Source organism: Simochromis diagramma, unplaced genomic scaffold (assembly GCF_900408965.1).
Source record: "Simochromis diagramma unplaced genomic scaffold, fSimDia1.1 OVJJ01000802.1, whole genome shotgun sequence".
NCBI classification, from domain to species: domain Eukaryota; kingdom Metazoa; phylum Chordata; class Actinopteri; order Cichliformes; family Cichlidae; genus Simochromis; species Simochromis diagramma.
This window is the reverse complement of record NW_024387492.1, coordinates 24,527,977-24,636,009: the sequence shown is the minus strand read 5'-3', so window position 1 is coordinate 24,636,009 and position 108,033 is coordinate 24,527,977. Positions and strand designations below refer to the sequence as shown.

General features: G+C 45.8%; 2 protein-coding genes across 4 annotated transcripts; both read left to right on the top strand.

Annotated features, from left to right (window-relative positions):
- Window positions 1–29,264: 29,264 nt before the first annotated feature.
- On the top strand, window positions 29,265–95,032 carry kif26aa (kinesin family member 26Aa). 3 transcript variants are annotated; one of them, XM_040018369.1, is made up of 16 exons: window positions 29,265–29,616; window positions 30,842–31,105; window positions 43,593–44,030; window positions 50,608–50,738; window positions 62,720–62,912; window positions 66,711–66,893; window positions 71,088–71,181; window positions 71,266–71,528; window positions 72,479–72,662; window positions 74,241–74,397; window positions 75,337–75,499; window positions 76,490–79,592; window positions 84,043–84,236; window positions 84,885–84,908; window positions 91,880–92,030; window positions 92,313–95,032. In XM_040018369.1, the coding sequence occupies exons 1-16, from the start codon at window positions 29,557–29,559 to the stop codon at window positions 92,498–92,500; spliced, it is 5,790 nt and encodes a 1,929-aa protein (XP_039874303.1). In that variant the 5' UTR covers window positions 29,265–29,556; the 3' UTR covers window positions 92,501–95,032. The 3 variants fall into 3 exon arrangements, with proteins under 3 accessions (XP_039874303.1, XP_039874304.1, XP_039874305.1); XM_040018370.1 differs by having other exon boundaries at window positions 84,888–84,908; window positions 92,313–95,024; XM_040018371.1 differs by lacking the exons at window positions 29,265–29,616; window positions 30,842–31,105; window positions 43,593–44,030; window positions 50,608–50,738 and adding an exon at window positions 59,342–61,151 and having other exon boundaries at window positions 92,313–95,016.
- Window positions 95,033–103,025: 7,993 nt separating this feature from the next.
- On the top strand, window positions 103,026–104,714 carry LOC120725477 (kelch repeat and BTB domain-containing protein 11-like). The gene has a single exon (XM_040018442.1). It carries the CDS (start codon window positions 103,266–103,268, stop codon window positions 104,433–104,435), a length of 1,170 nt encoding a protein of 389 aa, XP_039874376.1. The 5' UTR covers window positions 103,026–103,265; the 3' UTR covers window positions 104,436–104,714.
- The last annotated feature ends 3,319 nt before the right edge of the window (window positions 104,715–108,033 follow it).

Sequence of the window (108,033 nt, the reverse complement as noted above, 5' to 3'; positions counted from 1 at the left end):
CAGAGGCCCTCAGAACACAAGAGACCAAGGAAGACCAACAGAGGGGCAGCCGCGCCACTGTCCCAGAAAGAGCTGAGGAGAGTCCCAGATGAGGGGTCACTCAGCAGCCGCGGAGCAGAAGCCAGGGGGGGTTGCAGTGACGTGCCCGTCAGCTCCGCCAGCAGCCAGCGGTGCCAGAGTGACCAAGCCCCAGGCCGAGAGGCCAAGGGCACCCCACCCCCGAAGTGGCCCGAGTGAGCCCCAGGCTCCAGGCCCCGACAAGCAGCCACCAAGGAGTGAGCCGGTGTGTACCTGGACACCCATCCCCGGACACAAAGAACCACCAACGCACCGATATCTGAGGGCGTCTGCCACTGGCAGGGGAAGTGGTGGGGGAGATAGGCCTCCATACCTTGGAGGGCCTGAGATGTCCCCAGAAAGGTGGCGTCTGATACCCGACCTGACATATGGACAAAGACAAACAGGCACACACAGATACAAACATCCATTCCCACTCTCATGCTCTCATATGCAATTACTCAACACTCACCCAACGTGGAGACAGACATAGAGAGACACTGTACACACAATCACACTCCCCAAGCTTACTCTAAGCCCCGGGTCTAGGTACCTCTGCCCCTGGAGGGGGAAACTGCACCCAGACCCAGGTGGTGTTACCCTTTTCCCTGGGGTGGGGAGAAACAGACCGCTCCGACTCCGCAGCAGCAGGGAGGCCCCATATTCCAAACCCCAGTCGGACGGCCAACTTCTCCTCCTAGCCCTCCTGCTCCAGCAGGCCGCAGAGAACGGCCTGCTCGCTCATATGTAGTGTTGATGCATGTGTGTTCTAAGGTGCCTTTAAAACCCAGGAGGGCATGGAGCTACGTGCCAGAGAGCAGCAGGTAAGCGCATAGCCCCTCCTGCTAGCCCTCAATGTATACATGAAGCAGAGCAAAGTTACAGAGGTTTGATTAGAGACACAGCTAAGCATTTTGCAATTTTGCATAATTTTAAAAAGTTTAAATTTGTTCAGTATTGAACAGCAGAAATGAGGCTTTCTTGTCGGAGGTATTAATGTAATGTGTTACAGTAACTACGTTATTATTGTGGTAATGAGCACGGTAACTAGTTATGCCAAAATCAGCAACGCATTAATCGTTACTGGGATTTAGATAGGGTCGCTACTTCGTGTGGTGGCTATCGTGGCGCTTTCTCAGATTCAGTAATATTAGCAAGTGGTGGAGGCCAGCAGGTGGATGAGGGAAAAGGGAGGCAGGAGGAGGAGAGACACGAGGCGGCGGCTGCCGGTCCCAGTGTCAGGTGAACTGGACTTCAGGTAAGAAGTTATGACCTGCAGTCTATCTGGGTCAGATATAAACCAAGTTTAGGTGTAGTTTATTTTCGTTATGCTGACTTTTTCGTACTGGGTACTAGGTAGCATGACGGAGTTTCTATACAGCTGGGTGGGTGCTATGATGTTACTGATGTTGAACTTTATTTTCTTCATAAGGTAATTATTAGAATTGCCAACCGTCCCCTAAAAAACTGAATCGTCTCGTGTTCAGAGAAAATATTACGCGTTTTGTATTGTGGGCGACCGTGGAACAGGGGGTTGGGAAGCACATCTGTAACCAGAAGGTCGCCGGTTTGATCCCCGGGCTCTCTGTCCTGGTCGTTGTGTCCTTGGGCGAGACACTTTACCCTACCGCCTACTGGTGGTGGCCAGAGGGGCCGATGGCGCAATATGGCCCCAGGGCAGCTGTGGCTACAACTGTAGCTTGCCTCCACCAGTGTGTGAATGCGAGAGTGAATGAATAGTGGTATTGTCAAGTGCTTTGGGTGCCTTGAAAAGCGCTATATAAATCCAATCCATTATTATCAGCTGTTGTTAGAATTTATTTAATATTATCTTCTAGTACCAGCTGATGTTTGCTTGAGCCACAGCTGTAAAAGCTGCTGGACATGATATCGTTTGGTTATCTGGTGAGAGGGAAACATGAAGATGAAACCAGGAGATGTCCTTACTGAATCATCAGAGCTGAACAGGTGATGGAGAAATAGGTTTACCTTTTGGGTGACATGAATGAGCTGAAGGGAAGTTATGAACTGTTTCAGAGAGACAAATAACACCAGGATCTTCTTTTTACTTAGCTGACAGCTGGTAACTGCGCAGGGGCGGGTCTGGCAAAGTAAACGGCAGTCCAGGCGTGGGATTTCTCTCGTGGAAATATGCACATTATTTTTTCCTTTCTATTGGTAGGTGGCACAGTGCACTTGTGGCGAGTAACAAGCTAGAGGACTGGTAATCTTGCTGGGTATCCAGTTACGGAAGCAACACATTAACAAGAGAATTCTGAGTAAAACCAAAGTTACTTTCCCTAGTAACTAGTTACTTTGAAAGTAACAAGTAACTTGAAGTAACTGAGTTACTTTTGATAGAAGTAACTAGTAATGTAACGAAGTTAATAATTTAAAGAAACTTACCCAACACTGCTAATAAATAAGCGAATAATGCAAAAAACAGATTTTTAGCGTTGGGTCCGCGTTTTGTGTTTACGTCTTTGTGCAGAATCCATGTACCTGCTCTCATTTACTGTTTTTGCTGTTTGGTGGTTGTAGAAATTTTGTGAGGTTTAACCTGAGATTCTGGCGTTTCAGGCAAAATACATTTATGTTTAAAAATCGATTCAGGATTTTAATGAATCGATATCACGTTATCCAAGCCAGAATTGATTTTAATTGATAAATCGATAATCAAAACCCACCCCTAGTTTACACCCCAGCTGCCCTAAAGTAACAGCATTAGTGTCATGGTCCGGGTGTGTGCCAGTGTGTTTCCCTCCGAGCCGGCGTCTCCACCCCTGGGAGGGGCTTCAGTGTTTTTGCTGATCGCTGACATCTGTGGGTAATTAGCCGGGGGACTCATAAGGCCAGCGTTCTCAATCTCTCTTCGCCAGATTCTCTGCTAAACATCAGTCAGTGCAGGCCACCACCATAATTTCCTTACGTGTTTGTTTTGAATCACCTTGCCTCACTGTATGTTTGTTTTTTGTGCGCCTCCCTTTTTAGCTACACCTAACTGTTAACCCCTGGCGAAGAGCTTCTACTTGGATGCTGGACCTTCTGGCAGTCCCTCAGGCTATTACCAAAACGACCTACCTGCCTCTCTGCCTCCACGCCAGGACCTTTTGGATTTACACACCCGGACTACTCCTCCTCTATGCCATCTCCGACCTCCGTTGGCAAGTACGCAGTACGAAGGAGGATTTTGAGCCAAACAACATATTCATATGCCTCCTTATCTATGTTTGAACATTTGCATTCTGTTACAGTGACCCCGACCTTTTCCTGGACCCTTTGTGACTTGCTTTCCAGTCCAATCCTCGGAATAGCTGTCCTCTCTGACCCGGACCAGATCGTTATTTAGTTTAACGTCTACGCTCACCTTTTGTTTATGAATATTTTGTGTATACATTAAACATTATTCTTAAGATATACTTACGAGCTGTTCGGCGTCTTGCGTTTGAGTCCTGTCACTCGTCTGAAACGGTCTCGGCCGTAACAGTAGAATCTGGCCAGCAGTTATGGACTCAGCAGACGCGGAACGGTCAGCCATTCAGAGGCAGGGGGCGATATTAGGAAGTCATGAACAATCTATTCAGTTCCTGTTAGCCCAGCAGCAGACTCTTAGAGATGGTCAAAGTAAAATACTGGAGACCCTCCAGGCTCTACAAGCGGATATTTCTACTGCTGCTGGTTCCGCCTCGGGCCCCGCGGGCCAAGACTCCGGTACACCAGCTCCTCTGCCTCAACCTGTTGCTGTTGCATCTCCACCTACACCAGCTTTCCGTGATGCTACGTCCCCGGAGCCCGAACCATTTTCAGGGGATCCAGGGAGTTGTAGCAGGTTTTTGCTTCAGGTCGACCTTGTTTTCGGTCGTTCGCCACGCACATTTGTTGCGGATTCTAATAAGATATCTTATTTGGTGGGTAAACTGCGTAATCGTGCACTTAAGTGGGCGGAGGCGTATCTATCGAAGAATCCTTTGTTAACCTGTTCTTATGAGGTGTTTTTGGGGGAATTTCAGAAAACGTTTGCGCACCCCATTTCTGAGGGTAGTTCTGCGCAGAGGCTGCTGGATCTTCGCCAGGGCCGTCAGAGGGTTGCTGATTTTTTGATTGATTTTCGTACTGCCGCCGCCGAAACCGGTTGGCCTGACGACGCTTTGCGTGGGGTGTTTTTCCGGGCATTGAACGAGGGTATGAAAGACCAGCTTGCCTCCCGTGATGAGCCAAAATCTTTTGAGGAACTGGCGTCCCTCTCCCTTCGCATTGACAACAGGTTGCGTGACAGGGAGAGGGACAGGGACTACAAATCCCAGCGCCGTTTACCGCGCTCGTTTCCGGGTACGTCACCGTCGCCGCCTCCGACTGTGGACTCGCATGAGTTTGTCGCCTCGGCTTACGTCACTAATCCCGAACCGGAGCCTATGCAGATTGGCCGGTCACGGTTGACACCGGAGGAGAGGGAGCGGCGGCGTCGGGCTCATGCCTGTTTTTACTGTGGCTCGCTGGACCACTTGATTGCTGCATGCCCGAAGGAGGGAAAAGGTGTCGCCCGCCAGTAGAATCGGGGATACGGGTGGGCGGTTCGAATTCTGGTCAGAAACCCCGTTTACAACTCCCTGTCACCTTGGAGATGCTACAGATTACTCATTCGTGCACAGCCTTATTCGATTCTGGTTCTGAACAGAATTTAATCAGTCTCGATCTCGCTGAACGATTAGGCGTTCCGCTCGTGCGCCTTGAGCCGCCCATTCCAGTTAGAGCGATTAATAACCAGGTTTTCACTAAAATTTCTTTTCACACTGGTCCAGTGTCACTGTGCACTTCGGGGAATCATAGGGAGAAACTCACCTTTTTTGTCCTCGATTCCCCTGATACTCCGCTCACTTTGGGTTATCCCTGGCTGTGCTTACACAATCCGCACTTGGATTGGGAGGGGCAAAGGGTTGTCAGCTGGAGCCCTTTTTGCCACTCCAATTGTCTGACTTCCGCCCGTTTTCCCGGCCCGGGGGAGGCTACGGGGACTGACGAATATGTCCCCGATCTCTCAGGGGTGCCGCCTGAGTATCATGATTTGCGGGAAGTATTCAGTAAGATCAAAGCGCAGTCCCTACCGCCCCATCGCCCTTATGACTGTGCGATTGATTTGCTCCCCGGAGCGTCCCTGCCCAAGAGCCGGTTATATAGTATCTCTAGGCCTGAACGTGCTGTGATGGAGGAGTATATTAGGGATTCACTAGCGGCTGGGTTAATCCGTCCGTCTTCATCCCCCGTGGCGGCTGGGGTTTTTTTTGTAGACAAGAAGGATGGGTCTCTTCGGCCGTGTATTGATTTCAGGGGCTTGAATGACGTCACTGTTAAAAATAAGTATCCCTTGCCACTCATTAGCTCCGCTGTTGAATCGCTACAGGGTGCCACGGTGTTCACTAAGTTAGATCTTCGCAATGCTTATCATTTGGTGCGAATCCGTCAGGGAGACGAGTGGAAGACCGCGTTTAACACCCCCCTGGGTCATTTCGAGTATCTCGTCATGCCTTTCGGTTTAACGAACGCTCCAGCGGTGTTTCAGGCCTTAATAAATGATGTCCTACGGGATTTCCTCGACCGTTTTGTGTTCGTCTATTTAGATGACATTCTTATTTTTTCTAAGACTTTGGCTGAGCATCATTCACATGTCCGAGCTGTCCTTCAACGCCTCTCGGAAAACAGACTGTATGCCAAGGCTGAGAAATGTGAGTTTCATTTGACATCGGTCTCTTTCCTGGGATACATCTTGGCAGGGGGGCAGGTGAAGACGGATCCGGCTAAGGTGAAGGCGGTCACTGACTGGCCTGTGCCTTCTACTCGCAAGCAACTCCAGGGGTTTTTGGGATTTGCGAATTTCTATCGTCGGTTCATAAGGAACTACAGTCTGGTGGCGGCTCCGCTTACACGCCTTACCTCTACGAAGCTTCCGTTCGGCTGGTCCGCCGAAGCAGACAGCGCGTTCACGAAGCTGAAACATCTGTTTTCTACTGCGCCCATCCTCGCTCAACCCGATCCGTCTAAGGCTTTTATTGTGGAGCTGGATGCTTCTGATGTGGGGGTGGGGGCTGTGCTTTCACAACGTGCCGGCCCCTCCTCTAAGCTGCGGCCGTGCGCCTTTTTCTCTCGGCGGCTTTCGCCAGCGGAACGGAACTATGATGTGGGGGACCGGGAACTGCTTGCCGTTAAGTTGGCGTTGGAGGAGTGGCGTCATCATCTGGAAGGCGCGGCGCTACCGTTCCTGGTGTGGACGGATCATAAGAACTTGACGTACCTACGCGGTGCGAAGAGGTTGAATGCACGTCAAGCTCGTTGGTCGCTGTTTTTCGCACGTTTTAACTTTTCCATTTCCTATCGCCCGGGTTCCAGAAACACCAAACCGGATGCCCTCTCTCGGCAGTTTGACTCTGACACGGGTCCGGCGGAGTTTTCCACCATTCTTCCAGCCGGCTGTACGGTGGGAGCTATTACCTGGGAGGTGGAGGACGCCATCAACCGGGGCCTCCGGACGGAACCGGATCCGGGCACGGGACCGACTAACCGGCGTTTTGTTCCCGCGGCTGCTCGCTCCAAGGTACTGGAATGGGTGCACGCTTCGAGGTTTGCGTGTCACCCGGGCAGGGGCAGGACGACTTCTATGGTTAAGAGACATTTTTGGTGGGCCACTCTGGACAAGGATGTTCGGGAATATGTGGCTGCGTGCCCTGTGTGTGCCAGGTGTAAGTCGCGTACTCACCGTCCTGCTGGGCTGTTGCAGCCGTTATCTACGCCTCATTGCCCTTGGTCCCACATCGCCCTAGATTTTGTTACGGGACTCCCGGTTTCGGCTGGGAAGACCGCTATTCTCTCGGTCGTGGATCGGTTTTCTCAGGCTGCTCATTTCGTCGCTTTGGAGAAGTTGCCCACTGCGGCTGAGACGTCTACGTTGTTGTTGGACCATGTTTTTCGGCTTCATGGCATTCCTGTGGAAATAGTTTCGGACAGGGGTCCGCAGTTCTCGTCCCAAGTTTGGGGTTCTTTTTGCGCTGCTTTGGGGGCCAGGCCTTGTCTGAGCTCTGGTTACCATCCTCAGACGAACGGCCAGACGGAACGTTTGAATCAGGAGCTTGGGGCCGCGCTCCGCTGTGTGACCTGTCATAACCCTGCGACTTGGGCCTCGTATCTGCCGTGGGTGGAATATGCCCACAACTCCTTGGTTTCGTCTGCTACTGGGTTGTCACCGTTCGAAGCCTCTTTGGGTTATCAGCCGCCCCTGTTTCCGGAGGAGGAGGCTGATCTTGCTGTCCCCTCGGTCCAGCATCATCTACAGCGCTGCCGTCGGGTCTGGTCTCGTACGCGGGAGGCGCTGTTGCGAGCGGTGGCTCGCCAACGTCGCTGTGCCGACCGTCGCCGGTCTCCTGCGCCTGTTTACTCACCGGGACAAAAGGTGTGGCTCGCCGCGAAGGACATCCCTCTCAGGGCATCTTCCCGCAAGTTGTCTCCTCGTTACATCGGCCCCTATTCTGTGGACAGGGTCCTCAGCCCTACGGCTGTCAAGCTCCGTTTGCCTGCTGCCTTGCGGGTTCACCCGGTCTTTCACGTTTCTCGGGTGAAGCCGGTGGTGTCTAGTCGTCTGTGCCCGCCTCCGGTGCCCCTGCCTCCCGCCCGGCTTATTGCCGGGCATCCTGCGTTTTCTGTCCGGCGCATTCTGGGTGTGCGGCGGCGGGGTAGGGGGCTGCAGTTTTTGGTGGACTGGGAGGGTTATGGGCCGGAGGAGCGTTCTTGGGTTCCTCGTTCTTTGATGCTTGACTCTGTGATGGTTTCTGATTTTCTTAGGTCACGTCGTGGGGCGGGTGCTGGTCGGCCGCCGGGTGGCGTCCCTTGAGGGGGGGTACTGTCATGGTCCGGGTGTGTGCCAGTGTGTTTCCCTCCGAGCCGGCGTCTCCACCCCTGGGAGGGGCTTCAGTGTTTTTGCTGATCGCTGACATCTGTGGGTAATTAGCCGGGGGACTCATAAGGCCAGCGTTCTCAATCTCTCTTCGCCAGATTCTCTGCTAAACATCAGTCAGTGCAGGCCACCACCATAATTTCCTTACGTGTTTGTTTTGAATCACCTTGCCTCACTGTATGTTTGTTTTTTGTGCGCCTCCCTTTTTAGCTACACCTAACTGTTAACCCCTGGCGAAGAGCTTCTACTTGGATGCTGGACCTTCTGGCAGTCCCTCAGGCTATTACCAAAACGACCTACCTGCCTCTCTGCCTCCACGCCAGGACCTTTTGGATTTACACACCCGGACTACTCCTCCTCTATGCCATCTCCGACCTCCGTTGGCAAGTACGCAGTACGAAGGAGGATTTTGAGCCAAACAACATATTCATATGCCTCCTTATCTATGTTTGAACATTTGCATTCTGTTACAGTGACCCCGACCTTTTCCTGGACCCTTTGTGACTTGCTTTCCAGTCCAATCCTCGGAATAGCTGTCCTCTCTGACCCGGACCAGATCGTTATTTAGTTTAACGTCTACGCTCACCTTTTGTTTATGAATATTTTGTGTATACATTAAACATTATTCTTAAGATATACTTACGAGCTGTTCGGCGTCTTGCGTTTGAGTCCTGTCACTCATCTGAAACGGTCTCGGCCGTAACAGTTAGTAACGTTCATGTTTTTGTACTGGTTAATCCAGCAGTTTGCACAAGCTCTGTAAATGCTCAAATACATTCAGTGTTATTCTCTTTTTTCTTGTTTCTTTTTTGTTTTTTTGTTTTTTTTGCCTGTCCCGTTCAGCCCTGATAATCAGAGTTATTGTGACACACATCTGCACCTGGCGCTATCACCACGTTTGAATTCTCGTTTCATGCACATTACATTTGTGACTTTCAGTGTTTTCAGTTTTCGTCTTGCACATAAACCTTTAAACTAAATGAAATGTTTTATTTTCAGCCTACTGGTGAAGGTTCTGGGCTGCCTTTCCTCATAACAGCCATTCCTCAAGAGTCTCCCCATTTAAAGCAATGCACTAACAGGGACTGTAACATCTAGTCCTTTTTACTGAATATACAATAGTATAAGTCGCCCTGCCTCCAGCTAGCCAGTTAGATGGCACAGATTTGGTGCTTCTAGTGGAGTTTAGCCCATTTATTCCCTTTGTTACAGGCTAATATGCTCACCATTGAAAAGACATCAGTAAGAAAGTAGATTTGTCCTCCACAGAGCGTCTCGGCCTAACACAGGCATCTGTTAGCCTCATCGTGCAGTAAGTCTGTGGGTAGACTGACCTTGTGGCGGGAAACTTTGCTAGAATCAGTGCTGGATCAGAAATTCATCCCAGAAACAAACTCACTGAGGGCTGGTTCTGCTGGTTCTGGACCAGCTATAGCTGGTATTTGAACGATCAATTGTTTCACAGGATGACAAGCAAATAATATCAAAACATGAAAACTAGAGCTATAGATTGATTAATTTTAAATGATTTAGTAATAAAAACAAGCACAGTGACAGTACTCCTCACTCACTGTCTAAACTCACCAACGTTGACAGATAATATCAGAGGAATCATGTGGAAGCCTGACTTACACAGCCTGGGGAAGCTCAACTATAATGCAATATACAAAAGTACATCTCAACTCTGTGGGGCCTTAAAAGAAAATCAGATGAATGTGTGTTTTCTGCACTGTCACCAGTATTATACCACCAGTATTATAAAGATTCAGGATTCGAGGTCTTTATTGTCAGTACAACAACTTACACAGTATACAGCGTACCGAAATGCAGTTTCTTCGGCATAAAAGAGGGAGCAGAGGGGCAACAATCACTCTTCGACTTTATTAACATCATGCTACCTAAGTGGCTGGGATTCCAGCACCACCCATGCAGACTCAGGATCCTGTACGGTGAAAAGATCCACCTCTTCTCAACACCTCAAGAAGCTGAAAAATTCTACAAGAATCTGCCGAAGGAAACAGCAGAGGATGCTCATCACCAGTGAGTCTGTTAAACAACAGGTTAACCATTAACACACTCCATAAGACTGCCTCTGCTTCAACATAACCGACCAGTAATTGAGTCACTGATAAGAGACAGATAAAATTTTGAGCTCGAATTTATGTGGAACTTATGTTAACATAAATGTTCGTTCTAAGTTTAATTGCAATTGTTTTTGGGTTATATATTAACAGCTCTAAATCTTTTTTGTTTTGTTTTGTTTTGTCCTACCAAGGGTAAACTTTACTTTATTATGGGGAAAAATCACTATCATTATATGGTTAGTGTACACTGTCTGATTTATGGGGTTTTGGAGAGGTCGCATTGACTAGTTACTCCTCAGTGATGTGGATTAACGGCCTCCAAATAATTTGTTCAAGGGAGGGGGGAACTGGTGCTTCTAATGATTGAACATTTGCATTTCCTTCCAACAAGGAAATGCAAATGTTCAATCAGAAATTGTTTACAAGTTCTTTATCTGGTATGTGTGAGTGTGTGAATGTATGTGCAAACCTGCTTCTTCAATTTTTCCTTTACTTTGTTTATTTAAGTAAACAGTCTGACAATATTTTATGGAGAGGACAACTAAAGAAAACATTTTGAACGTTAACATTACGACCTGGAACGTTAGGGGGATACGGAAGTTAGTTAAACTGAAACAAGTATTAAACCAACTAAAACATTGAAACTCTAGAATTATTTTCCTACAAGAATCTCATCTTACTGCATCAGAGATACATTTATTAACCAAAGGATTGCAGGGTCAGGTATATTACTCTTCTTTTACTAGACATGCCAGAGGAGTCATTACTCTTATACATAAGTCAATCCCATTTCATCTACGAGGGTGATTACAGATCCAAACGGGAGATATGTAATTGTGCAGGGCCGTATCTCCATGTTAGAAATAAACCTGATAAATATCTATGGCCCCAACGAGGATAACCCATCCTTCTATGAAAATCTATTTCTCACAATATCAACCTTGGAGGGCCTTTATATCATAGAAGGGGACTTCAATTGAGCCCTGGACCCTATCCTGGATAGGTCGTCTCAAACTGACACTACTCATAACCAGACTAGAAAAATACTTTTTAACTATATGAAAGATTTGAGAATAAATGAGGTCTGGAGGACAAGGAATCCAAATAACAGAGAATTTTCATGTTATTCTAGTTCGTATCGAAGTCATTCGCGGATAGACTACTTTCGTATCTCTACAGAGTTACTACTTTGTGTTGAGAACTGTTGGTATAACAGTATTGTGATTAGTGATCATGCAGCAGTATGTCTATCAATTAGATTTGGTGAAGTTGATCAAGGTGCAAAGGATGCAAACATTTTTGTTAAAGGACCCATCATTTGTCAAATTTATAGAAACTTGCATTGATCAATATTTTCAAATAAATAAAGATGAAACCACAGCTAGTATTAGGTGGGAAGCATTTAAAGCTTACATAAGAGGGGAAATTATAAGCTACACTAGCAACAAGAGTAAGCAATATTGTTGGGTCTGTATTTCCACAAGCCCCGCTGGTTTTAGAGACTTATTCATCATGAAAGAAAACAAGACAATCAGCGATCGATCGATTACTCGCAAGGGAGGCCTCGTTTGTGTCCACCACAAAAATGACTCCAAATCCGGCCTCCGATTGCTGCCTTTTATTGAGAAACAGTTCACACAAAACACATCACAGCAATGCAACGCCCACATGGTTCTAAGACAAGGCATTGTATGTATATGTGGTGCGTGTGTGTGTGTTATGTGAGAATGTGTGTGTGTGTGTAAGAATGTGTGTGTGTGACCTCCTGCTGACCAAAGGGTCATAAAAGCAGGAGCAACATCACAAGAAACAGATCTTCCAGATAGGATGTATCTGCAATACAACACAACTGCCCCCCACCCAGAACCTCGAGAATCTGGGGAGGGGGACAGTGGAATTCCTTTTGTAGAGATGCCAAGCATAAAAATGACAACATTTAACAATTCACTCTAACAAATATAACCAAGAATTAAAATCGTTAGAAAGGCAAATTAAATCTAATGAAACAGAATTTTACCAGAGCAATGATCCCACTAAACTAAACAATCTGACTATTCTAAGAGCCAGGTATGATAAATTAACAACAGAGAAAGTGGCAAAAAGTTTAATGTGGACCAAACAATTATTTTATAACCAAGGAGAGAAGGCAGGAAAATTATTGGCCTGGTGGATAAAAAAGATGCAAGCAGAAAAAGCCATCACCCACATAAAGTCCAAATCGGGTATTATAACAACAGACCCTTTAGAAATAAACAAAGTTTTCAGAGAGTTTTATCAATCTTTATACCAATCTGAACATACAGGAAACAGAGAAACACAAGCATTTCTTGATCAGTTAAAATTTCAAACCCTCTCAGAAGAGGATAAAACAGCCCTTGATAGTCCTTTAGCAATAAAAGACCTGTCAAAAGCCATAGACGACCTGAATAGCGGTAAAACGCCTGGTCCTGATGGACTTCCAATGGAATTCTATAAAACATTTAAAAATAAATTAATACAGCCACTTCTTAACATGTATGAGGAGTCATATAAGTCCGGAATACTCCCAGACTCACTGAGATTAGCTACAATAACCCTTTTATTGAAGCCAAATAAGCCTCTGACTGAATGCTCCTTTTATAGGGGAATTAGTCTTATGGGATGTGATACAAAGATTTTGTGTAAAGCATTCTCTAGGAGACTAGATAAATATGTGCCTAATTTGATAACAGACGATCAACAAGGTTTTGTTAAAACGAGACAAGGCTATAATAATATAAGACGTGTCCTCAATGTACTTTATGAGAAAAACAATAGGGAGGACACTGCGCTGCTATCACTAGATGCGTGCAAAGCCTTCGATAGAATAGAATGGAATTATCTCTTACAAGTGCTCCCCAGATATGGACTAGGTGAAACATTCCTGAAATGGATCTGATTATTGTATACACATCCAACAGCACAAGTTTTAACTAATAATAACGTATCAAAACCCTTTAATTTACAGCAATCAACCAGGCAGGGCTGCCCTCTGTCACCAATTCTCTTTGTGTTAGCAATAGAACCTCTGGCCATAGCTGTGAAAGCAAATGCAGGAATATCAGGGATAAGAATTGGAGGAAGAGACCATCTAATTTCTTTATTTGCAGATGATATTATATATATATATTTTTTGACTAATCTGAAAGATAGTATCCCTAATTTAGTAACATTAATAAAAATATTTGGAGAATTTTCAGGATACAAAATTAACAATTCTAAATCAGAATTAATGTTTCTTAATGAAGAAGAAAGAAGAAGCCCTGTGGTGGCCACCCCATTTAAAACAACTACAACTTTAAATATTTAGGCATTAGGATCACCCCAAGCCTCAAGGACATAACCTCAATAAATTACGATCCCCTTGTAGAAGAGGTCACGGAAATGCTAAACCGTTGGAAAAACCTGCCTGTATCTATCTAAAAATGACAATTTTACCCAAATTTTTATATTACATCCAAACACTTCCGTTGCCTCTACCAACTTCATATTTTGACAGTTTAAACAAACTATTTAACCAATTTATTTGGAATAATAAGAAGGCAAGGCTCCGCTTACAACTACTTTACTTGCCTTATGAAAGAGGAGGTCTCCAAGTCCCCAACCTCAGATGGTATTATATGGCTGCCCAACTAACATCAGCCACCCATTATTTCTGCCCAACAACACCTACAGCCTGGGTTGACATTGAGCAAAAATCTGTTCCAGATCTTCCTTTACACACTTTTCTATATTCTTCAGACACTAAGACTGTCATGATCAGTGTTGGGTAAGTTACTTTAAAATAGTAACTTAGTTACATTACTAGTTACTTCTCTCAAAAGTAACTCAGTTACTTCAAGTTACTCGTTACTTTCAAAGTAACTAGTTACTAGGGAAAGTAACTTTGGTTTTACTCAGAATTCTCTTGTTAATGTGTTTCTTCCATAACTTTGCCAGTCTTCTAGCTTGCTTACTTGCCACAAGTGCACTGTGCCACCTACCAATAGAAAGGAAAAGATAATGTGCATATTTCCACGAGAGAAATCCCACGCCTGGACCGTCGTTGACTGCTGCCATGATTCTAGCCTACGTCACAGCGTCATGTGCGCCTTTTACATCCAACACAAAAACTGCAGTCGTGGTGCTTTCGATTGTCCTCAGAACTCGGAAATTCTGCCTTCTGAATAGGAAGATGTAGGTAACACCAGACTGCAGATGAGCTGCATACAGAGCTGGACTGGGACAGAAAATTGGCCCGGACATTTTGACTAGAGACTGGCCCACCATTATAGGAAAAATCATAAAGCCTTTGAATGAAAACAAACGCTGTTGTGACAGTGATGTTCACTGTTTTGATGGTATATACGCATCAATCTATCAATCGTTTGTTGTAAGATTCAGATAATTATTTTTTAAAAGCTAGACATTTTAAATGAGAATAAGAAAGAAAAGTATTTCTTTGTGCCCCCCTTTCCCTTTTAATGCCCTACATGCCTGCCTGGCAACACTTTGCCAGATCCGCACCTGCACAGTTACCAGCTGTCAGCTACTTAGAAAAGGATCCTGGGGTTATTTGTCTCTCAGAAACAGTTCATAACTTCCCTTCAACTCATTCATGTCACCTAAAAGGTAAACCTGTTTCTCCATCACCTGTTCAGCTCTGATGATCCAGTAAGGACATCTCCTGGTTTCATCTTCATGTTTCCCTCTCACCAGATAACCAAACCATATCATGACCAGCAGCTTTTTTTTTACAGCTGTGGCTCCAGCAAACATCAGCTGATACTAGAAATTAATATTAAATAAATTCTAACAACAGCTGATCAAGCTTAAACGTGCTGCTGTTGTTTAGCGCGACATCGGCTGGTTTCCTCTTTCGGCGCAAAGTGGGCGATAAACAAACAAGAGAGCCGATCAGCTGATCATTGATCAGTTTTCATGATTGAAGTAGAAACGGGAGAGGGAGGGAGAGAATGAAAGAAGAAGAGGCAGCTGTGCAGCAAAGACACAGAATAACTCCAGCTTTGTGCCTTTTTCATTGTAGCTGAATTACGGGACAAACTGTTCCTTTTCACCTCAATAAGAAACGCGTAATATTTTCTCTGAATACCAGACGGGACGGTTGGCAACTCTAATAACTTATGAACAAAATAAAGTTCAACATCAGTAACATAGCACCCACCCAGCTGTATAGAAACTCCGTCATGCTAGCTAGTACGCAGTACGGAAAAAGTCAGAATAACGAAAATAAACTCAACCTAAACTTGGTTTATATCTGACCCAGATAGACTGCAGGTCATAACTTCTTACCTGAAATTCAGTTCACACTTGGACCGGCGGCCGCCTCGGGTCTCTTTTCCTTCTGCGTCCCTTTTCCTTCATCCACCTGCTGGCCTCCACCACTTGCTAATGTTACTGAATCTGTGGAAGCTCCGCGATAGCCACCACACGAAGTAACGAGTAACGACCCTATCTAAATCCCAGTAACGACTAACGCGTTCCTGATTTTGGCATAATAACTAGTTACCGTGCTCGTTACCACAATAATAACGTAGTTACTGTAACACGTTACTTAATAACGCGTTAGTCCCAACACTGGTCATGATCCTGTGTCATTTTGACCCAGCGTTTTGTGTTTCCTTGAAGTTAATTTTGTGCCTTGTGTTTATTCTGATTTTGTATTAGTTTAGGGTTGAACCTGAAGTTTAGTGTTTTATCAGCCCTACCTGTGTCTGTCCTCGGTGCTCTGTTCATGTCCCCGTGTTTGTGTTGTAAATCAGTCTGTGTGTTTCCTGTTTTACTTTGAAGGCTCGTGTTCTGGATTTCCTGTTCTATTCTGAAGGTCTGTGTCTGTTGTCATTGTGTTCAGCTTGTGTCCTCCAGTCATCGTGTGTATTAGGATCAGCTGTTCTCCCCTCCTGTGTGTGATTACCCGATTACCTTGTGTATGTATATTCAGTGGGTGTCGGTCTGTGCTCGTTGTCTGCTCGTCTGCGTTTCTCTGTGTTTCTTGGTGTCCTATTCGTTGGTCTGCGTCTCTCTGCCTTTCAACCCGTTTGCTGAGGATTTCAAGTTTGCTCTTTAGTTTTTCCCAGTTTAGGTTTCTGTTAGTATTTCTCATGCTTCGTTGTCTGTTTCTGCCACTGCCACTTGTAAATAAACGTCACACTCTTCATCAGTCAGCTGCCTGCATTTTGGGTCCTTTTCATTTCACAACACGACTGCTGCCCCAGCCGTGACAAAGACATTAAGAAAAAATACAAGGAACCCTTTCTTGAAAAATACAATTAGAATTTGGCATGCAGCTCATAAATATGTGGGCGATCCTCCATCGCTTTCGCAATTTACCCCTATTTGGGGAAATGAAAAGTTCACGCCTGGTAAAAGTGATGAATGATTTAAAATATGGAAAAATAAAGGCATTCAAAATTTTAAAGACCTATTGACTGTTAGGACCTTCAAGCCTGTAGTTATATTCATTATCAGTTAGAGCCCCTCCTCATTGTTTTTCTTCTTCTTTGGTGCAACCCTATAAATACAAGCTGTGTCCCAAAACGTAGGCCACATCCTTCGGAGGACCCAGCCTTCGTGGTCTACGTGGGCCGGGTCCCTCGAAGACCAAGAAGGCCGGAAGTGCAAGGCTGTGAAATGGGACAGTCTAGCCTTCAGATTTGCATCACCGCTGTGTCGGTGGAGTTTAATAAACTCAGCCGTCTGCTCCTTGCTATCTAAAATATAACAGGACACTGCCGTAAATTCTTGACCGTCTCACACTTCTGTTTAATCAGTTTTCTGTTTGACATTTATTCAGCTGTGTGAAAATCCCGGAGGAACCCACCCGATGGATTAATAAAGTTTTATTTAATCTAATAACTTTGATCTCAGCCAAACCGATTTGCTCTGGAACAAATAAAACACTGAAAAAAGCCAAACAATTACATTTTTAAGTTATCCGAGTGACTTATATATCATGTTTAACCTGAGTAGCAAAAGACAGCGGGGGTCTGAAAGCGATGAAGCTGAGAGTCTGCTGCTCTCGCCGGCTTGAGTGACCATTGAACCCCCCGGCTAGCTATCTACCAGGTGGGTAACAAACGTCTCCAAAAACGTCGGCGCACTTTTGCCTGGCAAAAAAGGTTAAAATGACCAAAGAAAAAGTGGAAAACAGCTAAACATGAGAGGTTTTTGGACAAAGTTTTTTGGGTTTTTTTTCCATTGTTTAAGCACTGCTTCCAGCCAAGAGTGATACCATATATGACCTATAGCTGCAGAAAAGGCTAACATTGTTATCTTTTTACAAAAAAACAGCTAAACATGAGAGGTTTTTGGACAAAGTTTGTGTTCTCCATTCTTTAAGGAACGGTTCGAGCACCGTTTAAGCACCGGCACCGTTTCAAAAGTACCGGTTTGGCACCGGTATCGGATAACACCTAAATGATACCCATCCCTAGACAATGCAGAAACACACCGGTTATACTCGCACCAGATAGTGATGTGGCAGCAGACAACGTTTTCAGTGGTTCCCTGGTAAAATGATGTGAGGATGGAAGGAGGGAGACTGGCCGTCTTCAGTTTCCTAAGAAAGTGAAGATGTTATTAGGCTTTCTTCATGATAGTGGTGGTGTTCAGGTTCCAGGAGAGGCCATCTGATATGTGCACACCCAGGAACTTCACACTGTTGACCATCTCAACAATCTCGGCCATCTCAATAGCAGATCCATTAATAAAAGCTATCGTCATTCTTTGCAGTATTCAGTTCATCAACAGTGAACCCCAACGCCGAAGCTGCTGCAGATTCAGACTCTCCCTCCTACTCAGAACACACAGAGTCAACTGACCTACTCTTAGCCAGAACAGCAGTCACGGCACTAACTCATGTCTCGCCTCCAGCCTTTGATGCCTTTGATGCCATCTGCTCTGAGTCTGGACCATTGCCCTTTTGACTACTTTAAGGAGATTGTCATCAGCTCCACGCTTCAGCTAACTCCTTCAAAGCTGTGAGACCAGTTGTGAAACTTACTGCTGGTTGCTTAAACTTAGATCACATTCGTGTTGTACAGCTGTGAAATCATAAACCTTTCACTGAAAACATGCACATGTAATCTTTTAAAACAGCTGCGCCTCACACTTCTACTGTAGAGTCGTGTGCAGTATTCTGGAAAAATGCTGAGGCCACTTCAGATGAGTCTATCTGAGGACGCCATCACACCCTCATAACTGCAGAGTATAAAATATCATCAAAACCTGCAGAAAAATATTTGCTCACAGCAGATGATGGAGTTCTATTGTTTGGCTACTAGATGGAGCCAATCAGCAGCTAAATGTCTAACCTCAGAGTCAGAATATCAGCCGTTCATCAGATTAGTTTAGCTATAACGTCGACCATATAAACCAATCACAAAAGGAGAATGAGACATTGATTTATTCTCTTTTTCACCTAGGACGCATTTTCTTATTCATGCATCTATTAAACTGCAGGACGTCTAACAGTGGAAAGGTCCGGAGCCGCATGCGGCTCTTTAGTCCAGCTCCGCGTGGTTTGGGAAAATAAATTAGATTTAGCGGAAGTGTATTTTATTTATGTTAGTTCTTTTCTAACTTGTAGTTCTAAATTGGAAGATTATTGTGATATTGAAATATAAAAATAAAATTATATTCTATTATTTTTTTATCGCTCAAAATAAGCGTCACACTCGCGGAAGCCGGTGTACCCGCCGAAACGCCGTGCATTTATCGAGACTTTCAACCCCAGGTAGGCCAATTATGGATCTTCGGATCCACATTATGTCAGCAGCTATTCTCCACCGTGAACTATGTTAAAAACAAACACCGCTCATGCCTCACAGATGACAGCTTACAGTCCTGCGTAAAGATGAAAGTGACTTCGTACAGTCCCGATTTGCAGACGCTGTGCGCAGAGGTTCAGGAGCAGAAGTCCCATTGTAAACATACCACGGCAGACCCGACGATGTTTGTATGAACACGCTTTTCAGCATCTCTTTATTGACCACTTTTCACACACAGTTGCTGTACGTATACAGCCGGCTGTAGCTTTGCAGCTCACAGCCCGACACACACCAACACAACAGCATAGATAGCACAGACGTAAAGGTGGCGAGGCATGATTGCGGGTCCCGCTCAGGTGCTTCCGCCTCCCCTGCAGTGGCGCTACAGACCACGCCCCGCCACACACATTAACCAGGTAAAATACATATTTAGGCAGAATTTTGCAAATATCTATTTTTCATCTTTTAGCAGCATAGTGCTTTTTTCCAGTTGTTTTTTAAAAGTTAGGTCAAGGCTCCAAAATCCCAAAGGCGAGTAGGGTGGCGGCTCAGAACAATTTTTGTTTGCTACATGGATCATTTTAGTTCAGCTGGGTGTCTTTCCTTTTGTTATATTTCTTTAAGAGTTTAAAACGTGTTAATTACATAAATAAAATGTAATTTTCTCTGTAGCACTTCATGGATTTCATAAGCAACACACCTTAGTTGTTAACACAAAGCATAAAGGTAAAAAACAATAAATACAGTGTTATCTTCATTTTAGATGTCAAAAAGTACAGTATTTGCAGCTCCCAATGTTTTCTTTTGCGTGGAACCCGGGTCCAAATGGCTCTTTGGGTGTTAAAGGTTGAAGACCCCTGAGCTAGGGTGTAAAACGACTCTCTGCATCCAGTTTTTCTCCAACTCCAATTTTTTCATTATTGTTATCTGATTGCAGGGCATGTCCTGTAAGAGTCCATAATGAAGTCCAAATTACAAGAAATAAAATTAAAAGAATCGCTGGTGGAGGGGTTTGTGTGTCCCAGGGATCCCAGGGGCTATGTTGTCTGGGGGCGTTTGCCCCCTGGTAGGGTCTCCCATGGCAAATTGGTCCTGGGTGAGGGACCAGACAAAGAGCGATTCAGAAGACCCTTATGAAGAAAACATCAAGGGAACAGTTTACCCTGCCCGGGATAGGGTTACCGGGGCCCCGCCGTGGAGCCAGGCCTGGGGAGGGTGCCCGAGGGCGAGCGTCTGGTAGCCGGGCCTTGGTCCATGGGGCCTGGCCGGGCACAGCCCGAAAAGGGGACATGGGCCATCCTCCCGCAGGCCCACCACCCACAGGAGGTGCCATAGGGGTCAGGTGCATTGTGTGCCGGGCGGCGGCCAGGAACGGAGGCCCTGGCGGACTGATCCCCGGCTGCCAAGACTGGCAATTGGGACATGGAATGTCACCTCTCTGGTGGGGAAGGAGCCTGAGTTAGTGCGTGAGGTTGAGAGGTACCGGCTAGATATAGTCGGGCCCACCTCTACGCATGGCTTGGGCTCTGGAACCAGTCTCCTGGAGAGGGGCTGGACTCTGTCTCAGTCTGGATTTTCCCCTGGTGAGAGGCAGCGGGCTGGGGTGGGTATTCTAATATAATCTCGGCTTGCTGCTGGTACGTTGGGGTTTTTCCCGGTGGATGAGAGGGTCGGGGAACGGGTCCTGACTGTCATCTGCGCTTATATGCCGAGTGGCAGTTCAGAGTACCCAGCCTTCTTAGAGTCCCTGGGTGTGGTGCTGGAAGGTGCTCCACCTGGAGACTCTGTTGTCCTGCTGGGAGACTTCAATGCTCACGTGGGTAACGACAGCGAGACATGAAAGGGCGTGATTGGGAGGAACAGCCTCCCCGATCTGAACCCGAGTGGTGTTTTGTTATTGGACTTCCGTGCAAATCACAGTTTGGCAATAACGAACACCTTGTTCGAACATAAGAGTGTCCATAAGTACACATGGCACCAGGACGCTCTAGGTCGCAGGTCGATGATCGATTTTGTACACAGCAAATCCAGCATGTCCAAATTAACACTGTCAGATTTGATTTCAACACTATTAAAGTGTCTATATGGGTCCACACCAGAGAGTGTTAATTTAACTCTTTTTGGAGAGTTGGTACGTTAACTCTGATTTAGTGTTAAACACCAAATCTGTCTGGAGTTGATAATTTAACACTTGGTGTTAAGAGTTTATATATTAACTCTCAAAGAGTATTTTAGTTTAACTACGTAAGAGTTATCTTCTAATTCATTCTAAAAAGCGGGAATTTTACTGTTCTGAACTTCTAGAAATTTCTTTTGGAAATAAACATTTACTAAAAAGACGCAATGGTTCTTGAAAAACATTTATTCTGAACTGTGCACCACAATTTCAAAACATTTTCTGAAAGATGTAACAGTGTACATGTTCTCACTTTCATTAGAATTGTGTTTATCAAAAGGTCTGACATAGGTGAGCTGGTAAATGCAAATAACAGCATTCACTTATTTCTTCAATACAATATGCATGTCCTTCATTCATCCCTTTGTGGAACTTCAACGCACTTCTGCTCTCCCCCATATTCCATCTTCACAAGCATATCCTGTGTGGAGATTGAATAAAAATTAGTTGACACTAATTAATGGCACAAATAATCCAGTAAACAATTGCAGCACAGTAACAAAAAAAAAAAGGAATCCTCTTTGAGCCATTACTTGTGTAAAGTATTTTCCCAAAAGACAAAGACACAGGCAACAGGTAATACTGAACTAAATGTAAAACCTCAACCTTTTTCATTTTTACCTAAACCGTGTGCACAAAACTCTGGAGGGATCTATGCTAACGTAGAATCCAGTCAGGACGTCTGCTACTGCTGTTTGCTCGTTTTTTTTTTATGGGCGATCGTTTTCAGGCTTCAAGTAGCACCATTATACCAACATTTCACATTCTAGACATTGTTTTAGGTGTATTTGACCAAAAGTTTGACTGAAAATTCACATGCAAGCTTTTTTCAAGGCTGTGGTATTTGCCCGCAAACAATACCTTTCAGCTAGCTAAAACAGAATATTATGCTATCAGCGAGCAACATGGCTAATGCCTTTCACACAGCTTTGTCTCAACTCCAAAGAGCCACAGAAGTAAAAGCTAATAGAAATAATTGAAACAATCTTTGAAAAAATGACTTACCAAGCATGGCAAACAACTCAAATATGTAGAGCAAAATGTTCTGAAACGGCTTCACTTCAGCTTCGATTGGAGCCGTGCTGGGGGCGGAGTCTGTGAATTCACTCTATTGGTGTCATAGCCCCTCTAGGAGTTCAGAGTTAAGAGGTCAAGAGTTAATGTTTCCATTGTAACACCTCCAGATTTGACATAGAAACACTCATTTGTAACACTCGATTTTAACTACTATCATTTTACACCTCAGAGTTACATTAAAAGAATGTGACTCTACTTAGAGTAAAATTAACTCTACTTTTGCAAGAAGACTATTAACACCAAAACATTTAACACTTTTGAATTTGCTGTGTAGTCGTATCACCAGACCTGCGACTATATGTTCTGGACACTCGGGTAAAGAGAGGGGATGAGCTGTCAACTGATCATCACCTGGTGGTGAGTTGGATCAGGTGGCAGGGGAGGACGCTGGACAGATCCGGTGCACCTAAACGCGTAGTGAGGGTGTGCTGGGAACGTCTAGCAGAGGCCCCAGTCCGCGAGATCTTCAACGCACACCTCCGGCAGAGCTTCAAAAGCATTCCGAGGGAGACTGGGGACATTGAGTCCGAATGGACCATGTTCAGCGTCTCCATTGCCGAAGCTGCTGCACTGAGCTGTGGCCGCAAGGTGGTTGGTGCCTGCCGTGGTGGTAATCCGCGAACCAAATGGTGGACACCAAAGGTGAAGGGAGCCACCAGGCTGAAGAAAGAGTCCTATCGGGCTTGGTTAGCCTGTGGGACTCCGGAGGCAGCTGACAGGTATCAACAGGCCAAGCGGAATGCGGCTCGGGCAGTGGCTGAAGCAAAAACTCGGTGTGGGAGGAGTTTGGAGAGGCCATGGAAAAAGACTTTTGGACTGCCTCGAAGAGATTCTGGCAAACCGTCAGGCGTCTCAGGAAGGGAAAGCGGTGCTCTACCTGGTCGGAACACTGGACCAGCTCTTTATCCTCTCAAGGATACTTGAGGGTGCATGGGTGTTTGCCCAACCAGTCTACATGTGTTTTGTGGACTTGGAGAAGGCATTCGACCGTGTCCCTCGGGGTGTCCTGTGGGAGGTGCTGCGGGAGTGCTACGAGCCATTCGATCCCTATACAACTGTTGCAAGAGCTTGGTTTGCATTGCCGGCAATAAATCGGACTCGTTCCCGGTGGGTGATGGGCTCCGCCAGGGCTGCCCTTTGTCACCAATTCTGTTCATAATTTTTATGGACAGGATTTCTAGGTGCAGCCAAGTGGCGGAGGGCTTTCACTTCGGTGGTCTCAGAATCTCATCTCTGCTTTTCGCGGATGATGTGGTTCTGTTGGCTTCAACAGGGTGAAGGCCTCCAGCTCGCACTGGAATGGCTTGCAGCCGAGTGTGAAACAGCGGGAATGAGGATCAGCACCTCCAAATCTGAGGCCATGGTTCTCAGCCGGAAAAGGGTGGAGTGCCCACTCCAGGCCGGGGATGAGTTCCTGCCCCAAGTGGAGGAGTTCAAGTATTTCGGGGTCTTGTTCGTGAGTGATGGGAGAAGGGAGCCGGAGATCGACAGATGGATTGGTGCTGTGGCCACAGTGATGCGGACGCTGCACCGTCCCTACCCTCACCTATGGCCACGAGCTGTGGGTAGTGACCAAAAGAACGAGATCGCGAATACAAGCGGCGGAAATGAGCTTCCTCCGAAGGGTGGCTGGCCACCTTAGAGATAAGGTGAGAAGTTCAGCCATCTGGGAGCGGCTCAGAGTAGAGTTGCTGCTCCTCCACATTGAAAGGAGCCAGCTGAGGTGGTTCGGGCATCTGACAAGGATGCCTCCTGGGCACCTCCTGGGCGCCTCTTGGGTGAGGTGTTCCGGGCATGTCCCACCGGGAGGAGGCCCGGGGCAGACCCAGGACACGCTAGAGAGATTATAACTCTCGGCTGACCTGGGAACGCCTTGGTGTTCCCCTGGATAAGCTGGAGGGGGTGGCTGGGGAGAGGGAGGTCTGGGCTTCTCTGCTTACGCTGCTGCCCCTGCGACCTGGCCCCGGATAAAGCGAATGAAGATGGATGGATGGATGAATCAAAAGGAAAAATACAGAAATCGCAGAGCAACAAAGGACCGAGATGACAGACTGTACACACAGAAGGTTACAGACACAGGTGAGGACAATCGAGACCACTAGACAAAAGGAGGAGCCTGAAACTAGGAGGAGCCTGTGATTCACTGGTGCCTGGAGCAGCATCTAATAACCAACTCGCAAAATAAAACAAAATAAAAACAAAACAACAAACACGAAAACACCAGACATTATGATACAGACTTATAATTTGCACCGATGTTTTTTCGAAATTCTGTACGCGAAAAGTGAGCGCGAGAGCCCTCAGTGCGCCTGCTCGCTGCTGAAGTCAAAGTAAACTTTATTGTCATCTCCGTTACATACAGTCCAGTATATAGAGAGACGAGATGACGAGGCTCCAGTTACAGCAGTGCAAGTAAACAAACAATAAATATAAGAGGAGTAAGAAAATAAATAATCTGTCATGGTCCAGAGTCTGCGACTCCGTGTTTATGTTTAGTTTATTAGTATTCTGTGGTTTTGGTTACCTTGGGTGTTTGTACTCTTCTGTTTCATGGTTCATGTTCCTATGTTCTGTGTCCCCCAGTCTGTGTTAAGTTGGTGTGTTATGTCATTGCGTGTATGTGTTTCCTGTTTTATTGTGAAGGTCTGCGTCTTATGTGAGTGTTTTCAGTTTGCCTCCCTAGTCTCGTCACGTTAATCACTCCCAGCTGTGTTCCCCACCTGTGTGTAATCTCCCTGTGTTCTCTGAGTGTATTTAAGTTGTGTCTTCTGTCATAGTAGTTGCTGGTTCGTCTGTGTTGTTTCCCCTCGGTCTCCCTGCATCTCTCCATGTGTATTTCCCCGGATCTCCCTGCATCTTCGTTTCTGGTTTGTTTTGTTAGTTTTACCCAGTTTAGGTTCCAGTTTCATGTTCCCAGCGCCTTTGTTGTTTGTTTTTCCCTTCGTTAATAAACACTCACCTGCACCAGAGCTGCCGCGTCCAGGTCCTAAATATTCCACACGGCTTGCCCCGGCAAACCGTGACAGTACGAACCAGCCCCCATGGACCCAGCGGCAGTACATCCGTCCGAGGAGCTCCGGGACGACGTTACATATAACGTGGAGATTCTCCTCGGGCTGTGGCCTGAGAACCCTCCAGAGGAGCTTCGCCGCACTGTGGAAAGTCGGCTACAACGGCTCTTTTCTGGCCTGCCATGGCTTCTGAAGTCGCTTCCTCCAACCATGCAGGCTTTTCTCCAGCACACACCGCACCTTCTCTCAGCCACTCCTGCCTCGCTGCCCGACTCGCCGGATGTGATCTTGCCCGGCCCGTCGGAGCCGTCTGCGGGGAGGAAACGCCGATCGCGCCGCCGGCACGCCACCCCACAGCCGGACGTTCGGGCTTCTAATTCGCCGGCTGTGGTGAGTGAGGACTCTTGTGAACAGTCACACTCGGACTGTGTGACTGTTCATTCAGGGGCTGTGTTCTGTGCGGCGGATGATTGTGTGAACAGCGTATCACCTGCTCAGTAGCCACACACTTCTCAGTTAGCTACCCCGCAGCCACACTCTTCCCAGTTAGCCGCCCAGCAGCCACTCTCAGTCCAGTCCCCAGCACCTCCGGTGTCACTTTCAGTTCGCGCTCCTATGCCTCCAGAGTCACCTGTAGCTCAGGCCCCCGTAGCTCCAGTGCCACCTGTAGCTCAGGCCCCCGTAGCTCCAGTGCCACCCGTAGCTCAGGCCCCCGTAGCTCCAGTGCCCCCGCTACCCGTAGCTCTGGCTTCAGTGTCACCGGTCTCACACACTCACTCTATGCAGAGAGAAAGTCTAAGTTCCAGTCCGTAGGACCGCTCCGGCCTTCGTCTCCTGTCTCCGCTGGAGGGTCCAAGGGGCCCGTCCGGCCTTCGTCTCCTGTTGTCACTGGAAGGTCCAAGGGATCCGTCCAGTCTGCGGCACGTCTGGCTTCCACGCCACCGCCTGCAGCGCCTCCGTCGCCGGCTTCCACGCCGCCACCTGCAGCGCCTCCGTCTCCGGCTTCCACGCCGCCGCCTGCAGCGCCTCCGTCTCCAGAGCCGTCAGCCTCGTCTGGTCCAGCCCCAGAGCCGTCAGCCTCGTCTGGTCCAGCCTCCGTGCCTTCAGCGTCGCCTGGCCCAGCCTCCGTGCCTTCAGCGTCGCCTGGCCCAGCCTCCGTGCCTTCAGCGTCGCCTGGCCCTGCCTCCGTGCCTTCAGCGTCGCCTGGCCCTGCCTCGTTTGGGTCTGCAGCTAAACGGCCGCTTTCTAGGCCGCTGGCCAGGCCACTGGCCAGGCGCCATCGCCGTCGTGGGTGGCCCCCAGACCCTCTTCGCCTGAGTGGCCGCCGTTGCCCTCCGCACGGCCGGCCCCCGGACCGCCATCGCCTGAGTGGCCGCCGTTGCCTTCCGCACGGCTGGCCCCTGGACCCTCTTCACCTGTGTGGCCGCCGTTGCTGTCCGCACGGCCGGCCCCCGGACCCTCTTCGCCTAAGTGGCCGCCGTTGCCTTCCGCACGGCCGGCCCCCGGACCAGTGCTGTCGTCGTGGCCGTTGCCTTCCGCACGGTCGGCCTCCCGAACTGTGTCCACGTCGCCGCCGTTGCCGTCTGCACGGTCGGCCCCCTGAACTGTTTGGACTCCTTTGCTGGCCGGCCCCCTGACCTCTTCTGTTTTGGACTTTGTTTTCCTGTGCTCTGGTGTGCTTCTTTTCTTTTGGTTTTGGACTCGTGTTTTGTTTTTCTTTTTGTCTTTTGACCTTCTGGTGCTCCTGTTTTGTTTTGCCTTAGAAAATGCACACACCTGATTTCCGCTGACCTTGTTCCTTTCTTTAGAGGGTAAGTCCTGTGTAGTGGTGATAGTTGCAGCTGTGGTGAATCCTTTTCTGCTTCCACTTCTCCTTTGCAACCTCTCATCCACTTGCCCTCTAACTTGGACCTTTAAGGTGCTGTCCTTTATATCACCGAACAATGGATGCAAAACTTGTTTGGCCTGCTTATTGACAAACTCCGCCAGATCTGCAAACTTGACTCTGCGTTTTGCCTTGTCTAAGACCCCGCAAGCAAATGTTCTCCACCTTTCTCTCAGCTTGTACGGAAGCTTGGAAACGATAGCACGCATGTTGGCCGTGTTATCCAACTCCTCCATGTACTCCACATCCATCATTGCATTATGACATCCAGTGAGATAGAGGCCGAAAGCATGCAGAGCCTCTCCATCATCTGACTTGATGGTTGGCCAGTTAAGAGCCTTGTGAATGTATGCCACTGATATCTTGTAGGCATTCCCAAAGTGCTCTTCCAACAGTCTCTTAGCCGTTTGATATCCATGTATAGGTTCCATATGAAGACAACTCCGTATCAATTCTCGTGGTTGCCCACTTGTGTACTGTTCCATGTAGTACAATCGATCCTTGTCACTCTCTGTTCTATGCTCCACACCATGTTCAAATGCCCGCATGAACAGCCAATACTCCAATGGGTCCCCTTTAAGTCACAGAAATGCGGCCTTTAAGGCTGCAGACCCTGAATTGGGGTACAGCCTGTGTCACCCCTCCTCTGCAGCAGGCCAGCAAACCACGCCCCCGCCACAACTTCCCCACCGGCCCACCGAGGCAGGGGACTAGGAATAAAAGGATCAATAACAATTTAAAATTTATAATTTACAGTTTGATGATTTAAAGTCACACACACAACACGTCGAAAGGGGAGGAGCCGGCTGCTTCCAAATAGAGCACATTTCATTCATAATGTGGAATATCTAAGCCCATTATGTATTCATGATTTGAATCCTGGGTTGTGTGAAATCCCAGAAATACACCTTAGATAAAGTGAATCTGTGAACTAATATGTAGGTCTATTAGGTTATGTTGTGGTGAACCTCGGGTTGAGGGATGGGTGTTCATACTGGAGTGCATAATTAAAACCAATGGAAGATGGACAAGAAAAGTTCAAAGCCATCAGGTGCTCAGTTTAGAAAAAAGAAAAAAGAAGAGGAGGAGAAACGAGCAAAAGATACAGGTAAGCAGATGTGTCATTCGATAATGGCAGGTCATCCTGAAACAATCAGAATCAGAATACTTTATTAATCCCTAAGGAAATAATGTGGATTACAGTTGCTCCAAGAAGAAATGGTAAAAATAGTAACAGCAACAGACTAAACTCCAAACAATACATTATGTTACAGATTTGAATATTAATTAGTCATTCTCAATTGTTGATTTGTCCTGTTCTCATTGTATGACAAATTATGATGGCTGTTTGGTAGCCGTTTGCATACAATGCATACTCTCTCTCTCTTCATATGTGTGTGTGTTTCTCTGGTGAAATTCAGTATGGTTCCGACAACAGTTTTATGTTAATGTACAATCCTTAATATGTTTTGTGTGTGTGTGTGTGTGTGGGGGGGGGGGGGCAGAGGGAGTGTTCGCCCGGGGCGCCAAACAGGCTAGGACCGCCACTGCTTACAATAAAAAATAGACATAAAAAATATTTATTCTGTGACCCCAGTTCCACTCAGTCTTGTTTTTCAACAGTAATCTTCTGAAATTAGCCGGGCTGCTTTCATCTTTAGCTGAGGAGAGAATTTAATTCATTTCACTAATCTAAGCAATTAAAAAGAGCCACTGAGGTTCAGCTTCAGACTGCAGAATGAACACTTTAATAAACACTACAGCTTAAATAAAAGGGCAAAAAGGACCCCCCCCCCCCCCCCCCCCCCCCCCAGAGGTTAAACCTGGAACACTTAGCAGATGCTCTGAGGCCTCGCTTGGGTCTGACTCAGGTCATATTCCAGTACAAATACTGATTACCTGAAGATTATGGAGGCAAAGGTCAAAATAATAATGATGATTCTAGTTTCCACAGCAGGAAGTTCTGACTCTGCCTCCACCTGCAGGCCTGCGTCCGTGCTGTGAGGAGGCACAGTGGTTCTCCTTCTCAGTGAGTCAAACCTGAGCACCAGCACCCTTCAAAGGAGGCTCACCGCCACTTACATTCACCCTACCAGCTTTCAGTCAGTGACAGCTTCACAGCAGCTACACCAACCTGTCTGTCGTCTCCAGCTCCTCCCACCCCCACCACCCAGGAACAAGAACCTGAAGGCATTCCCACCTGCAGAGTCGAGACAGAGGTGTTAATCCTGGACCTGGTGTAAAGACCTCAGGACCGGCTCCTCGCTCACTGACCTCCACTCCACTTTAAACTCCTGTGGGTGGTGTTAGAGCACCATCAGCATTATGTAGCTGAAGTGTGCTGATGAGCCGTTATGTAAGCCCGTGTCAGAGCCTGTCCTGTCCCACTGTGTGAAGGTTCATGCTTCAGCAACATCATTCTCCACCCACAGCCCGCGCTCACCCAGCGTCCCTTTATTCTGCAGTGGAAGCACAGATTTCCTCCGACGCTGAAGGAAAATCAAGCCAGAGAGTTCATAACTGAGCACTGGTTAAGCAGAGATGTACTCACAGTACTGGAACATGGCTCGGGGATGCGGGCCGGACTACAGGAGATATACGGTGAGTATCACACAACGCAAACCACTCTGATCCTGCTACACGTGAGACAGATGAGCACAAACATCTGTCCTAGGTCTACGCTGAGCTCACTGTTGAATGTGCATTCTTTTCTAAAGCTTGATTCAGACTAACTTCAGTCCAAACTGATCCTCAAGTCTTTTCGGTACATGTCGGTGTGGAGTTGCTTTTCTCCCAAGGTGCACGTCAGGTTACGGCGTAGGGTTAAAATGGCGTTCTGGTTATGGCGACGTATATTTCACACGGCAGCACGGTGGCACGGTGGTTAGCACTGTTGCCGCACAGCAAGAAGGTCCTGAGTTCAATTCCACCATCAGGCTGGGGTCTTTCTGTGTGGAGTTTGCATATTCTCCCCGTGTTTGCATGGGTTCCCTCTGGGTACTCCTGCTTCCTCCTACCCTCCAAAGACATGCAGCTTGTGGGGATAGGTTAATTGGATGATCCAAATTGTCACTAGGTGTGAATGTGCGAGTGAATGTGAGTGCGAATGGTTGTCTGTCCTTGTGTGTTGGCCCTGCGACAGACTGGCGACCTGCCCAGGGTGTACCCTGCCTCTCGCCCTATGACAGCTGGGATAGGCTCCCGCGACCCTGAAAAGGATAAGCGGAAGTGACTGGATGGTATAATTCACGTATAAATGTGTCAAACTTGCTTTGTTGTACTTTTATCTTGAAGAGGAAGCAGCTTTCATGTCTCGCTCTGATTGGCTTGATGAAAACAACCTGATTGCCCTGTTTTTGTTTTAATTAATTATCAAAATAAATATTTTGATAAACAACAGAATAAATATGTGCTGCTGTAGCCGACTCCTGACCAATCACAACAATCCATTTTACTCTGACCAAAACCCGACTCGTTTCAACAGAGGATGCCACATGACTCGAGCACGCCGAGGGTTTGGTTCCTTCTGTTCTTCAGGTATCCACACTCCTGGGTTCTCAGTGGAATGCTGTTCACGCACAGCTTACCTGGTCAGTTTGGATTAAAGACATTTTCTATTGAAATTAGAAAACCCGAGACCAACAGACAAGACAAAAGTTAGAGCTGAAAGTAGAGACGGTTTCTACTGGTATGAGTGATCAACAGTCTATTGCTCCCTTTCTGTCACATGTGCTCAGTATTTATGCCCTTATACTTCTGTGTCTCTGAATGCATGCCCTGTTCTACACACTCCACATTAAATGTATATATGCACACCTGTATGCAGATGGTGGAGGGGGACACGCCTCTTCCTTTGGGCTCCACCTGTTGCAGGAAACGCCTTCATTCTGCAGGAGAGGACGAAGAGGAGGAGTTGAGGAGGAGCTGCGCATCTCGGCCCAATCCCGAAGGCTCGCTGTCGGCTGGCGAGCTGAGCTGCTATGGCGAGCCTGAGGAGGAGGAGCTACAGAGACTGTGCCAGCGCTGCCACATCATGGCGTCCCAGCTGAACCGACAGGCTGCTGCTCTGGCCGACACCGCAGCGCTGAAGGTCAGAAACACATATGCACACATGTGTGTCGGAAACACGAAACCCGGCACCAGTGCAAGGACATCACTGATGTAGTTTCTGAATGTCTCTTTAGGCCTGTGGCGAGGGCGAATAACAGCGCCTGCCGAGCCACAGCCGCCTTTGAGGCGTGACCACAGGCTCCCATGAATAAACGTTAAACTCTGTGGCACTCACAGATACGTCATATACATCCTGTATGTTCCACATGCTACAGTTTGTGGTTTTATTGATGTTTGGAAAAACGTTCCCATTAAAAGGAGGCTGGCTCCAGGCTCCAAAATTCACAGGGACTCTAACCCGTGTGTGACCACTGCACTCACCTGTTCTGTAGTTGTTTTCAGTTTGTTGTCAGTATTTGAGTGTATGTCTATGCAGGCAGGCCTGCGGTCTCTGATAACGCCGTCCACTCAGACTTCTCATCGTTTCCTTTGCTCATGTAGTTTGATGAAGTTCATGTTTCTGTATTTGCTATGAACTTTGATTGGGAGATTTGGAGGTCCACTTCCTGTCCTGGTGAATGTTTGACACTGAACTCCTTTGTCAGTTTTTTTTTTTATATCAATGCATGAACATCAGAGTGGCTCACGTCTCCGTTGGGCCAAGCGAGCTTTGCTCTTCGCTCTCGCTCGCTCTGCAGAGTGGGTAGCTGTGATTATTCTGATGATCTCTCTGGTCACCGAGTCGCTGCTCGCTCTGCTGAACACAATAACATCACAAAGTCTGAATCACTTGTGTTTCTTCACTCGCCTCTTTAATCTCTTTTTCCCCTCCATCTCGTTGTTATGTGTATTTTAAGTATATATTACATCCAGAGAAAATAATTTTCTCCTGGTATGCAGGAAGTATTTAGATCATGTATGGAAGGAAAAATTGTAAATTATTACTTGTAAATACTGAAATCCTTAAAATGAGCACTGACCGCCAGTTTGTGTTAGCTGAATTAGAACAGCCTTGTTCACTGACAGTCCGACGGATTAAAGTGTTTCCGGTCCGAGCATCTCCAGCACTGGACAAGCCTCTCGTCTCTTTGTCTCTTTCATTGAACAGAAACGCATCTGCGGTCGTTCTAGCTCCAAGTTTAAAGGAAGTACAATGTAACTGCAGCCGTGGGACTCATGGTGTCCCGATCACTAAATATCCGAAGAATCCTTCTCAGTGTGGACATGAGGATCAGCAGCAGACTTATGGCTGACCTTGTGCTGCGGATGGATCACCTCAGACATTCTCTCTGCTGGACTTCGGTGTATCGTTTGTGTCTTCTTCCTGCCCATCAGGGACCCTCAATGTGAACCATCTAACCCTCAACCTCCATATTCCTGTTAATGTCTTCCTGTTAGCCTATCCGGAGCTCATTAGTTAGCAGTACGTCATCATCTGCCCTGATTTCACCCGCCCGCCAAACATCTCTGATATTTAGAATAAACTGATCATTGTGTGAGAGCTAAAAGGATCTGACTGGTTTGTCTGTTTGGACCCGGAAACGTCTCCTGGTGTCAGACTGATTTAGCTCGTGCATGGTGATGGGTATTTTATTTAGAGCAAGCAAAAACAATTTTATCAGTTTCTTCTCTGATTTCACGTAAATCTGCGCTGGAACTAATTTTCTACAAGTTTTCACATTTGCTTTAATCCTGAATCCTGTTTGATTATGGTATGCACTACTGCTAAAGGTCTCGCTCCAGTAAAAGCCCTGAGGATGTGCTGTGTCAGCAGCAGCTTTATAAGCCTGACCTCAAGAGCCCGACAGGAAGTGCTGAGCGTCACTTCTGCCTGTGCATTCAGGCCCAATATTATCCTGATCATCACCACAGCACATATCTCACTTCATGCTGATGACGGGGATTTTGCAGGTTTTGAGGAGAATAAACTCTGAGCTCGGGTCTTCAGACTTTAAAAACCCAATTTAATGTTTTCAAACGGGTCATGTGAGCAGGATAGTAATTTAATGAAGTTCTTCCATCATTAAATATATAAACCCAGTTTACTTAATTGATTCTCCGCATAGTGTTCTGTTTTTGATGCTCAGAGCGTACAAGCTGATAATAATTTCTATGATTAGGGTTATAGGTTTGATTAATTAGCAGCTGGTTTCATAGGCAAATACACTGTGGACTCCTGTATGCACACACCAGGGGGCACTGCTGCACATCATTTTCAGAGCATGAAAGAATGGCTTAAAGAGAAACATCTAGGCTGTTTGTGTGTTGCACATAAAAGCAGCCGGCAGCTCTGATGTGGAGTCTGAGCGTCTTCTCAAAGTTTGATCCTCAGCCTGAGGAGCTCCAAATAAGCATCAGAGTCAGTGAAAGCTCCACCCTGCTGTCTGACTGCAGGGACACAGACACTGAAACATAATGCTCTGAAATGCGGACTACAAGACCATTTCTTTCAGAGTCTGAGACCCCGAGGAGGCCTGCTGAGATAAATGACTGTGTGATGGAGGGCAGATGAAGCTCCACCTCCTGAGAGGGAAGCCCCAGATCTGTTAGAGACAACAAATGGAGTCCACGCTGAGCTGCTAATGCAGGCCGTCACGGACTGAGACTGATGGGGTGGTTGTAGCTCAGGTGGTAGAGCAGGTCATCTACTGATCGGAAGGTTGGTGGTTCGACCCCTGGCTTCCCCAGTCTGCATGCTAAATATCCTTGGCATTTGGCATGCAAGTCATGTTATCCTTGACTAACCCCAAATTGCTCTCCGATGCATCCATTGGAGTGTGAATGTTACTTAGAAGCTTGTGTGAATGGGTAAATGTACAAGTTGTGTACAGCGCTTTGAGTGCTCAGAAAGAGTAGAGTAGTGCTATATAAGAACCAGCCCATTTACCATGATGATGCTCTCTGCAGGACCCGCTCATCGACTCCATCCTTCACCCCACCAGCTGTAACAGGAACATCTTCAACCTCACAGAAAACATGCAACATATGTGACCTTCAATCAAACATCTAAGGTTCTTCTTTGAGGCTGTGAACGAACAGACAGATTTCAGAGCAGCTGAGGTTTCTCCTTTTCTACTTTTGGAAAAGACTGGAGATGCACAAATTTACATTCATATCCATTCATACACAGTCACATCGTAGCCCTGCGAACATCCTGTCAGAGGTTTAGTTGAGGTTAGCAGGGAAGGAACATCTCCTACATCCAAAAGATAATTCTTTGTTTTTAAATTAATCAGGTCCCAATCAGCCCAAATAGCAAAGAGAAATTAAAAATGTATGCCATTAAAGAGATCAGGTCTTACGAGTTAAAGGCTTTACTCAACTTTATTTCCTGTCGTGAGAAGAGCAGAGCGGGAGAGAATAAAACTCTGCTTCTATAGTGACGTGTTTCTATTTTCCCGTTTCCCGTTTCCGTGGTCCCATGTTTCTATTTTCACGTTTCTATGGTCACGTGTTTCTATTTTTACATGTTTCTATGGTCACATGTTTATATTTTTACGTGTTTCTGTGTTCATGTGTTTCTATTTTCACGTTTCTATGGTCACGTGTGCCTATTTTCACATATTTCTGTGTTCACTTGTTTCTATGGTCACACGTTTCCATTTTAATGTGTTTCTATGGTCACATGTTTCTGTCACAGCTGCGGTGGCAGTCGTGTAGGGTTGAAGGGGAAAGGACCCAATCGCAGGCACTAATGATGCAAAGAGTGGGCTTTATTTACATGAGGTGATAATACAGACAGAGCAGAGATGGGATGGACGGAAACTAAGAACAAACCTAAACGGGGACAATCTAACCAACAAATCTGAAACCATAACTCACAGGAAAACATACTGGGAGGAACACAAGATGACCAGTAAGAAGCAGAATAAAACACAGGGCTTATATACACACAGGAGCAATCAGGGAATGGGAGACAAGAGGGAAACACAGCTGGGGACTATCAATGACAGGGACTATCAAAGTAAAACAGGAAATACAACAGGTATGCACAGACACGAGCTTAACACATGACATCAGACATGGCAACAGGGAGGGAACACAGAGACGTGGGACCAGGGGAGGCACAGAGACACAGAGACACAGAACAAAAGGAGCTCAAAATACAAAACAGAATCCAAACCTAATAACAAGGAAATCCTAACAAGAATTAACCTGAAACATAAGATAATAATAAAAACCAAAACTATTGAGTCCACAGCCTCAGGACCATGACAGTTTCTGTGTTCACATGTTTCTGTTTTCACGTGTTACTGTGTTCACGTGTTTCTATTTTCAGGTGTTTCTGTGTTCACGTGTTTCTATTTTCAGGTGTTTCTGTGTTCATGTGTTTCTATTTTCACGTTTTTCTGTGTTCACATGTTTCTATTTTCCTGTGTTTCTGTGTTCACGTTTCTGTTTTTACATTTCTATTTTCACATGTTTCTATGTTTACATGTTTCTAGCTCTTGAAACTTCTCTGGCTTCAGTTTCAGGATCGTTTCAGCTCATCCTTAAATCCTGAAAACATTCTGTGTGAACACTGATCCACGGCGCCCTCTGTGTGGCCCCGCCCCCATATCATTTCACTCACTGTCAGTTTTCATTTCTCTTGGTGAAGAACTCAGTCATGTGTCGCAGTCTCTGATTAATTTGCCAGCTACTCTTAATTAACAGATCAGTGTGTGTGTGTCTACTGAAAGGCAAAAAGCAGGTTGGGCTCACATTGATCTTTTCCTGAGTGAAGGTTGATAATTTGACGTCTCTCTGATTGCTTGGGAAGAAAAGCTGAAATATTTCTTAAAGCATGAATGTTGACAAAAGAAATCTTCTGCACACTGTCACACAAACCACAGAGGACAACTCTTATTGTTTTTAAAAAGCATAGCTGAGATCAAATGTCCCTTTAACTGACCAATCACAATAAATAACTCAAAGCTCAAAGGAAGGCTATCACTGTCCAGCTAATTGCTGGTTACAGATGAGCAGTAAAATTCATGTTTGTTGATCGTCCCTGTACCAAAGACGCCACGTCCCAGTGGCCCCCAGGATTACAGGCCCGTGGCACTGACCTCCCACATCATGAAGACCCTGGAAAGGCTCATCCTGGACCAGCTGCGACCCATTGTAAGACCACATCTGGATCCCCTTCAGTTCGCTTATCAGCCTCGTCTCGGAACTGAGGACGCCATCATCTACCTGCTCAATCGTGTCTACACCCATCTGGACCAGCCGGCGAGCACTGTGAGGGTCATGTTTTTTGACTTTTCCAGTGCTTTCAACACCATCAGGCCGACCCTCCTGGGTGATAAGTTAGCAGCGATGCAGGTGGATGCTTCTCTGGTGTTCTGGATTGTTGATTACCTGACAGGAAGACCACAATATGTACGTCTCCCACAGTGTGTGTCTGACAAGGTGATCAGCAACACAGGGGCACCACAGGGGACTGTCCTCTCCCCCTTCCTCTTCACCCTCTACACCACAGACTTCAGCCACTGCACAGAGACCTGCCATCTTCAGAAGTTTTCTGATGACTCTGCGGTGGTTGGATGCATCAGCAGGGATGATGAGACAGAGTACCGGGCAGTGGTCGACTCCTTTGTCACGTGGTGTGAGCAGAATCATCTGCAGCTCAACGTGGCAAAGACCAAGGAACTGATCGTGGACTTCAGGAAGACCAGGAAACACTTGACCCCTGTTTCAATCCAGGGGGTCAGTGTTGACATCGTGGAGGACTATAAATACCTTGGAGTACACATTGACAATAAACTGGACTGGGCTAAAAACACCACAGCACTTTACAGGAAGGGCCAGAGTCGTCTCTATTTTTTGAGGCGACTGAGGTCCTTCAACATATGCCAGAAAATGCTGAGGATTTTCTATGAGTCTGTTGTGGCCAGTGCGATCCTCTATGCTGTTGCATGCTGGGGGAGCAGGCTGAGGGTCGCAGATGCCAACAGACTTAATAAACTAATCCGTAAGGCCAGTAATGTTGTGGGGATGGAGCTTGACACCCTCAAGGTGGTGTCGGAGAGGCGGATGCTGTCCAAGATAAAGACAATGTTGGATAACACCTCCCACCCACTCCATGACATGCTGGTCAGTCACAGGAGCACGTTCAGTGAGAGACTGAGATTACCGAAAAGCACCACTGAACGACACAGGAAATCATTCCTGCCTGTGGCCATCTCCCTGTACAACGCATCCACTTAACACACTGTTTGCTGCTACAACTACACATGTTTCTTTTCCAACTATTTATTTATGAGTGAAGTATGTATGTGTATATATGTATATATTGTACTATTCTTAGTTAGTGTATTGTCTGTCTTGTCTTAATGTTGGTTTAAAATGGAGCACTGTAACAAAAAATAATTTCCCCCAGGGATTAATAAAGTATTCTGATTCTGATTCTGATTCTGATAAGCATTTGAATTTCTGTCAAAAAATGTCATTAACTTGCAACAAAATAAAAATGTAACAAATAAAAATTAAATTCTAATGAATCAGACAAGTGCAAAATCTGACTGTAATAAAGACAAACTGTTTTTAGCACTGCTGATTAGTGGTGGGCAGATCAATCCAAATATCAATTGTATACCAATACCAAGTCGGCATAAGTATGAGATTGATACTAGCCTGGTGAGATCGATTCTTTACTTTAAGTTCCGCTCTTGTTTGCAATGTTGTGCTTTCGGCAAAGATGAAACAGCCAGGTCGCCAGACTCACCGCTGCTGTGTCAGCACAGAGCAGGCACACTTTGCTCCCCCTCCCCCCTCTTGTGCTTAGATATTGCGTTGTCACGTGACTTTGGTGATAAAGTGGTTTAAATATTATTTATATTTATTTATTTATTTAATTTTTTTTTTGGCTGTCCCGTTTGGTTCTTTTGCCATCAGAATTATTGTCTAAAGGCAAAGAAAGATGCCCAACGGATTTACTTTACCAAATGGACCATCCCAGCCTTGCCGTAATGGTCTATTTGATTCACCTTTTATTGTTTATTTTATTTTATTTTCACTTGCTAAATACGGGACAGACTTGACTGGGGAAAAGAAAGGGGAGAAAGAAAGAGGGAAAGAATAACAGCGGAGAAGAGGGACGGTGATAAAGGGCAAAAAACAAAAACCAACAAAATAAGCAGACAAAAAATACATATATCAATCACCTGGATCACCTGTTGAGAAAGAAAAAAAAGAAAACAAGCAGAAGAAAAAGAGAGCAATATAATAAACAACATCACGATGATCTATGGGAATATAACAGTAAATACTAAATATTAAACATTATTGTGCAGCACGTAAGATCAACAGCGCACAGTGTGCTTTGAGGTAGGAGCCAAAAAGGGTGTAGTTTGTGTGTGTGAGCACCCGTGTGTACACCTGTGAGCATGAGCACGCTTGTATTTAAAAGGTTCCTTCATGTAATGATCTGCTAGAGGGTGTGGGGAGCCACAGCCCCGTCCACCAGGGCATGAAGCAGGTATGGAGGAGATCAAGACTCCAGACATCCAGAGGCCCTCAGAACACAAGAGACCAAGGAAGACCAACGGAGGGTTGGCCGCGTCACTATCCCAGAAAGAGCTGAGGAGAGTCCCAGATGAAGGGTCACTCAGCAGCTGTGAAGCAGAAGCCGGGGGGGGGGGTTGCAGTGACGTGCCCGTGAGCTCCGCCGGCAGCCAGCTGTGCCAGATTGACCGAGCCCCAGGCAAGTACAAGTGATTACAATAATCACTTGTACTTGCTGTAACAGTACATTCAACAGCTGCAGCTCTCCCGCTGCCAGCGGTACACATCACCAACACCACCAACAACAACAACACAAGCAGAGCATTGTTGATGCTGCGGCATTGCTGCAGGTTGCTTCACCAATCTCCGACAGCTACAGCCAGGACTGTTTTGAAGCACGCGCCTGCAGGGTCCCCGTGAATCTCGGCGAGGAAGCACTCCTCTGCCGCCACACTGATGATTAATGAGTTAATTAGCGGCGAGGGAGGCGAGTTCAGCTCCTGCCTTTAAACACGCTCAAAAGAGCCATTAGCTCTGAAAACTCTCTCACGGCCTCGCGGGAGAATTAGAGCACTGATTAATGTGCTCTAATTCTTGGAGGAGGAAAATCTGTTTTCTCTAAGAGAATGTGTGCCACTGGAGAGACGCTGACTCTTCAGCATTCAGACTGTTGGCAGCTACAACCACACAATCTCTTCTTCTTCGTCAGGATCTTTTCCTCTGACCTCTGTCTGTGAAAATCACAGATGTCAATACAGTATGTAGGTGTGGCAGAACCAGCTCTGACATGAGCTTCATGGTAAATGGTAAATGAACTGATTCTTATTTAGCGCTTTTCTACTCTCCCGGAATACTCAAAGTACTCTTCCCCCAAAGCACTGACTCTAAACTGAGTGCTTTTCTAACAACATTCACACACACATTCATACCCACGATGGATGCATCGGAGAGCAACTTGGGGTTTAGTATCTTGCCCAAGGATACTTGACATGCAGACTGGAGGGGCCAGGGATGGAACCACCAACCTTCCGATCAGTAGGTGACCTGTTCCATCTAAAACGTTTTCACTCTGTCACAGAGAAGCAGGAGTGTAGCCTTGTGCTGGGGAAGAGCGCTGCAGAGATTTAGAGAAGGTCAGGGGCAGCTTCACTCTGTCTTTAGATAAACTTTAAACCACAGACTGTATATCAAAGATGGATGTTGCAATATCCATGAGGGGTGGATCCAGTTGTGAGCCAGCGCTCTCATTGGCTGATGACTTGTGACTGACAGGTAGTTAGCCAAAGTGAGCATGCCCTGAATAATCCAGAACATACAGACTTCATGTTTCACTCAGTAAGACCAAAATCACTCAGGGAGGGGCGGCTATCTGCTGTGACCGGTTGGGGTGAGAGAAGGAAGACAGCATAAAAGACATGCTGTGGAAGAGAACCAGAGATTCTTCTTCTTGAATTTGCCCCTCGATTGGTGGTTGGTTGTCACATCTCCGTCGGATGTCCTCGTTTTGAAGGCGGTCTGGGAAGTGATACTCATAATACTTGCCGAAGGCAGCGCATCTGGAAAACTTTGAGTTTGTTGAACCAGAGATTAATAACAACTATGAATCATGTGATTAAAGTGAGTGTGAGGAGCATGCTCGGATAGTAAAGGGCCCTCCTGAGGAGCTACACAGCGGTCCTGGTGGTCAATAATATAACACCCTGAAACACTTTGAGTGAGCTCACCTCAGCACATCTTCTCAATTCCAACACCTTCAACACCTCCACCTCCAACACCACTTCCAACACCTCCACCTCAGCTTCAGAGCAGGTATTACTCTTGAATGGATTTCATGCATCATATTTAAAACGTTGATATCCTTTGTGAGCATGCAGCCACAGCTGTGACTGACCACAGTGAGAAAAGGAAGTGACATCAGCACAGGGCCAGCTGCAGATGCAGGGTCCCAGCTCGTGGGACAGCCCTCTGTCATGTGTGTGAATAAAAAGAGATTTAAAGAGAGGCGCCAGCTGCTCTCAAACTGAGACTGCACTCAGCGTGGAAGTAGCTTCGGGATCAGACTGCACGACCTGGACTATCCAGGGAACCGGGGTCAGCTGGTCCAGGGAACCAGGGTCAGCTTGTCCAGGGAACTGGGATTGGTCTGTCAGTCTGTTTGCAAGTGTGTCGGCTTTTCGTGTGTGTGATGAGCGGTAAGGTGTCAGCAGGTAGAAAAGGTTTGATAGTTTGACGTTACAAAGAGTTTGAGCTCCAGATGAGTTCAGTGATGATGTCATGATTGAAGCTCCACCTACAGCTCCTGCTGTGCGTGTTTTAGTCAGGTGGGTTCATGAGGTTCTGCTCGGTGTCTGTTTGCAATGATCTTGTTCACCTTGAGCTGTGCATCTCCTGGACATGGTCACATTACGTGAAAGCTTCTAACTGGATGATCTTTTTAATCATTTTAGGAAGTTGCTTTTTGATGAGAAATGTTAATTTCATATTTTTCCCCATTTTACCTCATCTGGCTCTCTCCATCTGTCAGCCTTCTCTGTTACTTCCTCTATCTCATGGCTCGTATTAGGCTGTAAAAGTTCAGAAGTTGTTCTTGTTGATGAGGTTTTTTTTAACTGAAATCCTGCCAGCTGCTCTGCAGCAGCAGATGGGAGAGGTCAGAGGTCAGAGAGACTGTCAGAGAGATTTGTTTGTGTCGGAGCAGCTGGTTTCTGAAAGTGACTCCAGAGAGAGGCTCTTTATTTGGGACAAAGAGAGAAATTTCTTCACGTGAACATGAACACAGTTCAACTCCTACATGGAGCTTGCCGCAGCAGCCAGCAGGACAAACGGCTGCAGGGCCGAGGAAACGTGCACGTTTGATTTTGGGGTGAAGCTCTTCAGCTCGGGCTGTTGGGCTGCAGCTGTCTGATTGGTCATGTGAAGTTATTCCAATCATGCAGGGCGCCAACCTCCATTGATGATCAGTGACTCGAGTCAACGGGAGGTCATACCCTGACACACCAACTGTAAATCTGAGGCTGACAGCTGTGTATGTGTGTGTGTGAGTGAGTGTGTGTTTGTCTGTGTGTGTGAGAGTGTGCATGTGTGTGCATATGAGCATGTATTCGTATCTTCGTGGGGACCAAAAATTGGAAGTTTACTATACTACACACTTATGGGGACCTAAATCCCCATCCCCACAAGTTTGAAGACATTTTTGAGACTCTTTTGAGACTTCTGGTTTTAGTGTCAGGGTTACAGTTAGATTATGGTTAGGTTTAGGACAGTGGTTCTCAAACTTTTCACAATGAGTACAACCTCTTAAAATATATGGCTCTTGAAGTACGACCCTTATGACCAACATTAAAGTACAGTAGAATAGGCCTATTTAACACCACATACAGTTTACACGAGACAATTTTTTTTTTTATATGAATGTTACTTATTTTAACTGTCATAAACAGGATGTGACATGTAATAATAATAACAACTGTACTGCATTAAAACATTTGCAACAGGTGGAATCTTGGAGTGATGACCTGATGAAACCTAGTTGCGGGCCCAAACAAGGATGTTGTGTTTTTAACATGTTTTAATGCTATTTAATCTGAACAAGCCCCTAAAACAGTCAGTGATAACCGACGGCCTTTTTCAGTTTTTATCATCACTATTCATTTTCAAGCTCAGTTTTTAAAACCTTACGATGTAACTACAGCTCAGCAGTATTATTATATTGCAGTACATTATATTGCAGTTGTTCTCCTGACATTTGTTCCTAACCATCGGGAACCCTCACTGAGTGGAAAAAAAGTTAGCGTTCATCCTCCAGCTTCACTGTGTTTATATTATGCTAACATAGCTGTGTCACTAGCCACCACATAGCACATCATTATATACCAGCTAGCCCAACATCGGTAACCCTACAGACACCACTGCTGTTTAGTTTTCTGTCTTCATTTATGGTACATTTTAATTTTTGCTGTGGCGGTTAAGCTGCCGGATTTTTGGCATCACGACCCTACTTCATGGTTCGTGCACGTTGAAACTCAGTTTGCTCTTCGTGGCATTTCAGCCGACGACACAAAATACCATCATGTGGTGGCCTTGCTGGATCCGCTGTCCACCCGCCGTGTGATGACCCTCCTCCGGGATCCCCCCACCCAAGGGAAATACACCGCTCTCAAGGCGCTGCTGCTGTGGCGCTACTCTCTCTCTGATGCAGAGTGGCCGACAAACTCCTCTCTCTCTCTGGCCTGGGTGATGGTACCGCACTCAAGCTTATGGAGGGCACGCTGTCCTTGCTAGGAACAGATGACGGCGGATTCCTCTTCACTCACGTCTTCCTACGATAGGTGCCAATGCGAGCTGGCCTCCCCAACTACCTGCTGCTGGCTGCGAAGGATTACCACTCACTTGCAGAAGAAGCGGATCGCATTCTCCTGGCTACCGGGAGCTTTGGCATCAAGGCGATAGTTCCGATTCACTGGCGGCATCTCCCGCGGCCCTACCAATTCTCCCGCCAGCGCTCCGTAGCGGCCACGACCGCTGGCGATAAGGAAGGGCTACTCTTTATAGAGGACTCACGCTCAGTGACACGTTTTCTGGTTGACTCCGCCTCCCGGAAAAGCCTCGGGAACTCTCGTGTCGTCTTTGCATACCTCCACAATAGTATATTATTTAATCTTTAAAAAAAATTGAGATTTTCCGCATAGCACCAGAGACAGCCTGTGTGCCGTACCACTCTTTGAGAAAGACTGGTTTAGGGTAAGCGGTTAGGGAAAAGCAAAATGTCAATTAGATGTCCCCACAAGATATGAATACCGGACGTGTGTGTGTGTGTGTGTGTGTAGGTTTTCCAAGCTTGCTGCTCTGACAGTTTTTGGTTGTTGATTCATGTTGTCGTCCAGCTGTACCAGCAGTGAGCTAACGAACTTATTTCGAGATTATTTCTGCCAGCTTTAATTCTTCATGGTCCTCAGCTGTGTCAGTAACTGGATTTTGGTGTTCCTGTTATTTTGTCCAACCTTCCACATGACTGTCCTCTCTCTCTTCACCTCTTCCAGGACCTGGCCTATGCCTCCTTCCTCTTTAATAAGCTCCAGCGTCTCCAGTTGCCTCGCCGTGTTCGCCATACTTCTATCGAAGCCCACTGTGATGTATGCGGTGCCTCCTTCCAGCAACTGAGGCAACTCGCTCTGCAGCGGGCTCTGGGCATCAGCAGGGAGATGGCACCACGCCCTGCCACTCCCAGCACTGCCCCAATCTCAGAGAGCAGCTGGGTCTGCAACGAGCTGCCAGTGAAGCAGCAGAGGTGGAAGCACGAGGAGCAGCAGCAGGAGGGAGGAGCCCCGTGGAGATCGAGCATAGTGCAGAGCACCTACCTCGGTGGGGGCGGAGCTAAAGGGTTCGCCACAGTAACGCCCCTTCCCCTGAACCCAGCTCAGAACCTGGAGGGGGTGTGGAGGGTCTCCTGCTGCACACCTGAGCTCCGACACAGTGCGGTAAGCACCCTATTTAGCTAGTTGTTCAGGAGAACCACAGAGGTCAAGGGTCAGGGGTCACCTGGGTCAGGATTGTATTTTCTCCAAACGTGCGCTCTCTGCCTTTTATTCTGTTACACACAAACAGTTACAGTACACACAAGCACCACCCTAAACCCCCCCTATGGTTCTAAAAGATAAGGTACTATGTGTACACGTGTAAGCACGTGTGTGTATGTGTGTGTGTATATGCATGTGCGAGAATGTGTGCGTGTGTATACATGTGAGTGTGTGTGTTTGTGTTTGGGGGTGCATTTGTGTGACCTCCTGCCCACAAAAGGGTCATAAAAGCAGGAAGCTTACTAAACAAGAAAACAGAACCCTCACATAGGATGTCTCATAATAAAACACTATAGCCTCCCCCACCGTTCAACAGGCTGGGCAAGTCAACAGGAACAAAAGAATGTCATTGATCCTATAGTTTGTAGGGAACGCCAGGACTGACATAATGAATTAATTAAATAGACCATTAAATAATTAATTAAAATGAGAAATAATTAATTAAATAAATATTTATGACACATTTAATTAATTATTGACATATTTAATTTATTAATGACACATTAAATTAATTATTGACTGTTTTAATTAATTAATAACACATTTAAATAATTATTGACAGTTTTAATTAATTATTTACCGATTTATTTATTTAATTCATTATGGCACTATTGACCCCTTCATGTCTCACTTTGAAATAATTTTATCTGTCAGCCTCACCCATCAAACTAAGTGGGCGGGGTTGCCACTGCAGCTTCTCTAACATTTGATTGGTTGCTGTGCAAAGTAAGTCAAGACAGGTCGATCCTAGATAATCGATTGCTTGTGTGGACTTGGGGAAGCCAGGTATCCCAGAATGCATTTCAAATTATAGGCAGTAATGGTGGTGGTGTAAAGTGCAATTTTATCTGTCAGCCTCACCCATCAAACTCAGGGGGCGGGGTTAACGCTGATCGAGTCAAAACCATTGCTTTGGCCTGGTGGCCATTGTTTCTAGCACACACAACAACCGGCATGTGGAAGCTAACAGAACTGAACTTTGAAAAACCCTGTTTGTGTGTCACCAAATACCGTTTTAATATTTTTTTAGCCGAGAATGTAGTGGTTTAATCTTTATGTGTCTGGTCGGTTTGTCAAGATACAGCCTCTTTGCAAAAGTGCTTCGATGATTTCGGAGATGTCTGCCCAGTCTCACGGCAAAGCGTGGGATAGACCCGCTCGCCTCGCAAGCAATCCCACCGACAAAGCGCAGGCCCCGGTACACAGCTGTAGTAACCCCCGCTGACTCCTTTTACTGAGGTTATATTTATCGGTGTTTTATTTCCTGATGTTCTTATGTGTCCTACGTGTTTCAGTCACCAATTCTGAATTATAACTAACATTAAAAACATGTTTAAGGAGGAGAGAGAGCAAATAAATCTGTTTAACATCTGATCTTTGGGTTTTTGTTCAGTAATCAGCGTGACCTGTGTATAAACGCATAAAAGAGATAACGTTGGTGTTTCCGTCATGTAGTAACTGCTGGCTTTAACTGTACAAAGGTTGTTCGACACTATGAAACACATACAGACTTCATGATGTTTGGCTAATATTTTTATTGTGAATATTAATCATGAGGGTAAACGGCCCTGTACACCACGCAGCGAGGTCAGCATATCCACGATATCCTCAGCTCCATGAGTTAACACAGAGTTTCCCAGCTGACTATCTAACTGCCAACTATTCCAGAGACGTGAAAATATACAGCATAAAGAAAAGTGTAAGAGACTCAGCAGCAGATTAGAATAACAGTTATACATTTAATAAATCACCAAATGAATCCAAGAAACGAGCAAACCTGTTCCGACAATTTGAGTTTGTATTCCCTCAGCTGCAGACTCGCTGCTGTTTAAATGTTTGAAAAGGAAGATTAGATATAAAAAACGTCAAACATAGACTCAGTCTGCCTTCACATTTGATATGAGGCCAGCACGTATAGTGGCTGTGTCCTGTTTTAAGATCATATATGTAAAATTGTTGTCTGACCTCCGTCGATCCAGCCGCTCAGAGTCCGTGGTTACCATGGTTACTGCATAAGCAGCTATAATGTTAACAGCTGGCACTGAGGAAACCTACCGGCAGCATGGGTGTTTATGTTTTTCATTGCAAAAGAACTGTCTGAATGGTTAACTGAAGTTAACTTGGATAAATTATAGTTAAGGAGTATCACAGATAACGCCTACGTGAGCTGTGCGACTGTTCACCACTACACTGAAATCAGCAGGCTATTACTGAAATACACGTGCTATATCATAAACTATGATATAAATGGGGAGGTCCTATTAACATGTTTAGTTTTAAAGGACACCTTCCTGCCTTTAGTCTCCTTCATGAGCAGTATTAGTTTTCTTCTAACATCCAGAAGTCTGCACGATGTGTTTCATAGTTTGTAACAAGCCTTTGACAGGTAAACATAACATGACCGAAAAGCAAAAAAAAAAAAAAAAGAGAGAGAGAGAGTGTTGACATAAGAAGAGAAAATGCTCTCAATTATGGAGACAGGCAAATGGTTCATTTATGTTTGATGTGTGTTTATTCCTCCCTAAATATCGTCGGTGAAGTTTGCCATGCACGTCAGATTTTCCTGCGCATTTTTATACCTCTGCCAACAGAGAGAGAGAGAAAATCACATTCTAACAGACAGCTGGTGCTTAGAATACAGTTGAATAACTATTAAAAAACAGATGATATAATATTTCTGTCCAGGTTGCAGACTTCATGATGAACATGCTGTTGCAAACCCTGCTCCTCTCGGTGGAAATGCGCCTTCTCTTTCCTCTTTGTATAAAAACATTTTAAAAGTCAGTTTAATCTCAAAATTCACTGTTAAATCCAAAACACACCAGATAAAGAAAAGCGAATAGTTCAGTCTAACACATGTGCCAGTGAACCATTAAACGTCTGTGAAACTATGCAGTTATGAAACGTAACTTTAACCTCAGCCAAACCGATTTGCTCAGTTGTAAATAAAACAGCGAAGTAAACGTGACCCGACAGACAGAACCTGAGTGAATGAAGTCCAGCGTTTAACTACTGAGAGCTAAAACTCAGCTGAGGTTTCAAAGCTGTGTGCCGGTGATTGGACATCAGCCGCTGATGAAGCTGGTTTGCCTATAAAGTGCTCTGTAAGGAAACAAGCTCCAGCAGCTCTGCGCTCGGGGAAAACACTATATTTACTTATCTTGTGCAGAAAAATGCGCTGACATTGCTTTATATCGAGCACCGGCTGCCCAGTTAAACTGTGACTATCACCAGGTAACGTAGGCGTGTTTCTTGAATTAGCAGCAGGTGTTAAACAGCTGACAGATGAGGAGGAGGATGCATGCAGGTAAACTGAGGGTCTGTTGAGCTGATCGCTGGTTTCGTGAGAAAAATGTCAGCTCGTTCTTTATGTTACAGAAGCACAGAGACACAAGACCAGGCGGAAAGAGACGATCGTTCGGTGAAAATGAGAATCTGCGAATGCAACATGTGGAACACGGAGAGTGGAATATGTAAACAAACCGGTTAACGTAACCCCCTGGGTGCATTCTGCATGCTAATTGTTAGCAGAGCTAGTGAAATCTCTGAAAACATCTGAGCACTTTTGCAAACATGTTCTATGTTGACAACCTGACCAGCCATACAGCGCGACATTCGCGGCTAAAACACTGTTAAAAGTGTAGTTGGTGACAGAAAAACGCGGTATTTTAAAACTACACCACCACCATTGCTGCCTGTGATTTGATCTGCATTCTGGGATACCTGGCTGCCCCAAGTCTACACAAGCAATCGATTATCTAGGATCGACCTGTTTTGACTTACTTTGCACGGCAACCAATCAAATGTTAAAGAAGCTGCATGGGCAGCGTTAACCCCGCCCCCTGAGTTTGATGGGTGAGGCTGACAGATAAAATTATTTCAAGATGAGAGCCAGGCGCCAGGACTGCCAAAATGAAATAAATAAATATATCATTAAATAATTAATTAAATGTGTCAATAATTAATTAAATGTGTCAATAATTAATTAAAATGTGAAATACATAAATAATTAATTAAATATGTCAATAATTAATTAATAATTAATTAATTACATGTGTCATAACTATTTATTTAATTAATTAATTCCAATTTTAATTAATTATTGACACATTTAATTAATTATTTAATGGTGTATTTAATTAATTCATTATGGCAGTCCTGGCGTTCCATAGGGGGTCAACTGTGCCAAAATGAATTACTTAAATACACCATTAAATAATTATTTAAATGTGGCAATAATTAATTAAAATGTTAAATAAATAAATAATTAATTAAATGTTGCAATAATTAATTAATTCAATGCATCAAAAATATATATTTAATTAATTATTTCCCATTTGAATTAATTATTTACAATTTTAATTAATTATTGCCACATTAAATTAATTATTTAATGGTGTATTTAATTAATTCATTATGGCAGTCCTGGCATTTCATAAGTTTCAACTAAGACTTACAAATTTAAGTAACACAATGACGACATTTAACAATTTGACTCCAACACTGCACATGATTCTAATGCAGCTGTAAAGTCAGTCAGGCTACAACTCTTTGTGTGTGTGTGTGTCAGCTGCAGTTATAACAGACTGAAATTTCCAGTTTCTCCGGTGTTCCCAACCTTCAGCAGCAACCTTTGGAAAAAGACAAAGTTAGTCTCAGGTGTTTGATGGAGAAGTTGTGACAGCGTGATGACGGCAGCGGGACTAAAAACTCTCAAAACGCTGTAGGAAGCCAGGTCTTCATCATGTGCCTCATTATTTGCCATCAGCATGCTGAGTTTAATCGTGGCAGCCTCTGATCCTCCACCAGCTCCGTTTTACTCCTTCTCCTACAGCAGTGATGTGATCGTTCTGAGATTCACGATTCGCCGAGGTTGTCATCATCCACGGGGATACGTCCTCACAGTCCCACAGATGACACAATGCACCTCCTCAGACCTGGATTGTTTGTTTCATGGATTCTTGTATAATAACTCAGACAATCATATTCAGGATTATCTCAGCTCCATGATTGGCATTCAGACTTACGCCTGGGCAGGAGTAAACATGGCTGCCGATCACAGTGTGGAGAGGTTGTGATGATGTCATGTCCTTGACACTGCATTTCAGTGGCTGCTTTTCAGCCGGTGTTATTTAATAGACCAGGCTTTTATTGTGAAAGGGTGAACATTGACTTGGTGACGCAGAGAAAGAGAAACACAGTCAGAGCTGAGGTGAAGATGATGAAAACGAGTGTCACATGATTTTATGGATTTATCCTGCTCAGCCACATACACACCTGAACACACAACATGCCTCAGAGCCAGTCATATCCCACAGGTCAAAGGTCAAGTTCAGCACAGTTACAATAATTCACTCATTCACCTTCACACAGGTGTGACATGATGACAGTGATGACATAAGCAGAAGGTGAAAGGTCACAGAGCATGTTTTCTTTGCTCTGATGTTTCTTTGCTCTGATGTTTTAAACCTTCGCCGTGTCTGTTCCTCTTCCAAACTTGGATGGAAACCATCACTGCACAGCCATGAGGCGGTAATCGCAGCGTGTTCTGTGGCCCTCGTGTTTGATTGGTCTCACTCAGGATGGCGTTTTGGCGCTGGCTCATCCCGTTGCCGGCTCTCTGTGTAATCCTGTTAGCCAGCCGAGCGTGTTGCAGTCATACAGCTGAAGAGTGGATCTGCCCCAGTGTGCCACTTCCTGTAACTGCAGTAATTCACCCTTTAACTAGGCCACGGATCTGAGGCCAGAGACAGGAGCTGTGCTACTACAGCTGCAAATAGCTGGATGTTTCTGAGATCACACTCATGTGTGGCTCCATTATCCTGGAATGAAAGCACAAAAGGACACAACAAGCTGCTCTGTATGATGAAATGTAATTATAGCAGCAGACCAGCTGACCAGTCATTAGCCCAGTAGGACTAGCCATTAGCCACGGTGAACCGGAAAAAGCCTTCAGTGGTTGAAGCAGCCATGTTTGAGCAGAACAGGAAGTCTGGATGGCAACGATCAGGCTAACGACCTGAGGTAATTAACTAATGATCTCCTCGTCCAGAGCTTCCTCCTCCTGCTGCTGATGAAGCCAGGAGCTAACGGCGCTCATCTGCAATTTCTGATAAATAAAGAGCGTTGGGGGAAGTCTGACCTCTGAATAAAAATAATACTGGGATATCAGCATTATTTACTATAAATATTATACTGCTACAAAAAATATATTTAAACATAAATATCAAAGTCTGAGTACAGATGTTTCTCTAAAGATGCAGCATTGACGGCGTCTGACGGCATCGGGATCCTCTGTGAGTTGGTGTCAGTCTGAAGGAGACTGCCTGCTTTTATTAATTATGTAAATTATGAAAAATGTGATGAGTTTTATTAAAAAATAAATGATTTAAGAACAGAACAAACATCAAAAGGAGACTTCAGGTGATGCTGGATTTCATGTTTTGGCTTAAGACCTGATATTTGTTTCATCTGTCAGGGTCTGACTGCAGATGGAGGTCATCTGACCATGACGGGTACAGCCCAGAACGTTCCCGTTAAACCAGCAGCCCACAGCGTCAGCACCCAAACCAGCCAGCCGCCGTCTGCCGCTGCCGCCTTCTTGATCAGGTCAGTGAATGCAACACGACAGAGAGACGTAAAGCAGCACATGCTGCACATAGATCAGTGTGGCTAACCAATACTAACGTGCTTTAGACCTGCATTCTGGCCAGCAGGGGGCGACTCCTGTGGTCTGACTGGATGAAGTCTGTGAGCTCAGTGCAGGGGCAGATCTAGAGAAATTTTCTTAGGCTGGCATGAGGGTGGCAAAGAAATCAAATGGGGTGGCAAAATCAAAGCCTCCCCCCCCCCCAACACATATGCAGGTGGTTACATATGGTTAAAATGATTCAAATCCAGTAAGTATACATGTTTTTCATATAAATATAGTCTATAACTTAATTATTGTCTGTAGCCCACATAATTACACACTTTAGTTACATAAACCATGTGAGTTTTGATGTTATGTACTGTATAGCCTGTATAATAAATAAATATGTAGCCCAACAAGTATAAAATCCAGAAAGCTACACAACATGGGGCGGTTCATTTACAAACAGTCTAAAAGTCTAACTTGAGTTTCACACTGTTTTTTGTTAGAAGACAATCACATTATTACAGCTTAAATTACTCAAAATGTCAGAAATCTGCACTGTCATGAACAAAAATTTAAATCTAATTTTTCATGATCAACTGAATTTAGTTGTTTTTTTCACTGACATACTGCATTAGTACTACTATTACTATTAATAGTACTATTACTGATCTGAAATCACACAAAGAACTTAAATCCTAGTAGTATTTTTTACTGTAAAAAAAACCCCACAGACATGTTGAGTAAATTTTTATAACTTGAAATGCAAATATAAATTGTACATTTTCTAAACATATACAACTATTTATCTAACCCTAACCTGCCGTTTTTTTCATTTTGTACAACCATTTAAAAATATTACTAAAACTAAAATGAGAGAACAATCAGGTGTTGCAATAAGATGCCCCGCAAATGATGTGTGCCAGTAAAAAAAAAGTTTGTCCACCAAAAGACAGAGGAGAACAGCACAGGGATAAACCTGCAGGCCTGACAACAGGATGTGTATCACTCTGCTGGTTTTCTACTTAGTGACAGTGTTTACATTGCAAATGTGCCTTAGTGACATTCATTAGTGACCTCACTGACACACAAAACAAAACGACTACACAACAGAACAGCTACACAAGACAACACAACACACTAAGTAAACACTCCACACTAAACTTCACAAATCTCCCACATCTAAAAACTCTCTCTCTCTCTCTCTCTCTCTTACTCGCTCGCTCTGTCTCGCTGCCGTTACCGTCACTCCCAAAACTCTCCCCTCTTCCTAAACAACCAAATCCCACATGTTGACTTTTTTTTTTAAATTGGTCGACATGGTACATTTTTCCACCGATAGGAAAGAGGTGGCTTTTTTTTCCCCTTTCTTTATTGTTTTTGCGCTGTCCTTAGAAAACGCTTAAAACACACACACACAAATACGTGATGACAGTATTTAGAAAAAAGCGTGGCTTATATATATTATCATAACTCTGGATTTACTGGCCTGTAATTAAAATGTAAAAACTTTGAAGTCCTAACTTTCAATGTGGGCTGAAATAGAGACTCAGCTTGGCTGCAGCTTGTTGCTATGTCAGCTTAAACTAGTCATATGATTTGGAGGTGCAGCGTGGACCACAGAGGGTTAATAACACTCACCTTCCTTCCATTTCCAGCATCCAACCACCTGAGTAAAATCCGAAATTCCCATGGTGTTGTTCAAAATGTGCTCTGGCACAATCATAAGCATCACTTGCTACTGAAAACAAGAAAAAAGACGTTCCTGCTATGGGCTGAACCATTTGTTAATGGTGCAGGGGGGGAACAGTATCCAATATATTCAGTTTTAGCATTTATATTCACTGTTGACTGTAACTATGATAAAAATTGTTAATGCTATCTTATTTTAATAAACAACACAGTCATATGCAAAACTGGGGTGGCACTTCGGGTGGCAAGGGATCATTTTAGGGTGGCACTTGCCACCCACATGCCACCCTTCTAGATCCGCCCCTGGCTCAGTGAGTCATAATAATAATAATAATAATGGATTGGATTTATATAGCGCTTTTCAAGGCACCCAAAGCGCTTTACAATGCCACTATTCATTCACTCTCACATTCACACACTGGTGGAGGCAAGCTACGGTTGTAGCCACAGCTGCCCTGGGGCAGACTGACAGAAGCGAGGCTGCCATATCGCGCCATCGGCCCCTCTGGCCAACACCAGTAGGCAAGTAGGGTAAAGTGTCTTGCCCAAGGACACAACGACCAGGACAGAGAGCCCGGGGATCGAATCATCACGACTCTCTGTATGTAAACTGTACGAAATAAACATTACAGCCAGTGTAGCTCAGACTGTAACGATAAAACATGCTCACGCTTCTGTTAATTCACAGAAAACCTGGGTCACTGTGGACAAACCAAAACACTGCTTTATGAGGGAGGTCCTTATCGGCAGGGAAAACTGTGAATCTTATGAAGCTCTCTGGGCTTCAGTTGTGTTTGTCCTGTGAGGGAAGCTCATACAGCAGAACCTCATGTGTGGATTCACACGGAGATGCTGCTGCTGTAGTAACGTCTCCCTCAGGGATCAATGAAAGTGCTCCAGATTCAGATTCTCTCCTTGCAGAATCTAATTGGCAGCTTTTCCTCCTGTCCAAGCTGTCAGAGGTGGTGTTCGGGATCAGGGGGGCTTTGACTTCGTCTGTCTGCTCGAATCTGGTATTCTGACCCATTCTGGATGTTGAGGGTCACAGAGGGAATGGAGGCGGTGTGTCCTCCTGTTCGGACACACAAATGATCTGAAATGTTTTCTAGCCGGCTGTTCAGGGCGCGAACAAAACACTGTCAGAGTGTTTTATTTGTGTTTGTGTTTATTACATACATCCAATCAAAAACGTAGCTATGTTAATGCGGGGATCCCCTCCAACTGTCGACTCCTCGCCGTCTGCTGGTACGACACCTGAGCCTCCGGCTGCTCTCCCCACTCGCTGTTTGCTCACTGCTGCTGCTCAGTCACAGCTGTAGGCTTAGCTCAGCCCGATGCAGCACCTTTACAGTGGTCAGGGCCACCTGATGATGCTGTGCTGTGAGGAGGTGCTGTCGGAGGTGATGGAGACGCTGTGGACACGGGCCGAAGGTTCGGACCGGCGTTGAGCCTGGAGCACAGAGCAGAGCCACACCTCCTGCAGCTTAGACTCACAGTGAAACCCCAAAATAAAGTGAGGATTAGACCTGCTCCCACTATTAGAGTCAAGTTCCCCAAAGTGGATTTCTGGCTCGCGGCCCAAGCTTTTTTTATCGACTTCCTGTCCAGAACAGAGCCTCTCCCAAACCGCTCAGACCCAACAGAGCCGCAGCGCTGCATCAGAGTCTGCCCGGAGAAGGACTGCTGGTTAACTGGCTCCAGTGTCAGTGAAACCCAATCACAGCTGCTGCTGACTTTGAGAAAGTCAGTGAACATGGAGCACAAACCTCTGCTGCTCTCTGTGCAGGGAGAGCCTCGTGAAGACATTCGTGAGTCACAGCGCAGATAGGTAGAGCTTGTGGTTTAACCAGTGACAGGTCACCTGACGCTGCACGCTGGACAGTTTAAACTTCTCTCCACCTCGACGACGGTGACCTGTCCAGGTCCTCTTTGCTAGTGTGCAGACCTGCCTTTAACACCTGTGGGACTCCAGACCTGAAGAGTCGCAAGTACAGCCAGAATTCCTGCAGTCATTGAAGTAAACATCTTCCACTTAGGTTAGATTCTGTTATCATGTGTCACGGCGATGGATGGCCGGTACTGAATAGGACTCAGGTGCAGAAACCCAGAGCGGAGACAGTAGATGATTTAACAGTTTATTACGGTTAAGTGCAAAGGGGGAAAAAAAGGAAACGTGGCAAAGACAGAAAATGACGAGACGTGGAGTCTTGGTGTGGCGTGCCCAGGGGAACGTGGCTAGGGCGAGGGAACGAGGCCTGAGAAGCGGAACGGAGCTGAGTGGGGAACAGTCACACTGAGGGAAGAGGATATAGGAGTTAGGCAGGTAGTGAAGGCAGCTCAGAAGTGGCCAGTATAAGAGCAGCAATTCTTACTTGCAGTTAGGGACCTGGAGTGTTTGAGAGGGGGGTGATGAAGATCCAGGGGAGGCTGAGTGGCGTGGAAAGGCTGACCTGAGATCCGGGGCTCCAGATGGAGTGTGATGGCAGGAGGGCAGGCAGGTGAGGCACAGAGGGATTTCCAGAATGATCACTAGGTATCCCGAGTCCAGAGGTGGAGTGTGAGCCAGGGTGGGTACAGCAACTGTAGTACAAAAGAGTCTTTGTTAGTAAGATAAATCACAGCGAGAATTTGAAGCACAAGACCTGTTACCAACATGGGTTGACGACGAACTGGCAGTGGGTGAACATCGATGTGTGGTTTAAATCCCCCTGGCTTGATTGCCTGCAATAGGCTCCAGGTGAGCAGGAGCTGGAGTTGGCCCTGCCCAGGGGCGGATCCCAGGTCAGTTCAGGAGCCTAATGGAAACTCCAGCCACCCACCGTAGACCATGACATCATGTCCTGTTGGAGGGAATCAGCAGTAACACAGTCCTCAGACACTCTGAGACACGGATCAGCCTTTGATATATGGATCGTCTCAGGCTTTTATTTCATAGCTCAGCATGTTTGTGAGGAGGACACTCTTTACTCAGTAACTAAGGCAGCTGAGCCGACCGTGCTGCAGACATGAGTGCGACGGAGGGTTGGTACCTGCTGCTGCCCACCCCAGGACTTCCTGTCCAGACCGCCTCACAGTTTCCTGTCTCATGCCGAAGAATTACCCTTGTGTAACCTCATGTAATCATGAATGTGAAACTGAAAGAAACAGAAGGTGATGATTTCCAGATTTCATAATTTATTATCAACAGAGCTTATAAAACATGTCAAATGTCTAAATTGAGAAACCGTTTGACATGTTTTAAATGTTTCACAGTGCAGCAGCTGCTCTCAGCTCACAGACTGATGTTGAAGACAATGACACTGCCCTCAGATTGAAAATGAGTTCATATTTGATTAAAGATCATATTTTCTGCATTCTACTGTCAATAAACTTTATGAACATCCTGACATTTTGCAGGTTCAACATGTGTCCCATCACATGTTGAACTGTATGAAACAAACAGCGGTTCAGCGGTTCGCATGGAGTGCACGAGACTGTCCACAGTCCATCCTGATTGTGCCAATTTCATTCCCGTTAAAGTCGTCGCTGTCACAACTGTTTGTGATTCTGTGACGGTTGAGCACAAAAGCTCTGCCCACTGTTGTCCCTGTTCCTGCAGCAGATAAAAGACAGAAACCTCAGTTTTCTCTGGAGCATCTTCCAAATGAGCCACTGCTGCACCTCTCTGGGTTTAAGCCTCAGAGTTTATCTCTCACTGTCAGACAGTCGGACTTCAGCGGCCTGGAGTGCGGGGCGTATGGCAGGAAGATAAAAGCTGGTGGTGCAGAGGTGGAGCTGCTGACGGCTGTCCAGGATAACAAGGGCCGAGATGATGTTTGGAGCGGCACTCTGAGGAGAAGCTGGACCGAAGGAGCTTGCACCCACACACTGACAGCAGGGCCCAGGGTCTGACAAACATCTGCCTCATAGGACGTCGGATCACAGAGTCATGAGATGATTCTGGAACAAAGAACATTGAGAAGGACGTCCTCGTGTTCAAACCATGTGTCAGACCGAAGGTGGTACCAGGATCACAACGATAATAAAACCATAAGACACCTGTTTATGTTAGAATAAAGCCTAAAGTTTGCATTATTAGGGGCGTGGCCTCTGTGACTGACAGGTGGACACAGGCTGCAGCTGCTAGCTTCACCTGAACTGGAGGTCTAGAACGTGTTTGAGCCTTTTGAGGCATTTTAATGACATCATGTGACCAAAAATATGGCTGCCACTAGGTTACTGTAGTAATAGAGTGTACAGGAATGTGGAGCTTCAGTTTTAGGGTTTTGATTGGATGTTACTGATTAGCAGTCGGGGGTGATTCATGGTCTTTCAGGTCTAAACAGAGCCACTTTGTGTTATTGTGATTGGTCAGAAGGTGATGTCAATCTAACATGCACACCTGGAGACAGACAGAGAAGATGAAACCAAACAGTCAATGATAAAAAAAAACTGTAAATATGAAGGGTGAGCAGTGGAGCCTCTGAGCTTTTAGCTCCACGCTCTCACAGACGTGGTTCTTTTAATTGTGTCTAATCGTTCAGTGAGTGAACCTAAGACCACAGCTGATCATTACCTGCCTGCAGGTTAACTGTGACAGATGGCCTTGGGCTGCTCCTATTGATTGGCGTCTGCTTCAGAGAATTGATCTGGAAATGGATCTGTGGCTCTGATACCTCTCCTCGCTCTCTGCAGCAATAACACAGCTCTCTCCAGCTCCTCCTCTGATCAATAATCATCTCTCCACTCACATGTTGCTTGTTTTCCTGGGCATGCATTCAAACGTGTCCCCAGAGAGCAGCAGCAGGTAGGAACTACAGTAAAACTGCTGTCAGGCACATTTTGGCAGGTTTGTCTGGCCTGAGATGACCTGAAGGGGAGTTATGATAAATATAATTTCAGAGCAGCTGAGCTCCTGCAGACAGCGCTGAATGAACCCGAGCTCCTCATGCTGCTTTCCTCAGCTCTGATTTGTTCACTTCTGACAGTGAACTCTGTGTACTTTCCTGCTCAGGAAACAGCCAACCAGCTTTGGACCGGAACGGTGTGTCACCACCGTTGGGCTACATTATGGAGGGTTTTTTACCCCTCTGCCATAAAATGCTGGTGTGGAGTTGCTGTCATCCCGCTGGGCAGACACATGACTTTGTGACCACGATTACTGAGGATTGTCAAACTCTTACCACATGTACATCTATGATCTACCAGGAGGCTGAGGGGAGCACTCCTTTCCCATAGAGAAGGGTCGAAAGGAGGGAACTGAGGTCTTCCAGGCATGTCCTAGCAGGAGGAGGCCAGGGGCAGAGCCAGGACACGCTCCAGAGATTACATCTCTCTGATGGTTACATACCCACAATCCTTCACTCTCATCGTCGCTTTTTTTTCCATGTCATACTCTGCAAGCTACACATTTTACCTGCAAATGAAGAGTTCCAGTGTGTCTGCACAGGTGTTCGTTCATAAAGCTGGAACAAGCCTCGTGCACGTGTGCATAACATTGTGATGAGATTTGATGAGAAAGAGTTTTAGTGCACACACACACACACACACACACACACACACACAAGCCCATTCAGCCATCTTAGCGAGGACCTTCATTGACATAATGGTTTCCCTAGCCCTTTAATTAACCATTAAAAATCAATGCCTAACCATAACCCTTACCCTAAACTTAACCATAACCTAATTGTAACCCTGACACTAAAACCACATTTTGAGCCTCAAAAAGGCCTTCAAACTTGTGAGGACCGGCGTGTGTGTCCTCACAAGTGACTGTTGGTTCTCACAATTATAGTAGAATGCAGATTTCGGTCCTCACAAAGATGGCCAGACAGGAACACACACACACACACACAAACTCATTTTCATACGATATTGAGGACATCTCATTGACATTTTACTTTCCCTAGTTACTTACCCTAACCATCAAAAATGAATGCCTTAGGCCTGACACTAAAACTACATTTTGAGCCTCAAAAATGCCATCAAACTCGTGGCGACACTCACTTTGTCCCATAAGTATAGTAGCATGCCAATTTTATGTCCTCACAATGATGTCTAAACATGTACACACACACACACACATTCTGCCTATGTGCACAGAAGCAGTGATGGACAACTGGACATCCCATTCACATTAAACTGAAAGGTTTTTTTTTCCTTTGTCCTTAAAAAAACCATTTACTTTTTTATTAATTATTGAAATAGATTAATTTGTGTTGATTGATCAGTGATTGCAGCTCACAGACTGAAGTCTCCTGTTTGCTCTCCTTCAGTCAGTCTGTGGTTTCATATCAGTGACCCAGCCTGCAGGTTCTCAGAGAGGTTACACCACACACACTCACACGAACACATACACACATGCTGAGTGTCTTTGAAGTCCAGCAGTGGGGGTGTCTGTCATCTCATGAAGTATTCATGTAGCATATCAAGTGTGTGTGTGTATGTGTGCGTGTGGTGGGGTGAACAGTGGTTTCACAGCTGCTGTGTGTCGACACACCGAGAAGGCAGGGCAGTGAAAAGAGAGAGAGGGGGTGAGCGAGGAGAGTGAGGGAAGGTGAGGTGAGCAAGGCAGACGGACCCACGGACGGAGGGAGGGGAGGAAGAGGAAGGAGGGAGGCTGGAGCTTTGCCAGTGTTTCCCAGCAACAACGGCAGGGAGAGGCAGGAATCCTCCCGCTCTCATTCACTCGTTTATTTCCACCTCTTGTTTCAGTCCTTTATTCCTCCTCTGCTGATGCCACTTCCTTTCATCCCTCTCTCTCTCTCCTGGAGTTAGAGGAGGAGGAGGGAGGTGGGAGGGGTGGAGAGGAGCGGCATTGCGATACTGCAGGAACAGACTGAGGAGCTACAGGAGAGAAGAGAGAGGAGATGAGCAGGAGAGGTGGGAGAAGGAGGGAAGAAAAGAAAGGAGGCGAAATTAAAGAAGTGGAGCTTTGAAAAGGAAGAAATAAGGTGAGAGTAGGAGAGGAGAGATGACGAGAGGAGAGAGGAGGAGAGGTGGAAATAATGAAGAAGGAAAGGTAAAAGAAGAAGGAGAGGAAAGTGAGAGTGTGGAGAATGAGTTGCTGCAGGGTCAGAAAGATGGAAGAATGATTCAGTACGAGGAAAGAGTGGAAGGAAGGAAAGCCGGCTGAGGCTCTTCATTTGGGACCAAGTGAGGCGAGTTCTACAGATTGGCTGCAGGGCGTGAGGACGGAGGGAAGGATGGAGGGATGCACAGCTTTGTGGAGTACACACCATCGCAGGCGGATTGATAACAATCATAAAATAAAGTGAACTCATCCTCCAGGAGTCTCTGCAGAACTTTGCTCCAACCAATATGAAAATGTCCCGTGATCAGATTTGCACTTCCTGTCTGAAACACGGAAAGATGGATTTGGAGTTTAGCCATATGGAACAAACTGAGAGAAACGTGTTGAGATGCCGAGGTGCTGGTTTACAGATGAATACTGTCAGATATTTTTGGATGAATCTCAGCAGTTAGATGTATTTTTGATCAGGAACTCGGCACATGTTGTTGGACTTTAGTGAGAAAAACTCTGATCACCTTAACATCACTCAGCAGAGGATGATTGGATTGATGACAGCGAGACGGGGTTGGGAGAGATTGAGGATATGTTTGGACCTGTGAAGGGAGCAAAGACAGAAGGATGTTCATTCACGCGTGAAATGAATGTGATGTGAGTTATTGCTTTAATGGGAACAATCATGAAATACCTGAAGCGGTTTTTTGGTTTCCTGTCTTATTTTTGATTGAAGGACAGACTGAATCTTTATTGTTTGACAGAAGTGAGTAGGATTAATAATCTGCTGAAAGCTGAACATGGTGATAAATCTGATGTACTCAACTGAATGCTTTAGGATTAACATAAGTTTGGAATCCCTCCGCAGCACTTTGGTGGTTTTAAAGATCTTTTAGGTTCAACCCCTAAACTTCTTTATGGACTTGGTAAAAACCAGATGTTGAAAATGAAAATGAACTCGTTAAAATGTTTAATCCCTCTGAAAGGACAGACACACTGTTGATGCTGTGATTGACAAACCAAGAAACTCTGCGAGTTTAGGAAAAACCATGTTGGACATCATGTTATCATCATTGTCTGGATGCATGGACAGTGTTCTCCTGTTTCAAAAGTAAAATGATTCTCGCTTTAAAGAGGAGGTTTATTGGAGTTCAAGGGGGATGGAAAGTCAAACTGGTGGATGAAAAGCCATTTTGTTGGGAGCATGAAAATGAAGAGAAACCTTGGAGAAACCTTCTCCGGACTTTGAGGCACCTGTTCTACCTGTAGAGTTTACGAAACACTACACTCGTGGATGTTTACAGCTGAATGCAGAAGGACAACAAAAGAAGAACCTTAAGTGCTTTAAAAGAGGACACATCTGGATAAACATCTGGGTAAACCTGAGACAGTGAAAATGGACTATATGGATATGGACCACCATGAGCGTTTTTCCTTGATCAGCTGAGTGTCCGCCGATCATGGGTAGATTTCTGGGTGCGCTTGGTTTGACACTGGATCTATTTTCTGGAGAAGGCTTCATAGGTCAGCCTCGATGATGCGGCCCGGGTGTCCCTCCTTTACAGCTGTGGTTTTAACACTTTGTTTGAATAGATCTGGGTCTTTACAATGGTGAATGAGGACGAGAAGAAGCTTGGTCCCAGTTCCTCTTTAAGATCAAGAAGTTTGAGCAGATAATGGATTGGAAGGAACTGTGAGTAATAATAATAGTGATTTTTAAATCCTATTTCATCTCAGTCCAGCTTCATGTTTGAGGTACTGACAGTTCTGTGGAAGGCAAAAGCCGAGAGCAGTGGAGAGGCGTGCTCGCGGTGATAAATGAAGTCCAGATGTAATTGATACTGTAGACGTGTGAAGCATAGAGTGTAAAATAACAGCTTCAACGAGTCTCTGATGTCTCTTCAGTTTCTCCTTCAGGGGCTGTTAAACATATTTCACCCTTTGTCCAATCTATTGCGGTTGCTCACCTGTGGAGTCAGACATCCACTCAGAGAAGATGGAGTCATCCCTAACCCTGTGACATCACTGAAACACCATCATTCAAGCTAACACGTGAAATTGTGTAAATGTAGATCACATGTCTCAGATCACGGGTGGGTGTGGATGGTGATGGTGTCAGAGCATCAGCACATCTGCATTAGCATTAAAAAGTCCTTTAAAGAAGTGTGTCAGCCGCAGAAGGACGTAACCGCCATCAATGCGGATGAGTTCCTGTTAGGTGACGTGCACAGAGAATGTCGGTTATGCCGAGGGTTAGCACAGGTTAATACGTACCTGGTTAAACACAATGATCAGGCTGTGGCTCTCCCACAGTGCGTAAACAGATAAACTGTGTTCAGGTTTACCTGAGCAGATGTGTGGACGATCTGCACCCTCTATGGCGGTATCTTCATCACCATGTTTGCCGAGCTTCACATTTTCTTCGTGAAGTAACCGAATGTTAAGCATGCTTTAATGACTCTGAGCGACGGAGCAAGTTCATTAGCATCCTAATGCTGAGCCTAGAGAGAGCTGCATGACTGGGATCAAATAAAATAATCAGAGTAGGGTTTTTTTGTACTTACTTTGAATTTTCTTGAGGTGAAAATTGGGGGTGAGAGAGGTTTGAAATGTAAAAACAACTTTAGAGCAAAAGCATCAATTCGATAAGATAATCAGTTGACCTGTGTGACCGCCAGCTGTGGTCTCTGCAGTGGGGAACAACCCAAGACCAAAACACAGGTGCCTTCCTTGTGGCCCTGGTCGCTGGTGGCTCTGCTTTCGCAGAGTGCTTTGCTCTCTTGTTGTGATGCAGCGCCGCAGTTTGATGGGAGCGGGACGTTTTTCATCCTCTTTCTTTCTCTGCATGTACTGCTGTATCTATCTCCATCTATCTCCAACCCACCAGGAGATGCTGCTGCTCCACCCTCGGACACACACGGTCACACACAGACACACACACACACACACAGACACTCTCTCTCTCTCTCTCTCTCTGGTAAATGTGACGTTGGCAGTGAGTCCTGCCGGTGGTTGGAGGCAATAATGAGTATAGTATCTGTCTGGGAGGAGGCGCCGGGAGGAAGAGTTTGAGCCTCCTCCTCCCTTCTCTCTCTGCCTGTGTTTGACATGGACCTTAAACTCATCTCTTAATACTCAGTCTCAGATCAGCTCTTCTCTCTCTCTGATCTTATTTTATGTTTTCTTTTATTTCCTGTTAAACGATGTGTTTGGGTGCAGCTCGGTGCTCTCTGACTCTGTTTCTGTGTTTTGTGTCTTCAGGGCGGCTCACAAGCTCAGTCTGTCCCGCAGAAAGAAGTCCCCACCCGGCTCCGCCTCCCCGCCCGGCGAGTCCCCAGAACCGCTGCTTTACACCGGGGGCTTCAGCGGGGCCTTGCAGCTCTCCCCGCCTGCCGTCCCACCATGTCTCCTTCGAGCTGGGTCAAAGGTGAAGGACACGCCGGGGATGGGAAAGGTGAGATGGTGTGGTGTTAGTCTGGATCTGATGGATGTAGCTACTGGGACTTTACCTGCTCAGCTGATGGAGTTGAGCCTTGAAGTCAGCGGTGGGGGTGTAGGGGAGGGGAGGGTACCAGGTCACTGTAAGCTCTAAGGAGCTCAGAAAGAATCAACCGCACTTCTTCAGGTTTGGTGAAGATGCTTTACCTCGCTCACAGCTGACTGGTGAGCCAGGTAACTCTGGCGCACCGTTAGCTTGAAGCGTGAGCTCCTCATTTCTGTGCTCTCTCATCTCTGCTGACACAAAGAAGCACCGAACTGAGACTCGCAGACATACATGGTTCACTGACGTGTTTGAGTTTGATGACTCTCCGTCCATGTGAAGCCCTCATCATCCCCCTAAACTCTTCCTATGACTCTGAGAGTCTGCCAGCTGCTGTGACTGCAGCAGTAAGTGTGCCTGAATCCTGAAGAGGAAGCTCTCTGCTGGCATTCAGATGTCAGGTGATGCCTCCTGCAGCAGGTGGGCTCTGTGTGAGGTCCCCACAGGTCAGGGTGTGCTGCTGGCACCATGTAGGGACTCCATGTCTCCTCGCTGCAGCTCAGCTTCCTTCATCTCCATCCGCCGGCAGCTGCAGGAGCTCACATCTGCATCCTGCCAATGCAACATGTGGGCATCGGTTAATGAGGCAAGGACAGAAATGAAAGAGCATTTTAAAGGAGACGCGGTGAAGTTAGGAGGATCATACATCTCTGCTCCTGCACCTTACACTGAACTAACAGAGTCACTGCCAACACCTACAAACTACTCACAATGTAGCTCATCATTTCATCTTTCTCCTTCTTCTTTCCTTCTGATCTGAACACAAAGGTCTCATTAAGAAAACTGAAGCTGCTCGTATTCTTCTTCTTTTTCTTTAATGGTCTGCACAGCAGATCACCTGCCTCCATCTCCTCCTATCCTAGCATCCACCTCTGCATGTACTTCTTCATCCATGAGCCTTCTCTGCTACTCCATCTCCATCTTCTACCATCCCTCCTCTGCACATGCTTCTTGATTTGACTTTGTAAGAATTTAGTGACATTAGATGAACTCCTGGAAACAGGAAGAGTCAGAGGTAAGTGTTCACTCTGACTGCCGTCTCTTCTCTCGTTTGCATTCAGCGCTGCGTTCATTCCTCTGAACCTGCAGTTATTCTCTTTAATGTCTTAAAACTTCTCATCATGGCCTCTGGCTGCTCTCTGTGTGGGCGAGAGAGCCTGAGCTGGATTCTGGGTGTAAACACTTCATCGTGAGTGATATCAAACTCTGAGTTCAGACTGAGGTCAGAGCTGTTTCTGTTTGAAGCTCTGCAGTTTGAAAGCAGCCCTTCAGATTTTTGCTATTTGCTATCTTTGCTATCTATTGATACTGTACCTTTAATCAGAAAATATCACAGCGAGGATCTGACCCAGCCTGCTTCTGCAACACTGCACTGAAACATGCACTTCCTCTGACGTCCAGCAGAGGCAGCAGGAAGTCAGTGCTCACATGTTTACAGCCTGATACACAAACTGTTTGGTCTCTATAAATATGTGTCCCTCTATAACAGCTGTGTTTGAATTATTAGGGGTGTGGCCTCTCTGACTGACAAGTGACACAAGTGGTTGTAGCTGCTAGCTTCAGCTAAACTGGACCTCTGTGCTGTGTTTGTGCTATTGGAGCTTTTTGGAGCATTTTTAATGACATCATACGTCTGCACTAACAGACTGTCCAGGAAGGCGGAGCTTCAGTTTTAGGGTTTTATTTGGATGTTACTGATCAGGTGAAAGAAAAAATGAAGAAAAAATCCTGTAAAAACATTTGTGATTGAACATAAATGTGCCGAGTAGGGCTGGGTATCGTCACTGATTTCTAGAATTTCTAGAATTGATTCCGATTCACAAGGTCCCGATTTGATTTGATCCATGATTCGATTCGATTTGATTTGAATCAGGGAAATTTGCCTCAGACAGACAGAAATATTATAATTCTGATCATTTATCAGTACATATCCATATTTTTATATCTTTAAAAAGAAAACTGACATTTGTGTAAGCAGCACAACAAATGCTTTTGTGTCAAAGTAACAAAGCGAAAACACAGAAAAACATGAAGGAGAATTTCCTGACCTGTCTTTTTATAGCAGATAACCACCTTAAAAATATTCTGCAGTAAAACAAAAACAGAAGAAAACCATTAATCTACATATGAACATTACCTGATGTTGCTGAAGTGAAAGCAAAGTTACAGAGGTTTAATTAGAGACACAGCTAAGTGTTTTGCAATATCACATGATATTAAAAAGTTTACATTTCTTCAGTATTGAACAAAAGAAATGAGGCTTTCTTGTCAGAAGTCAGTTAAATTAAAAAAAAAAAAAAAACAGCGGCCAACAGCGCTGTACATAACAGTAGACTTGTGCATAATAAGCAAGCAAATAATGCAGAAAACAGAGATTTTTAGATGGGAAAGTGTTTTTGAAGTGCACTGAGAGAGAGAGAGCTGTGCATGAAGTGTCATTTTACCGTGGTGGAAGCAAAACAGCAAAAGAAAGAATTCATGACGATGTTTATGTGAAGCGAAATGTGAAGTGAAATGTGAAGCGTAGTTTGGATCTTCTTTTGCTGCTGGTTCAGTCAAATTTGGTTGGAGAGAGACATAGCCTACAGCTTAATAATCTAGCGCAAAAAAAGACGTAAACACAATGCACAATGCTGACACATCCAAATCTGTGAGCTGTCGGCTTTCAGCCCTGATGGCGTGTCCGTGTACATGCAGTCAGGCGAGAAAGCCGACATCTCACAAATTCTGATCCGACGGCGGGTCCGGGCTTTGTGTTTAGGTCTTTGTGCAGAATCTGTGTACCTGCTCTCATTTACGTTTTTAGCTGTTTGGTTGTTGTCAAAATTTTGTGAGGTTTAACCTGAGATTCTGGCATTTCGGGCATAATAAATTTATATTTAAATTTATATTCATTTAAGATTTTAATGAATCGATATTGCGTTATTCAAGCTAGAATCGATTTTAATCTGAAAATCAATAATCAAAACCCACCCCTAGTGCTGAGTGACTGGAACACATAAAATTAGCTGTGACTGGATCAGATGGCGACTTTCAAGCTGCTTCCTGTCTGTATCCATGGTGACAGAGGAGCTGGCTCGCAGAGACTCGTCGTTTAAAAACTGCTCCGTCTCATTATTGGCTGTAAACTTGAACTCCTCGCCACCAGCTCAGCAGCTCTATGACAGCACAATAAAACCCTTCAGAAGGCTGAGGGACACGGGCTGTTGAAGGTCAAAGGTCAGGAAAGCAGTGTGACTCCCTGCTCAGTCCAGCTCTGATTACAGTCTAAAATTTCATCCTGGAATACCTGAAGAAGAGCTCAGGACGTCTCTGCAGGCTTTACGGCTGATTCTGAGCTTCTTTCAGCGCAAACAGTTGATGGTGTGTATCAGGTGATCTGAGTCAGGTGATCTAACGCAAACTCAGTGAAAACCACATGGAAAACAAAACTAAACAGCAGGTAGAAAAAATCAAATCAAAGTTTAACTAAACAAAGTCAAAGAAGCACAGTTTCCTTCCAACTCGGTGTCAATATCTCTGAACACTTGTACCCAAGATAACGAACGGCTGCAGGCGAAGCAAACGTGGCCACGTTCAGGCCAACCATCTATCACTATTTGAGCACCTCTGGCTTAGTTTAACGTTTCATGATGCAACTCCATTGTCCAGCCAGAGACTTGATGAACGCAGCAGTCTTCTCTGTGCTTCATGCTTCCTGTCTGTCGTCAGGTCAGAGTCATGGTCCGGATCTGCTCGGTCCAGGATGAGTCCTCGGAGTCCATGTCCTTCCTGAAGGTCGACGGCAGGAAGAAGCAGCTCACGCTGTGCGAGACGTCGGCCCAGAGACGGTCCTCAGCCTCAGCGCCAAAGACCTTCACCTTTGATGCCATCTTCTCGCAGGACGCCTCCCAGGTGAGTTCTCCAGCATCAGGAACTTTACCATATCTTCTTCCGGGGATTAGTGTGGGTAACGTTACAGCTGATAATTTAGCTGCACAGACCTGCTGCTGGTGACGCAGAATGAACAGTTTAAAGTGAAACTTTCAGAGTTTTCTGAATAAAAATCTAAATTCAGGGCACGCACGAAGGTTTGAGCTCTTCATCAGCAACGTGTCAGCACGCTGTTTACCCACAAAGAGCAATGACAGCAGCAGACAGATCACAGCGCTGTGTGTGTGTGTGTGTGTGTGTGTGTGAGTGTCAGTGCAGAATGTTTGTATCTGTGATGTGACATAAACCTGCAGATAGATTCATAAAAACATGTTTATGATGTTCAGTTTTCAGCTCCTCCAAACAAACAACATGGCACTCAGCATCATCGTGCCTGCTGGGCTGCAGATCTTCTCTCTTTTTAGACACCTGACTGCATTGGTGATACAGTATAATGGTTTCATGTTTAACACGAGTTTTATTGGAGAATTAGAGAAAACACCTGGGTCAGTGTGGAGTCCACGCTCAGGTGTCTGACTGCTGGACAAAGTGCACCAATAAGAGACTTCCCTCATTCTTATTCATTTCAGTTTTATGTATATAGCACTAGATCACACCAACAGTTTCCTCAACAGTCAATCGTTGTTGTGAAAGTCACTTCTCACACAAATGAAAGAAAGCAGTCCTACATATTTGTTTAATATGTGCATTGAAGGACATATCCTGGACAAAAATGACTTCAAGGTTCATCACAGTGTTACTGCAAGTCAAGGTAATGCCATCCACTGTAAGAATCTGGTTAGATACCATATTTCTAAGATTTTCAGGGCCGAGTACAATAACCTCAGTTTTATCTGCATCTAGAAGCAGAAAATCCAGAAAATCCTGGTCATCCAGGTCTTTATGTCTTTAAGACATTCCTGCAGTTTAACAAATCGATGTGTGTTATCTGGCTTCATGGACAGATAAAGTTGGGTGTCATCTGCATAACAGTGACAGTGTATGCTTTGTCTTCTGACAATGGTGCCTAAGGGAAGCATGTATAATGTAAACAGAAATGATTCTAGCACTGAACCCTGTGGAACTCCATAATTAACCTTAGTGTGTGAAGAGGACTCTCCATTTACATGAACAAATTGGAGTCTATTAGATAGATACTCTATTAGATATTAGAGATTAGATGAAACTGTATTAATCCCTCGGGTGGGTTCCTCCGGAAAATTCAGTGTCCAGTAGCACAGCACCAGCAGAAGTTGCATGTTACAGATACAATAAAGGGGAATGAGAGTAAGGATATGAGCATAAATATACCATATAAACACACATACAAATACAGAATATATAATAGGGATAAATAGGAATACAACTGGATTGCACACTTGAGTGAGTCTATTGCACAGTCATTATTGCACAGTCGTATGTAAGAAAAAAAATACTGCAAATATTGCACAGTGAAAAAAAGCACTACAGCTCAGATGTTTCCTGTCATCCTTTGTCCTCCTGTCTCCCCTCCCTCTCCCTTCCAACGGGGAGTTAAACAGTTTGATGGCATGTGGGACAAAGGAGTTTTTAAGTCTGTTGGTTCTTTACTTTGGGAGAAGCAACCTGTCGCTGAATAGGCTCCTCTGATTATTTATGACAAGGTGCAGAGGATGCCCAGCATTGTCCATAATGTCCAGCAGTTTCTTTAATGTCCTTTTCTCTGCCACTGTCACCAGAGTGTCCAGCTTCATGCCGACCACAGAGCCAGCATTCCTGATTAGTTTTTCCAGTCTGGATTAGTTCTTTTTTGCTGTGCTGCTCCTCCAGCACACCACAGCATAGAACAGTACACCAGCAACCACCGCCTGGTAAAACATCCTCAGGAGCTTCCTGCAGATGTTTCAATTCAATTCAATTTTATTTATATAGCGCCAAATCACAACAAAAGTCGCCTCAAGGCGCTTCATAGATACAGAGAAAAACCCAACAATCATATGACCCCCTATGAGCAAGCACTTTGGCGACAGTGGGAAGGAAAAACTCCCTTTTAACAGGAAGAAACCTCCGGCAGAACCAGGCTCAAGGAGGGGCGGCCATCTGCTGCGACCGGTTGGGGTGAGAGAAGGAAGACAGGATAAAAGACATGCCGTGGAAGACAGACAGAGGTTAATAACAGATATGATTCAATGCAGAGAGGTCTATTAATACATAGTGAGTGAGAAAGGTGACTGGAAAGGAAAAACTCAATGCATCATGGGAATCCCCCTGCAGCCTACGTCTATTGCAGCATAACTAAGGGAGGATTCAGGGTCACCTGGTCCAGCCCTAACTATATGCTTTAGCAAAAAGGAAAGTTTTAAGCCTAATCTTGAAAGTAGACATAGTGTCTGTCTCCCGAATCCAAACTGGAAGCTGGTTCCACAGAAGAGGGGCCTGAAAACTGAAGGCTCTCCCTCCCATTCTACTTTTAAATACTCTAGGACCTCAGCTTGTTGTCGACCCAGAGCCTGAGGTACTTGTAAATGGTAAATGGACTGATACTTAGATAGCGCTTTTCTACTCTCCCGGAGTACTCAAAGCACTGTATACAACATGCCTCGTTTACCCATTCACATACATACATACAAGCACTTCTAAACTCAAGTGATAAAGTGACTCAAGTAATAAACATTAACACTCCAATGAACGCATCGGAGGGCAACTTGGGGTTAGTATCTTGCCCAAGGCATGCAGACTGGGGAAGCCAAGGATCGAACCACCAACCTTCCAATTAGTAGCTGATCTGCTCTACCACCTGACCCACAGCCACCTTGTATGTGTTGACCACCTCCACCTCTTCTCCCTCTATCTGAACTGGCAGTGGACCTGGTCTGGACCTCCCGAAGTCCACAACCAGTTCCTTGGTCTTTGAGGTGTTGAGTTGCAGGTGGTTTGTGTGACTGCATCTGACAAAGTTGCTCACCAGACTCCTGTACTCCTCTTCCTGATCATCCCAGGTACACCCCATGATGGCCGTGTCATCTGCACACTTGAATATGGCATAATTCAGAGTTATAGCAGAAGTCAGAGGTGTACAGGGTGAAGAGAAGAGGGGACAGCACAGTTCCCTGTGGTGCCCCTGTGCTACTGACCACAGTGTCAGACGTGATGTCCTTCAGCCTGACGTACTGTGGTCTGTCAGTGAGGTAGTTGGAGTTCCAAGCGACCAGGCAGGGGTCCACCTGCATCCTGTTCACTTTGTCCTGGAGCAGACAGGGCCAGATTGTATTTAAGGCACTAGAAAAGTCAAGATACTCAAACTCCATCAAAGTAATTAAGTAATAGATATACAACAACTATTTTTGGTTTGTTTGTTTTTATCAGAACTCTTCCTGTAATTCTACATGTTTATGTATTCCTGCTGATGATTTCTTTCGTTTACTGAGCTGTCTCTTTTTTACCTCCTAAATCACCATGGTAATGGACGCTGAACACTCATTTGGTTTAAAATCATCTGGAAGCACTAGATTTTTACAAATTCTCTTATTTACATCTTGCTTTCAGTGTGATATGAATGTTATATGTGCAGCCATCACCTTAGAAACAAACAGCAGCACTGAGCGTACCCAGACACATCATTCACTGCCATTCATATCTTGAATTTACTGCTGTGTGACACAAATCACTAGATTAACCAGTTTCTGCCACTTTTATCTTTAAGACTATTTTACTGTTAGATTTTATCATCGTCTCATCTGATATCGTCTCTGATTGGAGAAGGTGGAGCTCACAGGGAGCAGAGAGCCACAACAGAGAAAGTTGATAACCACAATGATGAGACCCATGATCTCTGACTGAGGTTCCAGGTTTAGTTGAGTTAGCTAACTCAGAGGAAGCCTGGATATGTTGAACTTCCTTTGTAGGACACCCCTCAGGTGTGTAAGCTCAGCTTTAAAGTCAAGGCATCCACATGGGGAAGGATTCACTTTGTCACTCACAGCTGGTCCTAAGTGACTTTTCCTGCTCTGGTTACCTGCAGCAGGTCACATACCTGCCATGCTGTTACTGGCATGTCAGCAGCGGGCTTCGGTACACCAAGTGCTCCAACATCTCTGACCTAAAGCTTGTCATAAATACTGTACTGTGTTTATTATTATGTATGAGGCGCTGTGACAGTGGAGGTGCTCTAAGTGATCGCTGGCTTCTCTCTTCTAGGCTGAAGTGTGTTCAGGAACGGTGGCAGAGGTCATCCAGTCGGTGGTGAATGGCGCAGACGGCTGCATCTTCTGCTTCGGGCATGCTCACCTGGGTAAACACATGATACGCCACCCACACACACAAAGACATAATTCTGAAAAGTCACATGATTGTTGAGTTGACCCTGCCTCCACAGGTAAGACGTACACCATGATTGGTCGGGACTGCTCCACCCAGAGCCTGGGTGTGGCTCCAACGGCAATCTCCTGGCTGTTCAAGGTGATCGAGGACCAGAAGGAAAAGTCCGGAGCTTGTTTCTCAGTCAGAGTGTCGGCTGTGGAGATCTCCGGCCGCGAGGAGACGCTCACCGACCTCTTGGCCGAACTGGCGGTGGCAGGGCACCAGGAGGCACCAGGCCCCGCCGTGTTGCTGAGAGAAGATCCCATCTGTGGATCCCAGGTACAGGAAACAACTCGCACTTTGAGCACGTTTTAACCAATCACACAAACTGGCCTCTGATATAAACCGAGGACTGTGATTAGATGATATATAACTAATGATTACAGCTCAACATGATATCCAATATGTTCATCCAGTCATCCGGGCCACTCATGCCGTTCCCTTTCCAAAAGACCTCGCCATCTCCTCCTTTCCTTCTCTTTGTCTGTCCCTGACCTACTCACTGAACTCCTGTTCACTCTAGAGACTTCTTCACTGTTGACATCTGTCCAATTAGTCCTGACCTTCCTCCTCCAACTCGTTCAGCTTGTTTTATCTTATTTTCTCCTCTCATTCTGACATCCTTCCTTTTTTTCCTTTATCAAACCTCATTCTGTCTTACTTTAACTTTTATCTCGTTCATTTTCTCTCTAAGAGTAAAGAAGGATTTCTACTTTGAGCCAGAAGAACATCACAGAGCTGCAGATGGCAGGAAGATGATCACAGTCTGGTTTCTGTGCTGCAGAATGATTTAAAGCTTTGTTTCAGTCCGAGCCTGACTAATATGGGGTAAACTCTTGGCAGTGTCTGTGCCTGATTGCAAGATGCCTATGTGTTTTAATTGTGCCTGATGTTAAACTGAGTCAGGAGAAAGACATCAATATTGGATAAATACAGCTTCCACCAGGGTCATAGCTCAGTGAAATCTGAATGTGAATCCATCCATCCTCTTCCCCCTGTCCTGTGGTAGCTCTCAGACTCTGTGTATATATAAATCTAAGTTGGATTTATATGAACAGAGAAGAAGAGCTCTTTCTTACTGCAGGATCTTCATCATATACACCTGCAAGCAGAAGCTGAAAACATGGACTTTCATGCTAGCCCGCAGCATTTCACTATGAAGCATGCCTCTGTTCTGTGCAGCCACCTCAGTCCCAGCTTATCTGCATCTCATTAGCTCTTTCTATCAGCTGCAGAACCAGATAGAGGTTCGGGCGAGCAGTGCCGAGCGAGCAGCATCCTTCCTGGACGCCGCCCTGGCAGCGAGGAAGAGCAACCGAATGCCGAACAACCAGGAAGTCCGAAGGAACTCCCACTTCCTGTTTACCCTGCACCTCTACCAGGAGAGGCAGGACAAGAACAACAAGGCAGCCAGTGAGTGTGTGCGTGGTCGTAACTGATATTTTGCCAGAATTATTAAAAGTTGCTGTGATGTTAAAACTCTACTCATATTTGTGGACCAGTTTCTCAGCTTCTTCCTCTTTTCAGTATGTTTGTTATCAGGAAGCACAACCTCAAGCAATAAAACCTAAACCCTTTAAAATTCAAACTTGAGATCACTGAGGGAACTGATAGTATATCAGGAACATACACCTCACTCGTCTGACACCTGTTGGTTTGTGGACTCCACGTTTTGAAGGCTGAGACTAACCAAAGAGAACACTGATGGCAGGTTAAGCAGATACATGATGGACTAATGCTCTACATGGTTCACTTCTGACACGGTGTCAGACAAGTAACTGGACATGCTCCGATGAAATGGGTGAGAGATTCAGGCTGGGTGGAGCTCTCTGAGTTTGTGCCTCCATGGTTAGCGTTAGCATTGTGCTTGGTCTCCCTTCCTGTTGAGATGTTCACAGACGTTTCTGAAGGTGAAGGCAAGGTTGCAATTCATTCCATACAAACTGTGGATCTGGGAAAAAGCAGGGCGCTTTGAAGAGAAACTGGTACTCAGCATGTCATTGAAAACCCTAAATGAAGTCTGAAAGGCTTATTTGGTTCAGCTGAAGCGAGATGTGATAATCCTTAAACCTTCCAGCAGTACACAGACCTGCACACACGCTCCAGCTGCAGATTCATCAGCTCAGCAAGGACTTGGAGCAGCAGCAGGTTAGAGGTTCTGACCCCGGGACAAAAATAAAAGCCCCCATTAGCGACCATGCAGCTGTGAAATTTGGCAGCTCAATTAGCCGTTAGCTCTTTTTTTCCAAACTCCAAACATGTAGCTGCTAATTAGCTTGGTGTTGAATTGCTAACATGCTCAACAGGAGCATTTACAAGCAGAGCAGCTACACTAACGCTGCCTCCACCCACGCCTACCTGTCAGCAGAGCCGCTTCCTCCGTTATTGGGCTTTTATGCTGGAATAAATCTGCATGACTAACAAGCCCTGATGGCTTGGCATCCTGCAGTGTTTATAGAGCTGTGGAAAAGCATCCACTCAGTGGCGCTCAGCACTTTCTAAATCTTGCTGATGTGGCCGGTTAATGGTTCTCGCCATCATTACTCTGAATTAATGAAATGAGCAGGCAGTTAAACTGAGCGGATCAGACTGATACTGAAGCTTAGCGGGATGCATTTGGGACGTGTTCAGATGAAGCTTCTTTAACATTTGCACATGCATGCAGGCGTATATATGTTTCTACATTTGGTTAGTAATGTATTGGAAGCATGATCTGATGACTTGAGATTTGCTGCAGGACTTTACTTCAGCTCGCACACAGCCCACAGGCATTTTACATGATTCCTATCATTCACAGATAAGGAAGAGATGTCTTTACCCTAATGGGTGCTTGGTTCCTGATAAATGATTCAAAGCAGCCAATAAGTTATTACCAAAGCTATTGATTATGTTTCTGTCTATAGACTAAGGAATAGATTGTTGTCTCAGAACTAATGAGCAGTTAAGCAGGCAGTGTTATACACTATAAAGCCCTCCCAATCTGCATGGCAGTGTCCGGTCGGAGTCGCCTTCACCTCTTGGATTTGGGCAGCTGCGAGACGGACATCAGCAGGACCCGAGAGGGGGGCGGGGGTCAGTGTCTGTCGCTCTCGGCGCTGGGAAATGTCATCCTCGCCCTTGCCAATGGAGCCAAGCACGTTCCCTACAGGTACGGGCATTTTGATGAGCTCAATGGGATCAAAGGTCACAGCAGTCAAACAACAGATGGACCAATGATCCCCGTGAGGGGGGTGGGGGTCAAGCTGTGAGCTTTAATGAGCTTTCAGTCAGTGTTAAATGGTTGTTTATGCTGATGAATAAGTCACAGTAATGATAACTGATGTTCAGTCCTTTTTTGCTCCTCACATTTGGTCTTTTCTGTTTAATACCTATTTCTGGATGCTATTTTTTAATTATATTGGTGAACTTTCACCTCGCTCCTTCGTCCCCTTTTCTTTTCGTTTGTGAAGCCATCAGCATCACACGTGTTTTATTTATGGAGCGAATATCTGCACCAAAGAATCTCATCAGTTATCATCCACAGACTTCAAAGACTAACATACAAGCCTGTCGATGGAAGAATCTTTGATATCTTTATGTTTTCATGTTTTTTAATGACAAGCAACCCTTGAGTTGTTTGATGCTCCAGTCACATCCATTAATAAGATTTTTTTTCCCACATTTACATGAGTGAAGTTAGTGAGTGGAAGTTGAACCAAAGAAAACCCCCAAACGAGGACTTGTGATATTTTAGGTCAGTCGGTGGCTGGAGTTCAGTCGTGTTGGGTTAAAAAGGAGAAAAAGCTTAGACTGTAGTATGTAAATTCTGTGTTTGATCCGTCTTCTGTAGCGATAGTCCAGGTCTTTTCAAAGGCAGAGTTTCATGAACATTTCAGTCTGTCTCTGCCTCTGGATCACATGTGGCGTGTAGTTCAAAGCGGACTTCATTAATGTGAAATGAGAGATCGTTCCTATTCCTTTTTGCCTATCTGTGCCAAACTGTTGTGCGGTGTAATGAATGGTATCTGCGGCCCCGTGGGGATTCTCATGCCCGCAGCACGTCTTCCTTTTTTTGAGCTAACGAAGCATTTTTTAATGTATTATTCAGGGACAGCAAGCTCACCATGCTGCTCCGCGAATCCTTGGGCAACATCAACTGCCGCACCACCATGATCGCTCACATCTCCGACTCCCCGGCGGGCTACATGGAGACGTTGACCACGGTGCAGTTGGCCTCCCGCATCCACCGTATGAGGAAGAAGAAGTCGAAGGTGCTTCATCTTTATTCAGGTTTTCTTTCTGGAGCTCGTTGTGGCGGAGGTCACGGATCTCTGGTACAGTGTGCAAAACACCAAATGTTATATCACCAATACAGAAACCATTTACTCACATGTGGATGAGATTGATTAGGTTCTGATGGTTGTTAGGTTGAAGTTCACAGAAAACTGCACCTCAAACTTAAATCTCAAGTCTTTGTCTCTGAACATTAAACATCTATAACACTGAAGGCAAAGCAAATTCAAAGGACAAACTGAGGTTTAAAAGTTATCAAAGTCTTCAAACCATTCTTTGGGATTTCCAAACATTTCGGCCTCTAAATGAATTTTCACTAATTTCTTGAGGCTGATAACAATAAACCCCTCACATCTATATTAATGAGTTCAGAATGTCATAATTCACCGTCTTTTCCTATCATGGTTTGATAGATAATCAATACCAGTGTATCTACAGGGATGGGCGTTTGTGTGCTGAGATGAGCCTCATTAGGCAGACTTACACACTGTATGTTGAAGATTGGAATGGTAAATGGTCTGTATTTGTATAGCGCTTTACACTATACACAATCATCCACCCATTCACACACACATTCACACACTGGTGATAGCAAGCTACAGTGTAGCCACAGCCGCCCTGGGGCGCACTGACAGAGGCAAGGCTGCCGGACACTGGCGCCACCGGGCCCTCTGACCGCCACCAGTAGGCAACGGGTGAAGTGTCTTGCCCAAGGACACAACGACCGAGACTGTCGGAGCCAGGGCTCGAACCGGCAACCTTCCGATTACAAGACGAACGCCCAACTCTTGAGCCACGATCGCCCCACATTGGAAACCAGAGTTAGCAGCATATGCATCTCACTCACATTCATTTTAATGTAACACAGTGCATGGGCACTCATGTAATGATTTCCCTTCAGTTTAATCGCTGCATGCTCCAGCTCTCTGTAGGAGGTTAATTCTGTATTATTTCTCTTTTATTCGCAGCATGCCTCTAGCTCATCTGGAGGGGAGAGCTCCTGTGAGGAAGGCCCATCCTGTCGGCCTCCTCGTCTTCGACCCTTCCACCCTCCCACCGTGGCCCTCGACCCGGATGTTCCGCTGCTACTCTCGAGTGATCCCGACTATTCCTCCAGCAGTGAGCACTCCTGTGACACTGTCATCTACGTTGGGCCGGGAGGGAAGGCAATCTCAGACCGAGAGCTGAGCGACAACGAGGGTCCGCCTTCCTTCGTTCCCATTATTCCGTCCCTGAACAAAAAGCGAGTCAAAGATGCACCCAAGTCCGACGGTGACCACTTTAAGTGTAACACGTTTGCAGAACTACAGGAGAGACTCGACTGCATTGATGGCAGCGAGGGCCCGGCCATGTTCGGCACAGAGAAGAAATCAGTAGCACTGAAGGCTCAGAGTGGCCCTCTTAAACCCACAGAGGCAACGTCTCCACCCAAATCTGAGAAGAACTCGTCCCACATGTTCTCAGAAAGCACACTGACAACATGCATAGACAAATCAGATCAGGATCAGCCCAAACTACCTTCAGCTTGTGGCTTCATCAAGACGTCCAAAAGGACGAGTGCAGATGGAGAGAAGCTTTCAGGCACCCCCGTTCAGCCATGTGTGGTAAAGTCAGGGGGGGCTCCAACCCATGACTCAGAGCCTGTAGTTCGAGAGAAAGTCTACCTCAGAGGAGCTGTACCCAAGCCACTGGCCTCACCGTCCTTACCCAGGACAACGAGGACGGCACCTCGGCCTAAGGAGGCTCTTGGCAGGACTCCCCCTGTTGGTATAAGTGAACAAGCAATGAGGCAAGACCAGCCACCCAAATCTATAAGCCCTAACCTAAACACAGATGGAGCTGCTCACACAAGCAGGTACCCCACGGAGGTGAACAACCTCCGGGCCTCTCTGTTAGGACGATGCCTGGACGGAGACTTTCTGAGGACCACAATCACTCTGCAGCAGCCCGTGGAGTTGAATGGAGAGGACGAGCTCGTGTTCACAGTTATAGAGGAGCTCCCGCACAGCCTTGTCCCAGATAATGGCCGTCCCTCCAACCTCCTCAGCTTTAACACCAACTGCTTTCCACAGGCTTTAGCTGCTGGCTCTCGCCCAGTCAGCATCATCAGTAGTATTAATGATGAATATGATGCTTATACCTCTCTACAAGGAGCTGTGGGACCAGGCACTGATGTTGGCACCGAACACCAACAAGGTTTGCTTTCCCACAACAAAAAGCAGCCGTCTGTTGGCTCATGGCTTTGTGAATCAGCTGAAGGTGATGGTCTTCATTCACCAAGCAGGCTTTACTTGAGGGATAAAACAATAGACAATGCCGCCCTGCTGAGCTCACCATGTATATTCCATAAACAGTCGTTCTTACAGCATGGCATTAGGAGCTCCTTAAATGACAGCGGTGTCTGTTTCTCAGAGCTGGAAAGCGACCCTGCTACCCCAAACAAACCATCTTTTACTAAGTGCCCTCCTTCCCCCGAGTCAGCCAAAGCATCTCTAAAAGGCTCTCTGAAGGTGAAAGCCAATACCCTGAACACATCAGTGTCAACACAGATTCCCCGCCATGCCACCCATTCCAGTCTTCCCAGGAAAACCAAGCCTACCTCATCTGCAGCTGTGGGCTGCAGCAGACAGGAAGGCAGGCAGGATGATGTTTTGCTTCAGCGAAGCAGTTATTGTGATACCAGAGAGGCGGAGTTTCTTTCTGCAAGTAAGCCAACAAGAAGTGGCGTGACTAATGTTTTCTCCAAGAGGTCTGGAGGGAACAGCAACAGTGTACCTCGCCCACCAAAGACACAGATGTCTTCTTCAGCCCAGAGGGTTGTTGATGGCTGTGAGAAGTCCAGCAGCAGGAGAGGAGACACTCTCATCAAATTGCCACGACTCACTCGGGGCGCAACAACTCTAGGAACCGTTTCCACCCCCCAAGAAGCTGCTTCAGTGATCAGTACACTGAGGTTTTCATCCCTGGGAAAAAAGGCAAATGGACAAAAAAGCAGCACAAAGTCTGGACAGTCGAGTCAAGAACAAAAATTAAGAATTGTGCTGTCTCCAAGTGCCTTAAAAACAAGCAGCAACACTGGAAAGTCCTCAGAGGATGAAGTGCATGTCAAGCTCAGAGCTGGTTCATTCAGCCACAGGACATCCAGCTTAAAAACTGAACACAGTTTTGCAAGGACATCCTCAAGCCTGAAGATGCAAGGAGCCAAAGATTCTTCCAGGTACTTTGGGAGTCTAATGTCTTTGGAAAGGTGCGACAGCCCAACCTTAGCTGGGTCCAAACCTGAGCTGTTCAGAGAGAACAGTGGTGCTACATCTGGAGGAAATGGCAGATCCAACAGATCAGTGCCAAGACTCAGTGATCCGGCATCCACCTCCACATCGGCCTTTCCGTCCCAAGTTCCAGCTGGTGTTTTTGCAGCAACCAGCAAACTGTGGCAGGTCCGCAGTGGCAACGGATCAAGAGCAGCAGCTTCTGGTGGACTGATACTTCGAACGCTGTCTGCCAGCAGTTCGAAGAGCCCAAGCTCCTCCCCCAAACTGCCAGAGAACGTAGCTGGGTGCAACACCAACCTACCTTCCAATGGCAAGTCCCCATCTCGCTCTGGAACCGGAGGCAAGACAGTAAAAGGCACCATTATGGGCACCAAGCAGGCAATCGGCAGGGCAGCCAACAGCCGGATTAGCGAGTTGGTTTCAGGTAGCCAAAGGAAGATGTTTGGTGGTGGAGCTGGAAGCAACATCCCTGGCAGCAGGACTGGTGGCATCACTGGATCACCCCTCAACGCGCCGTTGCCATCACCTTACAGCAAGATCACAGCGCCTCGGAGGCCACAGCGCTACAGCAGCGGGCACGGCAGTGACAACAGCAGCATCCTGAGTGGGGAACTGCCCCCCGCCATGGGACGCACCGCCCTGTTTTACCACAGCGGGGGCAGCAGCGGCTACGAGAGCATGATCCGAGACAGCGAGACAACCGGCAGCACCTCCTCGGCACACGACTCTATGAGCGAGAGCAGAGCATCCTCATCAAATAGGAGCCGAGTTTCTAAATCGCCCAAGAAGAGAGGAAACGGTGAGTGCATGCTGCCGCCAGAGATGGGGTAACGTAACACAGGTAACACTTTAGGTTCTGCTCCATGCAGCACTGCCCCTTTTTTACGGTGAGCAGATCTGAAGAACAAAAATCTTTAACTCGTTGACTTCTCTGTACTCATCATAGAATTCTATGTAGAGCACATATAATGAGCTCATCACCTAAATATGACATGAATTCAGTTCTAAGGCTCAGTGGAAGCTGAAGATTTTTTAAAATCTTTTTAAAATTGTCTTTTCAAGTCAAGTCAACTGTCTTTATTGTTATTCCAACCATAAAGACAATTGCCAGTACATAGTGAAGCAAGACAGCGTTCCTCCAAGACAATGGTGCTACATAAAACAGACAATTAACACAGGACTACATAAAGTGCAAGTGTGCAAAAAAACAAAACAAAGACAGAAGAGAACGATACAGAGACAACAGTGCCGACACAACAGTGCAGGCACAACAGTGCAATAGAAAAGTGCAGCAATGACAGTGGATTGTGCAAAAAGTAGCTTGATGTATGAGTGTGTGTGTGTGTGTGTGTGTGTGTGTATGTGAGATAAGTGCAGATAAGTGCTTTTCCTTTTTTTTGGCCCAACATTATTACTGTAAACATTATGTGGTATGTCAGCTGCTGTTCCATCAAGGGCCACATAAACACCGATGTCTGGCCACTCCTCCCCCCTTTGTGTCTGTCAGCAGATCCGTCCTGGTAGCTCCCATGTTAACCTCACGGCAGCTCACATAGACTTAAACGAGCCCTTCCTCTCCGAGGGACGGTATATCTAAGCAGTTATGGAAACGCAAAACGCAAGGTTTATGGGTTTTATGAAACAGCGGCTCGTGCAGAGGAACTTGAAAGCTTTTCTATCACAATGAGATATTATTTAAATAACCTGTGAAATCATTACAGCTGATGGCCAAAATTTAAATCTCAGATTTGATATTCAGCAACTATTTCTCCGTGCATCGACTCAGAAAGTGAAAGAGCAATAAAACTCATCTCTGCTGAAGAATTAACATATTTATGGCTTTTTCCAGCATCCATCAGTGTGTAATGATGGCTGCTCACTACAATATTCCTATGAATGCTGAGCACACCGAGAGTACAGGTGCTACTGCTGTGGGAGCATCTATCAAAGGCAGCTCTCCTCCTTGATATCGTGTGAAATTATCTCTCAGTCGGTGTCTTTGTACAAAAACTTGACATGGGCGCACATCATGTGGCACGCCGCTGCCACGTCCCACCTCCCAGCAGCCGATTGCAATTCGTGCGGCAGGCGAGCCGGCGGCCTGATGCATATGGAATCGGCACTCTTGTGATCTGTCTGCCATCGGCCTGTGGATCTCGCCTCATTTCTGCCTCATGAATGTTTCATGAGGACAATTCCCAGTGTACATATCCAACTCCAATTATCATTATCACCCACACATCCTCCCATCCACTCCACAGCACTCCACAGCCTTCACACCCACTCCTCCTCAATCTGTCATCATGTCTGAATCCTCATCAGTGAGCCCGGATGTTTTTAATAAGCCATAACGGTTTTTTGTTTGTGGAGCACATGCCTGCTTCTGCTTTTACTTGGGAACCTAATTTGACAGCCGTGTGTACAAAGTCGTTAAAAATACGAGTGAGGTCTTCAGGTGGACAGCAGCGGCCTTAAAACCTGATCAGCAGCTCTAATGGATGTTGACAGAGGAGAAAGCACCACAGAAGAAGACAAGGCTAATTAAAACTAATGAGCTGCGTGGGCTGTCTGCTGAAATCAGCAACCTTTTATTGAGCTTATTGTGATATTTCACTGGCTCGCCTCACAACAGACAAACAGCTTTCTGTTAGCGTTTGGCGAGCGTTTACGTTCCAGCTGTGACTTCAGGTCCATCACCACCTGCTGCTGGCATTTAAAGGCACCGTCACATATTACACATAAAAATGTTTTTATGGCCAATGTGGACAGATTCTTTATAAAATTTATAAAATAAAACAAGCAATGTTGAGTTCCAGCGAAAAAAATCAATCTGTCAACACTTTCAAAGTGTGTTTGAGTTTACACTGACACACTCCAACGCAAACTCCACACACACAAAAACACAAAAAACAGGGTTTTACTACATTAGCATGCTAGCTGCTACCTTTGGTACCAGTTCATAACTACAGTCACCAGTCTGTGCCCTTCATTACACACGTTCTTGTAGTTTGTGCATGCCCAGCTACAGTGCTGATTTAAAATATGGTTCTTGAACACGACACCACAGACTGAGCTTACAGCTTTTCCTTTGACTTCAGTGAATAAAGAGTTTTTAGTCTGGGCCTTGTTAACAAAGCAGCATCGCAGATTGGTCAGTAAACATTTACAGTGGGGCAAAAAAGTATTTAGTCAGCCACCGATTGTGCAAGTTCCCCCACCTAAAATGATGACAGAGGTCAGTAATTTGCACCAGAGGTACACTTCAACTGTGAGAGACAGAATGTGAAAAAAAAATCCATGAATCCACATGGTAGGATTTGTAAAGAATTTATTCGTAAATCAGGGTGGAAAATAAGTATTTGGTCAATAACAAAAATACAACTCAATACTTTGTAACATAACCTTTGTTGGCAATAACAGAGGTCAAACGTTTACTATAGGTCTTTACCAGGTTTGCACACACAGTAGCTGGTATTTTGGCCCATTCCTCCATGCAGATCTTCTTGAGAGCAGTGATGTTTTGGGGCTGTCGCCGAGCAACACGGACTTTCAACTCCCGCCACAGATTTTCTATGGGGTTGAGGTCTGGAGACTGGCTAGGCCACTCCAGGACTTTCAAATGCTTCTTACGGAGCCACTCCTTTGTTGCCCGGGCGGTGTGTTTTGGATCATTGTCATGTTGGAAGACCCAGCCTCGTTTCATCTTCAAAGTTCTCACTGATGGAAGGAGGTTTTGGCTCAAAATCTCACGATACATGGCCCCATTCATTCTGTCCTTAACACGGATCAGTCGTCCTGTCCCCTTGGCAGAAAAACAGCCCCATAGCATGATGTTTCCACCCCCATGCTTCACAGTAGGTATGGTGTTCTTGGGATGCAACTCAGTATTCTTCTTCCTCCAAACACGACGAGTTGAGTTTATACCAAAAAGTTCTACTTTGGTTTCATCTGACCACATGACATTCTCCCAATCCTCTGCTGTATCATCCATGTGCTCTCTGGCAAACTTCAGACGGGCCTGGACATGCACTGGCTTCAGCAGCGGAACACGTCTGGCACTGCGGGATTTGATTCCCTGCCGTTGTAGTGTGTTACTGATGGTGACCTTTGTTACTTTGGTCCCAGCTCTCTGCAGGTCATTCACCAGGTCCCCCCGTGTGGTTCTGGGATCTTTGCTCACCGTTCTCATGATCATTTTGACCCCACGGGATGAGATCTTGCGTGGAGCCCCAGATCGAGGGAGATTATCAGTAGTCTTGTATGTCTTCCATTTTCTGATGATTGCTCCCACAGTTGATTTTTTTCACACCAAGCTGCTTGCCTATTGTAGATTCACTCTTCCCAGTCTGGTGCAGGTCTACAATACTTTTCCTGGTGTCCTTCGAAAGCTCTTTGGTCTTGGCCATGGCGGAGTTTGGAGTCTGACTGTTTGAGGCTGTGGACAGGTGTCTTTTATACAGATGATGAGTTCAAACAGGTGCCATTCATACAGGTAATGAGTGGGGGACAGAAAAGCTTCTTACAGAGGACATTACAGGTCTGTGAGAGCCAGAGATTTTCCTTGTTTGAGGTGACCAAATACTTATTTTCCACCCTAATTTACGAATAAATTCTTTACAAATCCTACCATGTGAATTCATGGATTTTTTTTTACACATTCTGTCTCTCACAGTTGAAGTGTACCTCTGGTGCAAATTACTGACCTCTGTCATCATTTTAAGTGGGGGAACTTGCACAATCGGTGGCTGACTAAATACTTTTTTGCCCCACTGTACCTGCACATGCATCTGTACATCAGTGAAAGTCACGCGGGCTGGACAGGCAGGTTCACATGGGCTGATGTGGGCCAACCTGGGCTGACATGGGCCACGGCCCGTGAAATGCCCAGGTCTGGTTTAAGGCCATGTGGTACAGCTGCGTTACAGCCTTGATAGTCCTGCCTGTTATTGAGTGCTATTGGCTGTCTTTTTAATGACATCACCAGCTCCTTGACACTGACTCAGGTACCTGCTCAGAGCACAGGTGTGACTAACTTCCTCGCTGACTGCAGCTTTAACTGAGTGAGGCAGCTGGCTGTGTTGAAGCTGTTCAGTGAGCATTCAAACACCAGTCTCTGAATGCAGGGCCCTGATGTTAGCTTCCACAGCTGGAAACACCTGCACCCCTAGCCCTGTGAACTTTACCTGACACACAGTCTGCTGCATTTACTGATCATGGGTTATTTCATCTCTTTCCTTTTCCACCTGCAGGGTTCCTGCGGCGGCGGCTAATCCCTGCCCCCCTGCCGGACACCTCCTCCCTGGGCAGGAAGCTGGGTGGTCAGTGGGTGGACCTGCCGCCGCTGGGCGGCACCCTGAAGGAGCAGTTTGAGATAAAGGTGTATGAGATCGACAACGTTGTTGAGTGTGTGCAGAAGAGGAAGGAGGCGCTGATGGGATCTGAGGTGAGTCCTCCACCTGACCAGTAGGTGGTGGTTAAATAATGACGTGCTGCTCACATGCCATTCAGCATCACAGCGTGCCGGTTTAGTCCCCTCACGTGGAGGTCGTGTTAGAACCCTCCGCTTCTCTGCGATGCACTGACAAGAATGACTCAAACACAGCCTCCTGAAGCAGGTGGAGTTTCATCTGGACCCTCAGCCTCAGTCTGAGCGCACTCAGAGGAGCTTTTTATATTTTTATCCAAATCACATATATAAAGCAGACCGTGGGGGGGATGCTTGTCTGGTCTCTGTGACAGCCGCCTCTCTCAGTGTTAACGGGTCATTAACCCTCGGCAGAGCGGCCTGTCGGGCTCTGATTTATTTTCAATTAGAGGAAGGTGACGTGCTCTTCATATCCGGAGCACTGCTCGGTGAATAATCGGCTTCTCTCTGTTTTTTTTTTTTATACATATCACTGTACAATTTTTCTATACATATTCTGTACATTGTTACCTGTATATATAGACTTCGGTTGCTTATGTTTATAGGACCACCTTGTGTCTTCCTTTTATATTTTATTTTTCCTTGCTGTAAGAGCTGTGTAACACCAAAATTTCTCATCCGTGGGATAATAAAGGTTTATTCTATTCTATTCTATTTGTGTCCCAGCAGACGTTCCACGATGTTGAGAAGGTGAGTTGTCCTTTACACGTTCATTCCTACATTCCTCCAAACAGTAGTTGTCAATTATTGTGGGTGATTTTAACATCCATGTAGATGTTAAAAATGACAGCCTCAACATAGCATTTAATCTGTTATTAGACTCAATTGGTTTCTCTCAAAATGTAAAAGAACCCACCCACCACTTTAATCACACTCTAGATCTTGTTTTAACTTATGGCATAGAAACTGAACATTTAACAGTGTTTCCTGAAAACCCTCTCCTGTCTGATCATTTCCTGATAACATTTACATTTACAATAATTGATTACACAGCGGTGGAGAGTAGACTTTATCAAAGTAGATGTCTTTCTGAAAGCGCTGTAACTAAGTTTAAGAATATAATCCACCCACTGTTATCATCTTCAATGCCCTGTACCAACACAGAGCAGAGCAGCTATCTGAACGCTACCCCAACAGAGGTCGATTATCTTGTTAATAATTTTACCTCCTCACTATGTACGACTCTGGATACTGTAGCTCTGGTGAAAACTAAGGTCTCTAATCAGAAGTACCTGACTCCGTGGTATAATTCTCAAATACGTACCCTAAAGCAGATGACTCGTAATCTGGAGAGGAAATGGCGTGTCACAAATTTAGAGGATCATCATTTAGCCTGGAGAAATAGTTTGCTGCTTTATAAGAAAGACCTCCGCAAAGCCAGAACATCTTACTATTCATCACTGATTGAAGAAAATAAGAACAACCCCAGGTTTCTCTTCAGCACTGTAGCCAGGCTGACAAAAAGTCAGAGCTCTTTTGAGCCAACAATCCCTTTAACGTTAACTAGTAATGACTTCATGAACTTCTTCACAAATAAAATTTTTATCATTAGAGAAAAAATTACCAATAATCATCCCACAGATGTAATATTATCTACAGCTACTCTTAGTACCATTGATGTTAAGTTAGACTCTTTTTCTCCAATTGATCTTTCTGAGTTAACTTCAATAATTACTTCCTCGAAACCATCAACGTGTCTTTTAGACCCCATTCCTACAAAACTGCTCAAAGAAGTCCTGCCATTAATTAATTCTTCGATCTTAAATATGATCAACTTATCTCTAATAATCGGCTATGTACCACAGGCCTTCAAGCTGGCTGTAGTTAAACCTTTACTCAAAAAGCCATCTCTAGACCCAGCAGTCTTAGCTAATTACAGGCCAATCTCCAACCTTCCTTTCATATCAAAAATCCTTGAAAGAGTAGTTGTCAAACAGCTAACAGATCATCTGCAGAGGAATGGTTTATTTGAAGAGTTTCAGTCAGGTTTCAGAGCTCATCACAGCACAGAAACAGCTTTAGTGAAGGTTACAAATGATCTTCTTATGGCCTCAGACAGTGGACTCATCTCTGTGCTTGTCCTGCTAGACCTTAGTGCAGCATTCGATACTGTTGACCATAATATCCTATTAGAGCGATTAGAACATGCTGTAGGTATTACAGGTACTGCACTGCAGTGGTTTGTATCATATCTATCTAATAGACTCCAATTTGTGCATGTAAATGGAGAGTCCTCTTCACACACGAAGATCCATGGAGTTCCACAGGGTTCAGTGCTAGGACCAATTCTGTTTACATTATACATGCTTCCCTTAGGCAGCATTATTAGAAGACATAGCATACATTTTCACTGCTATGCAGATGACACCCAGCTCTATCTGTCCATGAAGCCAGATAACACACACCAATTAGTTAAACTGCAGGAATGTCTTAAAGACATAAAGACCTGGATGGCCGCTAACTTTCTGCTTCTTAATTCAGATAAAACTGAGGTTATTGTACTCGGCCCTGAAAAGCTTAGAAATATGGTATCTAACCAGATTCTTACTCTGGATCAGTGTTGGTCAAGTTACTTGAAAAAAGTAATCAGTAACTAATTACTGATTACTTCCCCAAAAAAGTAATCCCGTTACTTTACTGATTACTTATTTTCAAAAGTAATTAATTACTTAGTTACTTAGTTACCTTTTAAAAACACGATTTACAACCTGAAGAGGTGATAAAGCGATAGATCTTTCAGCCCAATTCTACTTTTTCTACATAATCCATCATACAAAATGTAATCAAATGGAAAAGTCTCTTTTTTAAACTTGTTTTATCAGTTTTAATCTTTTAACTTTATGCATCAAGCAAAAATTTAATTATATGCAACATTCTCTGACTTGAATAAATTAGTTTAACATTTAAAACTATTTTCTACACATTCCAGCACATAAAATAAAATATTTTTTGTGTTTACACTCACTCTTTCAAATAGATGCAAGTAAAAGACAGCAGAAAATAAATAAAGTCAAAGACTCAGCGGTCCTGTTGCTCTATTTTCACCTGTAAAGCAGGACTGCGGTAGGCGGAGGTTTACCCTGGTGCAGGTGTGCCGCGGTCAGTTGAAGAATCCGCGAGTTTCTCTGTGAATTTCCGATTACGTCGTTGCGCACTCGGTGCTTGCTTGGAAGTTTAGGGGGTTTTTTCGCTGTAAAAAGAAGTTTTCTTCCCACGCACGATGGACGCTAATGTTTTTGTCACTTTTTATGGAATCAAACTCAAAGTAAGGTCAGTACTTCCACGCTTTAAACGCTGCACGCTCATACTCTCTCCCACAATCGATATGTGATCCATTATTGATCTGCACACAGCTGTTGTCACTAACGGCGCACTCGCTTACGTCACTGTCGTGAGACATTCTCGCAAAAAATCACGGTTTTAGTAACGCAGTAACGCAGCGTTACTACGGGAAAGTAACGGTAATCTAATTACCGTTTTTGCAATAGTAATCCCTTACTTTACTCGTTACTTGAAAAAAGTATTCAGATTACAGTAACACATTACAAGTAACGCGTTACTGCCCATCTCTGCTCTGGATGGCATTACCTTGGCCTCCAGTAACGCTGTGAGGAACCTTGGAGTCATTTTTGACCAGGATATGTCCTTCAACGCACATATTAAACAAATATGTAAGACTGCGTTCTTCCATTTAGCATAGAATAGAATAGAATAGAATAGCCTTTATTGTCATTGTACACAGTACAACGAAATTGGAGTGCCACTCCCTTGGTGCAAGTTCCAATAATAAATATAAATGTAAAATATAAAAAGTACAAAAAAAAAACAAAAAAAACAATCGTAAGTACTCAAACAATAGTATGTACAATATATACAGGATAGCAGCATTAATATAATGACAGTATGAATAGCAGCATAATATAATGACAGTGACGGTATGGAATAGGTTCAATTGTTTTTGTGCTTATTTACTACGGTGATAGCTCTGGGAAAGAAGCTATCCCTGAATCTGTTTGTCCTGGTTTTATGTGACCTGTACCGTCGGCCTGACGGTAATAGTTCAAACAGTTGGTTGCTGGGGTGAGAGTGGTCCTTGATGATATTGCCAGCTCTGCTGAGGTACCGAGAGTTTGCAGTGACCTCCAGGCTGGGCAGAGAGCAGCCAGTGATCTTCTGGGCTGTGTTGATGACCCTCTGCAGTACTTTCCTGTCCGCAGCTGAGCACCCTGCATACCATGTTGTTATGCCGTACGTTAGGATGCTCTCTATGGTGGCTCTGTAAAATGTCACCAGCAGCCTCTCCTCCAGGTTGTTCCTCCTGAGCACTCTCAGAAAGTGGAGACGCTGCTGGGCCTTTTTAACCACCGCTGTAGTATTTGCAGTCCAGGAGAGGTCATCAGATATCTGCACGCCCAGAAACCTCATGGAGTGTACCCTCTCCACACAGCTCCCGTGAATGTAAAGTGGGGCCGGGTCTGCTCTGCCCTTCCTGAAGTCCAAGATAAGTTCTTTAGTTTTCGTGGTGTTCAGTTGGAGGTTGTTAACTGAACACCACTCAGTCAGTCTGTTGACCTCATCTCTGTAGTCCGACTCATCCCCCCTTGAGATGAGTCCAACCACTGTGGTGTCATCCGCGAACTTTATGATGGTGTTTGAGAGATGGGTAGGGGAGCAGTCGGATGTGTAGAGCGTAAACAGGAGGGGACTCAAAACACATCCTTGTGGAGACCCGGTGCTGAGTGTGATGGTGCTGGACCGGTGGGGGCCGAGTCTGACAGACTGTGGTCTATTTGTCAGGAAGTCCTTGATCCAGAGGCAGATGGGGGTGGAGAGTCCCAGGTGAGACAGTTTCTGGACCAGGATCTCCGGGATGATATGATTGAATGCTGAGCTGAAGTCCAGAAAGAGCATTCTCACATAGCTTCCTCGGTGCTCCAGGTGACTCAGCGCAGTGTGGAGCGCTATGGTGATAGCGTCCTCGGTGGAACGATTTGTCCTGTAGGCAAATTGGTGGGGGTCCAGAGTGGGAGGCAGACCGGCCCTGATGTGCTGACAGACCAGTCTCTCAAAGCACTTCATCACTACAGGCGTAAGTGCAACAGGCCTGTAGTCATTTGGGCTGGCCACAGCTGTCTTCTTGGCGATGGGGATGATGGTGGAGGTTTTGAGGCAGGGCGGGACGGTGTTTGATGACAAGGAAAGGTTGAAGATTTTAGTGAAGACTCCGGTCAGTTCGTCAGCACATGCTCTGAGAACCTTTCCATGTATTCCATCAGGACCTGCCGCCTTCCTGGGATTCACTGACCTTAGAACACACCTCACTTGGTGCTCCCTAAGTGTTAGTGTGCCAGTGCTGGGGGCGGGTGGAAGTGGTGTGGCAGCTGAGGGCCTGGTCGTCTCAAAGCGGGCGAAGAAACGGTTTAGATCCTCAGCCAGTGAGGCATCAGTCCTAGATGTTGCCTGGTTATTGCTTCTGTAGTTGGTAATGTGATTGATCCCCTGCCACATTTTTCTGGGGTCGTTGTCAGCAAAGTGATCTTCAATCCTCCTCCTATAGGCAGCCTTAGCTTTCCTGATGCCTCTACTCAGGTCTGCCCTGGCCGCCCTATACGCAGCCCTGTCCCCTGACTTGAAGGCAGTGTTGCGGCTTTTTAGGAGGGATTGCACTTCGCTATTCATCCAGGGTTTTTGATTTGGAAACACCCTGACCCTTTTGTTGACGGTGACGGTGACGGTGATTTGCGCAACATCTCTAAAATTAGAAATATCCTGTCTCAGAGTGACGCTGAAAAACTAGTTCATGCATTTATTACTTCCAGGCTGGACTACTGTAATTCATTATTATCAGGATGTCCAAAAAACTCACTGAAAAACCTTCAGCTAATCCAAAATACTGCAGCAAGAGTACTGACAGGGACTAGAAAGAGAGAGCATATTTCTCCTGTTTTGGCTTCCCTTCATTGGCTTCCTGTTAAATCCAGAATTGAATTCAAATTCCTGCTCCTCACATACAAGGTCTTAAATAATCAGGCCCCATCTTATCTTAATGACCTTGTAGCACCATATCACCCTATTAGAGCACTTCACTCTCGCTCTGCAGGCCTACTTATTGTTCCTAGAGTATTTAAAAGTAGAATGCGAGGGAGAGCCTTCAGTTTTCAGGCCCCTCTTCTGTGGAGCCAGCTTCCAGTTTGGATTCGGGAGACAGACACTATCTCTACTTTTAATATTAGGCTTAAACCTTTCCTTTTTGCTAAAGCATATAGTTAGGGCTGGACCAGGTGACCCTGAATCCTCCCTTAGTTATGCTGCAATAGACATAGGCTGCAGGGGGATTCCCATGATGCATTGAGTTTTTCCTTTCCAGTCACCTTTCTCACTCACTATGTGTTAATAGACCTCTCTGCATTGAATCATATCTGTTATTAACCTCTGTCTCTCTTCCACAGCATGTCTTTTATCCTGTCTTCCTTCTCTCACCCCAACCGGTCGCAGCAGATGGCCCCGCCCCTCCCTGAGCCTGGTTCTGCCGGAGGTTTCTTCCTGTTAAAAGGGAGTTTTTCCTTCCCACTGTCGCCAAAGTGCTTGCTCACAGGGGGTCATATGATTTTTGGGTTTTTCTCTGTATCTATGAAGCGCCTTGAGGCGACTTTTGTTGTGATCTGGCGCTATATAAATAAAATTGAATTGAATTGAATTGAATTGAATTGAATTGAATTGAATTGAAACAAACCATCCATGACATGAAACTCGAACCGGCCCTGGTGTGGAGGACCTCTGTGATCCCACCGGAGAGTGCAGGGTTAAAGGTCAGAGAGGGTGCCGGTCTGACTGGCGGCCGGTGTAGAGATGCCAACGTGGAGGCCGTGTGGTGTCGCTTGTCTGTGCTCAAACTTTTGTCTCACACACTGTCTGCCTGTCATGCTTTTTGTGTTTACCTGTTCACACTGGATTCATTCTGCTCGCTTCACCCGTCGGAGGTGCTTCCTGTCCTGCTGCATCTGTTCATGTGTATTTTACACCTGCATGCTTTCCCCAAATCCCAACTTGTCCTGTAGCTCCAAATGAAACAAGGCTTTCTTGCTGCTGACACGGAGACCTGAGTTGGCTTTACATCAGCAACTCACTGGTTTCACTGGTTTCCCCTCCCATGGACCTCGCTGAGGTTGGTCACGCCTGTGTCATGGCCCCACATGAACAATTTGTGATGGTTTAACTGGAGTCAGTCAGTCTGACTTCACCTGAGAATCTGGCCTTTTTGGCTGCGTGTCACAGAGAAGCTGCTGCAAATGAAACATAAACACAGTTAATGTTCAGGTCACTTATCATCTGGATGATCAACTCTTTTATTACTGCTCAGCTGCCCACATTTACAGACTTTCACAATAGAAACATCCCAGGATTTTCAGAATAAAGCTCTCTGAGGGGCAGCTGTAATGAAGCGCAGGTCTGAACCACCTCTCTGTCACCTGCTTGTCCTCAGTTGTCCTTAATCCTCCTCTGATCACAGATTAGCACTGCACTGACTCCTAATTAAAGCCAGACACAGGCTGGAGTCTCGAAGCCTCGTGCTTATCCCCCCTCCTCTTCCTTGTCATCGTCCACACCCCTACCAGCCGGTGTGTGCAGTTCGAGGCTCTGACTGTGTGCTCGCTCCTCAGGGTCTGCTCTACTTCAATGCCCGGTTGAGGATGCTGGAGAAGCGGCAGCAGCAGATCCAAGAGCTGAAGAGCAAACACGACAGGCTGAAGGCGGAGCTGGAGGAGGCCAAGAGCTGGCTGATGCTCCACCCGAGCAGGTGGAGTGGAGAGTGTGAGTATGAGTATGAGCCGCAGCGGGAGGGAGCTGGTACTCATATAATAGATTACTCAGCGTTTAGAAAGCCATCAGTGACCGACTGCGATATTTCTGTGATGATGAACCACAGAAACCTCAGAGTTCAGCTTCATGTGTTTGTCATTAACTGAACTTAACTGACTGGGCCAAGCGTTCAGAGATGCTGTGCACGAGCAGCTGAGGCAGCGTGGTGATGTCATAGTACAAACGTCGGCCCGCATGCATCTAAATAGCTAACCGCTCTCTCCGTGTTTGCAGTTGACGTGGACCAGGACCTGGACTGCGAGTCCCAGGAGTACCTAGAGGCTCTGGCTCAGGCCACGGGGGAGCTGGAGTACTGCGTCAACCTGTGCAAGTCCCATCTCATGATGGAGACCTGCTTCGACATCACCGTGATGACGGCAGGTGACGCTGCGCAAGGGGGCCGTCAGGAGGTGGAGGTGTGAAAGGTTCGCTGACTCACCGACGGAAGATTGAAGCAGACGTCCTGTCAGAGCAGAGCAGCAAATGGCTGATCGGAGATCAGACCTCAGAGGACGCAGCTTTGCAAGTGCCTTCTATTCACAAGCTCAACGACTCTGTGAGCTTGTTTGTCGTGGTGTTTTTTATGGTGCTGAATTCATCCGTTGTGCAGCAGAGTTTAGGAAAAATGATTCAGCTCCAGCATGGACTCTGTTCACCTGTAAGCTCCACCCCCGAGCCTCAAACCTGAAGAACCCAGAGCAGGACCATAGGTTTTATCCCGCTCAACGACTTAAGCACTCGAGTTGAAGTGAACGAATTCTGAAGTTGGTTTTAGGAAACCGCCTCGTCCACCCTGAGTTCAGCCTGCTCACGTTCTCAGTGACTCAAACAGATGTTTCAGCAGGTAAAACATCTGTGGCAACATACATGATGACATCATCTGCACTGCAGCCAGAACCACAGAGCAGGAATGGTATCTAAGTGACAGATGTAAAGACATACAAACACACATTAAAGGGGACGTGAAACACTGAAACACTATGGTCTCCTCTCAGTAAATAACAACTTGGATGTGTTTCTGAAAGAGAACAATGTTCTGACAGTATCCAATTTTAAAATCACTGAATAAAAGCTAGAATCTCGGTCAGGTGACATCACGAATCACGTGACCGACGATCGCAAGTTGCCCATTTTAAGTCGAAGCGTCCACAACAGAGGTGTCCGTATATTGACGTGAAGAAATATAATGCAGTTTTTTTCTGTTAGGGAGGATTTGTTTGTTGTTAAGTGTAATGTTAAAATAAGTTCTTTAAAAAGCCAAAAATGATTTAATATGAAGGCAATATGAGCAGAGAGTGCAAACATACTAAGAGATTGACTATGTTAGTTCAGTGAGACAGTCAAAAACTAATGTGTACACTTATGTCTGCACTTTTATTTTTGTTAAATACGAACAAAATGATAGCAGAAGTGCTGCCACGTGTCTGGCCAGAAAGAGAGGACCAATGTGTTTATTTGGTAGTTCAATGAAAGGCTTTAGTTAGTTAAGAGTGAGGAAAAGAATCTGTGTTCACGTTTGCAGTTTTGTCTTGTTATACACTATCTGAAATTTAAAAAAACAAACAAACAAAATATTACATTTTCAGAAATATTTGTGGATGTTTTCTTGTTTGTTTCTTTGTTTCTTTTTTACTACCTGAACGCTAAAGTGGCCCTCCAATGAGATGATGGTGCCAGGAGTGGCCCACAGCTCATTTAAGTTTGAGACCCCTGGTCCAGAAGAGCACTGATGTGTAAAACCTGCAGATCTCTGACTGAAGCCCCACCCACTTATAAACTGTCAGTCACTTGTGGTTGCCTGATCGATGGTCTGCGGCCACGTTTATGCACACTCACTTCCTGTTGGACCTTGAAACGTTAGCTTGTCATGACGCATCGGAATCTTTTCTCGTCCACATGAGGATGTCTCTGAAACTCCAAACTGTCCCCAGATGCTTTCTCAGACAGAGCGAAGAACATCAAACTCTGAGCTCCACACATGACCCCACCTCCAAACACAGTATACTCTCTGAAGAATACAAAATAAAAGTTCAGAGTCAGCTGTGAGGATGTAAAATTTCACATTGCAGATTTCCATCACACGTGTGATGTGCAGCAGGAACTGACACACTCAGATTCAGACTCAGTCCGAAGAGAGTGGACGACGTTTCCCGTCTCAGGCTCTTTCTGAAGTGGCTGCATGAAGCATCGTTCTGCATTGTGTTCTTGTTTTTGTTCGTCAGGTTTCGTGTTTTTCTTTAAATTGATGAAATCGCTCTGCTTATGTGGCGTGTTAACCGTCTGTTTCCTTTTCTTTGTTTTTGTATTGTACAGTTTTCTAACTATTTGTAAAAAAAAAGAAAAAGAAAAAAAAAGAGGAGTGTGTGGGTCGGCGCAGAGGCAGCATCAGGAACATGAATAAAGATTCAAAGATTTCATCTCATGTTTTTGTTATTTGGTGAACTCTTTTTGTGCTCCAGGCTGAGCTGGTGGACTCGTTACACTGCAGCACTTACCAATCACACGTCAGCATACGGCCAGTCTGTAAATCAAACCTGACCCAACAGAGCTCAGCTTCATCAGGTCGCCTGTTTAAAGTCCTCCATACAAGAGACATCATCATTCAGGAAACACTCCTCCTCCTCCTCCTCCTCCTACTCCACCCCTTCTCCTCCTCCTATCCTTCCCATCCTCCTCTTGTCCTCCCCTCCTCCTCTTCTCTCCCTCCTCCCCTCCTCCTCCTCCCCTCCTCCTCCTCGACAGTTTCTGCTCCTCTCATCTCCAGGTCTCTCACACACCTGACATTTCACTTTCTGTCATGTGACTTCACACCTCGGTGGCAGTGGTCAAGTATGAGGAGGTAAAACGTCTACAAATGTCAGATGTGAGGCCGGAGTGAGCATGCCCACAGGTGTGCAGACAGGTGTCATCGGCTCTGCTTCAAACGTGTTTGTTTATGTGAAGTTCACATCCAACCAGCTCCACCTGCACCGCCACAGATCTGCACCAGACTGACCTTCAGTCTCCGCCTCAGCTCAGTATTTCTGGGCAGGGCCTGAAAGGATTAGAGCACAGCTCCCTCTGAAGGCATGTGAGCCATTGGCCTCTGTCCGATCACATCTCGGAGGCCGAGCGTCCGTTTGTCTCCTGCTCAGTGGAGTTTCCCTGTTTCCTTGACTTTTTCTCTTTACCTTTCAGTAATAACCTTCCTGCTCTAAATCAAAGGCTCCTGTTAATTCATTTGACCAGGCTTCACGCAGCCATGGCAACACAGATGAAAAAGCTTTTCATCAGTTCGTTTCTGCTAAATTAGCCGTCGTTCAGGAGGTGGAAACAACCTCACCTCCTCCACTCTCCCTCACTGATGGCTCTTAATTAGCATTTGTCACCTGACCTGATTGCTGTGGAAACGCTCGCTGTCAGTTGATTATAAACTGTGACCTGGGTTTAAAGAGACGATTTCACTCAGCATCACCGATGGTTTTTGTGTCACTGCAGAGATTTGTGTGGCGTGTCTGACGCCGCCATCATAGAGATGAATATTTGTGAACACAGCTGACCCGTGATGTGAGCACGGCCTGGGTTTAAAGATGGACATGTGAGGACAGACATGCTGTGTCCACGTCTCAGTCACACAGAACCCGACCGTTTGGCAAGTGGTTGCTAGACGAAGCCCATGGTCACCCGTTGACTGCTGCCATGATCTGCAGGAACACACTGCTAACACTACACAAAGAAGAACTGGAAATGGTGGATGCCTTTTTGTATTGATTTATACAACAGGAGCGATATGTTAACATTGCTTTAATCAGTGCATATGTATATGAGACCTGGACCCTGGTTAGGCTTTAAAGACACAAGGAAACAGCATTATTAATAATTAATAGTACAAATACATGGAAACATTTCACAATAATCATTAATATAAGCAGAGCCGCTTCAGAGATTACAGATTTGATTATGTAACATTTTATCTTTGCATTTAAGATCAGTGAAAGTTTTCATTTGTTTCATAAATTAGGTATTAATAAAAGATTCTGATTCTGATGTCAAAGGGATCCAGATCTGTGAAGTGTCACAGATGACAACCACATGATGTTTCAGTAACTTACAGTCGCTGTAAAAGCACGCCATGGTCTCGGTGCTACTGCTGAACCATCAGTCTGATTGTGTGTGGCGGTTGCAGGTTACATTGGTTAGCTCACCCCGAACGTTCACACAGTGGAACTTCACAGGCAGTCGGGAGCGAACACTCCGAAATCGCTCATCCTGATGCTTTTACTTTGAAGGGGAACATCCTCTGTTTCCGGTCTGTGTCACACTTTTAGTCTCGCTGACAAGTCGTTACATGTTGCCTTGACAACCAGTGGTTACCAAGGTCAGCCCTGACCTCAAACAACCAACCAGATATGAACCTGGAAGTGTACGAGCCAGTGATGCTGCTGATGCTGATCAGGGTGAAGGTCCAGCACAGGTGGGTGGAGTGATGGTGCGTTCAGACTTCGGGTGGTGCAGTTACAGACAAACAGGCAAATCTCAGGAGTTAGTCAGTTAGTCTGACACCTGTCCGTCAGAAATGTGGGAGGAGCTTATGACTGAATATTCACAGGTTTGCACAGGTAACACGAACCCGTTACTATAAGAAGACAGGCACATTAAAACTTTACTTTGTGGCAAAGACGCCATTATGGTTTTGTGTCATTTTAATCAGATGTGTCTGCAGCTCCGGCTCTCTTGCCTTTCCATACAGTCTGACCTCTGTCCTTTTAGTGACGGTATAGGTGAGTCCTGACAGTGGAGGTGTGTCTCCTCTTGGTTCTGTGTGGATCGTCTTTAATCGTTGAGGCTGGACCAGCACTTTCACCTAGGGCTGGGCGATATATCGAGTTTTTTAAAAATATCGATATATTTTTATACAAGATATAAGATGTGACCATATCCTTTATATCGATATATACGTTATAATTATAGTTGTGGAGCCACAAGTTTGCCTCTCTTTCGTCCACTTTTGTCTTTATGCAACGTTACTCCGCCTCGCCTCTCCTTCACTGAACACAACTCCCCCTCCTCCCCCATAGCTTCACCTGCAGGCAGCGACAAGATGAACACAGCAAATCTCCGTTAACGAGTTACTGCGCATCGCTCCGTGCGTGGGGCTGGATGGCGTCAACGTGCTAATGAGCTAACCACGCTAATGAGCTAACCACGCTAACCACATGCAGCCCACAGGGGCTGCACAGCCTAAAATCCTTTCATTTTCTCAAAAGTTGACAGCCCGCCTTATGTATGAATTCTGGTTGTGCTTGATGACCGCGAACCGATTTTATGTGGAACACGGCGCTCAGCAATCTGTCAAAAAATGTTTTAGTACGACTTTGGTAAGCTACGGAGCTGCACCGCTTGATAGACTGTCGGAGCATTACGGCTACCGAGGAGCCTCGCGTAGTAATACGCACTGTGCTTCAACGTAATATTACCATATTGTGTGTGTATAAGGACCATAAATGGCACCTGAAGCGGATTTCAAACTCCAGGCTGTCAGTCACATAGTAGAACTTGGGAACAGAGCAGCTGTGAAATCTGTCTTTGTTATTATGCTCAGCGTCTTTTAGTTTACATTTTGACTGCACAATTGTGAGCTTTTTGTTATGGACAAAAACAACATACTTTTCTTTTATTTATGGAGCATTATTTTTAATAAATGCTCATAATTTATTTTTGAGTAGTTTTTTTCATGTACATCTATGCTTTATGTTAATAAAAGTTTCTGTGACATCTGGGACACAGCTTTGACTAAGAACTCTCTTTTTGTTCTTACTTTATGGCTTCAAAGAAATATTGAGATATATATCTTATATCGCCATCCAGCTAAAAAATATCGAGATATGAATTTTGGGTCATATCGCCCAGCCCTACTTTCACCTTTGACGTCCAGCAACAATAAAAACGTAACAGTGAGGCAGTCGGCCTGCTTCCAGCCTCTGATGTGAAGCGATTTGGATCGGTTCAGCATTGATGCTGGACGCCATCACCATTTATCGGAGTCATTCAGAGTCTGCAGAGTGTTCTGTGTGCTGACGTCAGCAGTCTTTGAAGAAGAGGAGCAGCAGTTTGACGTCTCAGTCTGAGCTGCAGACTTCAGGTTCCTGACAGCTCAGTGATGAAAGGTTGTGTTTGAGCATCGTGGTGATGTCGCTATGAGGACAGCGAGCAGCTCGTCTTCCTCTCCGTCTCCGAGTTCTGCCATTAAAATTTGTTCATTCTAATGCATCAGCTGAACTCTGGCTGAACTGAGCTGTCACCGCTTTAAAGGCACGTCTGATCAAACAGGAAGTCAGCTACAGCGAAGGCTGATGCAGAGAGAAAACCAACGAGAGCATCCATATTTAATCTGATGAAGACAAGCGAGGAGGAGGAGGACAACAACGACTTTAGTGCTGTGATAAACAGAAGTGACGAGAGTACCGACATTCAGGACTGAAGTAGAAGTACAGATACTAGTGTTTCAAATACTGTAATTAAAGTTGAAGTAGTGATACAACTTCTTTACTCAAGTAAAAGTGAAAAAGTACGCAGCAGAGATGGCGCCCACAGAAGCCAAACATGTCCGTCCAATAAGGGCACAGCTCAGAGCCGAGACCATGTGATGGTCCTACACCTCTCTGCATTTAATCAGTAGTTGTTATTAATCTCTGGTTCTGCCAGAGGTTTCTTCCTGTTAAAAGATATTTTTTCTTCTCCACTGTCACCAAAGTGCTTGTTCAAAGGGGATGTCTGATTGTTGGGATCTCTCTGTGTTACTGTGGGTCTTTACCCATCTAAAGACATTTTTTTTCATACGTGTTTTCAGAGTCTGAACCCATGATCAGCATAATGTGGCCTGTTCATTAAGAGGCTCATTACACGTCTACAAGTACATGCACCCAGCACAACATCCTTCCTCTGAATTCATGCAGTAATCAAGCCCATCCCCTTATGAGACAGGTGTTATACAGATGTGTAGCTGCTCTGTGTGTATGCACAGGTAGTGTTATGGCCTGACAATGTGCTCAAACTGGCACAAATGAGATGGGTTGTAGGTGAGGTCAGCCCTGAATTTACATGTTCACGTCACTAATTCCTTTCTTTGTTCCTCATCAGCGAGACAGAAACGGTGTTCTCCTGGAGTTGGAGTCCAACCTCAAGGGGTTACTCTGACCCTGAGTTTGTCGGGACCTCGAGGATAGCTCACTCCGGGTTCGGTCAGAGTTCAGCGACAGTGTCATATGATGCATTTGGAGGCGAGGCTCACAGGATAAAGGTCTGAGCAAAGGTGTGCTCAGGTGTGTGCAGAGTTCAGCCGGTTCTTGCAGGTTTAAAGAATTGATCTGTCTGACAGCAACCTACAGGTCACCTCTCCCTGCTACTCCTCCTGCACCTGATTTGCTATCCTCGCTGTTATTAAAGTGCTCGGCCACCGAGGTCCCACAAACGCTTTCAGCTCAGATAAAATTATTATTTTTATTGAGATGATTTTAAAAATCTACAAGTGAAGCAAAAAATCTGATCTCAAATAAGGAAATGTTTATATTTAGTTTATGTTAAAACTGCTCATACAGAGGTAGTGTCTTTAATCATTTTTTATTTATTTTTGTTGTTTTTTTTAGGCGCCACAAAAGTTTTAAATAAGATTGGATAAGTTTACAGTTTGAACACAGAGCACAGTGATGAATGATTATTATTGATGATTATTGTTGTAAATGGTTCACAGTAACTGACTGCATTTAAACAGTGAAATACGATGAAACTGGGATTAAAGTGGAAGTTATTCACACTTTGTTTCTTTTGTTTTTAACATTTTCTGTCGTTTAGATTCATTCAGATGGAAAAATGTTTGACTTTGAGTTTCTTCTGCTGACCTGATCAATAAAACATCTTCTTCAGAACTGTGAGAATAATTGATTTTTTATTGGGAATCATCTTTAAACATGTTCACACTGTTTACTAGTTTGATTTACTTCTTCTGTTTAACACACCCGCTCCTCCTCCTCCTCCTTGTTGAGTTGTATTACTCTGCTCTGATGAAGCTCTGATGATCTTTAACATTCAGGAGACCTGTGAGCGCCACCCATCAGCTGATTTGAGGAACCTGCAGGTCAGAAACAATCTGAGCTAATGAGTTTGAAGGAGGAACCAGCTGTTTGTCATGAAACACATACTGTTTACATAAACTGTGACATCACAGCCAAAGGGTAGCTGCCTGTCTGTTTGTATGTGTGTTTGTTAGTTTTTGTTTGTTTGTTTGTGTCTATTTGTTTGTATTTGTTTGTATGTGTGTGTCCCATGAGTGTCGGCCTGACGATGAAGTTGCTGACATCAGTTGATTTTTGGCTGCTGGCTGATCTTGTCTCTCCCCCAGCTGTGGGAATCAAACCTTCAGCAGATTCTAATGAATAAAAGCTCACTGTGATCTTTACTTCCTGCTTCCTCTGAATATCAGAACCAGCAGCTCTTATCAGTCGCTCGATGGATCAATGATTTGTCCTTCTGTCAGGGTAAATCCATCCCATCACACCTGCGGGGTTTATTTTGAAATCTCCAGTTTGGTGTTGTGGTGACCTCTGCTGCTCTGAGGTCTGGAGGCTCAGCAGTGAGGATGAGGCAGTCTGACCTTCATCATCAGACACATGAAACTTCCTGTTTCAGTTTGTCGTCCATGCAATGATAATGACTTAATGCAAGGTTAATTAATGCAATGTTAATACAGATAATAAGTAACAGTGAAATTATTTGTTTAATCCCACAGTCGTAATTGTGAGGATTGGTTCTTTCAGCTTCACGCTGCGATCAGCTGACTCTCCTCTGAGGAAACATTTCTGTTGCAGTTTCATCGTTTTGGTCACTTCCTCCATTAAAGACTCTAAGGAGCTTGGAAAGAAAAGCATCTGGACTTCTTTGAGTTGTTTGAAGACATTTCAAATCTCATCCGAGAGGCTTCCTCACTTCTAAGGTCAAATGGTGGAGAGTCCCAGATCTAGTGGAGAGTCCCAGATCTAGAACTCTCCACCACGCTTTTCTTTCCAAGCTCCTTAGACTATGATGACTTGGATGACTGAGAACCTTCACAGTCCACTTAAGACTGTTTTTTAGCTTCCAGCTAATTCAGGTGTTTCCTCCCGTTTTGTTTGGTTTGATCAGACGAAGCTCTGCAGTCAAAACTGACACACCTGGCTCACTTGTGTGTGTTGACGACTTACCTGCTGCTGCTGCTTCCTGTGTCTCTCTGAGCGAGGTTCAGCACATCTGCACACAGCTGTGTCTCTGAGTGTTGAACAGCAGGAGGAGCCAATGGCTCGCTAACCGCTCAGATAATGCTCATGTCTGTGTCTGCTCACAGACTCAAGACTCACACCTGGAGCCAGGTAACTCCCAGCAGGTTTCTACACTGTGGGAGGGGCCGGGGTACCTGGGAGGGGCGGTCTGCACTGGGATTCCTGTTAGAGATCCTGTTACACAGCGTGATCGGCTTATCTGAGGTCTGTGTGTGAAAAGAAACTTCAGAGGTGAGCTCACGTCAGATACGACACAGCCACCTGTGAGCTCCCGAAGGTGTCCACAGGCACACCTGTCACTGGATCTGATGGACGGAGAACAGGAAGGTCATCGAGTGAACTCAGCTGCTCACACCAGGAGGCGAGGGGAGGCCCCAAGCAGCTGCTCAAGGTGTGACTGTTATCACGCAGATATTCCCCATCATTAGGATTTATGTCTTCATCACTCATGCTGCCTGTTTGAACTCACCTGACCCTTGACCTGCAGCAGGTCTGAAAGTGTGACATTATCAGGTGACATCATACCTCTAAAGCTTCATAACTGATGCTTCACCACCTGCTCAGCTTTTGTTTAGGATAAGATAACCTTTATTAGTCCCACATGTGGTCAAGGCAGAAAGTGGACACTACAAAGTTAAGAGCAGCAAAAATTAAGAAAAACAATAGAATTGTATAAAATAAAAAAGAATAAAATACTATGTTCCAGGCAGTGTAAACTAAAATGTTCGGATGTACGGTCCAAAGAATGTACAGAATAAAATCTAAAAATTTAATAAGGACATCTGTAAAAATATACATATATGTACGTAAACAACAGCATCAGAAATGCTCCAGAAAAATTGCACATTGTGCCCAGCAGTAATAGTTTCACCCGAGAATTGCTCATGTTGCATCAGATAAATTGCACTTTGTAACATTGTACATCAGGGAGACTGGGCGAAGGCTATCAGGTGTATTAGATGTGTGTGTGTGTGTGTCTGTCTGCATTTGTGTGGTCATCTGTAAAGTCTTTATTGTGGAGTCTGACAGCATATGGAAGGAAAGACCAGCAGAGTCTCTCCATCCCACATTGTGGGTGCCACAACCTGCCACTGAAGGAACTGCTCAGTACTGTCAGAGTCTCCTGCATGCAGTGGGAGATGTTGTCCAACAGGGATGACAGCTTAGCCACCATTCTTCTTTCACTCACCACCTCCACTAGGTCCAGAGGGTATCCTAGAACAGACCAGAGAGCAGACCAGACCATAAAAGATGACTGAGGCTACCACAGAGTCATACAAGGTCTTCAGAAGTCGGCCCTTCACTCCAAAAGACCTGAGCCTCCACAGTTACAACAGATACAACCTGCTCTGCCCTTTTCCGTAGAGAGCATTTATTGTTCAGATGAACACCAAGGTATCTGTAGCTATGTACAGCCTCAAATGAACTGAATTTATTCTTTATTGTTTATTTATTTTGCCAATTTTGTTTCCTCAGATGAGATTAAAGTGTCAGATTATTATTATAAGAATCACCTCAGACACAGGTGGGAATGTTTGTGTTTGGTGCATCAGACTGAAGCTCAGACATGGGGGACAGAAAAGAACCAGCTCGGTGTTTTTCGCTCGGTCTCATTTTTTTCCCTTCTTAATCTCAAACAGCGCTGATGACGTCACAGAGACGGGCTCGTGCAGCAGTGTATCTGAGGGCGTTCTCACACAGGTGAACCCCGCGCGTTCTCACGGCGCTGATAACCGGAGTGCTGCAGGGCGTGCCCCCCGGTCCTCCCCACGGTGTGCAGAGACATTGTCGCGTGAACGGAGTCCAGAGAGGAGGAGGTGCGCGCGGGCACGAAGGTCTTTGTACACAGGCAGCAGCCGAGGGTGTGATCTGCAGACACGTCACCGTCAGAGCCGCCATGGACCAGGACCTGGACCGGAACACGGCCGCGGGCACGCGCTGCGAGCCCGGCTCAGCCTCCGAGGGAACGCGGATCAGCGCGCAGGACTGCCACGAGCTGCTGAGCAGAGCCAAGCGGGACCGCGCAGAGGACGAGCAGGAGCGCGTGTACAGCTACATGAGCGCGCACTACCTGAAGGTGCTCCGTGCTCCCGCGCTGTACGGCCGTCTGAGCGCTGCGGAGCGCGCACTGATCTTGAGCAGGAGGACGGAGTGGGCGGGGCTAGAGGCGGGGGAGGGGGTTCTGGCAGTGGCGGAGAGCGGGGAGGAGGCGCGCGGCCCGCGGCGCGTGCTGTTCCTGCACCCGAGTGCGCGGCGCTGGGAGGAGCTGACCCGCCTCCCGGAAGAGGCCCCACCCACCGGCTCTGGAATGTGCACTCTCTTCAATTACCTGTTCATGGCGGGCGGTCTGCGGGGGGGGCAGGCCCAGGACAGTGTGCTGTGTTTCGACCCGCTGAGCGGGCGCTGGAGTGGCGTGCGGCCGCTGAGCGAGCCGCGCTGCCAGCTGCGACTGGTGGGTGTGGACGGGCTGCTGTACGCGGTGGGCGGGGGCTGCCTGCTGAGTGTGGAGCGCTACGACCCACGCGCCGACAGGTGGAGCCATGTGGCGCCACTGCCCAAAGGCTCGTTCGCGGTGGCGCATGAGGCCACGGCGTGCGACGGCCAGCTGTTTGTTTCGGGGGGGTCGCTCTTCTACCGCCTGCTGCGCTACGACCCCCGCCGCGATGAGTGGGAGGAGTGCCCGTTCAACGAGAGCCGCCGCCGCTCCGCCGACATGGTCGCGCACCGCGGCCTCGTTTACCGCTTCGACGTGGACCGCGAACGTGCCGAGGTCAGCGTGCACAGGTACAGCACAGTGGTGAAGGTGTGGCTCGAGGCCGCCACTTTTCCGCTGGAAAATGCACTGCCATTCCGCTGCGCTGTGCTCGGCGACCGGATCTACTGCGTCAACCGCAGCCGCACGCTGCAGTTCCACATCGGCGAGGAGGAGGCCGGCTTCCTGCCCGAGGCCCTGCCAGCCCCCGGCGGGGCCCGGGGCAACCTGGTGCCCTTTGTCCTCAGCCTGCCCCAGAACACTCTTGCCTCTGATCATGGATCACAGACCATGACCTCTGACCCTGGCATTTAAGATCTGCAGTCAGGCTGCTTGGCCCCTCCTTGTCGTCGCTGTGCCTTCTTGTTCCTAACTTTGACGATGAGAATGTTTCCTGCGTGTGCATGGGTGGCAGCGGGCCGAGCTGGGACTGTTTTTATTCGGACACTTCCTGTTTGGTTTGTGACTGAAGCTGTCAGAAAGGATGCTGCTGCTCGTGAGGAGCTGAAGCGTGTGTTTAGAGTTATTGATGTCGGACTTTGATCATGGCTCCTGATGCTGCATGTCGATCAATAAAGCAGAAATCTGAGTGAACGCAAGTGTGTGTGTTTCATGTGACATCATCACCTGTCAGGAGGAAGGACACATTAGTAAACATTGATGTGCAAAAACCTATTTCATCTTACTAAGTAGTACTGAAGTTCATTTTCACTCTGCTGATGGACTCAATAACTTCACATATTATTCCAATGTGGAAGTTAATGTAAAGTTAACTGTGACACACTTTTGAGCTGTTTAAAATGTTTTTGATGCTTGACGTTAACAAACATCCTGAGAGAGCTCCACACCCACTAAATACGGAACAGGGAAATTAATAATAATAATAATGACAGTAATAAATATTTGCACTCAGCAGCAAAATCTTGTTAAATGTGATTTAAAACCATTATGTTTAAGGAATTTAATTCTGAATCATTTTAACTGAAGTCAGAGGAAAGCTGCTGCAGCAGGTTCAGTCTTTACATCCAAATATATATATTAAATCTGGGTTTATACAAGCAGTCTGAGCACAAACAACAATATTAATTATAATTATTAGAGCCTCACAGACAGAGTACAGTAAGACTGTGTCATTAAAACAGCACCCTGAGTCGGGCTCACGCTGACAGAGAAACAGGAAACACTGGTTGGAGAGCAGCTGAAGATGGAGGTAAATGTTGTGTGCCCACCTTATTACTAAATTAGGCAGAGCACTCTGAATTGAATCAGGACATAAAGCACGGTCTTTATGTTGCTTTATTGAACACTGTCCATCTTACAACTAGCCACTTAACGGGGCTTCCTTCGGACAACAACATCCGGTTCAAAGGTCATCACATTAAGACATAGCCATATCAATACATGACATCCCCCTTTTCCTTAGATTCAAACTTTAGTTGTAATAACTTTGATGTCTTTTTTTTTTTCCAACATTGAACATTCTTCTTGTCTTACTTTCTAACAATTATATAATCTAACTGTCTCACCACACATGTACCTTTCTTTTTTTCAATATATATATATCGACATACACATATGAACTTGAAACTTGCCAAAGTTAAGTTACCTCTTCACCTTAACATATTATAGTTCATTTCACCACAAAATCACGAAACCTCTCGGGTATCTATTTAGCCCTCTGTGATCTACTTGGTCTCTCTGGCCCCTGGGAGCCCTCTTGTGTTGGAGTGAAGGTGTCAGTCTTTGTGGGTGTTTCACCTTCCTCCCTTTCAGGTATTGTGTCATAGTGTCCTTCTCTGGTCTCATTTGTCTCGTATTTCTTCACATGTGTGGTATTCCGGTGATAGCGAGCTCCTGTTGGTGATTCAATAATGACTTGGTTTCCAGTTCTGCTTACAACTTTGTGTGGTGTTGCGTTGAATGGTGTTGCAAACTTGTCCACTTTGTCTTGTTGAACCAGCACTGTGTCTCCCGTGTCAACTTTTGAATACTCAGCTCCCCTTCGTTCATCAGCATAAATCTTTCATTTTCCTTTCTGTTCAGCGTCTCTGTCACGCATGTCCAACTCCGTTGTTTTTGCCTCACTGATGTTCGGTAACTTTCCTCTCATTTTGCGGTTGAACAGGAGTTCTGCTGGACTTTTGCCTGTGGTTGGATGTTCAATGCTGCGATACACTGTTACATATTTTCTTAGCTCTCGCTTCCAGTCAAGTCCTTCGGCTTGTGCGATCCTGATTCTTTTCATCAATGATGCATTTTGACGTTCCACTTCTCCATTTGCTTGAGCCCATTTTGGTGTAGTTCTTATATGTTTGACTCCATTAGTTTCACAATATTCTCTGAACAGCTCAGATTTGAACTGTGGGCCGTTATCAGATTTGATGGTAACTGGTAGCCCATGTCTGCTAAATATACAGTCAATAGAGTCAATGACTTTTTCAGCAGTTGTAGATGACATTACATCATACTCATAGTACCGACTGTAGTAATCTATCAGTACAAGTATTGAGTGGTTCAAAGGTAGCAGTCCCAGTAAGTCTACCGCCACATCTCGCCATGGTCCATCCGGTAAAAGTGTGTTTCTCAGTGGTTCAGGTGGATCTGGTCTGGCTACTATTTGACATCCATGACAAGCTTTACAAATCTTTTCTGCAGCTTTGTCCATCCCTGGCCACCAAACTTTTGTTCTGAAATGCTGTTTGGTTCCAACAATTCCTAAATGTCCTTCATGAGCTAGTGACAGTGCTTGAGCTCTGAGGTTTTCTGGCAATACAATGCGAGTTCCCCACAAAACTATGTAGCCGATGACACACAGTTCATTTGCAATGGGTGCATATGTTTTGCATTTTTCAAAGTGTCCATTTTCAATAGCTCTTCGCACTTCTGTTAATTCTGAGTCTGTAGCAGAGGCTTCTTCAACCTCTCTTGTTGTGAGTGCTTTTGGAGTAGCATTAACTGCAACAAATCTCACATATTCTTCAGATTCATGCTTATGTATCTCTTTTGACGTGGTGTCAGACAGCAGTCTTGACAGTGAATCCGCAATGTTTTGTTTTCCCGCAATGTGCACTACTTTAAAGTCATATGGTTGCAGTCTGAGAACCCATCTTTCTATGCGTGCACAAGGTTTAGATTTCTGGCTGTATATGACCTCCAATGGCTTGTGGTCTGTGATGAGGTCAAACTTCCTGCCATACACATATGGATGTAGTCTCTCACATGCCCATACCAGTGCTAGGGCTTCTCTTTCTGTTTGAGAATATCTTCGCTCACAGTCTGTTAAACCCCGACTTACGTAGCACACTGGTACCTCTTCTCCGTTCTGTATTTGTATTAGCACTGCGCCCAAGCCTACAGGGCTTGCATCTGCTATGACTCTGGTTGGGGCTTCTTTGTCAAAATAGGCTAGGGTACCTGCTCTGGCTAACTCAGTCTTTAGTCTTTCAAATGCTTGCTTTTGTTCTGGCCCGAATGTAAACATAGTTTCTTTTCAAGTTAAACATCTTAGTGGTTCAGAGAGTGTAGCAAACTGTGGTATGAACCTGTTACTGAAGCCTACCAGTCCAAGAAAGCTTCTCACCTCAGTAGCATTCTTCGGTTCTCGGGCTTCCACCACAGCTCTCACTCTTTCTTCAGTCGGGCCGATGCCTTTCTGTGTCAGCAGTATTCCCATGAACACGAGTCTGTCCATGTTGAACTGACACTTCTCTGAGTTTAGTGTCAGGCCATAGTCAGAGAGTCTCTTCATCACAGCATGCAGGCGTTTATCATGGGTTTCCTGGTCTGGCGCGTGTATGATTACATCATCTGAAATGTTCTCAACTCCTTCAATGCCAGCTAGTGCATTGGCAAGCTCATGCTGATATTGCTCACTAGCTGTTGAGACTCCAAATATTAGCCTTTTGTACCGGTA

Bases quoted from the DNA above. Each gene is read 5' to 3' on its own strand.
- kif26aa (XM_040018369.1), top strand. From the start codon at position 29,557: ATGTACTCACAGTACTGGAACATGGCTCGGGGATGCGGGCCGGACTAC. The intron at 62,913-66,710 runs GTGAGATGGTGT...GTCTGTCGTCAG, and splicing joins ACACGCCGGGGATGGGAAAG to GTCAGAGTCATGGTCCGGAT. The intron at 71,529-72,478 runs GTACAGGAAACA...TCTTTCTATCAG, and splicing joins ATCCCATCTGTGGATCCCAG to CTGCAGAACCAGATAGAGGT.
- LOC120725477 (XM_040018442.1), top strand. From the start codon at position 103,266: ATGGACCAGGACCTGGACCGGAACACGGCCGCGGGCACGCGCTGCGAG.